At 35.0% G+C, this 123,505-nt stretch overlaps 1 protein-coding gene across 2 annotated transcripts; it reads right to left on the reverse strand.

Annotated features, from left to right (window-relative positions):
* Positions 1-11,874: 11,874 nt before the first annotated feature.
* On the reverse strand, positions 11,875-104,324 carry LOC126814552 (mothers against decapentaplegic homolog 3). Of its 2 annotated transcripts, none has more exons than XM_050539785.2 (10): positions 104,217-104,324; positions 103,783-104,049; positions 76,757-76,950; positions 72,698-72,829; positions 72,450-72,509; positions 23,084-23,116; positions 16,582-16,803; positions 16,293-16,430; positions 15,821-15,965; positions 11,875-15,461 (listed from the first exon to the last, which is right to left on the reverse strand). In XM_050539785.2, the coding sequence occupies exons 2-10, from the start codon at positions 103,983-103,985 to the stop codon at positions 15,338-15,340; spliced, it is 1,251 nt and encodes a 416-aa protein (XP_050395742.1). In that variant the 5' UTR covers positions 103,986-104,049; positions 104,217-104,324; the 3' UTR covers positions 11,875-15,337. The 2 variants fall into 2 exon arrangements, with proteins under 2 accessions (XP_050395742.1, XP_050395743.1); XM_050539786.2 differs by having other exon boundaries at positions 104,254-104,272.
* Positions 104,325-123,505: the final 19,181 nt, after the last annotated feature.

Raw genomic sequence — 123,505 nt, forward strand, 5'->3', positions numbered from 1 at the left:
GTCTTGACATAGTTCGTTCATGCGCATTTTCCACTTTAAAGACCAAGCAGAGATGAGAAATTTGATTGGTTGAGATTTTGGAACACGATAAATTTGGTTTTAATTGGGTCTGAGCGATGAAACTCTCTCGAGTATAGATTCATTATATCAATATTGACTAAATTCGATGATGAGAATTTTCTGCTTAGGCAATTTCACTGGTCAAGACATTGGAACATAACAATTCTGCTTTAAATTGAGGTATAGATGTTCATTAGGCGAATGTCTTGACTAAGTTCAATGATTAATATTCCCCATTAAAGCCAAGAAGAGCTAGGAAATTTCTTTGGTTGATGCTTTGGGACAAGAGAACATTGATTCTAACTGATGGAGAGTAATGGAACTTAGTGTATAGTTTCACTCACTATATACCTACGGCGGGGCATCGGGTTCAAAATGCAATCTAGAGTAAAAAGCAGAAAGTCAACAGTAAAAAGTAGAAAATCTAAAGTAAACGGGAAAATTCTTATCTAAAAGGGTATTTTTATGGTGAAAACCTATAAATTTATGCACTTAGTCTGCAGAAACATCAAGCTTTTCAACTTTCATGGACATAATTTCTACTTTCTACTATCAACTTTTGACTTTCGACTTTCCGCTTTCTACTTTCAACTTTTGACTCTCGACTTTCCACTTCAGATTTTCTACTCACGATTTTCTAACGCAGATTTTCTCCAATACCATGGTGGCTGATAGTGGCCATGTAATTTTTCGCCATTTTCATAACCCGTCAACACGACAGTATAAAGGTCCGTTCATACTGCATCCGTATCCGTATCTGTAAATACGTGCGTGAATACGTACTGGTATACTTTAGTCATTTTTAGAGAAAGGGTTCAAATAGAATCCGGCACGTATTGCACACAAAAACAACTGCGTCCGTTAAGTCGGATTGATTGCTCCCAGAGCGTATTTTTGTAAAGTGCGTCCGGCATTTCGGCTAGTGAGCCGAGCTTCAGCCAATCAGCGAGTACTTTCCCCTTTAGAGTTTTGACAGACGTTCGTGCCGCGTACGTATGAGTGGTTGAGCTTAGCTTAGCTCTTACAACATGACGACGGTTATCTACCAAAATCACCATCAGTGCTAGTCAAGTGCCTGGCCACAAATGCCTAGACTCGACAGCATTTTTGGTTTCACTCATTTCAGAAAGTTTATACCCCTTTACGGTAGAATAACATCAGTTGCAGATTTAAAGGGCCCACCTCCCTAAATTTAGCACGTAGATCATTCAGCATGCAGACAAACAGGAAAAATATGAAAATACCGAGAAAAACTTATCAAAAATAATGATTAAATTCCCGTCTTTATCATGGTTAAAATCACATCAAATATACACCTTCGTATTCTAGGATACACATAGATTCATAAAAACGCTATGCAACAACATTTCAGCGTATAAAAGTAGCAAAAAAGGCGATAAAAAGTAGCAAAAAAGGCGATAAATAGACGACGAGCTGTTCTATACGTGCTGCCGCATATCCGTGTGCCGTATCACGTATGAGAAATACACACACATTGATGACGTCACACACAAAATCCATACGGATACGCGATGCGGACCAGGAATTTACGCTTGTCAAAAGTCTCTCACCCGTATTCCAGCACCCGGATTCGAGATCTAGTTAGCAGACATAATTCTCAGCGTAGTCCAGCACGCCGATTCGAGATCAAGTTGGCAGACATATTCTCTAACCGTATTCCAGCACCCGGATTCGAGATCAAGTTAGCAGACATATTCTCTCACCGTATTCCAGCACGCGGATTCGAGATCAAATTAGCAGACATATTCTCCCACCGTATTCCATTTCCAGCACTCGGATTCGAGATAAAGTAAGCCCACGTATTCCTAGCGCCAAGAAAAACCTAGATATAATTATCACAAAAATAATTGTTACCGTTATATTAGAAAATAAAATTTTAAAACATATTAATGCAAAGTATTATGTAATAGATCCCCCGATCCCACCCCAAAATGTACTATTACCGTAAACATACTAAAATATCGCACACTAGGCTAACTGAGCATGCAAAAAAGGGGTACGTCCATTTTGCATCAAAAAGTACACCAACCAGCTTTGGTCGGAAAATGTTTCATGGAATCAAGAGATGAATAAACTACTAGAATACAAAATTTCAGAAGGCTTCTATGCTGGCGTTTCGAGATATATTACCGTGGGGAGAATCAGGTTAGGGTAGGCTCACTACGCACGTTATAACTTCTAAACTAGCCTTGGTGGCTTCAATATTTTTATTTCACCAACTGGACAGGTGCATCAGGCATGAACATGCCAAATTTCATTAATTTTCTATGTTGGTGCATCGAGTTATACCACCGCAAAGTTCCTAGCACCCTGATTCGAGGCGGAGTTTGTGGGTTCAATAAACAACGGGTACACCCACACTGCATCAAAAAACGACCCAAACCAGCTTTGGTGGGAAAATGTTTTTTATTTCACGGAATCAAGGGATGAATAAACTATTAGAATACAAAATTTCGGAAGGTTCCTATGCTGGCGTTTCGAGATATATTAACGTAAACATACTAAACATATGGGGAGAATCAGGTTAGGGTAGGCTCACTACGCACGTAATAACTTCTAAACTAGCTTTGGTGGCTTCAATATCTTTACTTCACTAAATCGACATATGAATAAGGTGTGCACATGCCGAATTTCATTAACTTTCTATGATGGCGTATCGAGTTATACCACCGCAAAGTTCCTAGCACCCGGATTCGAGGCGGAGTTTGTGGGTTCAATAAACAACGGGTACACCCACACTGCATCAAAAAATGACCCAAACCAGCTTTGGTGGGAAAATGATTTTTATTTCACGGAATCAAGGGATGAATAAAATATTAGAATACAAAATTTCAGAAGGTTCCTATGCTGGCGTTTCGAGATATATTACCGTAAACATACTAAACATATTGGAGAATCGGGTTAGGGTAGGCTAATTGCGCACGCAATAACTTCTAAACTAGCTTTGGTGGCTTCTATATTTTTATTTCACCAATTGGACAGTTGAATAGGCCATGAACATGCCAAATTTAATTAACTTTCTATGTTGGCGTATACCACCGCAAAGTTCCTCGCACCCGGATTCGATGTGGAGTTTGTGGGTTCAATAAACAACGGGCACGCCCACGCTGCGTCAAAAAACTACCCAAACCAGCTTTGGTGGGAAAATGTTTTTTATTTCACGGAATCAAGAATGAATAAACTACTAGAATACAAAATTTCAGAAGGTTCCTATGCTTGCGTTTCGAGATATATTACCGTAAACATACTAAACATATTGGAGAATCGGGTTAGGGTAGGCTAACTGCGCACGCAATACTTTACTTCTAAACTAGCTTTGGTGGCTTCAATATTTTTATTTCACCAACTGGACAGTTCCATAGGCCATGAACATGCCAAATTTCATTAACTTTCTATGTTGGCGTATAGAGTTATACCACCCGGATTCGAGGCGGAGTTTGTGGGTTCAATAAACACCGGGTACGCCCACGCCGCATTAAAAAAAACGACCCAAACCAGCTTTGGTGGGAAAATGTTTTTTATTTCACGGAATCAAGGGACGAATAAACTACTAGAATCCAAAATTTCAGAAGGCTCCTATGTTGGCGTTTCGAGATATATTACCGTAAACATACTAAACATATTGGAGAATTGGGTTAGGGTAGGCTGACTGCGCACGTAATAACTTCTAAACTAGCTTTGGTGGCTTCAATATCTTTATTTCACCAACTGGAGAGGCGCGTAAGGCATGAATATGCCAAATTTCATTAACTTTCTATGTTGGCGTATACCACCGCAAAGTTCCTAGCACCCGGATTCGAGGTGGAGTTTGTGGGTTCAATAAACAACGGGTACGCCTAGGCTGCATCAAAAAACGACCCCAACCAGCCTTGGTGGGGAAATGTTTTTTGTTTCACGGAATCAAGAGATGAATAAACTACTGGAATACAAAATTTCAGAAGGTTCCTATACTGGCGTTTCGAGATATATTCCCGTAAACATGCTAAACATATTGGAGAATCGGGTTAGGGTAGGCAGACTGCGCAGGCAAAAACTTCTAAACTAGCTTTGGTGGCTTCAATATCTTTATTTCACTAAATCGACAGATGAATAAGGTATGCACATGCCGAATTTCATTAACTTTCTATGCTGGCGTATCGAGTTATACCACCGCAAAGTTCCTAGCACCCGGATTCGAGGTGGAGTTTGTTGGTTCAATAACAACGGGGACGCCCACGCTGCGTCAATAAAACGACCCAAAACAGCTTTGGTGATAAAAATTTTTTTTTATTTCACGGAATCAAGAATGAATAAACTACTAGAATACAAAATATCAGAAGGTTCCTATACTGGCGTTTCGAGATATATTACCGTAAACATACTAAACATATTGGAGAATTGGGTAAAGGTAGGCAGACTGCGCAGGCAATAACTTCTAAACTAGCTTTGGTGGCTTCAATATCTTTATTTCACTAAATCGACAGATGAATAAGGTATGCACATGCCGAATTTCATTAACTTTCGATGCTGACGTATCGAGTTTATTCATCCCCTTGATTCCGTGAAATAAAAAACATTTTCCCACCAAAGCTGGTTTGGGTCGTTTTTTGATGCAGCGTGGGTGTACCCGTTGTTTATTGAACCCACAAACTCCGCCTCGAATCCGGGTGCTAGAAAATTTGCGGTGGTATAACTCGAAACGCCAACATAGAAACTTAATGAAATTCCGTATGTACATACCTTATTCATCTGTCGATTTAGTGGAGAGAAAAAATTGAAGCCACCAAAGCTAGTTTAGAAGTTATTGCGTGCGCAGTTAGCCTACCCTAACCCGATTCTCCAATATGTTTAGTATGTTAACGGATACAGATGTAGTATGAACGGACCTTTAGAGTTTTGACAGACGTTCGTGCCGCGTACGTATGAGTAGTTGAGCTTAGCTTAGCTCTTACAACATGACGACGGTTATCTACCAAAATCACCATCAGTGCCAGTCAAGTGCCTGGCCACAAATGCCTAGACTCGACAGCATTTTTGGTTTCACTCATTTCAGAAAGTTTATACCCCTTTACGGTAGAATAACATCAGTTGCAGATTTGCATGGTCCCACCTCCCTAAATTTAGCACGTAGATCATTCAGCATGCAGACAAACAGGAAAAATATGAAAATACCGAGAAAAACTTATCAAAAATAATGATTAAATTCCCGTCTTAACATGGTTAAAATCACATCAAATATACACCTTCGTATTCTAGGATACACATAGATTCATAAAAACGCTATGCAACAACATTTCAGCGTATAAAAGTAGCAAAAATAGCGATAAAAAGTAGCAAAAAAGGCGATAAATAGACGACGAGCTGTTCGATACGTGCTGCCGCATCCGTGTGCCGTATCACGTATGAGAAATACACACACATTGATGACGTCACACACAAAATCCATACGGATACGCGATGCGGACCAGGAATTTACGCTTGTCAAAAGTCTCTAATATCCAAGTCTACTTTGACGTATGCTCACCGAGCGGAATCTCTCACCCGTATTCCAGCACCCGGATTCGAGATCTAGTTAGCAGACATAATTCTCAGCGTAGTCCAGCACGCCGATTCGAGATCAAGTTGGCAGACATATTCTCTAACCGTATTCCAGCACCCGGATTCGAGATCAAGTTAGCAGACATATTCTCTCACCGTATTCCAGCACGCGGATTCGAGATCAAATTAGCAGACATATTCTCCCACCGTATTCCATTTCCAGCACTCGGATTCGAGATAAAGTAAGCCCACGTATTCCTAGCGCCAAGAAAAACCTAGATATAATTATCACGAAAATAATTGTTACCGTTATATTAGAAAATAAAATTTTAAAACATGTTAATGCAAAGTATTATGTAATAGATCCCCCGATCCCACCCCACACCCCAAAATGTACTATTACCGTAAACATACTAAAATATCGCACACTAGGCTAACTGAGCATGCAAAAAAGGGGTACGTCCATTTTGCATCAAAAAGTACACCAACCAGCTTTGGTCGGAAAATGTTTCACGGAATCAAGAGATGAATAAACTACTAGAATACAAAATTTCAAAAGGCTTCTATGCTGGCGTTTCGAGATATATTACCGTGGGGAGAATCAGGTTAGGGTAGGCTCACTACGCACGTTATAACTTCTAAACTAGCCTTGGTGGCTTCAATATCTTTATTTTACCAACTGGACAGGTGCATCAGGCATGAACATGCCAAATTTCATTAATTTTCTATGTTGGTGCATCGAGTTATACCACCGCAAAGTTCCTAGCACCCGGATTCGAGGGTTCAATAAACAACGGGTACACCCACACTGCATCAAAAAACGACCCAGCCAGCTTTGGTGGGAAAATGTTTTTTATTTCACGAAAATGGGGATGAAAAAACTATTAGAATACAAAATTTCAGAAGGCTCCTATGTTGGCGTTTCGAGATATATTACCGTAAACATACTAAACATACGGGGGAATCGGCTTGGGGTAGGCTGACTGCGCACGCAATAACTTCTAAACTAGCTTTGGTGGCTTCAATATTTTTTTCCCCACTATATCGACAGATGAATAAGGTATGTACATGCCGAATTTCATTAAGTTTCTATGTTGGCGTATCGAGTTATACCACCGCAAAGTTCCTAGCACCCGGATTCGAGGTGGAGCTTGTGGGTTCAATAAACAACGGGTACGCCCACGTTGCATCAAAAAACAACCCAAACCAGCTTTGGTGGGAAAATGTTTTTTATTTCACGGAATCGAGGGATGAATAAACTACTAGAATACAAAATTTCAGAAGGTTCCTATGCTGGCGTTTCGAGATATATTACCGTAAACATACTAAACATATTTGAGAATCGGGTTAGGGTAGGCTAATTGCGCACGCAATAACTTCTAAACTAGCTTTGGTGGCTTCAATATTTTTATTTCACCAACTGAACAGTTGCATAGGCCATGAACATGCCAAATTTAATTAACTTTCTATGTTGGCGTATCGAGTTATACCACCGCAAAGTTCCTAGCACCCGGATTCGAGGCGGAGTTTGTGGGTTCAATAAACAACGGGTACACCCACACTGCATCAAAAAACGACCCAAACCAGCTTTGGTGGGAAAATGTTTTTTATTTCACGGAATCAAGGGATGAATAAACTATTAGAATACAAAATTTCAGAAGGTTCCTATGCTGGCGTTTCGAGATATATTACCGAAAACATACTAAATATATTGGAGAATCGGATTAGGGTAGGCCGACTGCGCACGCAATAACTTCTAAACTAGCTTTGGTGGCTTCAATATTTTTATTTCACCAACTGGACAGTTGAATAGGCCATGAACATGCCAAATTTCATTAACTTTCTATGTTGGCGTATCGAGTTATACCACCGCAAAGTTCCTAGCACCCGGATTCGAGGTGGAGTTTGTGGGTTCAATAAACAACGGGTACGCCGACGTTGCATCAAAAAACGACCCAAACAAGCTTCGGTGGGGAAATGTTTTTTATTTCACGGAATCAAGGGATGAATAAACCACTAGAATATAAAATTTCAGAAGGTTCCTATGCTGGCGTTTCGAGATATATTACCGTAAACATACTAAACATATGGGGAGAATCAGGTTAGGGTAGGCTCACTACGCACGTAATAACTTCTAAACTAGCTGTGGTGGCCTCAATATCTTTACTTCACTAAATCGACAGATGAATAAGGTATGCACATGCCGAATTTCATTAACTTTCTATGTTGGCGTATCGAGTTATACCACCGCAAAGTTCCTAGCACCCGGATTCGAGGTGGAGTTTGTTGGTTCAATAAACAACGGGCACGCCCACGCTGCGTCAAAAACGACCCAAACCAGCTTTGGTGGTAAAATGTTTTTTTATTTCACGGAATCAAGAATGAATAAACTACTAGAATACATAATTTCAAAAGGTTCCTTTGCTGGCGTTTCGAGATATATTACCGTAAACATGCTAAACATATTGGAGAATCGGGTTAGGGTAGGCAGACTGCGCAGGCAATAACTTCTAAAATAGCTTTGGTGGCTTCAATATCTTTATTTCACTAAATCGACAGATGAATAAGGTATGCACATGCCGAATTTCATTAACTTTCTTTGCTGGCGTATCGAGTTTATTCATCCCTTGATTCCGTGAAATAAAAAACATTTTCCCACCAAAGCTGGTTTGGGTCGTTTTTTGATGCAACGTGGGCGTACCCGTTGTTTATTGAACCCACAAACTCCGCCTCGAATCCGTGTGCTAGGAACTTTGCGGTTGTATAACTCGATACGTCAACATAGAAAGTTAATGACATTCGGCATGTACATACCTCATTCATCTGTCGATTTAGTGGGGAAAAAATATTGAAGCCACCAAAGCTAGTTTAGAAGTTATTGCGTGCGCAGTTAGCCTACCCTAACCCGATTCTCCAATATGTTTAGTATGTTAACGGTAATATATCTCGAAACGCCAGCATAGGAACCTTCTGAAATTTTCTATTCTAGTGGTTTATTCATCCCTTGATTCCGTGAAATAAAAAACATTTTCCCACCAAAGCTTGTTTGGGTCGTTTTTTGATGCAACGTGGGCGTACCCGTTGTTTATTGAACCCACAAACTCCACCTCGAATCCGGGTGCTAGGAACTTTGCGGTGGTATAACTCGATACGCCAACATAGAAACTTAATGAAATTCGGCATGTACATACCATTTTCATCTGTCGAGTTAGTGAAAAAAAAATATTGAAGCCACCAAAGCTAGTTTAGAAGTTATTGCGTGTGCAGTCAGCCTACCCCAAGCCGATTCCCCCATATGTTTAGTATGTTTACGGTAATATATCCGAAACGGCAACATAGGAGCCTTTTGAAATTTTGTATTCTAATAGTTTATTCATCCCTAGATTTCGTGAAATAAAAAACATTTTCCCACCAAAGCTGGTTTGGGTCGTTTTTTGATGCAGCGTGGGCGTACCCCTTGTTTATTGAACCCACAAACTCCACCTCGAATCCGGGTGCTAGGAACTTTGCGGTGGTATAACTCGATACGCCAACATAGAAAGTTAATGAAATTCGGCATGTACATACCTTATTCATCTGTCGAGTTAGTGAAAAAAAAATATTGAAGCCACCAAAGCTAGTTTAGAAGTTATTGCGTGCGCAGTCAGCCTACCCCAAGCCGATTCCCCAATATGTTTAGTATGTTTACGGTAATATATCTCGAAACGCCAGCATAGGAACCTTCTGAAATTTTGTATTCTAATAGTTTATTCATCCCTTGATTCCATGAAATAAAAAACATTTTCCCACCAAAGCTGGTTTGGGTCGTTTTTTGATGCAGCGTGGGTGTACCCGTTGTTTATTGAACCCACAAACTCCGCCTCGAATCCGGGTGCTAGAAAATTTGCGGTGGTATAACTGGAAACGCCAACATAGAAACTTAATGAAATTCGGCATGTACATACCTTATTCATCTGTCGATTTAGTGGAGAAAAAAAAATTGAAGCCACCAAAGCTAGTTTAGAAGTTATTGCGTGCGCAGTTAGCCTACCCTAACCCGATTCTCCAATATGTTTACGGTAATATATCTCGAAACGCTTCTGAAATTTTGTATTCTAATAGTTTATTCATCCCTTGATTCCATGAAATAAAAAACATTTTCCCACCAAAGCTGGTTTGGGTCGTTTTTTGATGCAGCGTGGGTCTACCCGTTGTTTATTGAACCCACAAACTCCGCCTCGAATCCGGGTGCTAGGAAATTTGCGGTGGTATAACTCGATACGCCAATATTGAAAGTTAATGAAATTTGGTATGTTCATGGCCTATGCAACTGTCCAGTTGGTGAAATAAAAATATTGAAGCTACCAATGCTAGTTTAGAAGTTATAACGTGCGTAGTGAGCCTACCCTAACCCGATTCTCCAATATGTTTAGTATGTTTACTGTAATATATCTCGAAACGCCAGCATAGGAACCTTCTTAAATTTTGTATTCTAGTAGTTTATTCATCCCTTGATTCGGTGAAATAAAAAACATTTCCCCCCCAAAGCTGGTTTGGGTCGTTTTTTGACGCAACGTGGGCGTGCTCGTTGTTTATTGAACCCACAAACTCCACCTCGAATCCGGGTGCTAGGAACTTTGCGGTGGTATAACTCGATAGGCCAACATAGAAAGTTATTGAAATTTGGCATGTTCATGCCTTATGCACCTGTCTAGTTGGTGAAATAAAGATTTTGAAGCCACCAAAGCTAGTTTAGAAGTTAATACGTGCGCAGTCAGCCTACCTCAACCCGATTCCCCCATATGTTTACGGTAATATATCTCGAAACGCCAGCATAGGAGCCTTCTGAAATTTTGTATTCTAGTAGTTTATTCATCTCTTGATTCCGTGAAACAAAAAACATTTTCCCACCAAAGCTGGTTGGGGTATTTTTTGATGCAAAATGGACGTACCCCTTTTTTGCATGCTCAGTTAGCCTAGTGTGCGATATTTTAGTATGTTTACGGTAATAGTACATTTTGGGGGTGGGATCGGGGGATCTATTACATAATATTTTGCATTAATATGTTTTAAAATTTTATTTTCTAAAATAAAGGTAACAATTATTTTCGTGATAATTATATCTAGGTTTTTCTTGGCGCTAGGAATACGTGCGCTTACTTGATCTCGAATCCGAGTGCTGAAAATGGAATACGGCGGGAGAATATGTCTGCTAACTTGATCTCGAATGCGGGTGCTGGAATACGGTGAAAGAATATTATGTCTGCTAATTTGATCTCGAATCCGCGTGCTGGAATACGGTGAGAGAATATATCTGCTAACTTGATCTCGAATCCGGGTGCTGGAATACGGTTAGAGAATATATGTCTGCTAACTAGATCTCGAATCCGGGTGCTGGAATACGGGTGAGAGATTCCGCTCGGTCGTATGCTCTCACTAATACTGTCGTTATGTCGTGTTGACGGGTTATGAAAATGGCGAAAAATTACATGGCCACTATCAGCCACCATAGTATTGGAGAAAATCTGCGTTAGAAAATCGTGAGTAGATCATCTGAAGTGGAAAATCGAGAGTTAAAAGTTAACAGTAGAAAGTAGAAAGCGGAAAGTCGAAAGTCAAAAGTTGATAGTAGAAAGTAGAAATTATGTCCATGAGAGTTGAAAAGCTTGATGTTTCTGCAGACTAAGTGCATAAATTTATAGGTTTTCACCATAAAAATACCCTTTTAGATAAGAATTTTCCCGTTTACTTTAGATTTTCTACTTTTTACTGTTGACTTTCTGCTTTTTACTCTAGATTGCATTTTGAACCCGATACCCCGCCATATATACCAGGTACTGCAAAACCAGAGTTTGATAGTGAACATTTTATGCTTAGACTAAGCAAAGATAATCAGTCTGATTACTCGATACTTTTGAAAAAGATAAATGTGCATTTAATTAATGTGTCATCTGTTTCTTTGGGGTGGTTTTCGGCGGGGGACATCAGCCGCACTGTTGGCTTAATGTTTTAAAGGAATTTGAAGGAAACCTTTGATAGATAAATTAGTTTGAATGTCTAGTCCAAATATATCATTAAACCACATGGTTTGTATTTGGTAGGGCATATTCTTTAAAAAGCAGTTAAATTGATTTGACCAGCCTTTTGGGTGTGTAATGTTAGCACTGTATCCTATGTGACCTATTTTTGTATCCTGGATCTAATGAATTGTTTGATAATGGATTTAAAACATGTAATATCAATAGGTGTTAATTTGTATATTAAGACTACAAAATGAAACAAAACAACTCAAAACCCTTTATTTTACACAATCTTATTTTATTTTCACTAAGACTCTTATACCACCAAATATGATAAAAGCAAAACATAAATGCTAAATTAAGATGCTATTGAGCTTTTTTTCCCTTTTTGGATAGGGTAAGGAAAATAAACTAATTATTTGTGTAAAAACCTGCAAGTTCTGACATACTTTTCTACTTTATTTTACATGATAATCAATACAAATTTCTTATTAACATACCTGATCCCGTAAAGAAACTTAAAATTTGGCCAAAATTATCCAACTTTTTTGGGGCTGACATGTTTAGAAAGATTACCACCTATTATGTACTGATCTTCTGTGCTTCGATTTTTGATAATTAAGTCTATGATAGAAAGACATAAATTTAATGAACTTTGTCCTTTTTTGAAGTATAAATGTCCTTTTTTGAAGTATAAATGTAACCTATGTTAATAAAATTTTTTGCTTGTAAAATAAAATGAACTATATTCGAAATACTGAAAGCAGTCATGTCAAAAATAATATTTCTATGTGTAGTATAGGGTTTTATTTAAAGAAATTACATTTTAAACTAATTAACTAGCTGAAAATTATGATAAAAAATCTTTTCTTTGATGAACATCACTTCAATGTTTTGAGAGGCAAAAAGTACGAGAAACTCAGCAAATTATATTGATATAAACTTTTTTCATCACTGAAATACATGTATAGTAGAACTAGTGAAATACCCAGACTTTCTGTTTATTGTTTTAGTTAGCTGGAGGAGGATTTTGACATTTACTGGAAAGAAATTGGTTATTGGAAAAAAATGCCAGAGGTGACTAGAGTACAAATAATCTCAGCTTGGAAAATTCCAGAGATAGCTGAAGAATTTAGATCAATAACTGATGACATAAGGCTACTTAAATGAACATTATTATTAATATCCAACATCTTACATGTACATCCAATAAAAATTACTTTCGTTCCTCACATCAATTTCAATGAGAGTGTTAAATCCCTTGCCTAGTTTTGCTATAAATAATAATGAACATTAAAACAAGCAATATGTGTAAAATGTTATTTCTATTCCTGTAATAAAAAAAAAAAGCTCCAAGCAAGTACAGTCTAGCAAAGTAAACATTAATATATAGATAAGACAAGCATATATAGTAAATGTATGTACATTTTACATATATATATATATATATATATATATATATATATATATATATAATACGTGTTTATACAGGATACATTAGTACCAATTCAATATCTTTCTCTCTTCAAACACATACAGTATAAAAATCTCCCTTTCACACATTATTATTACAACCCCTATACATCACCGGTAAAGCAATATCAATCCATTAAAAATATGACAACAAGTGAAGCCAGTGATTGTAGTTTAAATATATTCCTACTATTCTACAAGGCTGATATTTCATATGTGTATGTATTAACTATGATAAAACAAGAACATTTCCATGAATTCTAATAACAATAAGCAAAACATGAAACAAAAAGAGGCACACAGAGCATTATTTTTCTACAACCATTCTTTTAAAAATATAATTCAAACAGACATCAACAATATTAAGGTTTTTTTGCTGAATTTATATGATATTCTTGGCTTGACTTTGTTTACACAAGATTTTGTGTGTCATGCTAGAATTAAGTGGCTATCTTTGGCTTATTGATGAGAAACACCGGAATCTCAGTCAATATAAAATGCTATGTGTGCCTTAATAATACAAGTTATACAATATAAGACAGTACATTATGTAAATTCTAATTCTATAATAGGAAAGCTTAAAATCTCTAAAACAATGAACATTTCTCTTGAATTCTATTATTATTCAACTATCCCCCAGAGAATTCTTACAAATTGTTTTCGTGAGACCATGATTCAGATTTCTTTTTAATCTAAAAATGTACTGAACCATATAACCTAATTTTAGTCAAATTTGAGCCATAAAACCTATTTTAGTCAAATTTCAACATTAAATAATAAAATTTCTAGGTAACTGCAAACCAGCAATCGTACACTACTCTTATTTCTTTGTTTTGTCAAAACAATTTTTTTTTTTTTTTTAGTCTTGTAATTGATTCCTCGGACCAGTAACCCACAGAGATCAACAAATTAAATCAATATTACTCAAGACTTATTGATGTTTCTGAGAATATTATTTCCTTCCTAATTTGGATATATTTTTCATTGAATTATAACCAAACTGCGGTCCTGTATCATCATGGCATAAGAATATTTTCTCGAGCTCCAAATGTTCTATATTATTGAACAGAACAACAAACAGGGCTTAATCTTTATGTGGATGATTTTATGAGCAATAATTAAGGTTCCATATAAAATTATTGTTGGTTATTTCATTAAGATAATATTTATGTAGGTAAAATACAAGTAACAATGTTAATTAACTATATAATATCAACAGTAAAATGATCCTTTTTTTTTTAACTGTATCATTTCCCAAGATTTGTATAAAATGCATACTAAAAGCTTGATTTTTAAATGTATAATTTATCTAGATTCATATAAAATGTATACTAAAATCTTGATTTTTAAAGATGCTTGCAACAGACATCATTAATTTATGCCTAATAGAAATATTAAGTCCACAGACTTTCATAATCAGGACAAAGCAAAAGTGAACAGTCACTGGACAGACTTTGTTATTTCTATATGAAAATTAACATCAATGAATGATATACATATGCAAATTTTACAATCTAAGCATGCATTAATTTGAGAGTGAAGTAGAAAAAGAAGATATATTACTAGCAACTATGCTAAAATAATACATGCTTAGAAAGAAATTTCCATTACCAGCAAGCAACAATGAAACCAATCCTAGTGCTAACTATATACTACACTTTCTAAAATCTAAAATGTTAAAACTACATTTTCACAACAATTATAGCACTGTGTTAGGTCAAAAATGAAATCATTAAAAATAATCAAATAGAAGAAAGCATGGATAATATTCCCCCAGTCTTGATTTCTCTTGAATTCTTTCAACAAGATATCTTCTTTCTTCACTCCCTTGATATTTGAAAATTTTAACACCAAAAATGTAGAAACTATTCTTCAAGATATAGAAGTTCACATAACGACTTCCGCACATAGTTAGAAACCATTTTTTAAATGTTGATTAGTAAAACGTCTGTTATACTACTGTAATAACATATTTCTTCATTCTGTTTGTAGTTTTCACATTATATAAGATAAAACCAGAGTATATATAAGCAGAACATATAAGCTGGTTATATAAAAAGTATATTAACACGTTAAGACAGATCGTGCATCATAACCATTCAAATTAAACCAAGGAAAAGAATAATGACATCGATCAGAACGAGAACTGTTTATTTAAATATGAAAAAAGTTGAGGTCACAAGTTATCTATACAGCCTGCAGTTTTCTTTAGCAACAAATCTGAAAGATGTTGATGTTTGTTTTTTTTTGTCATCCACTCCGATAATTTAAGACATGCTCGAACATGGTAAACCAGGGGAACCCATTTGAGTTAAAACACGATCCAACCACTGTAACGGTCCGTTTAAATGAATCTCAATCCAACATGGCGTACTAGTTACTGTCTGGCGTCTGTAATATATAATACAACAGAATTACAATTACCTAAGAAATACATACTTAAAAGATAATGTACATACGTTAAATAGAGTTTCTCGTAAAACAAGAAGGCCATAATACTTTAAGCTGGAGGGACATTTTAACTTTACGTTAAAGATTTATCAACTTCCCAATGAAAGTGGGTTTTTTCCCTATTCAGTGCTGGTGTTTCTTTTGATTCTAAGTTATGGTGTTAGTTTGATGTCATAATCCACTTTATATAAAGATGAAAAAGTTTTAAATCAATCATGTTTTCTTACTTGGTCAGTGGACTTCAGATATTCTCCACAAAACAAATTTGTATTGCTTGTTTTAAAAGACTTAAGGTTTACCTGTACTCGGCTCCCCATCCTTTCACAAAACTCATTCTAATAGTACACATACGAGTTAACTGATAAACTGACTCAAAACCTTGATTTACTGATTGAGCCAACAAGGCAGCAAATTCCTGGTTGTTAAATATCTTCAAATTACATCCTGTAATATTTTAAAACAATCAGTATGTATATCAATATCTCAACTTATATATCACAAACAACCTTGTATCAATGTAATACTATAACAGCTACTAAGATTTGTAATACATGATCACCTAATTCCTGTATTCATACCCAGCTGAAATTGGGTAGCAATACAAACAAAGTAAATATAATAATGTAGCATAAAAATTGTATGTTGTAGACTGACATTGATAGAGTACATGTTTCATGATTCTTTAACATGTACATAATCAGTACATATTCTAGAAGTCATACTCAAAATGGATTATCTCCCATGAATCAGTAAACTGAGCATGTTTCCTACCTGGAGGTATCTTACACACTGTAGCAGGATGCCATCCATATCTTTGATTGCAGTTGGGACTCTGGACAAAAACAGCATTTTCACTCAAACACTCTGCAAACACTTCTCCACCAATATAATACAATCTAACTCCTTTACCTGCAAAATATTCAAATAAATACAAACTAGTCCAGTTTGATCAATGTAAAGATTAGAATTATAATGATATCAATGTAGAATATATATGTTTCATATACATACGATCTCAATTCCGAGGAGAATTACCAGAAAATAAAATATGTATGTATACCTATATGTCGTCTGGTCATTTCTACTTGTTGAGTTCTGTTGACATTAGACAGTAGTCCCAGACAGAATCTCTCAGAATTGGAGGGATCTGTAAAGCCATCCACTGTGAGAGATGGTTGTGAAGCATGGAAAGTCTCTCCAACTCGAGTGTTTAGTTCATAATAGGCTATAGAACACCAGAAGTCAGGTTCCTTGTATGTAACCGGCTGTAGATCATTATCAGCTGAAAAACAATCAATCATAATTAAGTCAACTGGTTCAATCCAAATTAGTGCATGATAGCAGCATGAATAATGTGCAACATTACAATATTTAAACAAATAGAGTGACCAAACTAAAATATATTTGTTAAATGACAATAGAGTTTACCCTTATTGTAGAGATGTCATTCTGTACTCTGTAGATTAGTTTATCTGAGGCATATCTCCAACACGGCAGAGTGGTATGTCAGAACAATGATATATTTGTGCACCTGGCATTTTGTTTGCAATCTTAACAAGTGTTGCAACCCATAAAAGAGTTTTTATAGTTTTTGGTCTAGCTTCTCGATGCATTGATTTTTTTAGTATTTGGTCTAGCTCCTAGATGCATTGATATCACATAGTACTCCAAACTGTCTCACAGACAGATGAACTCATTTGAATAGGCAAATTCCAAACTATGTAAGTAGAGTGGTTCGTGCAAATAACAAAAATCCAACAAGCCAACAGTGAGGCTGATGTCCCCCGCCGAAATCCCAAAATAAATAGATGACACATTAATTAATCGCACATTTATTTTTTTCAAAAGTATCGAGCAATCAAATTATACACTAAGTTTCAGCACTCTCTATCAGATAGAATCAAAGTTATCTTGTCCCAAAGCATCGACCAATGTTAATAATTGAACTCAGCCATGACATGACAGCAGAAAATACTCATTATCAAACTTAGTCAAGGTAATGATATAATAAAGCTATACACCAAGTGTCCTCACTCTCACTTAATTAGAACTAAAGTTATCGTGTCCCAAAGCATCAACCAATCAAATTGCTTATCCCTGCTTACTCTAAGCAAAAAATTATCATCTTCACACTCCATCAAGGCATTCACCTAATAGCCACCTATGCCAAGTGTGAACATTCTAACTCAACTAGAATGAGAGTTATTGTGTTCTAAAGTCTCGACCAATCAAATTGCTTATCTCTGCTTAACCTAAGCACAAAATGCTCATCTTCGAACTCCATCAAGACATTAACCTAATAAACACCTACACCAAGTTTGAACATTCTAGCTCAATTAGAAAAGGAGTTAATGTGTTCCAAAGTCTCGGCCAATCAAATTGCTTATCGCTCTGCTTACCCTAAGCAGAAAATGCTCATTATCGAGACTTAGTCAAGGTATTGATATAATAAAGCTATACACCAAGTGTCCTCACTCTCCCTTTTAATTAGAACTAAAGTTATCAGGTCCCAAAGCATCAACCAATCAAATTGCTTATCTCTGCTTACCCTAAGCGGAAAATGCTCATCTTCGAACTCCATCAAGGCATTGACCTAATCAACACATACACCAAGTTTGAACATTCTAGCTCAATTAGGAAGAGAGTTATCGTGCCCCAAAGTATCAACCAATCAAATTGCTTATCTCGGCTTACCCTAAGCGGAAAATGCTCATCTTCGAACTCCATCAAGGCATTGACCTAATAAACACATACACCAAGTTTGAACATTCTAGCTCAATTAAAAGTTATCGTGTCCCAAAGCATCAACCAATCAAATTGCTTATCTCTGCTTACCCTAAGCGGAAAATGCTCATCTTCGAACTCCATCAAGGCATTGACCTAATCAACACATACACCAAGTTTGAACATTCTAGCCTAATTAGGAAGAGAGTTATCGTGTCCCAAAGCATCAACCAATCAAATTGCTTATCTCTGCTTACCCTAAGCGGAAAATGCTCATCTTCGAACTCCATCAAGGCATTGACCTAATAAACACATACACCAAGTTTGAACATTCTAGCTCAATTAGGAAGAGAGTTATTGTGTCCCAAAAAGTGTGACGGACAGACAGACAGACAGACGGACAGACAGACGGACAGACAGACAGACAGACGGACGAACCCATTTTAATAGTCCCCGCGTCGTATTATGTATCAATCTGGAAATTTCTGTTTTATAGCTATTGTTCTCGAAAGTAAGACGCCCAATTTACGCATCATGTCGCGTTTTCATATTTTTAATAATTATGAAACAGTCAATGCGCGTCTTTTTGGTTATATTTCAGTTCTAGAAAAATGAGTTGTTGCTGGATTTATAATAACTGAAACGTTTTGTAACCACCATGTTAGAAATGGCAAATGCATAAGGATACTAAACACGAATGGCATAGCCATAATGGCACATCCTCCTATTAAATTTGACACAAAACCGGAGGCCAAATTCGCAGCGCCCTAAAATAATTAGAATCCGAGTTTTGTGACCAGTACTGTAATTTTATTTTAATCATACATGTCTGGTTAATCAAGACTTGGTAAAATAATTTCGTTCAATTAATTTCCAGTCTCAAATTTTTTCTGCGTATTTAGAGCTAGCAACAATGTAACTTCTAAAGTAACTAAAGCGCCCACTAACAACAGAGTTTTACGGTTAAATTAAAGTAACTTTCAGTCTTGCAGTGTCGGTATGTTGCCACGGGAGTGGACTTAAAAGATAGAAAAAGGGCGAAACAACATGAGTTGACTCTGAACCGAGAACCGTTACAATATATACGTCATTGGTTACAATCAACTAACTTAAAAATTTAATCGCCGAGTTTTAGCCAAAATTTTAATCTAGTTCGTAACTACTTATTTTTAAAAGCCCAACGAGTAAAGAATAATTTTTTACATGGCTTCATTGATAAATAAGTGAATGAATATTGTCACGTGAATGTCTATTTTGGGCGACTGTTTGCTGCTTACAGTGCACGAGCGAGCCCGTGAGAGCACTTTTCTCATAAACAAAGTTTTGACAACATGCTGTTAAAACAGGTCAGTTTATATAGTACAGATAATTGAGTCTGTGGGCCACTCTAATGTAAGACAACTTCCGCATAATATTTTGAAATTTAATTGTACAGTGCTTGTACCCATCACTAATTGAAACAAGCCAACAGTGAGGCTGATGTCCCCTGCCGAAATCCCAAAATAAATAGATGACACATATTAATTAATCGCACATTTATTTTTTTCAAAAGTATCGCGCAATCAAACTACACACTAAGTTTCATCACTCTCTATCAGATAGAATCAAGATTATCTTGTCCCAAAGCATTGACCAATGAATTTGATTAGCTCTGCTTAGCTTTAGCTTGAAATGTTAATCATTGAAATCAGTCAAGACATTCACCTAATAAACATCTACATCAGGTTTAACCCTTTCAATGCTAGACGTAAATCCACTGCCTGTGCTAGACCCTTTTTTGAGGATAAAAGGGAGGTTGGAACTGAATGCCAAGCAGTACTAATGGAAGCTTTTATGAAAAATCTTTTTGTCTGTTGGGATGGGCATGAGGTTTGGCTAAGAGGAAAAAATAAAATTTTGGAAATTTGCATAATAATGTAGTCACGTGACGTCATGGCGGCCATTTTGGATTTCTCATTTCTCACTAAAGCTAACACGAAAACGAATTTTTCTCCATGAAATACTTAAAAGATATTGTTTTTTTCACTGGATTTTGATAAAGATATATAAAATGAACAAAAATATCAATAGCAGCCATGAGCAATGCCACCACGAACATGCGCATCACGTCTCCCGCTGCCATGACCACGTGTGGATTGCAATACCTTGTTTTTACTTTCACTTTCATCCCTAAGTCTCATATCATTATCAATATAGTCAGTCAATAGATCTACACGTTCGGGACTCAGGAATTGCCTACGTCTTTTACGATCCAGCAGGCCAGCATTATTATCAACATCAGAATTATTGTCAGAATCTACTGCAGACACAGGGCTATCATCGTGTTAACATTGGGCTTGTTCATCATGCACGGGAGACATAGCTAGCTATGGGCGGAACGTCGCGCAACAAATCACACACTTCATAATACCAATTACTGTCCTGACTACTATCATTATCAAGTAACTGGAAACGAATTATGTGTATCACCCGCCTCGAAATTGTCCACGTGTTGGTCAGCAAGACGTCATTCACGACTTCGTCGAGAGTGCATCGTCTACGTTGTCACTATGCACTCCGCCAGTTTACGGTTTGCCGCTTTGAAACACATGGAAATATGTTCTAGTGTATAGAAAATACAATATATGGCACTTGCAGTAACGGTACTAATTTAAGCGAGGGCTTTACTGAGTACACGGTAATACCGGGTACGCGCATTTTACCGACATTTTATAATACCCGGTACTACCGGGTATACGCAGTGAAAGGGTTAAACATTCTACCTCAATTAAAAGCAGAGTTTTTATGTTCCAAAGTCTTGACCAATCAAATTGATTATCGCTCCATAGCCCAGGCAGAAAATTCACACAATCGAACTTAGTCAAGGTAATGACATGATGAATCTATATTCAGAGTTTCATCGCTCTCACTTCATTATAATCAAAGTTATCGTGCCCCTAAAGCATCAACCAATCAGATTGCTTATCTCTGCCTACTGTAAGCAGACAATGTTCATCATCGAACTCCATCAAGGGATTCACCTAATGAATGCCTACACCAAGTTTGAACATTCTACCTCAAATAGAAGGAGAGTTATTGTGTTCCAAAGTCTTGACCAATCAAATTGCTTATCACTCTGCTTACCCTCAGCAGAAAATGTTCAAGGTATTGATGTAATGAAACTATACACCAAGTTTCACCACTCTCACCAATCAAATTGCTAATCTCTGTGTACCCTAAGCAGAAAATACTCATCTTCGAACTCCATCAAGGCATTGACCTAACACACACCTACACCAAGTTTGAACATTCTACCTCAATTAGAAAGAGAGTTATTGTGTTCCAAAAAGTGTGACGGACAGACAGACAGACTGACGAACCCATTTTAATAGTCCCCTGCTTTCTTCGAAAGGCGGGGGACAATAACTGATATTGAAATTTTATGTAACTCTTTCAATTTTTCAAAATATACTAAGCGGCAAAAGAAATGAACCCCAGAAATGTTCTCAAAAACGCAACCTGACTTCTGAGATGGTAATGTGTTCTCCATGATTTTCACGTAACTCATGCTGCACATGCTGTTCACCGGGACCAGCCCTATAAAATGTACCCCCATACCTGGTTGAATCATTCACACTACAATGTCAACAGCATGCCTATCACTTCCAGGTCAATGTTTGGACCATCTACAGGCTTCAGCAACGCTTTCGGGCCATCAACACCACAGATGATAGCCCCTGAACTGGTAGACCAAGAGTTACCACAATTGTGCAGAATCCCTTCACACAGGCATCTGAGACAGCACGTCAGACAGTAGGAATACACGGAAGATCCATCAGTACTGATACAGTGTGCGGACGTCTCACCAGAGAGAACATCCATTGCCGTAGACATTACCGTGGACTGATCCTCACCCCTCGCCATTGACGTGAACGTCTACAGTTTGCCCAATAACACCAGAACTGGCGACACAGCCATTGAAGAACTGTTCTGTTTACAGATGCGAGTCAGTATTGCGTATTATCAACTGCAGATGGCAGGACCAGAATATGGCGTTGACGTGGCCAGCGTTATTCTGACCAATGTGTCATGGAACGAGACTCATGGGGAGGTCCAAGCATAATGGTTTGGGGTGGAATCGGCCTGAACCAGAGAGTGGGTCTGTGGTGTTCCAAAATCTTGGTCCAGGGAGTGGAGGCGACATCACAGCAGTGCGGCCAGAGTTACTCGGGACTTTCTACAGCAGAACGGTGTCAACGTTATGCACTGGCCAGCCCTTAGTCCGGACAGTCGATGGATTGCGCCATGTACAGATGCTGCGCTGCTGTTATTGACACTCGCGGTGGACACATTAGATACTGATGTATAGACTGTGTACAGATTCTAAACCTTCTCGTAATGTCTTGGAATTGTGATGAATTAAACACTAATGTGTCAACATACTGTTCACAAAAAATTGCTTTGATCCATTTAGTAAGTCATTTTCTAGAAAGATTTGCCTCTCTGATTTTGAAATCGTACTGACAGTTTTTTTTTTGCTGTTTAGTATATAATATAGCTGATCGAATGAAAAACTTGTTTAAATATTTTTTTTGCTGTATATAGTATATTTTAGAAATTAATTTTTTGGGAAAATCAATTATTTTGAAAATCATATAATTTCTTTTCTTTATGTTATTTTGTCTAATAGAAGTCACTTTTTCAAAATCAGTTTCATTCGACATATTGTCTAACACTAGTAACCCACAAACCAAACAAATGTTTATTGGTAGCAATAGATATATGAATAATTTTTTTTTATTTTTACAAGAATGGCATGAAATACTAATAAAAACTGTATAAAAACAAAATGTACTTACAAATAGAAGGACTTGGTGAAACGTCGATTCCATCTGAAATTATACAAACAAAACATAAGTAATATGTTCAGGGGATATTTTTGAAGTGGGGGGTCCTACCAACAGAAGAATAAAACCTGAAAAAAAAAAATACTAGCAATTAGAGTTGCTCAACAGAAGCAAAATCTAGTAACCTTAACCAAAGAGACTTGTAACTTTGTAAATACTCTAAATAGAATTCAGAACCTACAAAAATTAAAATCTAATTTTGAGAATTTGATCTTCCACCAACAAACAATTCTACCAATCATTGAAAATTACCACCCAATAATATATTTCACAAGTTACATTAATTCTTTGGTAAATTTACTGATTCGGCTTCAACTTACTTTTGAAATGTCATAATGACAGACTTCCAATTTATTTTTTTGTGGATTTTTTTGATCACTGGGTTAAAAATAAAATCTTAAAGTAAAGTTAAACTCATCAGCTGCAGAGTCCCAGACTTTACACTATCAACTTGATAAACCAAAAACATATACAAGATTCTCTAAATATTCATAATCTAAATAAGTCAAACCAAAAATCATCTCAAAACTCTGATAACTACCTATAGACAGATGAAGTTAGATAATAAAAAAAAACTGTTAACAAAACCAAGCTATAAATCTAAAATAAAATCCAACTTACACCAATCCATTGATTTAGAAGAGCAATTTTCCGTCTGTCTAGATTAAAGACCAATCTACTAGAAGACCAGCATAGACTTCAATAGGTTCAAGTCTGCATCTCAATTAATGGTCGGTGTGTCAGGAAAATGTAACTAAAGTTCTCTTATTAATGTGACAATGTAGATATAAGATCAACAAGCACTGTATTATTAGAGAGCAACTATTGGAAGCAGACAACAAAATGTTCCCTCCCTGCAATTTCTGTGGAAAAATAGCACACGTTAATTGTATCAATGATGCTTACTAACAATGACCAGAAGGCACATCTATACCCATGAGAAATTGTACACCAAATCAAAGTGACAGTAACACCTGAGGAATATATTAGATGAGAGAATCCGGGTATTAAAACTGAGACATTTACATATCAAATTCTGAATTAGACCTTCATATTGTTCCAGACATTATCATTATTACAATATAGAATATTTATTAATACTGTATTTATTTAAATATAGATTAAATCACCCCGCAAACAAAGCTGTAGTAACAAAATCAACTGGATTTGCTCAATTTAAATCTTTGATTTTAAAATGATGCTATATTGCAGGTTTTCATGTTGCAATATCTCATTTTGTGTAAAGATTAAAGGACAATATCCAGTGTTTTTTGGAATTTGGTGGTTATCCGACATAGATACAATAATCAATAAATAATTTGGAATTCATTATTTTGGGTTGAGTAAAGTAAATTAGTTAGGCAATTCATCATTCTTTTGCCCTCCACATATCATTTGTGCATGGACAGGGCTCGAAATGTTCGGCCATTGCAGACAGGTAGTAACTAAAACTACATGCCACTTGCGACAGGTGGACTAAATTTTTACTTTAAAACTGATTTCAAACCACAATACTCATATACAACCTCACATATATATTTAATTATTCCTTTTCAAAATGGTTGTGATGTAAAAATTAACTACAAATAAATACAGCCAAAATCCTGTCAATTCACATTCTGTTTTTAATAACAATTATTTTCACACCATCTATGCTTGTTTTCATCTGTTTGACACAAGTTTTAAGCATTACGAAGAATTTACACATTCATATCTAAATAAATGAAATGAAATGAAATGGGGTTTAACGTCCTACTGTTCTGCTCCTATACTGGGCTAATGAAGACGGGCATACGCCATACAGTGTGCTATGAGGGAAATTTTGCCCGGGCAGCGACACTATCACCTACTCTTAAATCAAATTCCAACTGCCAAGGGATCTTTTACGTGCATTCCAATGTATACACGGGACCTCAGTTTTTCGTATCATCCGAAGGACTAGACAGCTGTCCTTGTCAGGCTCTCCGTTCTGCACCACTGACAAGGGGAAACCAAGTCGGAAAATCCTGATGAACTTTCTCGGCCAATGCAGGGATCGAACACCCGACCTCTAGGCTAACGAGCCAGCATCTTAACCACCTAACCACCGTGGTTCCCTCATATCTAAATAAATTAGACATGTAAATATTACATCTCAAATGGTGATGTCCACAGCTCATTGTCAGGTTTATTCAACCATTCAAATCTCTCAAAATAGTGTCCAGAAATATAGTCTCATCCCAAACTTAGGCTGCCTGTCTACAGCTAGCTCCGCCTGAAGACAGGCCCTAAGCTAATTAAGCTAATTTCTCTTCTATTGTCATATTGAATGAAATTAAATATGTTTACTTAGCCGCTGTGTGTATGAAATATGTCAAACTAATCAAAGCTGCATCACAAAATAGTCCTCTAATTATTCACGATGGCGGCGCCCATGACAGATAATTTCACAGAGGCGGTTTTGTTTGCAAAGACAAATTTAGGAGTATATAACCTTGTTTTGAAAGATAAACAGATTGAAACTCTAAAGACAGTTTACAATGGCAAAGAATGTATTGCAATACTACCCACTAGCACATATTATATATCGCATTTACCTGAGTGGCAGAAGTTGACACTTTGCTAATGACACGTGTTTACATAAAACAAAACACGTGCTTGATCGGGTTATTTTTACTCTGCATTGTGTACACAAAGTAGTCGTCCAGTCAATAAGTCCCGCCCCAAATGATCACATGAGCATTTTAAATGGAGGCTAACTAGGGCAGTGATCATTATCTCGAAGTATGACGTAGATGCATCGCTGCGTGCAGTTTGATATAGTCTATGTATAATTTACTGGAATCAGTTGTGTTCATCACATGAGCAACATTTTCTCTTCAAAGATGCATTTCCAGAAAAGTATTTATCAGGTGATTATTTCCAATAAAAGTATTTATCAGGTGATTATTTCCAATAAAAGTATTTATCAGGTGATTATTTCCAATAAAAGTATGGCAATTTTGGTAATATGGATAGTAAAGACACCCATACTAGACAAATACTGGATTCCCTGAAAAACACCCATGGTGTGCGTACAAGACAAAAATGAGAGGGTGTCAAAAATTGTCAGTCCGATAATTAGGGCTGTCTGCTCGAGTGACATCAAAGGTTGCATGTGCAGATTGTCTGACCTCCTTGCATTAGGAAGCACTTATGTATATGTTGATAAACATGATGGCGAGTGGACGTGGAAAAAGTGAGAGACTTACGTACAACAGATTCAGAGACCAAACTGCCATAAAAGAAGTGGGCAGGGGGGATAATCCCAGAATTTACTTTGGTAAATGGACAGCGATTAAAGACAACATTGTCTTTTACAAGCAATGAATTCTCACTAAGTTTGGCTTGTTTCCGAGACTGTCAAATCATGTGACAAATATACCGTTCAGACACTTATTTTTAAACCAGTTCAAAATCGCCAGGGTTTTTAAGACAGGATCGTGTTGCATTCATACGTACTGTAAGCCAAACCACTTTAACTATTTTGACCTCTTCGGTCGGAGGTTAGCGTTAACTATGCATGGGTAGCTTCATATTCTTTATTTGGCTCGCAGGCTTTCGATAACACTGGCACTGCCTGACCCCGATATTTGCCCAGGAATGTAACTTACTGCATACTGCGCATGCTCAAAGCGAGCTGGAGCCGGGTGTTTTAAGTAAACGTGTTCAGACGGCCAAGATGAACCAGTTTAAAATAAAAAGCCTTCTCGAAGACGGGTCGCGAGCTGGGGTTTTTAACTGGTTTATTTGCCCCACATTTGCGTTTAGATGACAAAGTTAAACTGGTTTAACGATTCCCAGGGTTTTTAAACCAGTTCAATTTAAGCGTCTGAACGGGCTATAACATGGCTTGGAGTATTTCATCACGAATACAATGTTTTGAGAGGAATTTGAAGCAAATTTTGATTGATTAAATAGTTTGAATATGTTTTTAGTCCAAATACATCATCAAATCACCCAGTGTGTACATTGGAAGGCATCTTTAAAACGCTGAAACCATTGAAGAATAATTAAACTGAGAGATAATATAACTAATTGGTTCGTTTTGTTTTTTTTAGAAAATATGAAATGACATTCATGTCTATTCTAAATTTGTAAAAAAAAATATTATATAAACAAACCAACAGTGAGGCTGATGTCCCAAACCTCAATCTCACAATAAATAGATGAGGGTCATTAATTACTTCCACATTTATCTTTTTCAAGCATCTAGCAATTACATTGTTTCTCTCTCTGCCTAACCTAAGCAGAAAATGTTCATTATCCAACTTAATTAGTCAAAGTATTGATGTAATGAAACATTACACCAAATTTCATCACTCACCCTCAATTAGAAGCTGGATTATGGTGTTCTAACCTCTCTGCCAATTAAATTTATCTACTTCAATTCTTAACCCTTAATGCAATTTACAGGGGTTTTTTTTATAACATTCTTCTAAACTGTCTGTTTTTGTGTTTCAATTTTATTTACACTCAAATTGCTGTTTCTAGTTTATCTGTGATATGTTTTAAAATACATTGTGTCAGTGTCACCAAGAAACTTTAAATGTAGCTGGATGTCGGATTACTATCAAATGAATTAAAATATTATATCAGTTATCTCAGGTTACTATCAAATACATCTCTAGGTCAATATCATTACCATCAACAGCAGACACTGTATTTAGCTGATCCACTCGATGACACACCTAAATTGTTTGCTTGAAAAATTGTGGATTAAGAGCATACAACACCTATATGATATACGCACTTTGTATATGCAGGTACATATTTTTGGTACTTGAATCTGAAAATAAATGTGTCACATCATCAATAACTGAACTTATCCTTTTACTTTGGACATCTGGTAAACTTTGTGAGTCAAAATTAAAAGAGTCCCATGAATTAGAAACATATTTTTATAATCTTCTATTGTGTGTGTTTATTATTAATTGCCCTCTCTTGCATTGGCATTTTAATTAAATCAATATAGATAGTACCAGTTAATGAACTGTAATACAGGAATGCATAATTATCTGACAAATTGTTGCTATTCAGACCAAACTGTTAATAAACTTGAAGAGCATAATATTTTTATCATTGGATTGCCATTTCAATACATTTTCTCTGATCTTTGACTAAAGAAACAGTTTTTTTTTAATAGGAGAACTTATGTAAGACATGTAAAATATAACTGTTATGAACAAAAACCAATAGTCATATCACTCTGGGCAGTCTTCAGCATCAACTCTGAAATAATATTTAAAAAAATGTTCCAAAGCTGTGATCAAGTAGAGTTATATAAGCCTTAAATATGGATTTGCAGAAATGAACATTAACTATTTGAGAGAAAAATCTGAAATCTGAAATGTTTTAAGTTCAGGTCCAGTTGAGTTTGAAGTTCAACTCCATGAAGCATATAATTTTTTCGAGTACCAGTATTAGAAATGTTCATAATGCATGTTGTAGGTATTGATAATGTATGTGAAGAAGCTGTTTAATTCTTTATTTTTTTGGACAATATCTTCAACTCTTAAAGGAGCTAAATCGCTAATATTTGGGACCTAGAAATTGACTAAAATGGGTCGCAACGCATATAATAATGTATTATGAATTTATATAAACTGATTTACATTCAATTGTTTCTGTTTTTACTGTAATTTCTAACAAGTTCCTTTATGTTCGGCGAAATATGCCAGAAGTCTCAATCAAATGGCAATCTCTAGCACCTGGTTATTCCAGTCTACACCTATAGTATTTATTGCGTATGCTCTCCAGATAAGAATATGTCGTCACCGTTTGAATGACTTTTGGAATATGTCTAGCCTCGTTCTTCGAGTCCCTTGTTACAAATGGTGCTGAAACGCATTATGGTACACGATTCGTGTACCAATGGTAAAATGTTTATTTTGTCTAAAATATTGGATATCAGAAGTCCATCTTTTCCCGGTAAGATTGCAACATCAATGTTGATCTAAATTAACATATAATTTGTGTTTTCAATGTCGAAAATTTTGGATGATATTGAGTTGGAGACTTACTGTGTAAAAGTTTTACTCTGTTTTTAACAGTATTGTCCACAATTGCATTATGTAGAAAGTGGTGGAGGACTATCTTCATTGTGTGTGGTGTGGTCTTCTTTTAAGCATTAAATGAAATGAAATACAGTTTTATGGCACATCAGCTCCAACTGGGCTATATCGCACCAAATTTAAAGGATTAAAACACAATGACTGATATAATTACTGTTAGAAGATCAACAAGTAGATGTCATTATATCATCTACATGTTTACTTTATAGACTATATAAAAAATAATGGTTAAAGAGTGGAGTTTTCTAATAATATTTTCAAAATAAATCAATTCTGACAGTAAGAAAAACATGTAATGACCGTAAATGGATGTGAAAGGGGAATTCAAATCACTGGACAATAAGTGAAGCCATTAACCTTTATTTAGATTGACAAAATCAACTCACAATGACCACAGGGTAATGATATCTCATCAACAAGAAAATAGGGTATTTCTAGCCAAACTTCGGCTAGCTATTATTCAAATTGATTTCTTAATCCAGTACTTCACTTATACCAATAATAACTGACACAAGATTCTACCCAAAATAACATTTCAAACTGGGCTTTAACAACAAACTGTTGATCACCATAAATAACATTTACATCTCAAGTGTATTTAAAACTACTATTTCAGCTAGATACAAAATCTTACTAGTGACACATAATTTGAATATCTCACCCACCATATATATGTCACAATTTGTTTACATTTAAGATAACTGTGGTTTATTTTCTAAGAAACAATCTTTTTTAAATTGCGTTATCAACATCATTTCAAAAACAATTTGTTTAATAAAGATTGAAAACTGATCCAAAACTAACAGTCTCAATAAAATTAACCGAGGAATTACAATAAAATTATATTTGCAAATTGAACCATAACAGAATCATCAATTTTATTGCATGTATTAAATGCATGTGATATATTTTGTAAACTATTAATGTAGATAAACTAGAATCCAAAATCGTGCCATTAATACTTTCTCTCAGATTTCCTAAATGGGATTATGAAATCTTACATTGAGAGAAAAACACAATCAAGTAATCTAATTAATGATATTTTCTGAAGTAAGTTATTAAGAAAAATATTCCAGTTGGCAACAACAGTATTGATTTCAACTTGTAAGATATCTCTTAACAGAAAAGACAAATTATCCTACTTTTCATGGGTTTTTATGTCAATATACATAAACCTTTGTTTTTATCATCCAAGTTCCAAGTGTGTTGTTGATCATCTTAATTATACAAGAGATTTTTTAGTCACAACTTGATGTGAACAATATATAGAGTTTTCTGTAATGAGTGATGTAAATCCACTGTTAAGTAGTTATGCCGACACCATTTCAATTAAATGAGAAATACATTATTAACCATGTCAGACAGCCACAGCTCAAAATATTGAGCCATTTATAACCTTTACTTATATTGTAATTAAAAGTTAGGTTGCTATATAACAAAACATATACAGTAGAATCTGCATTAAGCAGCCACCCAAGGGAATTTTCACAACTGACCGCTTAACGGGAGTGGCCTCTTAATAAAATCTCGTTGCTTTTTGTGTCGACATAAATTAAATATTACGCTTGGATGCATTGGAAGCGGTAAATTTGGCCGTCGCTGAATCTTGCACCGAACGAAAATTCTTTACTCAAATCTCGGACATAACTTAACGGGAGTGGCCTCTTAATAAAATCTCGTTGCTTTTTGTGCCGACATAAATTAAATATTACGCTTGGATGCATTGGAAGCGGTAAATTTGGCTGTCGCTGAATCTTGCGCCGGACGAAAATTCTTTACTCAAATCTCGGACATAACTTCTGTAAACTTGTCATTTTGTACCAACCTTCGATACTACTGTCTACCATTGTGATGCATTCGATAATATTTATCCATTTTTGTGAAGAAAATCGATGAATTCATTTTATTTTATCAAAAAAGCACATGAACAAAAAACATCGCTAATTTTATCTCCTATTTACAGGGGGTGTAACTCTGTATGTAATATTATAGGAGGCGCTAAGAGAGATACTAGATGATCGTGACAAAACCCGGTACTTTTATTTTATTCAATCAGTATCAAATAATGTGTCGTTACGCGTGAAAACAATGATCAGGTTAGTCGTTTAATAAAACAAAAGATTAATTAACAGATAATCCCGGGTTGATTGTTATGTTTACATTTCTTTTTACCTGATCAGTGGGGGTCCAGTTAATTAACTACTACTCACGGGATTAGCGGGGGTGTTACAAAGAACGACAAGATGGTATCATTCAACAATGGCCGTTGAATGGGCGATGTTTTGTTGAATTTATTAGTAAAATAGTGACCGCTGGCCGCGTTAGAGGAGTGACCGTTGAATAAAGAGATGAAACAACAGAATTTCTACGGGGGGAATTTATCGTGACCGCTTACAAGGAGATGTCGCTGAATAGGAGTGGCTGCTCATACAGATTCTACTGTACCTACATCAGCAAAGTTGTCCTAGCAGTCCACATTTAGGTTTTTGCATATGTAACAGGAGCATTTACAAAACACTAAAAAAATGATCAACAGTAACAACCCATGAAGTAGTTATCAGAAAAAATGAAAATAAGATTGGATTCCAGTTCTTCCTAGTGTTATTTATTATACAAAACATGTACCAGTAATCAGTTTGTAACTTTTTGAGTGTTTGTGTTATCAAATTGTTGAAAAATCAATCAACTTCTTTGTCTCATGAACTTGAAAATCAATAGGGTTCTTCATCTCATGAACATTGTGTATAAATTGCAATTCAATAAGATAACTTTAGCCTCTAGAGCAACTACAAGATTTTTTAAATTGATCAAGGTCCATAACTCGGACAGTAATTATCAGAAATTGATGTAAACCAACAGGTTTCTTCATCTCATGAACATAAACAGTGTATAAAGTTTAAGTCAATCAGATGATAACTTTTGCCTCTAAAACGTCCAAAAGCAATTGTGGATGATAGAATAGAATCACTCGCTGGAGAACAAAGATAGATTGCCAGACAGCTAAGTCATCAAAGCAGTCCACAAGGGTTGTCGTATACAGGTATTTTTTGTTTTGTAGGTAATGGGAGCATTTAAGACATTAAAAACTGTCAAGAGGAACAATCCATTCAGTTTGACTGGCTTCTAGTCCTTCAAGATGCTATATTTATTATGCTGAACATGTACTGGTAACAATGATAAATTTAGCTGTTCGAGTTATCGGAAATAGTTGAAAATTAATAGGTTTCATCACAAAGACACTTTGTATTAAGTTCTAATCAATCGGAAAATAATTTCAACAGCTAGAGGGTCCACAAGATTTTGGAAAGTGGTCAAGGGCCATAACTCTATCAGTAATTATCTGAACTCGCTGAAAATCAATAGGTTTTTCATCTCGTGACCATAAAAAATGTGTATAAGTTGTAACTCAATCGGACAATAACTTTAGCCTCTAGAGCTTCCACAAGCAATTGAGGACGCCAGATTGCCAGCCGGCCGGGGTCATGATAATATATATGACCATATTTCAATGCGGGTGTATAAAAATCAAGAGAGAAGGTGATTACTAGTATAGTTAAGATGCTAATCTTCAAATCCACCTGAGAACTGGACGTTGGTATTATAACTTTGAAAAGTACCACAGAATTTTCAACACAGAATTAAACAGTTTACTTTTTATTCACTGAAGATCTGTGATCTCTTTATTAATGGTGTAAACAGATCAAATAAATTTGTTTTTCTAAAAAAATAAATTATAATTTTAAACAAGATAAGCCTTCTATTCACGAGGGTTATAAAGTCTTGATCTGTTTTATATCAATCTAAATTCCTCAATAATGTGTTTCTAATTCAACTTTCAAGTCAATTATTCATTCAGTCATGCATGTTCACTTGTGCAAATAGAGTGTAATTTAAAATGTAAGATCAATTATTCGTTTATTCAACAAATTGCTCAATTATACCGTACTTGAATTGATTTAAAAAGTGGTGTTTGATTGAAACTGTCTTTGTATTGTGACACAATAGATAGAAACCGTGCCAATAATTTATCATATTTTGGGGATAAGAAAGCCTGATTATTTCAATAATGTAACAATACTGCAGTGAAAAGTGCCTGCTTGGTCTTGCTCTTATCTGAAATTTGATCTTGACAAGGGTTGGCAAGTTCTTTTTTACACAATCTTTTTTTAAAAATTAAAGCAATAATCATGTTACATAATATTAATAAAGCTAAGAGGATATGGGACAAAATTGAATGCTTGGAAAAATACAAAAGTAAAAGCTTCAAAATATATTATTATATTTTCATTCATACCAGTAATCCCTCTAATTTTAAAATGCCAATTTGCTATCCTGTAATACACAAACATTCAACAACCCTCCAACTATATGTTGTAAATAATAGTACAAACCAGCTATACAAAATGTAACAGAATTCATAAAATTATCATTATGCAAAATACTAATTAAAATAAAACATTGACGAATAATAAACTGAAATCGATAAATTGAGCATAACATTCGGTTGGACTAGGATAATTTGATTCAATAGATGTCATGTCCACAGCAGCCAAGTCGTTTAATATATTAAACCTCTGAAAATACTTTCTGCCAGTGTAGCTAACTTATACCAACTTATAACTTCATTGGCATTTTTGTCTACAGGCTTTTATATGTAAATTATTAATGGCTAGGTGTCGATCAATAATATCTATTAATGAATATTGGAAGGCTAAACAAAAGTCTCTAGTTTTAATAATGTTACTGAAAAAGATTTTCTTTTTTTTTAAAAAAAAGAGACAATATGAACAATTAAATTGCTTATCGACCCTTAGCCTATGCAGAAAATTCTCATCATCAAACTTAGTCAAGGTAATTAATTAAAACCAAAGTTATTGGCCCCCAAATTATCAACCAATCAGATTGCTTATCTCTGCTTACCCTAAACAGAAAACTCTCATCTTCTAACTCCATCAAGGCATTTACCTAATAAACACCTACGCCAAGTGTGAACATTCTAGCTCAATTAGAATGAGTTATTGTGTTCCAAAGTCTCAACCAATCAAATTGCTTATCGCTCTGCTTACCCTGAGCGGAAAATGTTCATTATCGAACTTAGTTAAGGCATTGATGTAATAAAACTATACACCAAATTTTATCACTCTCACTTAATTAGGACTAAAGTCATCGAGTCCCAAAGCATCAGCCAATCAATTGCTTATCTCTGCTTACCCTAAGCAGAAAATGCTTATCTTCAAACTCTGTCAAGGCATTTGCCTAATAAACACCCACACCAAGTTTGAACGTTCTAGCTCAATTAGAAGGAGGGTAATTGTGTTCCAAAGTCTCGGCCAATCAAATTGCTTATCGCTCTGCTTACCCTGAGCAGAAATGCTCATCATCAAACTTAGTCAAGGTTATGATGTAATGAAACTAGACACCAAGTTTCATCACTCTCAATTAATCAGAACTAAAGTTATCGTGTCCCAAAGCATCAACCAATCAAATTGCTTATCTCTGCTTACCCTAAGCAGAAAATGCTCATCTTCAAACTCCATCAAGGCATTGACCTAATAAACACCTACACCAAGTTTGAACATTCTAGCTCAATTAGAAAGAGAGTTATTGTGTCCCAAAAAGTGTGACAGACAGACAGACGGACGGACAGACAGACAAGACGGACGAACCCATTTTAATAGTCCCTTGCTTTCTTCGAAAGGCGGGGGGACAAGAAATGATATATGAAAACCAACAAGTAAGAAGATTACTGAGGTTTTGAGTGTCAGTAAAGAAGCTTTACAAGAAGACCAGTCACCTAGTAGATTAACTACAGTTATATAGTTTTACTCAGATAAGCTACAACAGTTAATTCTTTGAACATTCATATAGCCAAATACGGTACCATTTTATTTTGTCATCTTAGAACACTTCATAATTTCTTTATCACATGAAAGCTCTTTCAGTTTTCTATAAGAAAAATTGTTCTCGTAATGTTGGATTTGTAATGGAGATGTTATGCCCCCTTAAAAATATATCATGAAGTTATGACATCATAGTAAAGTTCATAAAACATGGACATTTCTGGTGTTATTTACAGTGTGGTACCTCAAAGATTAAAACTTTTATATCAAATTAAAACCGGCAATACTATATACCGGAAAACACTGGAAAACAACCGGAAAACACCATGTTATACTGAATACCGGAAAACACCCTAAATAGGTAACCCAGGGCCTTGTCCTCTGTTTGCGGGGAGTTGGGCTTTTCCAGTGTATTCCAGAGGACCAGCGGTGAGTTAGGGTTAGGTTTTTCCGGTGTTTTCCTGAGGACCAGGCTCCGAGTTACCTATTTAGGGTGTTTTCAGGTATTTAGAGTGTTTTTCGGTATTTAGTGTTTTTCCGCTGTTTTCAGTAAAACATGGTGTTTTCCGGTAGATTTCCAGTTGTTTTCCGCGGTTTTCCGGTATATAGTATAGCCCAATTAAAACTACCAGTACATGTAAATCTAGCATTCTTTTAAAATAATCTTCTTTGAGGACTTTCTAAGAGATTTGTACTGTAACTCTAAAACTATAAATCCCAATAACCATTATTATCTCGATCTCAAGGGAACAATGAATCTCATGAGATATATTCTGTGGTGACGAATACTGAGTTTTCTTAAACCCCAAAACCACACAGTTTATGAAATGAGGCATTTGTATTAAGATTATCATTTTCAAATAAATGGGAAAAATGATCTACAAAATATATTTCTCATCTGATCATGGGGTTGAATTATGGGATGTAAAAATAATGGAAGACATTATAAATAAATTTATAGAGATTCTGTGGTTCTATAATGATCAGAATAAATCAGCTTCACAAGAGAAGTTAGATCAAAAGATTTCATTTACCGGTAATTCTCCTGCCTGTTCAAATGACCAGCGGTCAAGATAAAAGCAGAAACTAATTCCTTCCGTCACCTGATGATTTATTAGTACAAAATTAATCTGGACAATGGTGACCAATAAACCTTCTTCTTAAAATAACCTACATTGTGACAAAGTAGCCATCAAACTAGGCCATTTACTGAATCACGATAATATATTGTTCTCTCATCTGGAGTCTATTTACTTGGAACTAATTCATCAGAGTATTTACATACAAAATTTTAACGCAGTACTGGACTACTGCGAATTCTGATTTACCTCACACAATGTAACAAAAATTTCATATTGTTGCAGAAGACAATTGAAAGATTGACATAAAGTAAAATTTTGGAAAACAAAGTAACATACTTCTGACTTGATGTTTACACTATTGAACCTCATTTAACTTTATCAAAGTTAACCAAGTTAAACACTGTATTATTGTTAGAAGAAAATATATGAAAGAATAAGAAATGACATTGTTTTGAGAATTATTTGATTTACAAAATGGTTTTCTGTCTAAATATTTCAAGAATGTAAGTCTTTGATGTCTGTAAAAAGCAAAGTACCGACCTAATTACATTTGAAAAATTTTCCTAGCAATACAACAGAAAGATAATAATGGCACTACACAATATCTTTATTTCCAGAGCAACACACACAAACTGCAAGTTTTAAAGACAGACTGACTGGTTAAAAAAAACATATGCCTACAACAGCCAAAGTCCTCCATTATATAATGTTGACGTATTGTGATTATTTAGGTAAATAAAAGGCAAAATCTTCATACTATAAAATATTATTTAAGCATTGAAACGATTCTGAGATATACTCGAGGACAGGACAAAATTCCTTCAAGTAATTAACATAAATTGTTGTAATATTATAGACTAATTTGCCACAATTGTCAAAACAAAAAACCCAACAATTTAAAGGAGCTAAATCGCTAATATTTGGGACCTAGAAATTGACACAAATGGGTCGCAACGCATATATAATGTAATATGAATGTATATAAACTGATTTACATTCAATAGTTTCTGTTTTTACTATAATTTCAAATCAGTTATGTTTGGCGTAATACGCCAGAAGTCTCAATCGTATGGCAATCTCTAGCGTCTGGTTATTCAAGTCTACACCGATAGTATTTATTGCGAATGCTCTCCAGATAAGAATATGTCGTTACATATGTGGAATATGTCTAGCCTCATTTTTGAGTGCCCTGTTACAAATGGCGCTGAAACGCATGATGGTACACAATTTGTGTACCAGTGGTAAAATGTTTATTTTGTCTTAAATATTGCATATCAGAAGCCCATATTTTCCCCGGTAAGATCACAAAATCAGTGTTGATTTAAATTGACAAATATTTCATGTTTTCAATATCGAAGATTTTGGATGATATTGAGTTAGAGACCTACAGTTCCTCCCAAATTTTTTGGACCGAAATCGCCGCGACGCGGTGAAAAAAACCTCTCAGAATTCTCTTAGATTTCACGGTGAAATTTCGCTTGATTCCGCGGCGATTTTTCTCTAAGATTTGCTAGGAATTCACTGTGTTTCTCTAGGAATTCACCGTGTTTCTCTAGGAATTCACCGTGTTTCTCTAGGAATTCACTGTGTTTCGATAAGAATAAATCGTGTTTTGCCGTGCTTCCCGCAAGGAATTCGCAGGCCTACCTTAAGCTAGGGTCGAACTAATATTGTCTATAATAAATTAAAGGAGTTGTAATATAGTAATGCTCCCGGGAAACGTGTACATGTATAATGTACAGGCAGGTTTGAATAACAAATGAGTAAGGTAATCTCGGGAAGACATTTATCGGCATTCTGTATCGGTTAGGATTTTTTCTCCAACGCACTTTATACATACATAACGCCGGCCAAAATGTATGCAAACTATGAACAACTTACAATTTTTTAAACATATCAATTCATCTCCGTTTCCCAGCGGGCACGCAACATTGTTACAACATTGTGACAATGTCAATATTGGTCGTGACATTGTACAACGTGTTTTCGACCAATATTCGACGTTGTATTTACGTCATATACAGGTTGTTGACACAACGTTGTCACAACGTTGTCACAACGTCATCAAAACGTTATATACAGGTTGTTGTCACAACGTTGTCACAACGTCATCAAGGCGTTATTCTAACGTTATATACAGGTTGTTGTCACAACGTTATCAAAACGTCATATACAGGTTGTTGTCACGACGTTGTTACAACGTTGTCACAACGTTGTAACAACGTCTTCAAAACGTTATAAAAACGTCATATACAGGTTGTTGTCACAACGTTGTCACAACGTCATCAAAACGTTATTCAAACGTCATATACAGGTTGTTGTCACAACGTTATCAAAACGTCATATACAGGTTGTTGTCACAGCGTTTTTACAACTTTGTGACAACGTTGTCACAACGTCTTCAAAACGTCATTATTATACAGGTTGTTCTCACAACGTTGTCACAACGTTATCAAAACGTCATATACAGGTTGTTGTCACGGCGTTGTTACAACGTTGTCACAACGTCTTCAAAACGTTATGAAAACGTCATATACAGGTTGTTGTCACAACGTTGTCACAACGTTATCAAAACTTCATATACAGGTTGTTGTCACAACGTTGTTAAAACGTTGTCACAACATTGTCATAACGTTATCGAAATGTCATATATAGCAGTTCGAACCTTGACCTCTGACTGTCAAACCAAGCTAACCACGAGACTCCCAGGGGTCAATTTAGTTTAAATAGCCACGACCTCAAGGTCGTCGGATCCGATTTGGGATGGGCGAGTTATCTGCCCTTAGACCACACCGCTGTAATGCTCAGCTATTTCACTTTCTAGGGAAATTTGCCCAAAAAATGTCTTCCGATCGCCCCGGGGTTTGGTGACCCGATAGACTGACCCAACATTTGTTCTTCATTTTTTAAAATCGCCAACCAAAAGTCGTGACCTTGACCCGCTAGGGGCCCCGGAAATATTTTGGTTTTTGAACCCTAGGGGCCCATCTAATAAAGTCAGGACCACTGGACCTTGACCTTCCAAAATGTCATCTTGGTCCACATGACCCCGGTAGGTCAAGGTCATCTGAAAGGGTCAAGGTCACCAAAATATCTACTGAGTTCGATGCTCCCGGGCACATGGTGGGGCCCCTGGTCTGCCGGCAAATCAAAGGTCATGACCATGGATAGGCAACTCATTGACCTTTCGAATGGGGCCTTGACCTTTGACCTGACCCTTGACATCGAAAAAGTCCCAAAACTTCATGTACCACCCAGATATCACGAATAAATGTCAAGGTCAAAGTCGTGACCCGCACCCGCAAGGTCAATTTTGGGGTTGTAACCTGAGTCAAGGGGATGACATTGCCTGACATTCCCTGTTCCCGGCAGCAATTTAGGTAAAAAGTCACATTCAAAATCCCGAGAGAAAGTGAAAGCGGAACTTTCAGAATGTTATTTGGAAGAAAATATTTTGCTTTCTTGTCAGTAAAATAAAGAGCCCCAAATTCGATGATTTTTAAGTATAATAAAACATTTTCACTTTCTTGTCATTGAACACGGCGAATTTGTACTGCATTGATTGCGGATTGAAACATTTCGTCGGGTCCCACTCGGCGGTGTGCGACATCGATCATTTATTTGTTTTATAATTTTTCGGAAATCATAATTTCCTTTAATGCATTAAAGTTATTGGTGTAATAAATAGGCAATACTGGCTTGCTTTCATGTTGCTGAGCACACGGGTTGGGAAAGCAAGAAAAGGCGTTTGCGTCCGTCAAGTATTATAAAAATGTATTATGAACTGTAAACGAGATGCCTCTCCCGCACCTAAATGTCGCTGTTTCTACATCCGGTGTTTTTTAATTGAAATAATAACACAAAGCACAGAAAATGGTGATTAATGCATATTGTGTAGTGTGCAGCATTTGCTACACAAATTCAGTGCATAATACGGGCCTAAAACAGGAATTGCAATGCGCTTATCTATAGAAATTGACGTATGATCTTGGGTACAGTTGTATTGGTTAACGACTTAGATCGAGATTTAATAACACAATACAAACTATAATACATTTTATTTAAGGTTTATTGTAAAACAACTAGAAGCTGACAAATATTCCGGTTAATTCTTCAGTAAATTATCTGGTAACACTAGCGGGTTTTTTTCCCGCGGAAACTGATAACGTGACTCTAAATGTTGCCGCGAAAGATGCTTCTGGGACGCCATATTGGTTTTTTGGTTCGTGCCGAAGGTAAGTTCTATTATTTTAACTCTCAACCGGGTATGTGGAAGGGATATAAAAATCGTCAATTGCTTCTTCTACGGCTAATATAAGATCAGATAAAATTATATTGTATCTTAACACCACATTAGGCTATTAGAGACAGCATACAAATACAAACAAAACATTAGGCTGCCTACACTACAGCATTATCAATGGCTATAAAACAACAAAAACACCAACTATATTTACATGTATGTAAAACATGCGCATCTATACATACATCATGTAGTAACAGAGACTATTATTATTAAGTTGAATATGAAAGCCCCTCGAATATGATTACCGGCAATGTAGGCATGGACTTTGTTGACGACCGCGGTGTAAGTGGAGATGTTCATTTCAAAACACAGACTCAGACTGCAGCTGTGCCGAGTGAATTTCATATTTTTAAGTTATATTTTTAAAATGTATTAAAGTAAAGCCTTAAAATAGATGGTATCTATAAACAGTCCTACCTTGTTACAGAATAATCCTATTATTCCTATAATTCACTATTGCCAGTTGAGAAATTGGCCAAAATATCATTTTCAACTTCAAATTCAAACGTTTGCAGATAGTTATTCCATGAGGGGGGGGGGGGGGTAGAACAACAAAGGTGGTAATTGTGTTATTATTTCCGGTGTGAATGATTTTATAAGTGTCATAATGATACCTATGATCCTATAATACTGAGTTGACAGCCTATTGAGCAAAAAATATAGAAATAATTATGTTTTGACTTTCTTAGAAAATATGAAATTCTCGCTTTAACTATTAAAACTAGCTGGACCAGCTGCATGATTGTGTCAGTCCGCTCAGAATACACGAGTCTAGGCCAAGCGACGTAGAATTTAGAACCGACGTGATCTGCACTAGTCTAGGCTAGACATTTGCGTTGATGTGTTGCGCAAGTAGATCTAATCTAAATGAAATCTCTCATCATTAGTTTTTTCATATTACTCATATACATAGCCGTTAAACGAATAATTTTCGACACATAGCAAGCCATTTGATCTATACTACACGTTACTGGGCTGTTTGATTTGATGGAGATTTGTTACCCACGGCAAAATCTCGATCGACGCTTGGTAGTTGGTAGACTTAACGCGATTTTTATCATTCGGCTTCACTAAACAAATTATTAATAAAAACAGCCGTAGATCGACATCTAATAGTGCTAATGTAAATTTAATAATACTATTCCGGTATAAAAAAAAGAAATAATAATAAAAGAATAATGAAATCAATTCAATCTCTTTTAAGTATTTAAATGATCATTTTAAGTAGATACCGTTATATTACTGAGCGCCATGGAAAAAGCATCACTTTTTTCCCCAAATATTTTATTACTAGGTGGTTTTGTATGTATAATATTATGCAATACTATGAACTATTGTTTCACACAATGCTCCCAAACGCAAAAAATTTCGGCCCGTGTGCACAAAAAAAAATTGCATGAGATGCACATGAAAGACCCAATATTCACGTGCAGCATTGTGTGTGAGCCCTTTAAAAGCATGTTTTCAACTTAATGTGTTGTACATGAACTGTGAAACGTCAATTTGTTGTAATTTGTTGTTGGACGTGTGAAGGAATCGAGCTAGAGATGCCGAGACTTACTGAAAATCAACGGAATGAAGCCATGGGAATGTCCTGGGCTGGCATGTCTACGCGTTCTATTATTGCCAGACACTTCAATTGTCATCAGTCCACTATTGTAAGGTTGGTGGAACGTATTCGAGTTACTGGATCAACGCGTGACCGTCAACGTCCTGGTCCACCACGCGTTACAACCCAGGCTCAAGACCGCTACATCCGGGTCACTCATCTGCGTGACAGATTCCGCCCAGCGACTTGAACATGTGCGGCAGTCGTCGGAAGACAAGGACCAGTAAGTGCCAACACCGTAAGACGTCGTCTAAGAGAAGTACGACTCTGTGCACGTCGACCTTATGTTGGAGCTATCCTCAGGGATCATCACCGTCAGCGGCGTTTGATATGGGCTCAAGGACACACCAGACATGGAGAAGAGTAGACTGGCAAAGTGTGCTCTTCAGTGATGGGAGTCGCTTTCATCTTTATCACGCTGATGGCCGTCAACGTGTGTGGAGACGTCTTGAGGAACGTCTTGCAGACTGCTGCGTCTTCGAAACGAATCGATGGGGTGGGGGAAGTGTAATGGTGTGGGGAGGCTTCACATTTCATCACCGGACCGCCCTACACATTTGCAGGGGTCGCGTTAATGCTGTAGCCTACCGTGATGATGTCTTGCAACCAAATGTTGTTCCGATGTTTCGAGCGCACCCACAACTTCAGCACTTCAAACAGGATAATGCACGTTCGCATACCGCCCGTTTTAGTATGGACTTCCTGGCTGCTAACAACATCAATGTCATGGACTGGCCAGCCATGTCTCCGGACATGGCACCAATAGAACATGTCTGGGATGAGATTGGACGCCGTCTGTATCGGAGACCACAGATGCACACCATTGCTGCTTTAGAAGCTGCTCTTGTCCAAGAATGGAGCAATTTGCCCCAGGCCTTCTTTCAAACATTGGTTAATTCCATGCGACGTCGCTGCACAGCGTGCGTAAGAGCCCGTGGAGGACACACGCGCTACTGACATATGTGTCGTACGTTTGGTTTTGACCCCTCTGACTTTGTACCGTTGATTACAGATTAAACATCCATAAGTGTACAAATGTGTTGTTATTGATGTGTTCCCATTTGAATATTGTTCACAATAAGAAGCAAAATAAATAAGATATGTTTACAGGATCATTTTGTTATACGAAAATCTAAGTGATGCGTTTTCCATGGCGCTCAGTATATATAAGTGTGAAACCTGGCCATTATTTAATTAATTACAGTTCTAAGTGAATCCCAGCAAGCACAAAATATTTCAAAAACGTTTTTTGTTTTTGTTTTTGTTATTTTTCTTGTTTCTAAAAGGTTATGTAAAAAAAAAAATATTTATCAAACGTTTTTTAAATGTGTAAGTTTTTCAGAAGTTTTCGATAAATATTGATAAAAATGTTTAATATAATATGTTTAGATAACGTTCATAATTGATGTTTTCTTACAAAATTTTCCATTAAAACGTAGTACCGTAAATATGATTTTTTTTTAAACGTTTATGAAACGTTTATAAAGAACCCGCAATGAATAGGTAACAATTACCTATACACGCCATTTGAAAAAAAAAAAATTTAAAAAACATTTATTAAACGTTTAATACACCTTTAAAACTTAATTACGTTCATAACTTAATTGCAAAATATCTATATTTAATGTACCGGTATATAAAAAAACCCAATAAAGGTCAAGATTAATTATCTTATACATATTTTATTTTAAAACACACCCAAGGTTGACAGTTGGCCCAATCAAATTTAAACATCTTTCCGCCAAAAAGGAATCCAAGCCAAACCTACATGGCTGCTTTTTTAGAACTGTGATAAACTATCGAGTTTTATAAGTTGCTAGAAGGCGTAACAGTTGAGAATTAGGTATGTTACGATTAATTAATATTTTGTGTCCATTTAGAAATAATTATGATATAAAAGAATTAATTGTTTCGGTAATTGTAGATTATTTTCTACTGGTGCCATTTCCACGTAGCCGAACTTCTATTGTCATTTCATTATTGAACCCCCCTTGCAAAGTAAATTGAGTATTTTAAATATGTTTTATTATCTCTTAAATGATTTATTTTAGTTCTGAAACTTTAGTGTTTTTATTTTATATTTGTATTGCATTTTAATCATTTAATTTTTGGTCATTTGCTATGTCTGGATTTGGAAAGAGCTATTTCAATCTATGTCTGGAATTGGAAGGGGCCATTTCAATATTTATAGTATTGTATACTGGACTTTCCCATTATCTATTATCTTTAAATTTATAGGGTTACCAATTTCATGAATTGTTTAGATAAGTTGATACTACCCCAAGCTTTGCAGGGAGTGTTAATAATAATGTAACGTATACAAAACTTGGAGCGAGAATTAATACGACATTAATTTCCCGTGATATATTACAAATGACAAATGCTATATGAACTTTGTGCTGTATGAACTATTTATATAGTCTTTAGTGAATGAAAACATTTTTGGCTACCATTCCTGGTTTTGAATGTCAAATATGATATGAAAACGAATATCGGTTTGTAATATTTTGAACCGTTTCACCAGTAGTAACCGATGAACGGTTAACCAAGTCGCTGTATACATCTTAATTATTAGGCAACCAAGTCTACGATCTTAATTAAAAAGATAGGTTGACACGCAACAAAACATATATGCTCTGAAAATTAAATCTTGTACTTTGTCGATCTACGGACAGGTGGATATAATGCCGGGCTAGTGCGACTGTTAACGCCACAGCTCTTTAATTGCATGCTTGTGGGTTTTAGATTTAATTCAAGTGAAGGGTAATTTTATTATTAAATGTACAACATCAATATTCATGAGCATACACCTGCATAATTGAACTGACATTGATTGTAATATTACAGTGATTGAAATATAATAATATACTAGCTGTGTTTCATTTATTTCATGTTATAGCTATAGGTAACCCATCTGATGAGCCTTGGTGGTTACCAGTTTAAAGTCGTATTCTTTCTTTTGAAAACAAATTGATAAAATAATCGTACATTCGTTTTCCAATCGTCTTCGTCTTAAAGGAGTCAAGTCTCTAACTCAATATCATCCACAGTCTTCGATATTGCAACCATGGGACTCATTGTTTAATTAAACGCAACATCAATGTTGTAACCGTGAAAAGATGGGCTTCTAATGTCCAATATTTAACACAAAGTTAAAGTTTTGAAATTGCCACACGAATCGCGTGCAAGAATGCTTTCAAGTTTCATTTGTAATAGAGAGACTCGAAGAATGAAGTTAAATATACCCAAGAGAATACTATATGCAGGTGTAAACTTGAATAACCAGACGCCAAAGACTGGCATTCAATTTGGACTCTTCGCGTAAAGGGGTTGGATGGCCGAATGGTTAGTACGTGCACACTGTATCATACGGTCTGTCATTGAGTCAACTGGCGGGGTTTCGATTCCCTGGTTGTACGTGACAAGGAGTTTGGTCGCCTGTCCAACCTGGTGGGTTTTCTCTGGGTCCTCCGGTTTCCTCCCACTGCTAAAAAGACCCCTACGCGGTAGCGAATTATTGAAATAAAATTGAACCATGTGTTAGTCCCGAAATGACCTAGTTTGTGTCAAGTGGACGTTAAACCCCATTTATCTCTCTCTCTTCGCCGAACATAACTGATTAGACATTACAGTAAAAACAGAAACGATTTAATGTAAATCAGTTAATATACATTCATATTACATTATTATATGCCTTGCAACCCATTTATGTCCATTTCTAGGTGTCAAGGAATGGAAAGTCAAAATTCGTGGTATTGTCAAACGCATAAACAGTATGTCCTTTTATTTTAACAGGTTGATGTCTAATTCCCTAATGGCCCAATTTAATTTAAAGGGAGGCGGTCCATAATGGACTTAGAAATTTACAAAGTTGTCCGAGGTTTGTTTTTATCATACTCAATTTACGAACATATCCTTAAATATCGGATAATCAAACATGGTATGGGCATACACGAGTTTTTATTACTTTATCGATGAGTGTTGATCTTTTTATACGCCCACATTGAAATGTGGTCGTATATTGTCGTCGCCCCCGTCCGTCCGGCGTCCACAATTGCTTGTGGACACTCTAGAGGCTAAAGTTAATATCCGATTGACTTTAAATTTATATACAGTGTTTAAGGCCATGAGACGAAGAAGCCTATTGATTTTCAGCGATTTCCGATAATTACTGCCAGAGTTATGGCCCTTGATCACTTCAAAAAATCTTGTGGACTATCTAGAGGCCAAAGTTAATATCCGATTGACTTTAAATTTATACACAGTGTTTAAGGTCCTGAGACGAAGAAGCCTATTGATTTTCGGCGATTTATGATAATTACTGCCAGAGTTATGGCCCTTGATCACTTTAAAAAATCTTGTGGACGCTCTCGAGGCCAAAGTTAATATCCGATTGACTTTAAATTTATACACAGTGTTTAAGGTCATGAGACGAAGAAGTCTATTCATTTTCAGTGATTTTCGATAATTACTGCCAAAGTTAATATCCGATTGACTTTAAATTTTATACACAGTGATTAAGGTCATGAGACGAAGAAGTCTATTCATTTTCAGTGATTTTCGATAATTACTGCCAGAGTTATGGCCCTTGATCACTTCAAAAAACCTTGTGGATGCGCTAAAGGCTAAAGTTAATATCTGATTGACTTTAAATTTATACACAGTGTTTGAGGTCACGAGGCGAATAATCCTATTGATTTTCAAAGATTTCTGATAATTACTGCCAAAGTTATGGCCCTTGATCACTTTGAAAAATCTTGTGGACGCTCTAGAGGCCAAAGTTAATATCCGATTGACTTCAGATTGATACACAGAGTTTAAGATCTTGAGACGAACAAGTATATTGATTTTCAATGAATTTTTATGACTTGGAACAGCTAAATCCATGATACAGTATTAAAAGTTTTGTATACAAAACGTTAGCATGGGACAGAACTTTATAAAAACCAAACAAATTCTAATGGTTTTCTGAGTTGTTGCTCTTAATCAGATTTTAGTGTATTATAAATGTTTCATTACCGAAAAATGTAAAAATATGTGACAACTCTTGTTGACTGCCCGGACGATTTAGCTGCTGTGGGCATATGTTTCGTTGCTTGGCAACCTATCTTTTTTGTAATTTAACACCCATGCCTTTCTTACACGTACAAATTTATGGAGAATATGAAAGTAATAACACAAGCGATGTCTCATATAGATTGTGTTATTGGGTCATATATAATATAATTCATATGGGGTTTAACGTCCTACTGTTCTGCTCCGACTAGGCTAATGAAGATGGGTATGCGCCATACCGCGTGCTATGAAGGAAATTTTGCCCGGGCAGCGGCACTATGGCCTACTCTTATATCGAATTCCAACTGCCAAGAGATCTTTTACTTGCACGTCAATGTGTACACGAGGCCTCGGTTTTTCATACCATCCAAACGACTAACAGTTGTCCTTGTCAGGCCTACTGAACTTTCTCGGCAAATGTAGGGATCGAAAATGCAACCTCCAGACGTTTTACCCAATAAGCCACCTTTGGTCCATAATTCATGGGATGCAGAATTATCTGTTACAGCTTTAGGACCACCTTTTTGATCGGACTGAATTATATAATTTACAAAATTTGACAGAGTAAATATACAGTTTTTTGTATTCTTCAGATAGTGTAATGATCAGTCAGCCGAGCTGCAATGGAGCCGAGATAATAACAACACAGTTTCGGCTCATCTAAAATATGAGCCGGACAGAAGAGGGACCAATTAAGTACATGTACAGTTTTAATTTGTTTATTACATGTTATATTTTATTATAATCTTTATAAGCCATTTTAAGTTCTTTTATCATTCATTTAATTTTATTTTATTTTCCATGTGTGATGTCCACAAAATGTTAACTGCGCGATTGAGCATTGAGTGTTTTATATTGGTAATAGGCGCATTATAAATAATAAATTATTATTATTATTACAGAACCAATTGCATTAAAATTACTTTCTCATTTTTAGCAATATCATTCATTACCCATTACATTGAAAGTAAATAATTACATTTTATTACTATTTAAAGATTAGTGCTAATTTAGCATTTAATCAATCAGATTTAAAGACATGTCTTTAAATCTGATTGATTAAATGCTAAATTAGCACTAATCTTTAAATAGTAATAAAATGTAATAACATTAAATATGTTTCCTTGTTATATGCTTTTAAAACTCTAGTTATTACTGAATGCATAAGAGTATGGTTGTAATATATGTCTGTAAATCCTCTGTTTGATCTTTTATGAATGTATATTTAGTTAATCATAGTATAGATCTATGCCTTATTTTCTTTTAAACTGGTTTCAATTATATAGTAAAATGTGTATGGTTTCAGTACATCTCAACAATCCTCTGTAGGGGATATCTGATTTTTAAGTGTTATTAAAGTCACCTAATGAAACTGACGAAGAAACAAATGACAAAATGAAATGAAGTTCACATTCATCGATTTATTCCAAATGATCGTTAGACTAAGTAAGGCACAGACTGACCATTATAAGGTTAAAATGATACCCGGGGTCAAACAGCAAAGTTACCACAGCATCACAACCAAGTCAGTAACGGGTAAATCCTCCTCTGTTTGCCAAACAAGCATTGATCCGACGTGGCATACTCCTAATGAGACGTCTAAGGTCATTTTGGTCCAGATTGTCCCATTCCTGTTGCAACGCAGCAGCAAGTTCTTGGACATTGGCAGGACGTTGTTGACGTTGACGTAACCTCAGTCCAAGCATGTCCCAGACATGCTCGATGGGGGAGAGGTCGGGACTCAGTGCTGGACAAGGTAATGTGGTGATGTTCTGTTGTTGGAGGTAACCTGTAACGATCCTGGCCCTGTGACATCTTGCGTTGTCATCCTGGAAGATGAAACGGCGGCCATGACGTCGTGCGAACGGCACAACACGGACTGCCAAGATGTTGTCCCGGTAGTACTGGCCTGTAACACGCCCTGCAACAACATGTAAAGCCGTTCTTCCAGCAACAGTGATGCCTCCCCACACCATAACAGAACCACCCCCAAATCGATCATGTCTGATGACGTTAACGTCTTGGAAGCGCTCGTTTCGACGACGCCACACCCTCCTACGTCTGTCCAAAAAATCAACAGTGAACCATGACTCATCTGAAAACATCACATTGCTCCAGCGTCGATTATCCCAGTGTTGACGATCCCTACACCAACGACGTCTTGCCTGAATGTGATGATCTCTCAAACAAGGGATCACGCGAGGACGTCGGGCGCGAAGGTGACCCCTATGCAGTCGATTCCGAATCGTCTGGCCACTCACTCTCACACCAGTGTCTGTTTGAAGACGAGCGCTGATCTGATTTGCTGTGATGACACGATTTCTCAAGGCCAAGGTACGGATAAATCGATCCTGGGCTTGAGTTGTCGCCCTTGGTCGACCTGAGCGTGGTCTGTCCTGTACAGATTGTGTATCACGGTATCTGGACCATAGCCTGCTTATGACAGACTGAGAAACATTCATCGTCCGCGCCACAACCGCCTGTCTTGTGCCGATCTGTAGCATGCCAAGGGCACGTAACCTTTCATTTTGGGTAAGCCAACGCATATCAAAATTTGTTTTCTGGTCACTAAAACAATTAAACTGATGTTTCCACCCTGGAATTCAATGCCACAATGACTGTAACATTCAAAGTCAGAGTCGTGCAAATCTTGGGTTGGACCCCCATGATGATCCCAAGCATCACCTGCATTCCATGCGGTAGCTATTGGTGCGTTTGGGCGTCACATGTAACTGGAAATGTTTCTTCTGTTAGGTTCTATAGTGACTTTTTTCGTAGTCATTTGCATATTTTAGTATTATGCCACCAAAATCAAATATCCCCTACTTTTTTTGAATAGTATATAATGAGTTAATCCTAGTATATACGATTATTCACCGTTGTTTCATCAAAAGCTTGTGATAGCTACTCATGTTCACCTTCCTTGCATACCATTGGATAGTTCGCACTGATGTTTATATATATATTCATATCTTTCTCATTTTATTTATTTGTGTATATATGCTTGAAAACGACTTGTGAAATCTTGTTGAAACGTTGCAAGGAAATAAACCATAGTAATTGTTATTCCATAAAAGTGTGTTATTTGATTATGTTCTAATTACTAAATGCCATTCAAAGAATGCGCCATTAAATGTAATTGAAATGTAATTGACCATTACATGATTTTCGGAATGTAATTAATTACATTTCCATTACTCATTACTTTTGAAATCTTCCATTACTCATTACATGACCATTACTTAAAATTTAATGATCAGATTCTATTACCTTTACCCATTACTGCAAAGTTATATGACTCTAGCATTAATATTGACTGTAATATAATCGTTTGAATTGAATGTTTTGAAACTACGTACTGTCCTATTAATTGATACTGATTTTATTCAGAAAGAAGCAATTAGATTGGTTGTGTTGGGACACAATAACTTAGATTCTAATTGAGTGAGAGTGTTGAAACTTCGCGTATCGTTTCACTATGTCAAAATCGTGGCCCAAATCTGTCGGGCATTTAAGCACCCCCCCCCCCCTTCCCCGCACATACACCTAATTTAATTTCCATCGTGCCCGGCCGCCTATTCCCGTCTGCGTTAGTCCAGTGGGGGCAGAACTGTAGGGAGTTCGGATGGGGCTTATACTGGGTTTTATACAACCTCAAAACAACAAATTCTGACGTCGTGACAACTTTTCGCCAACCACCACACAACGTTGAAAAACAACAAATTCTGACGTCGTGGCAACTTTTCGTCAACCACCACACAACGTTGTGACAATGTTGCTTGAACGTCCGTACAGCGTTGTCACAACTTTTCGTCAGCCACCAAACAACGTTGTGACAATGTTGCTTTGACGTCCGTACAACGTTGTCACAACTTTTCGTCAACCACCACTCAACGTTGTGACAATGTTGCTTTGACGTCCGTACAACGTTGTCACAACTTTTCGTCAACCACCACACAACGTTGTGACAATGTCGTTTTGACGTCCGTACAACGTTGTCACAACGTAAGAGTTTGTTGCAAAACAACCTACAGCTGACCTATTTCAGACGTTGTGATACAACCCCTGAACAACGTTGTCACAACGTTGTGTGCCCGCTGGGTTATAACTTAGATGTAATCCGTCAATTTGGGGCTGCTATCAAATCCAAACTTTAAATTATATACGATGAGCTTTTACACATTACTTCATTACTCGCAGCTTCGGTTAATCTAAATCAATCATCCATACAGCACGTACAGTAAATCACTCCGCGGGTCGCTTAACGGTATGTTACGTGGTCAGAAACGCGCCAAAAGATTGGGACTACTTGTATATTCTTACGCTGTTTTACTCGGCGAATAATATCCGCTGTGACAATATACATCTACTTTATGTCACCCAATTCATTTCGGTGGTCTAGAGTGTCACGCTTCGACCTCTAGTTGGCCGGTCACCTCTGGCTTGCGGCTGTGGTTTCGATCCCAGGTGTGAGCGTATGTGGCTTGGAGATAGGGGCGCCTTCTCAACCTCGTGGGTTTACTCCGGGTACTCCGGTTTCCTCCCACAGCAAAGACCCCTGCGCGTGCGCTAAGATCATTAAAATGAACTTGTCTGCGATATCACCTTCGGTGGAAGCGGACGTTAAACGCTAAGAACAACAACAACATACGTGTACATTACATGCGCCTCATTTATTTATACAATATCCACGAGTGTGTTAATTCTCGTCTTCACCCCGTTATAATTTACTTATTTTGAGTACACTTTCTGAATGATTCCATTCTTTTGTACGTCCAACTTGTCGATTTCCTACTGCATATATATGTACCCTGCAGTCCATGCAAAATGATATTTTTTTTACTGGACATTTGGGCAGGTATTATTCCAACTATTGCTGGACCGAATGAGATTATACTGGTCCAAAAAAGTTCATACAAAAAATATGCATAAAATAAGTAATAATGGCCTAAAACTCGAAAAACAACAAACAGTATTTTCATTCTATTGTTACTTAATATTATCTATGATACACGTAAATCATTATTATTTTCTATCAACAATAGCTTGGACTTATAATTAAATTTTTATCGCGCCAATATTTACAATCGTTTTACTGTTCTATAAATAGACAGCGTAAAGAAAATATAATCCCTTAGATGACAATCGAGTCTACCAGAAGCCAATGTTATTAATACAATAAAAGGACATTTTTTTTGGTCTGGATTAACCTAGCCTACTACTTACTAGACTAGCTCGATATACGGTACTACGTACTCGAGATAAGATTTTGTTTACATTTTAAACAATAGTGAAATTAACACAATAAATTAAACGAGAATTCAACAGTCCGTGCACGAAGTGCCGTCAGTCAGTGCCAATACGGCGATGATTTAATATTTGTAAGTTGAGTGTCCGTTAACCCGTCCACAAGCAAACCCTTCCACGGTTAAGGTAATACCGGTACTTGACTATAGTATATTATTTAATTGATTAGAATAGATCACTTTTACTCATTGGTTGTTTATATTGTTTTATTTACCTAATAATCAACTAGCTTGGCTCGCCATCCCGACAGTGATTAGTTCGAGTTCAAATTCTTTATTCCTTTAAGCCAAAGACTCATCAGGTATAACATATAGTACAAACAAATAAATAAATACAATATGTACAAAAACAATATAGTTGACCGATGTTTTTGTAATAAAGAACAATAGTATTGTTTGTTGATTAGCGTTATGATTTTAGACAAAATGGTAAGTTCACCAATGTTTTTGTAATAAAGTAGACCCGTACTGTTTGTTAATTGACTTTATCCCATGATTTAAAAAATTGGCGATGGTTAATATTGGCTCAAAAATAATTCCTTAAATTGCGCCGGAGCCCCTTTTAGACTAATTGAATTCGCATAAAAACAACAAAGAGTGGCTCTGTGCGATTTTATTCTTTGATCTTGATACATGGGACATTTCTGTTATTCAAACAAATCTGCACGAGAATGACAACATACAAGTTGACAGTTACCATTGGTTTGGGGTTCATGAAGAATAGGCTCTTCTATCGAGCCTACAGTTATTCTTTTCAAAAATAAAATGAGTGCCTTGGATTTTTGTGTGGATTTGATAGCGGCTATACTTTACTAATATTCTCTGACATCGGAGACTTGTGTCGCGTTCATTTCATTTTTGCGGTAAGTACGAGCTTCTTATGTCTGATTTGAAAGCGCTTTCGACTCCCGTTGCAAGTTCTATTTGTCACTTTTGTGACTTTCGCAGTGTACCCCCTCCCACCCATATTATTTTAATACGTCATAATACATTATTATCATATACCGGTGACAGTCAAGATTTGCTAAATACTTTTCGCCAAGTAACACAGCGTAAGAATATATAGTCCCCGTGTCGAACCCAACATCTCATGTTTTCGCGCGTTTCTGACCACGTGACGTACGGTTAACCGCATTGCGAAGTGATTTACATGTATGGCACTGTGATTTATGAATGGTTGATTTAGATTAACTGAAGCTGCGAGTAATGAAGTTATGTGTAAAATCTCATCGAATATAATTTAAAGTTTGGATTTGATAGCAGCCAATAAGATGAAATGATTCGTTTAAAAAATTGTAAGTTATTCATTGTTTGCATACACGTACATTGTGGCACCACGTTATACATGTACAGTGTGTTAGAAATACGACCGTAGCTGCCTCGCCAACGGTTAACATATCTTGTATTCAACTTTAATAAATTACATTTTTCGTCAACATGCTTACATCGGGATGATATCGGCACTCAAGCGATTCACCGTGTTTCACCGCGAAACACCAAAATTCACCGCAAAACACCCTATTTCGCGGTGATTTGGCTAGCTGCCGTTTCACTAGCGATTCTCCAAGATTCCACCGTGAAATAGAGTGTTTTTCCGCGGTGTTCGGCGATTATAGTCCCAAACTCCAGCACTGTAGTGTAGCTACTTTAAATTGGATATGATGATGGCTTTTGCTGTAACAAAGTTCAAAAGGTTCTCTTGCATGAGCCATACAGAATTAATACATATGCATCACGTTATGCCCAAACTCCTTTCGCTCAATTATATCAGCAAACTAGACTTAATTTAAAAAGAAGCATAAAACTATCTTGCCCAATTAGATACAAACACTTTTCAGTGCTTCGTTTTTTCACACTATATGTATAGAAAAGTCTCTTTGGATTCAATCCTAGTTCTGCAGAAGATCGATCTATCTTTTTCAAATCATGAACAAATCATAAGATGGCCGAAGATAGAATATTTTTGTAAATCAATCTAAATTTTATTTCATTAAGTTCTTCACATAACTTGAAGTAAGTTGAAGAATAAAATATGAAACAAAATAAGATGTGGGTTTTAATCAGATTAGGATGCAAGTAGGAATAACCATTAAACACTGTGATTTGTCTTCAGTTTACTGACAATTGAGCGCATGGACACTCACTTGGTCAGATACAGTATTAACATTTGTGAAAAAAAATCAATAAGTTTATTTTATATAATTGGATAACATTTTTTCCTTTGTTTACGCAGTGCTGAACCTGACATTTTTCAAAAGCCATTTGGGAAATTTGATTTATATTATGGTATGAAAATCCATAGGAAAAAACCTAATGCCCCAATAATTTTCACAAGCTATTTTCAAATAATTATTTTTCTCACCAATTTTCTTTTCAAGTAATTACGGTACAAGCAATATTCAGGAAAGTCTATCAGATTCTTAAACTATAATACAATTTTTATGACAAGCCAACAGTGAGGCTCATGTGCCCCGCCGAAATCCCAAAATAAATAGATGACACATATTAATTTATCGCACATTTACTTTTTGTCAAAAGTATCAAGCAATCAAACTGATTATCAACTATACACTAAGTTGCATCACTCTCTATCAGATAGAATCAAAGTTATCTTGTCCTAAAGCATTGATCAATGAAATTGCTTAGCTCTGCTTAGCTTTAGCTCGAAATATTAATCATTGAACTCAGTCAAGACTTTCACCTAATGAACATCTACATCAAATTTAAACATTTTACCTCAATTAAAAGCAGAGTTGTTATGTTCCAATGTCTTGACCAATCAAATTGCTTATCACTCCCTACCCTAAGCAGAAAGTGCTCTTTATCGAACTTAGTCAAGGTATTGAGGTAATAAAACTATACACCAAGTGTCCTCACTCTCACTTAATTAGATGTAAAGTTATCGTGTCCCAAAACATCAACCAGTCAAATTGCTTATTTCTGCTTACCCTAAGCGGAAAATTCTCATCTTCAAACTCCATAAAAGCATTCACCTAATAAACACCTACGACAAGTGTGAACATTCTAGCTCAATTAGAGTAAGAGTTATTGTGTTCCAAAGTCTCAACCAATCAAATTGCTTATTGCTCTGCTTACCCTGAGCAGAAAATATTCATTATCGAACTTAGTCAAGGTATTGATGTAATAAAACTATACACCAAATTTCATCACTCTCACTTAATTAGAACTTAAGTTATTGTGTCCCATAGCATCAACCAATCAAATTGCTTATCTCTGCTTACCTTACGCAGAAAATGCTCATCTTCGAACACCATCAAGGCATTGACCTAATAAACACCTACACCAAGTTTGAACATTCTACATGTACCTCAATTCGAAGGAGAGTTATTGTGTTCCAAAGTCTCGGCCAATCAAATTGCCTATCGCTCTGCTTATCCTGAGCAGAAAATGCTCATTATCGAGGTATTAATGTAAGGTATTAATGTAATGAAACTATACACCAAATTTCATCACTTTCACTTAATAATACACCAAATGTCCTCACTCTCGCTTAATTAGAACTAAAGTTATTGTAATATTTTAGAGGCATTTAGTAACTGGATAGAGCAATAGTAATACATAAAAACACATACTTATGGAAAAACAGCTACTTATTTATTTGGGCGACGTTTCGAAGAGTATTCTCTCAACGTTATCAAGCTAATACAGTGATACAAGAATTATGAGATCAATATATACAGAAAAACTATAACAACAATTCATGAAACCATACAGGAAAACAACAAGATCAAAGGGGGTTATTCAACAAAAACTAATTAAGTGTTAAGTGTAGCCATTGAGTAAAGTTAAGCAATTAAGTAGCTATGATGATAGATACAATACTATCCACAAAATGGAATAGTACCTACAATACAATTGTACACCAGTCTACATCGATAGTATTTATTGCGCATGCTCTCCAGATAAGAATATAACGTCACCAGTTGACATGACTTGTGGAATATGTCTAGCTTCGTTCTTCCAGTCCCTTGTTACAAATGACGCTGAAACGCGTTATGGTACACGATTCGTGTACCAATGGTAAAATGTTTATTTTGTCTTAAATATTGGATATCAGAAGCCCATCACTTCCTGTTAAGATCATAACATCAATGTTGATTTAAACTGACAAATAATTCGTATTTTCAATGTCGACGACTTCGGATGATATTGAGTTAGAGACTTGACTACTTTAATAGTCAGTAAGTAACAATTGGCCATGAACTTCATTAATTTTCTTAAATCTATCCAATGATTATCTTCCACTTATTGCTAAATTGAACTCATATACTACAGATTAACACACGTGTGTACACGTTTTCTATTAGTTAACTATATACTATGTAACCATAGACAATGGTAACTATAGCCAATTAAAACCACAGTTTTACTATGTAAATATGTATAAATATACTATACTGTCCATCTTTATACAATGACATTATTTATCAATAGTCCCAAGACGGACGAAAAGTACTTTAAAATGTTATTAAACCAGTGTTGAAATCAGTTTGTGTCGGCACACCTTTTATCTTTTCATCGTTTACCGTGAAACAAAGTAGTGCAGCTTTACAGTTGTGCTAATAATATATATAAGACAAGGATTTGGCTATAATGAAGGAAATGAAGAGCATCTGGTGGAACTAAGCTCAATTATGTTAAATAAGAAATCAACATTCAACAGAAATGTCAATTACCGGTACCACCTACAAGGCTCTATTCCTGGTAAATTTATAAGAATCAATATTTTATGTCTACTTCCATTTTCAAACAACACAAGTACATATTACTCTTAATTGGATTCCTACAAACCTAACATTCTTCTCTTTACAAATTTTACAATTATATTGTTGAGGAAAATTTAAACCGAATATCCACATATAGATTTATTTCAGTAATGAAAATATAGCTCTTGAGCTTTATGTGTCATTTATAATAAAGTGACAAATGGTAGATTAAGCTGTCCTAAAATTAATTTCTTTTTATTAGAAACCATATTTACTTAAAACCAGATGATGATAGTTTAATGAAAATTATGCAAAACTTTTCAAGTGCTGTGATTTGATAGATTGGGGTCAATTTTCTTATTATTTAAACTACAATCTAATTTATTAAATACTACCTTTACAAGGACAAACTGAAAATTTGGTCAGTTAAAATTATTTACTTGTCAAGATTCACAAAGATAGTTTTGTTGAAAGGGACCATAATTCTCAACTAAGTAATTTCAAAATACTAATTTGTAAAAGTGTCTAAAAATACCACACAATCCCCATTCCTAACTCTTTTATTTGCTGAAATCACTCTTGCAGCTTCTCAATAATTTAATCAGTGATGAGCTTATGTGGGTATCGGATTTACTGATATCAGATGTACTATTAAACACAATATCTGCCAATATGAATATGATTACCAATATACTTTCAAAGACAGACACATATTGAAAAACATCATCATGGAATTTAATGCAATCTGATTAAAATTCAATGTTTTTCAATTCATTTTTCCTTTCTATTCCATATTTTATAATATATCTCAATTCTACTCAACATCTGTGTCATGTTCTTAGTTGAGTACTGTAAATAGACAATGAAAACGCTGCTTTTCCAATCATACAAGACAATGTGTCATAATCAATTTAAATACTCACTAAAGTCTTGTCCAAACAGCAGCTGCTCTGAATAACACTGCTGCGCTTACAAAAATGTCAATTGTTTTACGTCCACATTTCTGCTTTCATTGATATGGTACTTTTTAAAATGAAGAGAACGAGTCTGCTGATAGAAATTGTTACATCTTTTCCCTTCCAGAATCTGTCTGACGAATTCTCACAAGTATAATAGTTTTGTAGCTTTGGGTTTTGGACCTTCAATTATCTAATTGGTCTAATATGATGTAAATAATTAGAGAGATTGGTTAATTGAGCCAAATGACATTGAAATCCACCCTTATATGGTTAGTGGAAATTTACTGGAGAAACTTTTCATGAGATATCTGTTATCAACCTAGAATTGAATGTTTACCACATTATGAATCTTTTTTATGTAACCATCTGTCACTCATTCGCTAACTTGATTTAAGTACAAATATATGAATCTTCTAACTCGCCAGAGATATTAATTAATACAATATAATGCTATCCGTAATTTAAAGAGCAAAAATTCTACAAAAGTCTTACATTTGTCCCTTTCTTTAAGATTTTTTGCTCAGAATTAGGTAGAATTATATAAGTATTCATACATGTAGCAGAAATCTTGAAAATCGATATATATAAGATTTATGCGAAATGAACAGGTAGGAGACTTATAAAAACTTCCATGTACTAAACCTTAAAATTATTCATACAACATGCACATATATATGATTACTATATGAATTACGATTAACATACAAGATTACATATGATCACAATCTGTTTCAAGAAGAAAAGTATCAATGAAACACATGTAGCAGAAATCTTAAAAATCAATATATATATCACCTCCCCCCCCCCCCTTTGTAAGATTTATGCGAAATGAACAGGTGAGAGACTTATAAAAACTTCCATGTACTAAACCTTATAATTATTCATGCAACATGCAAGTATATATGATTACTATATGATTAACATACAAGATTACATCTGATCACAATCTGTTGTAATCTGTTTCAAGAAGAAAAGTATCAATGAAACAAATAAACAAAAATCAAAAATCGCATGCAAAAGCTCTCCAAAATTTCATCACTGCACTTCAAAGTCCTATGAAAATTCACTTAAGCCTTAACACAGAAAACACAAATTGTCTTTTTTAAATCTTTATGTGTCCTAACACATCACTTCTATTTTATAAAGTTCAGTTTCACTTTAAATTCTGTCTCAGGATATCTCAATTAGGTAAATTGAGAGACCATTTCCTCTTCTTGGATTTCCATTGATCTGTTTCAGCTACTATAGTCCATAGTGTCAAGTTGAAAACTTTCTTTTTTGTCTAAGTATCATTGGTTTGAGACAAAATACAAATTTTATCCGTCAATCAAACATGTTATTGCCATCAGACCAAGAACTAACTATTCCTAAATCTTTAAAACTTTATTTTGATATTAGTCTAATATTATTATTCCTAAAACTTATTAGTAACTCTTACTTTTAAAATAAAAATTACACTTCATTTTATTATTAAATAAACTTCGATGTGTCTCTTTAATTATAAATCTTCAAACTAACTTTGACCTCCTGACCTTAATCCAATAATATACAATTTTATAATTTAATAATTTCTGTTTCTGTTTTATAATTCCGCCAAAACAATTACATCATTATTTTATATTTCCCTCGTTTTGACCTAATCATTTACAATTTTGTATTTTGCTTTTTTATAAACACTATCCACTATTACATAAACATTTCCTTTATTATTACATTAGCCCGGATGACACACATATATGGCCAGTGTTTGAATGACATCCCATTTTATCCTACAGTAGGACGTTAAACCCCATTTTATTTAATTTATCTAGAACTGTCCCAAGTGAATAACTGCAGTTTCATTCACCCGAACAATAGTCTATATTTTATAAACACAACAATCAGAATATACCTAGCTTTTAATTACATAGTTAACTATATCCTATATATTAACGCATCACTGACTTTCACACATGTCAAATTTAGAACCATTTGTTTATAATAACCAGACGAAAAAGTACAATGTGACATCATGTCCACATATACATTCGTAATCACCCCATGTGAACAATTTAAGGCAAAATTTAATAAATGACACAAAATAGCATTTAGCAAATATACTCTTCCAAAAAAATAGGGGATATTCAGAAATAATACAAAACTGCGGAAATGTGCTGCTGTTTTTATTAGAGGTAACCGGTGTATGTTAATAACAGGCCAGTTGCCTACACATGAACATAAACAGTTCATATGGGCGGCTTATCTGACGGCCCCATTTTACTTGCAAAGAGATACACTGTCAAAAGTAACAAGCGGTTGTCATGCAAGATACGCCCACATTTTGCAAAAGATGGACAGAGAACAAGCTCAAAAAAACAGAAATGTCAATTACCGGTACCACCTACAAGGCTCTATTCCTGGTAAATTTATAAGAATCAATATTTTATGTCTACTTCCATTTTCAAACAACACAAGTACATATTACTCTTAATTGGATTCCTACAAACCTAACATTCTTCTCTTTACAAATTTTACAATTATATTGTTGAGGAAAATTTAAACCGAATATCCACATATAGATTTATTTCAGTAATGAAAATATAGCTCTTGAGCTTTATGTGTCATTTATAATAAAGTGACAAATGGTAGATTAAGCTGTCCTAAAATTAATTTCTTTTTATTAGAAACCATATTTACTTAAAACCAGATGATGATAGTTTAATGAAAATTATGCAAAACTTTTCAAGTGCTGTGATTTGATAGATTGGGGTCAATTTTCTTATTATTTAAACTACAATCTAATTTATTAAATACTACCTTTACAAGGACAAACTGAAAATTTGGTCAGTTAAAATTATTTACTTGTCAAGATTCACAAAGATAGTTTTGTTGAAAGGGACCATAATTCTCAACTAAGTAATTTCAAAATACTAATTTGTAAAAGTGTCTAAAAATACCACACAATCCCCATTCCTAACTCTTTTATTTGCTGAAATCACTCTTGCAGCTTCTCAATAATTTAATCAGTGATGAGCTTATGTGGGTATCGGATTTACTGATATCAGATGTACTATTAAACACAATATCTGCCAATATGAATATGATTACCAATATACTTTCAAAGACAGACACATATTGAAAAACATCATCATGGAATTTAATGCAATCTGATTAAAATTCAATGTTTTTCAATTCATTTTTCCTTTCTATTCCATATTTTATAATATATCTCAATTCTACTCAACATCTGTGTCATGTTCTTAGTTGAGTACTGTAAATAGACAATGAAAACGCTGCTTTTCCAATCATACAAGACAATGTGTCATAATCAATTTAAATACTCACTAAAGTCTTGTCCAAACAGCAGCTGCTCTGAATAACACTGCTGCGCTTACAAAAATGTCAATTGTTTTACGTCCACATTTCTGCTTTCATTGATATGGTACTTTTTAAAATGAAGAGAACGAGTCTGCTGATAGAAATTGTTACATCTTTTCCCTTCCAGAATCTGTCTGACGAATTCTCACAAGTATAATAGTTTTGTAGCTTTGGGTTTTGGACCTTCAATTATCTAATTGGTCTAATATGATGTAAATAATTAGAGAGATTGGTTAATTGAGCCAAATGACATTGAAATCCACCCTTATATGGTTAGTGGAAATTTACTGGAGAAACTTTTCATGAGATATCTGTTATCAACCTAGAATTGAATGTTTACCACATTATGAATCTTTTTTATGTAACCATCTGTCACTCATTCGCTAACTTGATTTAAGTACAAATATATGAATCTTCTAACTTGCCAGAGATATTAATTAATACAATATAATGCTATCCGTAATTTAAAGAGCAAAAATTCTACAAAAGTCTTACATTTGTCCCTTTCTTTAAGATTTTTTGCTCAGAATTAGGTAGAATTATATAAGTATTCATACATGTAGCAGAAATCTTGAAAATCGATATATATAAGATTTATGCGAAATGAACAGGTAGGAGACTTATAAAAACTTCCATGTACTAAACCTTAAAATTATTCATACAACATGCACATATATATGATTACTATATGAATTATGATTAACATACAAGATTACATATGATCACAATCTGTTTCAAGAAGAAAAGTATCAATGAAACACATGTAGCAGAAATCTTAAAAATCAATATATATATCACCTCCCCCCCCCCCCCCTTTGTAAGATTTATGCGAAATGAACAGGTGAGAGACTTATAAAAACTTCCATGTACTAAACCTTATAATTATTCATGCAACATGCAAGTATATATGATTACTATATGATTAACATACAAGATTACATCTGATCACAATCTGTTGTAATCTGTTTCAAGAAGAAAAGTATCAATGAAACAAATAAACAAAAATCAAAAATCGCATGCAAAAGCTCTCCAAAATTTCATCACTGCACTTCAAAGTCCTATGAAAATTCACTTAAGCCTTAACACAGAAAACACAAATTGTCTTTTTTAAATCTTTATGTGTCCTAACACATCACTTCTATTTTATAAAGTTCAGTTTCACTTTAAATTCTGTCTCAGGATATCTCAATTAGGTAAATTGAGAGACCATTTCCTCTTCTTGGATTTCCATTGATCTGTTTCAGCTACTATAGTCCATAGTGTCAAGTTGAAAACTTTCTTTTTTGTCTAAGTATCATTGGTTTGAGACAAAATACAAATTTTATCCGTCAATCAAACATGTTATTGCCATCAGACCAAGAACTAACTATTCCTAAATCTTTAAAACTTTATTTTGATATTAGTCTAATATTATTATTCCTAAAACTTATTAGTAACTCTTACTTTTAAAATAAAAATTACACTTCATTTTATTATTAAATAAACTTCGATGTGTCTCTTTAATTATAAATCTTCAAACTAACTTTGACCTCCTGACCTTAATCCAATAATATACAATTTTATAATTTAATAATTTCTGTTTCTGTTTTATAATTCCGCCAAAACAATTACATCATTATTTTATATTTCCCTCGTTTTGACCTAATCATTTACAATTTTGTATTTTGCTTTTTTATAAACACTATCCACTATTACATAAACATTTCCTTTATTATTACATTAGCCCGGATGACACACATATATGGCCAGTGTTTGAATGACATCCCATTTTATCCTACAGTAGGACGTTAAACCCCATTTTATTTAATTTATCTAGAACTGTCCCAAGTGAATAACTGCAGTTTCATTCACCCGAACAATAGTCTATATTTTATAAACACAACAATCAGAATATACCTAGCTTTTAATTACATAGTTAACTATATCCTATATATTAACGCATCACTGACTTTCACACATGTCAAATTTAGAACCATTTGTTTATAATAACCAGACGAAAAAGTACAATGTGACATCATGTCCACATATACATTCGTAATCACCCCATGTGAACAATTTAAGGCAAAATTTAATAAATGACACAAAATAGCATTTAGCAAATATACTCTTCCAAAAAAATAGGGGATATTCAGAAATAATACAAAACTGCGGAAATGTGCTGCTGTTTTTATTAGAGGTAACCGGTGTATGTTAATAACAGGCCAGTTGCCTACACATGAACATAAACAGTTCATATGGGCGGCTTATCTGACGGCCCCATTTTACTTGCAAAGAGATACACTGTCAAAAGTAACAAGCGGTTGTCATGCAAGATACGCCCACATTTTGCAAAAGATGGACAGAGAACAAGCTCAAAAAAAGAAGTGATTTTTCGTACAATCAAGGGCCATAATTCAGGAAGTTACGATTCAATATGCACGAATATCGACAGGAACCGAGATCTTTGGGTTATAAACTTACATTTCAAGTTCCATCAAAATCAAAAGAAAATTGTTACCTCTAGAGGGTCCGCAACCTTGATATACCATATTTTTACGCTATTTGAGAACAAGGGGCGGCCATTTTGTCTGTCAGTTTTCACGAAAATCAAACTCAACCATCCTTAGGGTATAACGGTGATATATTAAAACATTTTTTTAAATCGGATAAAAATTATGACCTCTATAGGGTCCACAAGCTAAAAACGTGATTTTTCGTAAAATCAGGGGCCATAATTTAGGAAGTTACGGTCCGATATGCGGGAATATCGAAAGGAACTGAGATCTTTGGGTTATAAACTTACATTTCAAGTTTCAACAAAATCGGATAAAAATTGTGACCTCCATAGGGTCCACAACCTTGATATACCATATTTTACGCTATTTGAGAATGATAGGCGGCCATTTTGTCAGTCAGTTTTGGTAGGATTTTCACAAAATTCGAACTCAACCATTCTTAGGGTATAACGGTGATATACTAAAACGTTTTTTTAAATCGGATAAAAATTATGACCTCTATAGGGTCCACAAGCTGAAAACGTGATTTTTCGTACCATCAGGGGCCATAATTCAGGAAGTTACTGTCCGATATGCGCGAATATCGAAAGGAACTGAGATCTTTGGGTTATAAACTTATATTTCAAGTTTCAACAAAATCGGATAAAAATGGTGACCTCTTTAGGGTACACAACCTTGATATACCATATTTTTACGCTATTTGGGAACGATTTTCACGAAAATCAAACTCAACCATACTTAGGGTGTAACGGTGATATACTAATATGTTTTTTTAAATCGGATAAAAATTATAACCTCTATAGGGTCCACAAGCTAAAAAGGTGATTTTGTACAATCAGGGGCCATAATTCAGGAAGTTATGGTCCGAGGTGCGCAAATATCAAAAGGAACTGAGATCTTTGGGTTATAAACATATATTTCAAGTTTAACCAAATCGGATAAAAATTGCGACCTCTACAGTGTTCACAAGCTAAAAATGTGATTTTTCATACAATCAAGGGCCATAATCCATGAAGTTACAGTCCGATACATGCCAACCGAGATCTTAGGGTGATAAACCTATATTTCAAGTTTCGTTGGAATCAGATAAAAATTGTGACCTCTAGAGTGTTCACAAACAATTGTGGACGGACAGGGGCGACGACAAAAAACGTGCACATGAAAATGTGGACGTATAAAAATGGACGTCTTTGATTTTTGTCTTAATAATGAGTAATGACTTGGCTAAACACATATATATGGATAACACAATAACACAAATTTTTAGCAATCTAACCTTTTATTCAAAAGCTAAATTACCTAATTTAGTCTTTAATCGACTAAAACCATAACTTTGAAACTTAGACTAAGGGTCTCAAAATTACATTAGCTCTACTTGGCTAAACACATATATGGACAACATAATAACACAATTTTTAGCAATCTAACCTTTTATTTAAAAGCTAAATTACCTAATTTAGTCTTACTCGACTAAAACCATAATTGTGAAAATTGGACTCAAGTCCCAAAACTATATTAGCTTTAATTAGCTAACCACATATACGAATGACACAAAAACACACATTTTAACGAATCAAAGCAGAAACATGCCAATTCTATCCTTAGCTCTGCCATCTTCCTACTTTGATCCGGAGACAACATCAATCCCTTATTTTATTCCCTATTCCGTTTCCTTTTTATTATTCCTTAGTTATATCAAAAGAAATTTTTTTAAACCTACTCCCTAGACCTACTTTAATTTAATTTTATTACTCAAAATTTACTATACTTACTACAGGTCATGTTAAAATGATAATATACATATCTAACTAATGATAGTATATTGTTTAATAAACCCGTCTATCAAAACTTATATTTTATTCTCTATATAGTGGAATTTAAAACACTTATTTGATATTACTATTATGTGGTCTGTTAACAAATTTGCATATTCAATTTTCCCGAAAAAATGTATTTTCCCGAAAAAATGTATTTACCCAATTTTGTGAATATTTCCACCCAAAATTGTTCTTCCACCAGATTTCTTTCTGCCAAATTTTTTTCACCAGAATTCTCTTTTCCAGCAGAATTTTTCATGTTGCTGGTTTGTACGGGTTTTCTTCTTCCAGATTTCTTGCAGGGTACTCAATCTTATAGTCACATGCACCAAATCAAATATATAGCACCATGGGTCTTCTGTCAGACGTGGAGAGCGGGCTATGCCAAACCGGTCGCCACATCCTACGTATGACCCATTCATCTTTTCTTACTACATATCTAGCAGCCTTGTGATCGTCTTTGCTTCCCCTTCACGTTGTGTATTTTCCTTTTACTGTTTTCTCAGTTAGTTAAGACGTTTGTCTTTCCAGGAACAACAATGCAGTTCGTTTTTACATTCTATATATCATTGCCAGATACATGGATACAACAATGGTATAGATTACAATACTAAAGTCATTCTCAAACCCTAGCCAGTCAGACTCGCTGCATGGGCGAGTCTGCTGATAGAAATTTTTACATCTTTTCCCTTCCAGAATCTGTCTGACGAATTCTCACAAGTATGATAGTTTTGTAGCTTTGGGTTTTGGACCTTCAATTATCTAATTGGTCTAATATGATGTAAATAATTAGAGAGATTGGTTAATTGAGCCAAATGACATTGAAATCCACCCTTATATGGTTAGTGGAAATTTACTGGAGAAACTTTTCATGAGATATCTGTTATCAACCTAGAATTGAATGTTTACCACATTATGAATCTTTTTTATGTAACCATCTGTCACTCATTCGCTAACTTGATTTAAGTACAAATATGTGAATCTACTAACTTGCCCGAGATATTAATTAATACAATATAATGCTATCCTTAATTTAAAGAGCAAAAATTCTACAAAAGTCTTACAAATGGGGCGGGGGGACTCATGACTCATGGACCAAAATCAATATTTGCTATCCTTAGGGTATAAATAAGGAATAAGTATGCCAAGTTCCAAGATAATCCATTCAAAATTGTGGCCTTGGGCGCTAAACACAAATTGGGTGTGACTCTGTCCCTGGGGGTCGGACATTCTCCAAAAAACAATAGGTATCATCCTTAAGGTATAAGGAATAGGTATGCAAAGTTTCAACAGGCTCTGTTAAGAATTGCGGCCTGTAGGCGAAACACACACACAAAAATTGGGCGTGGCTCTGTTCCAGGGGTAGGGCATGCACCAAAAACAATAGAGGTCATTCTTAGGGCATAAGGAGTAAGTATGAGAAGTTTTTAAGACAATTGATTAAGAATTGCGGCCTGTAGGCGATACACAGCTACACAAAGAGAAAATGGGTGTGGCTCTGCCCCTGGGAGTTGGGCATGCACCACAAACAATAGGGATGTTCCTTAGGGTAAAAGAAATAAGTATGCAAAGTTTAAAGATGATACATTACGATAACAAAAAAATAAAAGAAATGGGCATGGCTCTGCCCCTGGGGGTCGGGCATACACCAAAGACAATAGGGATCATCCTTACGGTATAAGAAATAAGTACTTAAAGTTTCAAGACGATCAGTTAAGAATTGTGGCCTGTAGGCGATACACAGACACACACACATACATACATACACACAGACAGGGTCAACGGCAACATACATGTACGACGTATAATTATAATTAATGTGGATGTATAAACACTAAATGGTACTGAACCTTTGAATATTTATATAAACTTGTCAACCGATGGATAGTAGTGCCCTGAATTATCTTTAAAAATTAAGTAAGATACATGTACCATATGTGGGTTTGCACTGCCTGATATAATGAAGTTTAAACTTCAATCCTTTACACAGTGAGAGAGAGAAATGGGGTTTAACGTCCACTCGACACAAACTAGGTCATTTCGGGACTAACATATGGTTTAATTTCATTTCATCAATTCGCTTGCGCGTAGGGGTCTTTAGCTGTGGGAGGAAACCGGAGGACCCAGAGAAAACCCATGAGGTTAGACAGGCGACCCTACTCACTGTCAGGTACAACTATGGATTCGAAAACAATCCTTTACAACCAAAAATATTACATATTGGTAATAAAGATCATTGACTGACATTAAAAATACATTATGGGAGATTAGATAAAGAGCTTGCAGTTCTCACTATAATAGTTAAAGATAGGTTGCCAGGCAACAAAACATACGCCCACAGCAGCTAAATCGTCCGGGCAGTCAACAAGAGTTGTCGCATATTTTTACTTTTTTCGGTAATGAAACATTTATAATACACTAAAATCTGATTAAGATCAACAACTCACAAAGTAATTATCAGAAAACTATTAGAATTTGTTTGTTTTTTTATAAAGTTCTGCCCCATGCTAACGTTTTGTATACAAAGCTTTTAATATCATGGATTTAACTGTTCAAGTCATAAAAATTCATTGAAAATCAATATATTTGTTCGTCTCAAGATCTTAAAGGCTCAATACCACTCTTGTTGTAACTGAATAATATGTCCCAATCTTTATTCTGGTCAACAAATTGTACTATTTTACAATATTCCAATTAATTGGTGATATAAATTTCATCTTAACACACCTAATTTAAAAAATTGGAAAAATTCAACTAAATGATTTGAAAAGCCTGACGTAAACCTTTTCAAATATTTTTGAACCCTCTGGACAAGTAAAATAGGTTTTAATGGATAATTTACACAACAGGTAAGACACTAACACATCTAGTACTTAGAATAAGGCTATTTTTTTATTTTCTGGGGCTGTCAAGCCAGCAAGAGTGTTATTGACCCTTTAAACTCTGTGTATCAATCTGAAGTCAATCGAATGATAACTTTAGCCTTTAGAGCGTCACAAGATTTTGCAAAGTGATCAAGGGCCATAACTTTGCCAGTTACTATCGGAAATCGTTGAAAATCAATAGGAATCTTCGTCTCACGACCTCAAACACTGTGTATAAATTTAAAGTCAATCGGATATTAACTTTAGCCTCTAGAGCATCCACAAGATTTTTTTAAGTGATCAAGGGCCATAACTCTGGCAGTAATTATCAGAAATCGCTGAAAATCAATAGGCTTCTTCGTCTCATAACCTTAAAAACTGTGTATAAATTGAAAGTCAATCGGATATTAACTTTGGCCTCTAGAGCGTCCACAAGATTTTTCAAAGTTATCAAGGGCCATAACTCTGGCAGCAAATATCGGAAATCGCTGAAAATCAACAGAATTCTTCATCTCATGACCTTATACACTGTGCATAAAGTTAAAGTCAATCGGATATTAACTTTGGCCTCTAGAGCGTCAACAAGATTTTTTGAAGTGATCAAGGGCCATAACTCTGGCAGTAATTATCAGAAATCGCTGAAAATCAATAGGTTTCTTCGTCTCATGACCTTAAACACAGTGTATAAATTTAATGTCAATCGGATATTAACTTTGGCCTCTAGAGCGTCCACAAGATTTTTCAAAGTGATCAAGGGCCATAACTCTGGCAGTACTTTTCGGAAATCGCTGAAAATGAATAGACTTCTTCGTCTCATGACCTTAAACACTGTGTGCAAATTTAAAGTCAATCGGACGGACGGACGGGGGCGACGACAATATACGACCACATAATAAACTCGGCTGATTTAATCAATGCCTGTACCACATTTCATTCAATCTATATTTACTTTTAATTCACATAATTTATATGATAAATAGTAATGATAAGTAATAATTAGTCAATAGAGCATATTAATTGAACTATGGCATGAACATGTCAGATGCATGCTGACTGCCATCACGTCAAACAACTATCAACTCTCATATTACTGTAAGATTGAACCATTTACATTTTAACATATTGCTGTTAATTCAAAAACTATTAATGTATTCATACTAGTTCACTCCATTATTTCACAAATAGCAAGGGAAACAACTCTTGTTTCTAATCCACAGCTGTGTATTAAGAGAAATACATGTTAGAAACAAAAGGGAAAAATCAACTAGCAACTCTGGTATTACCATAAGATTGACCCATTTATATTTTAACATATTGCTGTTAATTCAAAAACATTTAACCTATTAATACTAGTTCACTCCATTATTTCACAAATAGCAAGGGAAACAACTCTTGTTTCTAATCCACAGCTGTATATTAAGAGAAATACATGTTAGAAACAAAAGTGAAAAATCAACTATCAACTCTGATATTACCATAAGATTGACCCATTTATATTTTAACATATTGCTGTTAATTCAAAAACATTTAACCTATTAATACTACATGTAGTTCACTCCATTATTTCACAAATAGCAAGGGAAACAACTCTTGTTTCTGATTCACAGAGGTATATTAAGAGAAATACATCTTAGAAACTAAAGTGAACCAACAGCTGCCAGGCAGGATGCGCCCACAGTTTGCAAGAGATGGATAGAGAACAAGCTAAAAACAAAAAAGATTTTTTGTACAATCAGGGGCCATAATCCAGAAAGTTATGGTCCAATTCAACATTAATTATGGTGGAATAGTGATATACATGTATCTAAACGTTTTTTAAAATCTGAAAAAAAAATTGTGACCTCTAGAGAATCCACATATACGTTTGGATATGTGTGATTATCAAAAGGAACCAAGATCTTTATGATAAAAACATATATTTAAAATCCAAATCAGATAAAAACTGTGGTCTCTATAGGTTCCATAACCTTGATATACCATATTTCTACACTATTTGCGTAGAAGATGGGGCCATTATTTCCGTCAGTTTTTGTCCGATTTTCACGAAATTTGAACTCAACCATCATTAGTGTAGAACTGTGATATATTCACACATTTTTTTTTTAAACCGGATAAAAATTGTGACATCTATAGGGACCACAAGCCCAAAACGCCATTTTTCCTACACTCAAAGGCCATAATTCAGGAAGTTACGATCAGATATGCGCGAATATCAAAAGGAACGAAGATCTTTGGGTTATAAACATGTATTTCAAGTTTCATTAAAATCGGATCAAAAATGTGACCACTAGATCATTCACAACCTTGATATACCAGAAGTTCTATTTCAACAAAATTAGATAATCAGTGGCTGCCAGGCAGGATACGCCCACATTTTGCAAGAGATGGATAGAGAACAAGCTAAAAACAAACAGGATTTTTTGTACAATCAGGGGCAATAATCCAGAAAGTTATGGTCTGAAATGCGCAAATATCAAAAGGGACTGAGATCTTTGGGATATAAAAATAATGTTTTAAGTTTTTTCAAAATCGGATAAAAATTGTGACCTCTAGAGGGTCCACAACCTTCGTATTGCATACTTTTACACAATTTGCGTACAAAGAGCGGACATTTTGTTGGGCAGTTTCATTTCGATTTTCCCAAAATTCGAATTCAACATTCATTATGGTGGAATGGTGATATATTTAAATGTTTTTTAAAATCCGAACTCAATCAAAATTACGGTGTAACGGTGATATATTCGAACATTTTTTCAAATCGGATAATAATTGTGACCTCTAGAGGGATCACAAGATAAAAATGTGATTTTTCATACAATCAGGGGCCATAATTCAGGAAGTTATGATCCGATACGCACAAATATCGAAAGGAACCAATATCTTTGGGTTATAAACATGTATTTCAAGTTTCATCAAAATCAGATCAAAATTGATATACCAGATGTTATACACTATTTGTGTAAGAGGGGCGGCCATTTTGTCCAACAGTTTTAGTCCGATTTTCACAAAATTTGAACACAGCCAAAACTACGGTGTAACGGTGATATATTCGAACGTTTTTGTAAATCAGATAATAATTGTGACCTCTAGAGGGACCACAAGCTAAAAACAGGATTTTTCGTACAATCAGGGGCCATGATTCAGGAAGTTACGATCCGATATGCGCAAATATCGACAGCAAACAAGATCTTTGAGTTATAAACATGGATTTCAAGTTTCATCAAAATCAGATCAATATTGTGACCTCTAGGGTGCCCACAAGCTAAAAACGTGATTTTTCGTACAATCAGAGGCCATAATCCATGAAGTTATGGTCCGATACATGCCAATATCAAAAGGAACGGAGATCTTAGGGAGATAACCTATATTTCAAGTTTCGTTGAAATCAGATAAAAATTGTCACCTTTAGAGTGTCCACAAACAATTGTGGACGGACGTCCGGATGGTCAGGGGCGATGACAATATTCGGCCAAATGAAAATGTGGGCGTATAAAAATTGACCTGTAGAGTGTCCACAAACAAATTGTGGACAAAACATCCTGGCGGACGGACGGACATGGGCCACGACAATATATGTCCACATGAAAATGTGGGCGTATAAAAATCATTATTATGAAAAAAAAGATAGAAAACATTGTAAAGCAATAAAGACAATGTAGATTATGTGTCGTAATTTAGAAGAAAACTAAAGGAATTATGATCGTATTAGTGTGACTTCAAGATAACATGTTAAAGAAATAATCTTATTCAAAAATTTTATAATATGGCATTATTGTGAGCATATCCTTTTGAATTGTTCAATTACTTACCCATTCCTTGCGTATCTGAAGTGTCCCCTTCTTCGCTCATGTAGCCAGGAGGTGGACTGTCTGAAATTTAACACATGGATATGATGAATTAATTAATTAACCACTCAAAATCTAGTTTTCGGGATAAAATATTACCAGAACACTCTAGTAGCATTTTCTTTTTTTTATTGCTAATGCAGGACTAATCACAGATAATATATGGGAAGTAAATCTTATCTGAATATGAAATGTTTAAATGTCTGATTTACCAGGTATACTGAAGTTCTCATTGATGCCAGCTGGAAAGTCAGTATTTTCAGGTATAGTTGTAGAATAATCATCAAGTTGGGGAATCTTCTCAGGTATTTCTGTATGTCTTGGTACCAATACTGGTGGTAATACTAAAACATAAAGATAGGTTGCCAGACAATGAAACAGTTAATTCCTCTGAGCAATCTACAAAGGTTATTATTGTTATTTACAGCATATTTATAGTGTGCCCTTTCATATCACATGTTCAGGGGCACTTTACAAAGTGACAATATAATCATACCTCCCCTACCCCATGCAAAAAAAAAAACCCAACAAGATTATGGACATGTTAACAGTTGTATACAGAGTCAGTTAAAAACTTGTTTAAATAAATGTGTTTTAATTTGTTTTTTAAAAGAATGTAGAGATGCGCAACATCTTAATAAGTAAGAGACAACCATATATTTATTCTTTAAGAGTGCAATAGCAATATTAACAACAAACTAAATATTAGTGGTGGGACGATACATCAATACATAATGGTATCACAATACACAGCTTGGCAATTTATTGGAAATGCTTATTGCAATATATTGCCGAGCAATTATAATTTCATTATTTTTATATGTGTCGTCTTCTTTAGCTTTACTTATTGAAATTGTTTCCTAATCATATAAACAATTCTCTGATCAACATTTCTTCCAATAATACTACCTAGTTCATCGGATTTACTGTAGCTATGTCCGCCTCTGAAGAAACGAGGTTCGCAAATCAAGTTCGTCCTACGCTTTGATTAGCAGGAATGAAGTAGATTACGAAATTAGTTTCCACATTCCTTTACAGAAGATTACAGTTGATGTGTCTACTTTTTTATCTGATATTACAATTTATTTTTAATGTATTAATCCAAATATTCAACAGGATATAAATGTGTGAAAGGCTTACAGGGAATCAACTTAATCCATGCTAAAATATACTCAAAATCACTATTTAACATTTAATCAAGAAAACCAAATCAAAATTGAATCAATCAGATCAAAAAGAGGGACATGAAAAAATTCAACAAAACTCATACATGTAGGTGACACTGGCTATTTTGTCCGCAGTGGATTTCGAATGTTGAACAAATTTCAAATCATCATATCTAAACGGAATTGAAACATTTTTAGACTAATATTCCTTTTTAGTTTTAAAGACTCTATTTTATAATATTGAATTTAACAAGGGAATTAATAATCCCTCAGAATGACGTTCAGATATGTGTAGGCTCTAAGTGTGTGTTGTGAGGAACATTTTACCTGAACAGAATTTTCATTTTTATTAGGGGTGATATCTATAGTAGCAATTATCTGAAACTGAATAGGGGTCTTTGTCTCATGAACATTAACACCATGTAAAAATATCAAATCTATTATTAGATTATACCTTTAGCATCTAGGAGGTCAACAAAAATGAAATGAAATTGGTTTAATGTCCCACTTTTCTGCACCAACCAGGCTAATGGAGACAGGCAAGGATAGTCTGTCAAGCGAAAGTTTCTCAAGATATCTCCAATCCTATCTGAATTACACTGGCTACCTCTAAAATATTGTATAGCCTTTAAGAAAAATATGTTCACAATCCCAATTCACCAGGCTATCTCACACAACTTATACATCCATACGACCCTTCACGAAAGCACAGATCATCATCAACTCAAAATAAATTAATCTGCCCCAAAGAACTCGTTTTGGTGAACAAGCGTTTAAAGGAGCTAAATCGCTAATATTTGAGACCTAGAAATTGACACAAATGGGTAGCAACGCATATAATATTGCAATATAAATGCATATGAACTGATTTACATTCAATCGTTTCTGTTTTTACTGTAATTTCTAATCAGTTATGTTCGGCGAAATACGCCAGAAGTCTTAATCAAAAGGAACCGAGATGTTTGGGTTATAAACTTATATTTCAAGTTTCAACAAAATCGGATAAAAATTTTCCACAAGCTAAAAACAGGATTTTTCGTATAATCAGGGGCCATAATCCATGAAGTTACGGTTCGATACATGCCATTATCAAAAGGAATCGAGATATTATGGAAATAAACCTATATTTCAAGTTTCGTTGAAATCGGATAAGAATTGTGACCTGTAGAGTGTCCACAACAATTGTGGACATCTGGACAGACAGGGGCGACGTCAATTTACGTCCACATGAAAATGTGGGTCTATAAAAAGTGCTGAAATGGATTTTGGCACACGATTCCTGTACAATATTGGATATCAGAAGCCCATCTTTTCCCGGTAAGATCACAACATAAATGTTTATTTAAATTGGCAAATAATTTGTGCTTTCAGTGTAGAAGATTTGGGTTGATATTTAGTTAGAGACTTAGCTACTTTAAGTACGCCTCTCCTTGTGAATGGAACAAACTGCCTTATGATGTAAAAGAAAGCCCTAATATCTCAGATTTTAAATCTAGATCAAAAACACATTTCTTCAAACTTGCATATCGTTAATTCGTTTGTAACTTACAATTAGGTTATACTTTTATATGTATTCTGTGATAATTCTATCCCTGTATTAATTTTTAACTTTTTGTCACCTTCGATTTAGTTTAGAATTAAATATGGATTCTGTGATAATTTTATCCCTATATTAATTTTTAAACTTATTAACAATTATGTGAAGCACCATAAAGCAGTATTACATACTGGAGGTCACAGCGCTATATAAGAAGATTATCTTATTTTTTATTTTATTATGTGTGTTATGAGGAAAATTTTACCCAGACAGTGGCACTACAGCCTACTCATATTCTAACCATTAGGGGTTCTTTTATGTGCATGCCAATATGTATATGGGACTTCAGTTTTTCATCCCAATTGACAAAACTCTGTTCCTTACCATAACCCTCAATCCTGACAAAGGGAAACCACACTGGAAAATGCTGAGGAACTTTCTTGGCCTCCTAGTTAGTTAGATAATGCCTTGCATGCACACTGAGCCACGGTCACTGTAGGCCTATCCATGCTTTACCGTTACAGTGGTGTTATTTTCAACGATTATAAACTAAACTAGACATAGAGTGCACAAACTGTTGCCTGGTTACTCTGGCTAATGCATGAACAATGTTACCATTCTCGTAATTTGTATTTTTAACTGAATCGTTTTTCAAGTACGAAGGACATGGACGGAGCGTAAAAGTTCATCATATTTATTTTTTTGCAATTCTTTCAAACCAAAATTACATAAAATAGATCTGTTTTAGTGTTGTATCACTATGCCGTAATGTAATCAGGTTCACTAAAAGTGAAATCTACAGCAAAGAATTATATTTATTTATTTGTGTATGTAAGAAGGGATTGTGTGATAAATAAAATCTCCTACTCGTCTTTTTTACTTTATCGACTTGTGTTGATATTTTTTGATATCAAAAATGACTCGTAGGAGAATCTCTATATGCCAAACAAACAATAAATTTTAAATTCATTTCACAAACTATTCGCGCGTATGGATACACATCGTTTTTGATTCCATAATGGGGATTAGAAAATAATCGTTGATAACTGGAAACTACATAGCATTGGTTATGAGTTACAATCCGACGACAGTTTACTTTAGTTTTGTTTATCATGTGTATAATAAATAAATTTCAGAAAAATTCAGAAAAGTATTGATTTTGATGTACAAAAAATGCTGTGGTGCCATAGCAGTTCCATTCTGCCACAGCATTTTTTATTTTTTTATTTGTGCCATAGTAGAAAATTCTTTATTTTAAGGAATATATATAAATACATATAAAAGACTGCACTCAGTAGAGCAGCTGTGTGCAGCCATCCATATTCAATACATATTCGTGTTTACTTTCAGAAAATCAAAGCAAGATCAATTGCCTGATGTTGTGAATTCTTCCACAATTCATTTGGCATTAGAATATTCACTTTATTAATATTATTCCCAGGATCTATGTTCATTGCAGGGTATTTAATTCTCTGATTTCATACCACATACACATGTTTAAAATTTAAATCAAATGGAAACTTGTGTCAAAACAAATTGTGCCCAGCTTATGTTAAAAATATAACTACCTGGTGGTTCCACTCGTATATAATGGTAAGGATTGACACAGACCTCGTCTCGTTTTAGATGAAATGCATATTCACACCTATCTTGGGCGCGTAATTCCTGGTGACTCTGCAGGTCTGGCCACCTCCATAAACGACAGTAGATAACGTGTGGTAACCCTTTACGGTGAGATACTTGTAGACGACCATCTAACGATCTGAAAAAGATCAAAATATCCATCTTCTTAAAATTTATAATTGTGATAATAATTGTGATATTGAAACAAAGGAAAGTTCTCTTGAAACCTCAGGCACAGCATCCCTGTTAGGCCATACCAATTTAATTTTTATTTCTTTGGGACTCAATAAGTAAATAGCGTACTGATGTTGTGTGAAAAATGTTTTGTTTAAAATTTCAAAACTTAAATATTTGGCACTAGAAGCCTCTGAGAAGAGCAACCAACTACTTTTTGTTTTTAAATTATTTCCCCCCAGCCAAGAAATAGAAAGTAAAATTTTTAACAGGTCTTCGAACATATATATTCAAAATCCTGGCCTTAGCTGTTATTTTCTCAATAAATCATCTGAACATTTTAAGCCTGGCGCACACTATGCGACAACTCAAGCGACGAGTCTGGCGACAAATATCGCCTCAATATAAGTGGATTGAGCACACTACACGACGACTTTGGCCATCACGGAAAAAAACACCCTGTCACGTGCTTCGTCACTCTCAATCCTCTCTCTCATTGCCAAACAAACAACCAAGATGAGACAACCAATAAGCCCAGGTGGGCGATGGACGGTCACTGTCCGTTTTCTCGTTACAGGTACTGGAAAAATAACGCCCATTCTAATTACCATCCATGAATCCTAGGACTATATTATTATTGAGTACATTGCTATATAGACGGAACAATCCACTCTGCCTACCATATGTATTCGACAGGTTTGCCAAAATTCCAAACTTAATTTCAATTAGTTAGTTAAGGCTATAATAGGGTAGGAATTCAGAATTTGATAACGTAATGCAATAATGCAAAATTTGATGACATGAATAAATTTTTCAAATAGATTTTAATTCAACTTTTGATGACAAGTGGAAGCCTCCTATACCAAAATAATTTTTAAACAATACTTTTATCAGCTAACATTTGAACAAGTTTGGAAAACAGACTAGGTCTGTGTGGGAACCCTCTGATTGATTTACTGCAATATTGTGAAAGTTGAATCTGTAAAACTAAAAGGATTATCAGTACAAAAATAGCTCAATTTAGTTCAGTATTTAAAAAAGATATGATGAATTGAAAATATGTCACCATTCAGCATCATATAGGATATAATATAGACAAGAGAAACCAGTGCCACCTATAATTGTTGTCGAAATCTTTTGACAGGTCTATTTTTAATCCAACTGAATCAAAGCTGTAAGATTATCTACCATTGATATTTTGATTATTTTTTGGTTAATTATATATTAAATCATTAATTTGAGTACATTTTAGTGTGGATAAAGTCATGGAAAATTTGATATTTTCCAAAAAATGCAACTGACACACACAGACATTAAGCTTTACAAATAATTAATAGAGAAGATAATAGGAGAAACAAAGAAAGCAATGAAAAAATGAAATGAAATGGGGTTTAACGTCCTACTGTTTTGCTCCGAACTGGGTTAATGAAGACGGGCATACGCCATACAGTGTGCTATGAGGGATCTTTTACGTGCACGCCAACGTGTACACAGGATCTCGGTTTTTCGTCCCATCCGAACGACTAGACAGCTTTCCTTGTCAGCCCCTCCGTCCTGCATCACTGACAAGGGAGAACTACGCCGGAAAATCTGGATGAACTTTCTCGGCCGACCTCCAGGCTGGCGAGCCAGCGCCTTACCCACTTAGCCACCGTGATCCCCACAAATAATACCGCTTTGGAACTTAATCAATGGAATAGAATGTGACGACCTGGAAATGGAAATGGAAAAAAAAAAAGAAGAAAACTTCCGTACATAAACTTGAGAAACCCACAATTGGTCAGATATTATGGAAGGATAACGTTGCCAAAATTATTTCAATGTTCATGGTGCAAAATACATATGTCAGCAGTTCATAATACGTATTAAAGTTTTACAATTTGCAATTTCCATTGCTCCACACTACCAATGTCACAGTGTTAAAATACAGAATACATTTTTAACTATTATAGCGAGAACTGTCAGCTCTTTATCTAATCTCCCATAATGTATCTTTAATAAATAAGCTCCAGCTAGATATTTTGGAATTTCGACCAAATGAATAACTTTTGATACAAAGTAATCATAAATTGTATAATAGTATAACTTGTTAAGTCATTAACAATTTTACTGTAAATATATTCGATTAAAATTCATTAACGCATATCATTATCAAACAACAACAATCAAACATGACCACAGTTTTAGTTTTAGGCTGATTTTCAATTCCTTTAATCTGTTTCTACAGGAACTCATTCTTCCTACCACAAAAACACTTCAAATTCTAATAGACAAATAAATACTGGATGTTGAATATTTGATTCGGACTACTTCAAATATGATTTCGTACTAAAAGAAATAAAATAGTCTTGGAAAAGTATGTTTTGATTTGGGTAAGAATAGCACAAGCCAGGTGAAGACTAAATATTTGAGTATCGAAGACTTGTGTCATGAAAGAGAAACCCTGTGGACGCCACAGTAACAATACACTGTTCAATAGAATACAGACAAGATGAAAAACACTTGATGTGTACCTACTAAACTTCAAACACATAATTATCTATTTATAACAAATATCCATCATGATATCAACACCAGTAGATTTACAATAAAATATGTGATTGCATTGGTTTAGAGCAATCATAAATATACAATTTAATTATACCCTCTAGAATTTATCTTTAATACATGAAAAGTAAATAAATATTTACATCTCGGCACACAAGTACTGTACAAAATTGCAATGATATGGCTTCAGAACAAATAACACACATAATATAAATGATCTGTGGTACCAAAGAGAGTGATGGCCTATAAAGATTGGAGATAGTTACAAGCTAACATATAATATATATCAAGCCAGATATAGTAATAGTATCACTGACTGTAACTAATCACTGTCACCAATTCAATCTATTTACTATATAATAGTACAGTAACTTATCTGAATTGAAAGTTTCGGCTCACACAACATGTCAGTTGTATTAAAAAGCTTTTATACTTAAATTACAGCGATTTTTTTTTGCTTCATATTTATCTCATTTTTAAATGTTCATATTTAAAATTACTTTGTAATAGAACCAAAAGAAGCACTGGCATGTGAAGTTTTTTTTTTTTCATTTGTTCAATTCAACACTCCCCAAAGATGGTATCCAGAGGGTTCAATATTTAAATCTTTTTAATGAATTGAAATAAAACAGAGTGCAGCAAATTTGACTAGGACTGTTTTTCAACCTGCTATTGTTTGAATTCCAACTACTGGGTATCGAGTTATCTACTATGTGGACTTTCATAGTGTAGTGTGCAACAGAGTTTTCCTTTCCTGTCCTACTGTGTCTGTCATCTGCTTAGTCGATACCCTTGTATCGTCAGTAGAAATGACCACTCTTAACAGTTAATTGCCAACTATTTAGTCTTGATTACTGTGAACAACAGTAGATTGAATATCTTCTTTAGAGAGACTACTTGGTTCGGGAATAATAAATTTCTGTGGAAAAATCATTGTTAACAATATATATATACATGTATATACATATATATATATATAAGTATCTGTCTTTTCTCCAAAAAGTATTTATTATTCAGCAGACTCTGTTATAAGTGGTTATGTGTCAAGTTTCACAAGAAAATTGGGGCATACAAAATGCATAAAAATCGGATTATACATGTACCTCACATTGTCATATGTTTTAAATGTTGGATCCTATCACAAGCAAAACAAAGTCATACCACCTCTGCTCTGATGAGTAATTTCTTTTTCGCTTTTTTTTTAATATTAAATTACCTTAAATTAACCTCAACTACAAAAAATATAATGTAAATACATAATTTGATTTCATCCAATCGTTAGCAAAGGAACTTCTTCGTAATTTTTGTCAATATATTACATAACTGGTAGATGATACTTACAAATTATAAATATGTTTTGTTTACAATTAGTATTTATTTGCTCATTTATTCAATAACATGTCTGCTCGTCCGAACAGAAATTAAATTTAATATACAGATAATAATTTATTTTACCAAGCTTTGATAAAATAATAATTATATATATATATATACATAAATCTAAATTAGTCTGAATTAAACGGTTCTGATGTAGACTATATGGTTTTGCACAGGTTTTTTTTCCAGTAAAAAACCCCCATAAAGCTGGTACATTAAACATGTCTGAACGACAGACTAATGATATAAATTTAGAATGTAAAAATAACTGTACTTGTAATGGCTGAATGACATACGGAATAAATCAATTGATGTATACAAGTATCATTACCCAGCCTATCATAAAATAAATTATCTAAAAAAAAAACTAATTTGATGTTTGCATCACAAATACTGAAAATATACTGTGATAAAAAATAAAAAGTGAATTGCCCATAGAATATTAAGAAATCAATAGAGTAATATGTAGAACACAATCAATTAGAATTCTTGTTTTTAATATGTGTAAAATATATGCCTTTATAACAAACAGCATGGCTCATATTTCAATCATTTATCTGTTTAATAGAAAATCAAATTAGAATTCTTCAATATACACCATTAATCACATTAACCAAATTGAATTGTACACAATAACATGGAAGAAGTCGCCATTCTTCGCTACATTTGATAATGGAAAGAGAAAAATATAAGAGGTAAAGATAAAAGTGATTATTATCAACAGACCCAACAATCTCTTGTCAGTTTTCATGATATAATCATCAGTAAACCTCAAAGTACCAAAATAGAAAGATTTTTTCCACCAGTAGTCCAGACATTTTATGTTCCTGCAACAAGATTTCACTGATCGCTACTGTGTATTGATCAGTCTTGTATAGACATCTATAGAGAAGCTTTCCCACTTTTTTTCTCAGACATCTAACCTAGTTACTTTTATCTTTTTCTTTCACAGTCTTTAAAAATCAAATTTTATCAGTGATATCTTAGTGGTTGATTACTAATACCATGAATAATTCAGCCATCAAAAATATTTCAACCTGCTAAATATCTCAATAATATGTTAGAGTTGATGGTATTCGCTGCAATTCTGTTAAAATTACACAATTTTCATAATTAAATTATGAATATACATGTCTATATGTGTTATTTTAAAAGTCACAGTTCACAAGAGCAGACGAATTATTTCAAAAATTGTTTAATCTTATTTAATTCATTAAACAAATGAAAATAATCTAGTTTTATCACAGATAAATACAGAACCATAGTCAGATTCCGGATTAGTAATCCTCAAAATGTCTGAAATTTATGGATTGAATAATCAAATTAATTTATATTGTGGGAGGGGAGGGAAGCGAAGACAGATCTAAAACAATGTTGTATTGCTATATTTATTTTTTTCAAGTATACAATTTTTTAAAAATAACTTACTTATAAGCTTATTGTATAAAGTTTATGAATCAGTAGTTAGATTAAGAAGTGTGTGTCATAAACTGACTATTTTTGTCCTACCTACGTCAGTTATTTTCCTCTAATGGAGTATATAATTTTAAGACACTATTACACATCTTTTAAAAATGGATTTCAATTAAATTTCATGAAATATGTTGATATATATTCATAAATTTCCAAAAATAGTAAATTTCGAAATAATATCTACAACCAGGTTTAAATAGTATTCAAATACAATAATCTAATTAGTACATGTACTTGTGACTGATCCCTGTCTAAAAAAAAAACCCAAACCTATGGCAAATTTATGCAGTCTGGATTTAGGCCTATTGGTTCCTACTCTATGAGAATAGTTACACATGTAGATAATATAAACCATTAATTTCAATAAAATATAAATACATGATATTTATTGTAAAAAATATTACATAAATTTGTTCTTAAATAAAAACAAGAGTAAGGGGTATTGAATAAATTAAATCAAGCTATCTGTTAGCATTATTAAACTTCAAATTTATATCTGAAAAAAGAAACTATACTCAAATATATATTTTGTAAATTTTATTTTTTATAAGAACACACAAAAAATTAAAAATACACAAATGAATGGTTTTAACATGTAAAATTAATTATTTCCTTTTCCCCAGTATGATTATTATTTCTTAACAGAAGCTTGTATTCAAATTAAAACTATCTGTGGTTAATTTCTATCACAAAAACAATTTATGGCATTGCAAATTCTTTTTTTAATATTTTCTATTCAAAATCGAATTTTAATATGCAACTGTCAGAAGAACATAATCCAAATCCCTTTCTGATTTTTAATCATATTTCTGAGGTAGACAAGCAATGCTTGGAATTATAGGCTGTATTTCTATAGAATATTTCTATGAAATGAAAAAAAGTAATTTACAAAATAAATATTAATCTTAGAAAATAGGGCAAAGTAGAACAAATTAATCAAGATCACCTTAGAAACATAAAATAAAAGTTGCCATTTTTCTATTCTTATTTACAGAAGGGAAAACAACTGGAATTAGAAATAAGGTACCGTTAGAAAAAAAAACAAATGGATTTTACAATATTAGATATTTTAAAAATCTTAAATTCAATCAACTCCATTAAATATAGCCACATACTTTACCAATAAAATTTTTAAAAATCAAAGTAATTTATGCAAATCATTGTGTAAACAAGATTAAAATCTTTCATTCATGACAATTACAAACCAATAAAATAATTATAACATCTTTGGTTTGTAAGAGATATGTCATTACTTACCTGTTGATTAAATATTACATGTTACACACGCTAATTTATTTACTGATTGAAAAAACAAGCAGTTGGAAAGAATTTAAATTCCAGACATATTCTAGAAAATCAATAGCAACTTAGTGGGAAATCTTACTTTTCATTTAGTATATACATGTATATAACCAGGAAAACCTACCCTCCTTACATATTTAATACCTTGGAAAATCATTTAAACACTTTCTTAAGATATTCCATTCTATCTCCTGGAACTGTCCTAATTTTGCCTTGAATAAAACTAAAAGAAAAGAGAAGTTGTCTCTTATATCGTTGTTACGTGGTACCTATGTTTTAGTACAAATACCAACTAATCTGCAAGCTATAAACCATTTCTGCCTAAAAAGGAAATAACAGAATTTACCATTTTGACTGGGTGCTTCAAATTCCAATAGCAGATCTTCAAATGACACCTAAGGAATGAAAAAAAAATCCAGACAAGAGGTATTTTTTACTGGCCTCTAGTCTATGTAGTGTATATGCTACTTGTCGGAAGGCTAAAAATCAATATCACATGTATTAATAGGCACTGCAGTGATAATTTATGTTGATATGCCAGACAGTGCTGTTATTTCACAAGTTAAACAAAAAAACTTTTCATCAAAATCACAACCAATTCTTCATAAACAATTTCAAACCAATACGGTCACCATTTTATAAATAATTATGCTGTAGAGTGATGGAAAGAACAACAGTACCGCTACTAGTCTCCTAGCCAACCAAATCCAAAATGTCTCAGTCATCGGTCACTCATTGGCTATTACTCAATACCAAGCAGGTTTATGTAATGCAGGTACTTACCGCCACAGCTTACATTCTTTACTCTGGAGAATGGAATTTTTTACAAATGAAAATGGGTATTGTAACTTATTTTTATTTCCATTACATATTTAAGAATCAGATTAATTGTAAGTCTGTTTTTGATAAATTACATGTAGCTTATACCTTGTCATGCAAGAATTAAATTAAATCAATAGGTGATTGAAATACATTTATAATCATACTGCTGTCAGTACTTATGGAATTTTCTACTGGAACTATCATAGTAAAGTCATCATTCTTGCAATTTCAAAATTTTTTTTACCTAACAACATATATATATATACCATTGAGCAGTTTACTGGAAAATAGGCGCTATATAAATACATTATTATTAATATTATATACAATGTAAAAGAACAGATTTGGTTTTTTCCACCCCTTACTCCCCTTGACATTTAACATTTTATACTTTCCATTCCTAAAATTTTACCTACAGTAATCAGAATTATATTTTTTTATAATATAATAATGGGCGATAACTCAGCAAACAATTATCTGAAATGCCTGAAAGCAAATTTTCATCTAAATGAGAGACTATGACTGAAAATTGACATATATTTTTAATTCCTGGAATTTCATTTATAATACTTGTCTGGTTACCAAGGACCAGAGTTCTATAAATAATTGACAGAAATTGAAATCCTAGAGGGGTTGGTGGCTCACTATATTGTATGCTTTTCATAAGTTGTATGCTTTTCATAAAGTGTTGCAACTCAACAAGTAATTGTCTAAATTCTTTCAAGTTTGACAAGCTTCTTCATTTTACTAATATACTGGTAAATCATTTCTCAGTAATTTTGATTTTCCAGTGCCACTAATAATTAGAAGGTTAGTGGCAGGGGAAAATCAGAACAAAAATGGCATGTTTTTTGCAAGTTCTTGCGTCTCCCCCCCCCCCCCACCAAAGGCTTGCAAATTTTAAGACACATGCCACCAAATGACTTGCTATATATCAATATTTCTAATTTGTCTGGGTAAATCAGAAGAAAAAAGGGCCTGTTTTTTGTCCGTCTCCCCCCCCCCCCCCCACCTGGTTTGCAAATTTTAAGACATATCCAACCAAATGTCTTGCTATATATTTCTAATTTGACGTATCATTTTGGAAACATCCCACGACACATAGAAAGATCTAAGATACAAATTTGGAACCCTGGCTAAGCTTTTGATCAATGTATAATACATGTGTATAAGGTGTTTCAGGCAGGGAATCCGTGTCAAAAAACTCCAAACTTCAAAAGTTTAAAAAAAAGGACATGAAAATGGGCTTTATAATTCTCATAAATAGCCATGGGAAAATGCCAAATATTTTGGACAAAATAGGCCTCTGGGTGGAGATATCAGATATTTTTATTTATTTTAACTGGACCAAGGAATCGATAACTTGCTTAAGTTTCCAAATTTTGTATGAACTGAACACCCCAAATTGATTCTTGTTAATCTGTTTTATAAAATGACACAATTGTAATTTTTCTTTGGAAACTGAAAGCCTAATCCTATCATCTTGTAATTTACAATCTCACAACTATATTTATATTTCTATCATTGTTTGGCAGAAGAATGAAGTTAGGTTGTGACAGTTAATTTTAATTACATGGTTTTTTTTGTGTGAACATACCGGTATTCAATTCATTCCCATTGTGCAATAAAACATGTTCATCATCATACAATTATAAGACGTTTAAAAAATGAGGCCTTAAAATTGTTTGTAACGACTAAGGGGTTACTGTTTATACTTATCAAATACGCTTCTTTTTATTTAGAATTCAATTATGAAAATCAAGGGCAGATAAATTTAAGATATGTTTAAAAATGTCATGGGACTTGTCCACAGATCTATATGGACTTATCCACAGATACTTTTTTTAGAAATATCATACATCCTTGCCAGCAATGCAGGTATTCCTTATGTCTAGTCTTGGGTCTTCAAAGCCAATACAATTTGACTAGAATTGATGGTCAAAATCAAGTAGAAATTGTAAATTTATGACAAAAAATGTGAAAAGAGTTTTTTTTGCTGGAGATTCTCTCGAGATAACTATATCCATTTGGGACTTACCTATAATATTAAGCAGGCAATCCTATTCCTTCTAATGAAAAATCAATGCAGTCATCTACTTTAAATTTACTGTTTTGCTAAATGGTCCCTTCCATGAAATGATGACAAAAATTTCTAAATTGATAATTGTACATTTAATAAAGAAAACAAAATCAAAAAATAAATGTCAGATAATTTCCCAGCTTGGATTCAATGTGGTAGTACATTACTCAACCACTACTAAAAATGAAAAATATCGGCCAAATTAATCTTATCAATTTTATCTAATTCAAAGAGGTCTTGTTCCTTCAAGGAGGACTTTACGTGATGGGTCTGACACCTATCACTATATGGCCATTCTCTGTAGAAGTTTGCAGAATACTATTCACAGCCATAGTGTGTATATATATTTGCCTTGTATTTGAATTCTTGTAATAAATGTCAAGTATATTTTTATTATTGGTTTATATTTTCAATGTGCTGATTTGAATACAATGTGTTTATGTAGGAATGTGTTTATGGAACATGCCAATTTGCTAAGATGTTGATTTATTAAGGAATGGTTTGAACAATATTTTACTACTTTTTATAGATCAATAAGCTTATAGAAAAGTTTTCATGATCGACATATTATAGTATAATACATGTAGTATAATTTTTCTTATAGAATTCTTCCATTTTGGTTTATGTTATACTGGATGTAGAACAGACCCTACTACTCATTTATAAGATAGGTTGCCAGGCAACAAAACATATGCCCACAGCAGCTAAATCGTCCGAGCGATCGACATGGGTTGTTGCATATTTATTCTTTTATAGGTAATTAGGGGCATTTAATAGACAATTTCATACAGATGAATTTTCGTCGTTTGAGGGTTCACAAGGTTCTAAAAACTAAAACAAGGGCCATAACTCTGGAAGTAATCTACAGAAATTGTTGAAATTCGACAGGTTTTTTCGTTTTACTAATTCAAATAATGCATATAAATTTCATACAGAGCGGATGATAACTTTTGTCGTTCGAAAGTTCACAAGGTTCAATAAGGTAAATCAAGGGCCATAACTCACAGCGTAATTAACGGAAATTGCTGAAATTCAATAGGCTTCTTAATTGCACTAATCTAAATGATGCATATCAATTTCAAACAGATCGGATCATAACTGTTGTCATTAGAGCATTCACAAGATTCAACAAAGTGAAACAAGGGCCATAACTCTAGATGCAATTAACGGAAATTGCTGAAATTCAATAGGCTTCTTTGTTTTACTAATTTAAATAATGCATATAAATTTCATACAGATCGGATAATAACTTTTGTTATTAGAGCATTCACAAGGTACAATAAAGTGAAACAAGGGCCATAACTCACGGCGTAATTAACGGAAATTGCTGAAATTCAGTAGGCTTCTTCGTTTCACTTATTTAAATGATGCATATCAATTTCAAACAGATCAGAAGATAACTGTTGTCATTAGAGCGTTCATAAGATTCAACAAAGTGAAACAAGGGCCATAACTCTAGATGTAATTAACGGAAATTGCTGAAATTCAATAGGCTTCTTCGTTTCACTAATTTAAATGATGCATTAAATTTCATACAGATCAGTTGATAACTTTAGTCGTTAGAGCGTTCACAAGGTGCAACGAAGTGAAACAAGGGCCATAACTCCAGAAGAAATTAACAGAAATTATTGAAATTAAATAGGCGTCTTCATCTCACTATAATGCAAACAACATATATCAATTTCAAAACAATCAGATAATAAATGTAGTCTGTAGAGTGTTCACAAGAAATTGTGGACGACGGACGGATCGACAGATGGACGGCAATATACGACCACATTTCCATGTGGGCGTAAAAAAATGTTTGTTAAAATTTCAACTAATTCCTTTAAGCATATTAAATTATGAAACTTTTGTATAACAATATCGCATAGGCTACTATTAACAGTCAAATGTTACAAGTAAGCATCCTACCAGTGTGTAGCTGTATCGTCATAAATTCTCAATTATGTACTTTTAGCATCCACTTCTTTACAGAATACTTGTGGCTATAGTAAAATGGCCAAGCAGTCAAGCTATAATATCGTACTGACCGGATGACCGACTAATACTGACCAACAGATATTCCTTCAAGTAATCTTATCTTGTAGCTAAACAATTGACTTACCAATAGTTAATCATAGCAAAGGACCAACAATAATCAATAAGTAAAAACATCAGTACTAACAGTTGTATTGTATCTATTTCATATCAACTCCACCAACAACAAATTTTTATAATTAAACTAATTAACCCTTTACCTAAAATAATCCCACATAAAACCACCCTTTTTTAACAATCACAGCATCGCCCACCCAAAACCCCAACCCCACACACACGTACTTATCAATATAAATTATTCAAAACTACATTTTTTTATTTATTTTATGTGAAACTATATTTGAATATTACTCACCACATTTTTTTAAAGTTGAATTCTAAACTCTAATCCATACGAAATGTATTTACATGAAGAAGCATTCAATGAATATTGAATTTCAACAGACAGTACATGAAGTAACAATACTGTTATATAAACATAAAGAATAGCTCAATCAATTTAAACTTTACAGTTATTGAGGTACAATGTACATGTAGGCCAGCTATTCAAGTGATAGACCGACAGTATTAATACAGACTTACACATTATCATCTCTCTATTAAAAAAAGAAAAAAATACAAGAAAAAAAAAGAAGAATCCAAGTACTGTAATAATAACAGGTGAAACCTAAGAAATATGGAATTATTATTTTGTACCCAAATGTGAGTTGGTACCTATTGTAAAGTAGCCCTCATGACCCAGACATGTTGACCTACTTTCCATCTGGTCCAAGCTCACATCACCTCAGTTCTGTCTAGATTATACACATTTATAACTTTAGTTTAGTCAATACCCACTAAAATAAAAATATGGCTACCTCACACTACTGTCATCTTATTCAAGCCATTGTCTCTTCTTACTTATAACTATCTTATTTCATCTAGTGATCATAGTAAAATTTACTGCTAATCACAGAGACCACCTTGCTTAATACAATGTACATGTGTACTTTCAGAAACTCACAATTCACTGGCTCGCTAGTTTTAACAACATGCTATTAAAAAAAAAAAAATGTACTGTTAAACGAATGGGGTGAAAAAAGGGGAAGATTCACACCAAACATGATCATATACTGTAAAGTTAGTAATTGTTGCCTAATACACAGCCACAGACAGCTATGAATATTGTGAGATCATGTATGCGCTGGTGGGAGAAAATGACATATATACATGATAGTCTGCAACTAGCTTGGACAACTGCCAACCAGATTTTTGCTATAATTGTGTCTTGTGATATTTAACCTTTCAGACATTTTCTTCCCATATCTTTTACTAATTAATGTTATCTTCAGTTTATGAACTGTTTCTAGGGGTCTTCTTTTGAAAAATATTATTTTTAATAATGGAAGGCTTGGTCATAAAAAAAGCAAAAAAACTCATACACATTATCTTCTCCAATATTAATTAATGAGCCTATAAATTAGATTTTAATAAAAGCTGAGTGAGCACATGATTGATGTAAATATTTGCTATCATGATTATATAGTCACTCATACAAGAATCAATGAACAGTAAGAAACACGAATCCCAGAAAACTATTAATCTTGGAATGTGCTTGCCATTTACGCTTTTTTCATTACAGATCCTTCGTAACACGACAGTAGGTTACCAATCATATTTCCTGGCTGTTAAATTGCTGAAATAATGGTAGATTAGGTGTCATTAGGAAAAAAAATCCTTTTAGATTCATGACATCCTCAAAAACGTAGTGTTAAATTATATGTTTATTTTTTTGGATTATCTCTGTTAATAAACTGCTACTGAAACAAATTATGAATTTAACAAAAAATTATGAATTGTTTAATCATTTAATTAATCTTTTTCAAAATATCTATAAATATACTATATTAAATCGATATGCACAATTGCTCTTCACAGATTATGCTTCAAGTTGCTGGTCCTCAATTGCAGGATTTTTAATCCCTCTTAAACAATAATGTGAATCTCGGAAAGGAATATCAGTTCAAAAGTGTTTCAATTCCATTCAGTATTTACATTGAAGATATGATGAATTGAAAATTTGATGTCCTCTGCCGACACTGTCTTAATCAAAGGCTTGATGCATCATTAATGCTATGGAGAGACGAACATATTTTTTCGCCTGATCGCGGAGATTGAAGTTCGCCAGCGATTTTTTAAGGCCGATAATCATTTAATTAATCTTTTTCAAAATATCTATAAATATACTATATTAAATCGATATGCACAATTGCTCTTCACAGATTATGCTTCAAGTTGCTGGTCCTCAATTGCAGGATTTTTAATCCCTCTTAAACAATAATGTGAATCTCGGAAAGGAATATCAGTTCAAAAGTGTTTCAATTCCATTCAGTATTTACATTGAAGATATGATGAATTGAAAATTTGATGTCCTCTGCCGACACTGTCTTAATCAAAGGCTTGATGCATCATTAATGCTATGGAGAGACGAACATATTTTTTCGCCTGATCGCGGAGATTGAAGTTCGCCAGCGATTTTTTAAGGCCGATAACAAACGGGTACATGTAGCGATCGTCTTGAAAGCGAACGCCACTCTGTGAGTAAATTACGTCAATCACATGACTTGTACAAAAATGCAACTGAACCCGTTCATAAGCGGACTTGATAGATTGCTAATATGATAGGCCTATACACGGCCATTTCTGTCATTGCAAGATCTTTGGCTACACGATCCCGATATTCTGGCATGGTGATGTCAAAAAGGTAAGGCCTTTTGGACAAATTCTTCCTCTTCCATCAGACTCAACGATTTACCAATGGAGGCAGCCATTTTGAGATCATGTGATATCAATGCCACTGATTGGCTTATAACCAGCGGCAGCCAGGCAGGATATCCCCACATTTTGCAAGAGATGGATAGAGAACAAGCTAAAAACAAACAGGATTTTTTGTACAATCAGGGGCAATAATCCAGAAAGTTATGGTCTGAAATGTGCAAATATCAAAAGGGACTGAGATCTTTGGGATATAAAGATATGTTTTAAGTTTCATCAAAATCAGATAAAAATTGTGACATCTAGAGGGTCCACAACCTTTGTATTACATACTTTTACACAATTTGCGTACAAAGAGCGGCCATTTTGTTGGGCAGTTTCATTTCGATTTTTCCGAAATTCGAATTCAACGTTCATTACAGTGGAATGGTGATATATTTAAACAGTTTTTATAATCGTAAAAATAATTGTGACTTCTAGAGAATCCGCAAGCTAAAAATGTGATTTTTTGAACAATCCAGGAAGTTACGTTTGGATATGCGTGATTATCAAAAGGAACCAAAATCTTACTGTGTAACGGTGATATATTCACACGTTTTTTTTTTTAAATCGGATAAAAACTGTGACCTCTTGAGGAACCACAAGCTAAAAACGTGATTTTTCATACAATCAGTTCTTTGGGTTATAAACATGCATTTCATGAGTGTCCACACACTAAAAATGTGATTTTTCCTACAATCAGGGGCCATAATCCATGAAGTTATAGTCCCATACATGCCAATATCGAAAGGAACCGAGATCTTTAGGAGATAGACCTATATTTTAAGTTTCGTCAAAATCGGAAAAAATTGTGACATGTAGAGTGTCCACAAACAAATTGTGGATGGACATCCGGACGGACAGGGGCGACGGCATAATACATCCACATGAAAATGTGGGCGTATAAAAATAAATCACCCGAAAATATACGCTGGACATGAGCACACAAGTGAATTTGATCGCCGGCAAAAAAAATTTGTCCGAAAATATCTAACACGCTACATACGAGCGATTGATCAAGCAAATGGTTCGCCGAGCAGAATCGTCCGTCAGGCGATAAAAGACGCTCGTTTGTCCCCCACATTAGCCCACAGGAATATTGTGAAAGTTTAATCTTTTTAATATCAGTCCAAAAATGGTTTAATTCCGTTCAGTATTTCCAAAGTTGTTAATATAGGAGAAGCCCCCATGGTTTAAATCCGATTGAATCCAAGTCGTGAAATTATCTAGAGTACATTTGAGCTTGTATTAAACAGTGAGAAATTTGATATTTTAGTGAAAATGAAGATGATGCATTGATCCTTTAAATGTTCAATAGACCTACATGTAGTCTGAAAAATATACAATCAGGATCAGCGAATTTAATCAACAGTTTTAAATTAATAATCTGATGAATTGCTGATGTAGATAATAACAAACCAAGATAACAGATCTGTTTTCAAAACATATACTTCAGGTACATGAAAGACCAATTTGTTTTGAATTCAAGCATACTAAACTATGCGATTATTTTATAAATGGGCATAAAATAGCAATTGTTCATTCACTTACTTTTTATCTCACCAAAACAAATATATCGAAAAGCATAGTGTCCAAATATTCTATGTCTGAAATTTGTCAGTGATACAGCACTAGAAGTTATTATCCCGATTAATCATATTGTTCTTATCAAGACAGTCCCTTATACATAGACCCAATTAAACCAGTCTACACCAACTGTCCAAATATATTGATGTGTAATAGACAAATAGATTAATAGACAAATGTAGAAGTAACTATTTAATAGCGTTGGAATCAATAGTTTGAAAACAAGTAAGACCCACATCCTACCTATACTAATATAATTATTATATCAGTCACGACACAAATTTAGACTTGACAGAAAAAGAAATGGATTGCCATTTACCAATCTAAGTCTTACTAAATTATTAACCTTTTGAACTAATGTTTTATCCAAAGCGTGACAGTAGAGAAAGTCTCTCCATTCTGTGATGAGGCTATCTTTGTGATACTTTATTAGCCTTTATGTCACAAGTGTCAACGCTAAAGTGTTTGGTGTATATTTTGGAAATGTAAAACATTCAAGCGAATCCAAGAGTCAGAATAAAAATAAGATATGGCTCCTCACACAACCTAAATGTAAAATTTAGGAATTAGAACTATCAAAATGGCAGACTTTATCCAATCATTTCAATTCAAGTCAACAAATTAAATCAGTAAATGTATTGTACCAACTAAATAATAAAAGATATCTACCAATGGCACACTAATAAATTTGTCCATTCAATGCCCTGTTAATTCATCAATACAAGGACTCTTGAAACTTCTTAATTGTTTGGGATTGTGGATATTTACATCTTTATAGATCAACATTTTAAAGATGAATTATGTAAAGAATTCGATAAAGAGCTGGCCATTCTTGCTATAATAGTTGAAAATGAATATGAATATATTGAAAATTTCAGTCAAATCATTTTATTCTGTGCAAAGTTTTGGGTGTTTGAAGTTTTGACAAAATACAGCATAGATTGTTTAGTATTGTAGCAACATTACTTGACATCACTTAAAATTGTAGCCATCAGATTCGTCCCATAGTCCAGAGTGTTTTCATGATAATAAATTTTATCTAACATTTGAAGCCAGAAAAAACACCAGCAATAGAAAGATTTAGCTTTTACAAAATGCATCTTTAAACTTAATCATTAAGTAAATGAAATGGACATTTTCTTATGAAATCAATTTACACAATGTCTTACCTTAATGTTTTAAATCTTTTTTTATTGCTCAGCTCAAATTCTACTTAAATTTCAATCGCATGTTGGTAGCACTTATGCTAAATTATGCAATGTAATTCAAAGTAACATAATATTTATCTTTGGTATGACGTTCCCAGCTTGAACTCAGTCCCCACAACAACATCTTGAAAATTTTGCATTTTAGAGCATATTCCAAATTTTAGCAATTATTTGATACCGGTATACGAACAAAAATATTTTATCGTTATGTTTCCAGATGTCCATATGGAACACTATTACTAACCATATGATTCTACGCACTGGATAGACATTACCATTAACTACCCTTGTTAATGAATCATGCAATACCTATCATATTACTTTAAGATCAAGACTACACAGAGAGAAAAATGGGGTTCAAATTATTTTCATTAATTTACTTAGACATAGGGGTCTTTAGCAGTGGGAGGGAACTGGAGGACCCGGACAAAATCCACGAGGTTGGACAGACGACCCTACTCCTTGTCACGAAAAAAAGTGGGGAATCGGAACCATGCCACTTGACTCTAACCATTCGACCACCCAACACCCCTAAGACTACATAATGCTAACAGTTCCATAACATTCTCCTATAGTACCAGGTCTGAGACCAACCAAATATTAAGCCTGGCCAAGACGCACGTATGATAATTACCAAGGGTCCTATGGATAGTACTAGTTACAAGTAGGCAGAAGGGAAAGCCAAGTTCCAGCACAGCAGACAAACATCTTTCTATCCCATCATTGTTCTAGACAAACACATTCAATTTCTTTTGCCTAAAGGTCAAAATTGACTGTTAATAATGCAGATTCAGATTAATATCAACAACCTACCTTCAATATTCTTTCTCACTGAAAAAGAATGACAAGCATAATCTAAAGGTTTCTTATTAAAAACGACTTTTTCATTTTATTCGGCTTGGAACTGAATGAAATTCAAAATAAGACATTTCACTTCTTATACATTCTTGTGTTTTTGTGTGAAATATGTACAAAGATTTGAAAGAAACAATGATTTCTAAATTAAATCATTGAATATAATTACCGTTGTTAAAACATGGTGATATCATATAACAAATTATCAATGTCTTATTGTGAAGTTTAGTTTTAAACAAATAGGCTATCAACATGCATTCATTCAAGCCGTGGTAAACTTTTATTAGCATAAAATATTACGTATAAATTACACAACAATAACAAATACACATCGGCTTCTATATTTCCCATCAAACTAACCTTGTATTGGAATTTCAAATTACTTACATATGTACCCCGAGATCGGACTTGATTTGTGACGTGTAGTTTTTTTCCCGATATGGTTTTATCTATTCACACAATCCCTTATCAAAAGGCAGGATTTAATACAAGATAGTTTTAAAAGTCTGGGTCGTCAAGACTATGATAAATAGTTCCATTATATGCTTTCACCGTAGACCATATTATACAAGACTGAAGAGTTGATGGTGTCAAATGAAGTTTTGTGATACTTATTTAATATGTAATGGTGCAAAGGTATCGATATAAAACTGAACGGAGTGTATTCATAATTTTCTTCAAGGTATTTGGTATTTTTTTCCAACTAGAATTCAGACTACGATGGTAGAAGAAAAACAACACCACTCCCAGAAAATCAATATGTATGTAGATCTTAGTTTACCATTGTCTGTCCTAGACATTCATAATATAGTCATTTATTTCAAATACATGATGTAATGTTTGTCTGTTCTTATACAATATCATTTAAGCAAATGAAGTAGTCACTTTCTGGACTGAACATTTGGTTTGCAATTTTAATGTTTCGGTAAATTTTTAATTGTTGAACTATAGGTTACTTTACAGAAACATGATTTTCCAAGACTATAGTCTATTCCCAAAATGAAGATTTAAGAGGGTCAATGATTGAACAAAATGTAAGATGTATGTTGAGAAACAGTATGCTTACACTTTCTAGAGCAACTGATACTAGTTCACTATTGGATTAGTGATTATTCCAAGCATTAATTGTTATGAAGTTCACTCAATAATGTCTTAATTTTGCCTTTGGATTTGTACAGTATTTATATGTACCTGTTTTTTTTATATAGTTTTCCCAATTTGCTACTACGTATTAGTAAACATGCTATATCTGCTTTTTAATAGCTAGGAAGTTATAAAAATATATCATGATGTTATGACATCATAGTAGAGAAGCTTTGGTACCTAGACATTATTTGCAATTCTTTTTTTAAAAAAAAAGTTGGCTAGTGTACAATAACTCAACCTTCTAAAAATAAATTGTTTCTTATTCATATGGTGCATATCCCAAGCAGTTACAGAACATAAGCTTTTAAATGGGGACAAAATACTGTGATCGAAAAGATGTGACCAGTCTTGAAGGTGATTGTCTCCATGATGGGCATAATTAGGTTACCATAAAAAAATTCTGCAGAATTGGGCAATAACTCAAAATTTAGGCCACATCATAGGTGATAGCTTACAATTTGAGAAAAATCAATACTGAGGTGAAATGTTTATTCATTTCTTTGGGCATTTCACCACACAGTGTGTCGTTATTTGCTTTCATATCTTGTTTTGCTTAATATTCCATATAAGGAATATACATGTATGGACAAAAAATTTGTTTAGCTATTGGTATGTTACAAATGTTAAGCAGATGTTACAGGAAGCGTTAAAATAAAGAACTCTCCCAAATGTACCATACTGTAGATCCTGTTGTATACACTACTAATTACATGAAATCTCTAATACCAGAAGAAGAGCATGTGCTCGAAATGTAATGCTCTATTGAATAAAATTCTTCTCAAACATTTTTTCCTATTTGCTATATAGGTACCAGTATTTACTTTCTTTAATACATTTAAATTATCTCAAAAATATTTTCAAATAGTGTGCTAGAATTAGCCATCTTGAATTCAGATGTTAACATTACCATGCTATCATTGGGAATCATCCATCATGCATTTGTGTGTCAGTGGGAAGTGAGATTTTTATGTTGTGTTGGTTGCCCAGCCAGTGTTTAAGTATGTGATGTATTGTAATTCTAATACTATGTCCTTCATCAGCATCATCATCTATGTTATAAAGAGCTGTAAATGAGAAGCTTTAGTAATACTTTTCAATGTACATGTATTGGAAAAAGACCTAGTCTTACTAAACTACTGTATATAGTCTTCTAACAAACAAACAGTAATCTAGTAACTAGCGCTGCTGATATAATACAGGACTAAAGAAATACTATATTTTGTCACTGGGTTAACAATCGGAAATTGTATGAACAGTTTTATAGAAATAACCAGATGACTTTCCTGACATGTTTCCCTGTATGACTACATGCTAGCCTAGTTATTTTATTACACCATAGATAGTTTTTCTTAAGAACAAACATAACAAATAAAAGCAGTCCTAACTAATAGACAAAACGTCCAATGAACTATTCGGCAAAGCAAGTAACAGTATGTGGTTCAACAATGGAAAGTTGTATGAGGGGTTCATGAAAGTGTACTCATCTTGTTAAAGAAAAAGCTGGGTATGATAAAACAGAAACATTAGGTTGGACCAAATAGATGTGCAGGGACAGCATAAATTGAATCAAAAATATTGTGATGACAACCATGAAACATTTTAAATGTAGACTCAAGTCTAATTAGTAAATGCCCTTCTTTAAGCAAATTCGAGGTTCGATCTAACTTATCCTTCATCACGTAACCAACAAGCCATATGTACCTTGTGTATTGGAAAATGTAAACTTCAGAGCAATTAAATTATTCTTATTATATTAAACTGCCAGAGAAGAACAGAGACTTGTAAATTACATTGTAATTTAAAAGGATGAAGGGCGATAGCTGGGGTCGTCTACAACAACAATTGTATTTCTTTTGATTCTAATTTCTATTTTTTATCAGAAACACTGTTGGTATACATGTATAATTAAATCACTGTAAATTTAATTTCTCTAATATTAAAGGAGCTAAATTGCTATTCTTTGACACAAATGGGTCACAACGCATATAATACATGTAATGTAATATGAATGTATATAAACAGATTTACATTCAATCGCTTCTGTTTTTACTGAAATTTCTAATCAGCAAAATACGCGAAGATTGCAAATTAAATGGCAGTATTTGGCGACCGGTTATTCCATACTACTCTGGTAGTTTTACTTTGTGGGATATGTTTAGCCTCGTTCATTCAGGCACTTCATTATAAACGGCACCCGAAATCATTCTGGCACATGGTTCGGGTGCCAAGATTAAAATTTTCATTGTGTCTTAAATATTGGATACCAGAAACACATCAATGTTGATTTAAATTGACCAATAAGTCGTGTTTGCAATGTCGAAGACTGTGAAATACTGAAATAAAGACATAACTACCGGTACTTAAATTTCTCCTTTACTGCCAACTGCAATCTTTACTGACCAAATGTTTTTACATAGTTCAGCATCAAAATATTTTTACAGACCGAAATTACTTTAAATGTTAATTTACGTAACATCTGTCCTCCTAAAATCAACTGGCAAATTGGGGGTTGATGGAACTGTATCAGTATATAAAATTTTCGGCTGCTCCAATAAATTGGCCTTCAACCACAAACTCTGTCTTCCATCAATCCATGAAAGTCTAAAGGAAATGGGTCTTGTCAACAATTTACTTACTTACCAAAATATCAGAGTTGAACTTGAATAAGAATATTACATATTTTGGTAGATATGGAATTCGCAGCATACAGATAAATAGACTTTTTCTTTCAACTTTGACACATACATTGTGACTTTAATGAGTTTTCAATAACTTGGCCACCAGATGAAACTTAAAATCAAAATTACTATATTCGATTTGTTTATTTATTGTGTTTTAAATTTTCACATATTTTGGGCATTTATTGAAAATGTATGGAATTTGGATTTTCTTGTACGAAATGAGGACCTTTAAGGGTATTGTCCGAGAAATGAAGTCCTTTAAGTTAGCTACAATGCTACCATCAAAAGGCAACACCTAGTAACTCACTTTTTTATCAAAATTGAGTTAGGACCAAATTTGTAGTTACTAGGGTGTATATACTTCCTGTTGTTGTACTAGATATTTCGATCTTTTCATTTGTAAGCAGTTACACCAATGACCCAACCTAGCAACTTCCTTCATTTGCCTAGTATGCCTCAGAAAAACCTAGTAACTCAATAGTCAAATCAATGGATTTGTTTTCTCAAAATAAGAAAAACACGAGTTACTAGGTGTTGCCTTTTGATGGGTGAATGTGCCTGTTACACTCACACTTACCAGAATATTTTGCTAACAGTTTAGCCTTGGACACAACAATCCTTCTAAATCTATGTTCTTACAGTATTTTTATTCCTCCTGATTATACATTAATATCTTACAAACTATTAGTCTAATGGCAACAAGAGTTGTGCCAACAACAATTGTGCCCTAAAGAGTTGTGTCCCTTGACAGGATTTACACAAAGGGTCAACTCCAGAGTGAAAAACATTTACATTTTTAAATAGAAAACATGATATACAGCCAAAGGGTGTTTACATCATCTATATTGTGTAGCGTAGTAAACTGATAAAGATACAATTTAAATAAAGCAATCAATATGTTTGCAAATATTTTACAATTATTAATACTGAGAACCAGTGCTAACTAGCTCCATCGACTCAAGTTTGAATACTGGGATTTCAGTTTCCATTAATTATTTGTTCCAAATCATTTTGACAAGCCATCAACAGCAGGGCATAAGCATATTGTAAATTCAATGTGTAAATTGAAAGAAAATTAAAATTGACAAGATGTGTATACCTGTGAGAATTGCAGATTGTGAGAGAAGCTTTAGTAAACAAAATTTGATGAAAACAGCCAGCAGAAACTCTCTCAAAATCACTATTTAGTCTTGAAGGTACAATTTCTCTTCTCCTTTTTCTTTGTTTTTATTTTTAATGCAAAGCTTAAAAAATGTCAGATCCTTTATTGAAATTGAGCTTGAAAACTGTTATTTTGACCAACATGCGAACATTAAAACATATATCACTATCAGTTTAATAAAATCAATATTTGGACTTAGTAACTTAGAACCTTAAATTATATTCTCCTCCTATATGCTACACACAATACTACCATACTGCAGGCTTTTAGTCTAAATATACACTGTAGTAGGCCTATGAGTATGATAAATATTTTGTATTTGGACGCATGAATCAACCTAAAACACCATAATATAATAAAAATTGTAAATTGTGCTGACAATTTGTTCCATAAATTTGTCATACTCAGCTTAAACCTACATGTAAATACCCATACGTTTTCTAGCCTCTAGTTTGTAGTAGAAAAAAACTGTCAAAATCACCCACAAAAACTTGAGCAAAGACCGCACACTCTGGATAAAATTCAATTGCAAAAAAAGATTTTAAAGTCGATAGTGTATAAAATTTGTAATTTTGTGCTAGTTCAAGCCAAACTTATTTTCTTGTGACCTCATTAAACCTTAGCAATAGGACAAAAACAAATCTGAACTCAATAAATTATATTTCAAAATTAAAAAGTACCGGTACTAAGTTTGAGGAATTGAAAACTGACTATTCGTAATCAGTAGGCCAGATTTAAAACATGTAAATTTGGTCATGGAAGAATACAGACTTTAAAGCGAGTGATTAGTGACAATCACAAGTGATTGATGGGGTTGCTTAACTTCTGCTGGGGAAAATTAATATATAAAATAAAAATTGGTTGCAAAACCAAATTAATCCTTAAGCACATGGTTAATGTAAATATTGACTTCCCCAGTTCCTTGAAGAAAATTAGAGAAAAGTGATCAACTCTATTAATACTGGAACATCCCTTGACAGGCTGAAACTGCTGTTCCTTAGACCGACCGTCTCAAACCACCCGAGATACGTGAATACCTTTCTGTATTATAGGATCATTTACCAGTTCATGCTGCGTCTGTGACGGTGCTAAAGGCTTAATAGTGTTTTTCTTCGTGACTGAAATGTACTATCTTAAGCTTGTCGAGACTGCATCATTTCATTTCTAATCCACTAGGTACATGTATTGTCTTGATTGTTGGTTTTGTTCCATGTATTTTATTCTAAATGATTACTTTAACTGGGATCTAGTGTGGGGTGTTTGTTTTGTCAGTTGATTATTCAAAACGGTCTCAAATATCTGAATCCCCCAAATCACTATTCATGTAGGTACAGTAAACTTCGTATAAGTCGGATCTAAATGGATTGACCAATTTTATCTGAGTTTAGCGAAGATCCGAGTTAGCCGAAGACCTAGTTCAGCTCTGAGCGTTGGGACCATTATCGCCCTGTACGTTCAGGAACCGTCCTATTGAATCCTTGTCGAAATAAAATCGGTTTCCAGTCAATTTTACCGGGCAACCTTTTACTGGTAAACAGTCGTGTGTCAGTCTCTGCAAACGCCTGAACAATGTAAAGGAACATTTTTGTGACAAAATAAGGCCTTGCATACCTTTTGTCCGTTGATTATTCAAACGGTCTCAAATATCTGAATCCCCCAAATCACTATTCATGTAGGTACAGTAAACTTCGCATAAGTTGGATCTAAATGGACTGACCAATTTTATCTGAGTTTAGCAAAGATCCGAGTTAGCCGAAGACCTAGTTCAGCTCTGAGCGTTGGGACCATTATCGCCCTGTACGTTCAGGAACCTTCCTATTGAATCCTTGTCGAAATAAAATCGGTTTCCAGTCAATTTTACCGGGCAACCTTTCACTGGTTAACAGTCGTGTGTCAGTCTCTGCAAACGCCTGAACAATATAAAGGAACATTTTAGTGACAAAATAAGACCTTGCATACCTCGCTAGAGTCAGTATGTGCAACACAACATGCTGTTAAAAATCTGTCCCCTTCTGGTGACCATCGAGGTCTAGATGTGGGGTGGTGTACGGATTTACGTGGCTTGGCCATATAAGTATAAGACGTAACGAAATTTAGGTAAGCTGGGGTGGGGGGAAAATTAGAATCGTTGAAAAGCTGAAAAACTTCAGCCAATTATTGCTTTGCCTAGCTCAATTACAATCAAACTTTTCCAAAAATTCCAATTTCGCTTTGTCATATATGGCCGAGTTGCGCAAATTTATGCGCTGCCTTCTGTTTCGATTTCAATGGTGTCAGCCAGGCCTTATTTTTAACAGGCCGGAATTAGATCAAATGGACCGAACATTTTTTTCTGAGTTATGCGAAGATCCGACTTACGCGCAGAAAATTAATAAGAAAAACGTGAATGATCAAAGGGTCCAAACGATTTTATCTGAGTTGAGCAAAGATCCGTTTTATACAAATCCGACTTAGGCGAGGTTTACTGTAGTAAATTAAGTTAATATTTTGCAAGAAAAATGATAACTTAATAATAATAATAATATAGTCTTTGGAGAAGTGACATTATTATACACCTTGTCTGACATAGCCTTTTGATGGTTATTCTGATCGCTGGCATTGACAAATTACACTTGATTAACATGAGTTACACATGTTTGTATTAGACTTTTCACATTGAAACTACAGATATTTTAATTTGATCAATAATTATCATTATTGGTGGGAACTTATCATATCTGACTTTTATATTCAATCGAGAGCAAAGACATTTTATGAGCATTTAATTTTGACAATGTATTAGACTTTCCACATTGAATTACTACAAATATTTTAATATGATCAATATTATCATTATTGGTGGGAACTTATCTTATCTGACTTTTTATATTTAATCGTGAGCAAAGGCATTTTATGTACATTTAATTTTGGCAATCACGCAGACCTAACAGTCTGCATGTGCACAAGAAACCGAGTTACATCAGAGTCCATCTGAACCCTTCAAGGCTTTACAAATTTCAAACCTACAAAAAAAAAAAAGTTTGTCCTGAAAACAAATGAGGTTTAATGATGTCTCGTCCACACAATACTTCCGTCATTTTGAGACAACGGACAAACATATGGTAATGTTTATTTCTATGGCCACGCCCACTAATAGAATCGATCCCAAATTGTCAAAGGTTCTTTTACATGCATTTTAATATGGGCCTCAGCTTTTCATACAATCTGAACGCCTTGTCAGCATTGTAGGTGCCACTGATGGCAAGTGAAAACATGTGTATGAAGTTTTCCAAATTGTGTTTTACTTTTATTAATCAGAGTTTTAGCTTAGGAACCAACCAAAAGTACACTTGTATGCACTTATCAAACCATTGCCAAAAAAGTTGATAAATGCTGGTGTACAAACCTGTGGCATGGAAAAACTTTGAAATACAGTCAAGTCTGACCTGGCTATCAACATCAAAACAGGAATCAAAATGTTGAGGGAAAGACTCTGACAATTCAATGTCACATTTAACCTGGATACCCCAGTAGGCTACACCACAAGTTTATTTTTTATTTTGATATATTGGCATTCTATACAGTTACTGTACATGTTATTCACATAATTTCACTCTGGGACTGTCACTAGACCCTGACAGACTACCTGTCACGTACACAGTACATACTAGAACAAGTAGGATTGGCAGTTTAATGATAATGACTGTCAACTAACTAAGGAACCGGAAATGGGTCTTTTACTTACCTTGGTATAGTAATACAGTTTGTGCTGGTGTCCTGGGTTGACAGTGCCTTAGTCAGTTCTTCTAACCCACCTGTTTTCTTTAACTTTTTAACTAAACTTTTGACAGCTTTTTCTGACCATTTATCGTCTCTATCGTGTTCCCCTTTTTTCAAAGCCAAAAGTCGTTTCACTATTGGAGGTGTGAAGGGAGACAGCGTTGTCATAGCTTACGTTGATTATTCGAGCATTTAATATATGATGTATTTCTTCTATCGTTCTAGTTTGGATCTGAAATATCGAACAATTCATTACATTTTATGCGTGTTTTGTAATAGGCAATAGCATCTTCAATACTCCATTAAGAGTGAGCCTGTTTACTAGTGTACCTAAGATAAATTCGCAGAAAAGAGTTCGTCAGAAATACAGTGCAAAATATAACAATGCCCTACACTTACGTTTAGTTTCCTGGTAATAGTAAATGATCTTGCTTACATGTACTTGAAAAATGTTGTGCTGGAAGGTGTCACTTCTCTTCTGCAGATTTTATTTTTTATTTTTACCGGAACTACACTAAATTGTATAATCGGGAGCTGTCATTGTGCCATACCAAGTTCAACTTTCAATCCGCCAAATGGCACGTAAAATTACGCGCCCGTTTGTCTGTTTCTTTATCTTTAGGTTCCCTTAAAAATGTATATTTGGTGTATTAAACTTTAGAAGCCCTAGTGAGGAATTACAGAATGGACACGCATAAATACAATTAGATCCTTGCACACAGTCGAAATGACATAGAGTTCATTGACATTAGCGGTTCATCGAGCAACATGCCGGACATCGACTGTACAGAACAGTTGCCTGGAGCAAAATGTAGACGTTCAGTACTTGCCTGCAGTGATGGCTAAGATTTACACGGTGATTGATGGATCCGTTACTACGGAAAATTACGCAAATATATACATAACTTGATACTTTATTTACCAGAATTATATAATCAGTTTTAAATCCGTGAACAGTGGATATTAAAAAGTCTCAAAGTGTCTAACAGTAACTTATCTATGTCTATATCTCTTCAAAAAAAGTAGAAGTATTCAGAAACAATACAAAACTGCGGAAATGCACTGCTGTTTTTATTAGAGGTAACCAGTGTATGTTATATCAGGCCAGTTTCTTACACATGAACATAAACAGTTCATATGGGTGGCTTATCCGACGGCCTCATATTTCACTCGAGAAGAGATACACCGTCAAAAGTGAAAATGGACGTTTTTGATTTTTGTCTTAATAATGAGTAATTGCTCCACCAATCCTCAGACATTCAGCAATTCGTCGTGGCCTGCTCCTAATCAACCGCCCAATCATGATTTGGGGCAATCTAGCCCACTCCTCTTGCAGTGCCACGGCCTATTTGCAGTGTTGTCGGTTGACGTCGACGAACACGTCTCCCGATCAAATTAAACGTAACGCACTAAAGCAAAGGCACGCTAAACAGTAAATCTTATGCAAGAACCGATAGGAAAGCAAACATGGATAGATAAACCAACACGCGGCAGTTTTCATCAACCCTTCCTTGAAGTGTCAAATTTGACAATGAACCCCTCCCACGTGTATGGCGCTAGTGCGTGTCGCATGTGCAGCTCTGCAGTGGTTCTTCATCTGTGAACATACTCTCAAAGCTTGTCAAGTGTTCATGACTATTTATCATATCACAACCTGCATATAGGTATTTGCATTTCAATATCTCCTACTTTTTTTTTGAAGAGTATATATATTATAGTCACTGCACTGGTAACTTGGAGAAATCAAAACTACGAGATTTATATTGTTGCAATGTTTCCGACCTGTGCATACACATATAGGGTAAAAATTGCACGAAAAACAAAATATTCACTAAGCTGACCCCACAGCCGTACCCGACCTCGCTTGAAATATAACTTTAACCAGCGGCTGCCAGGCAGGATACGCCCACATTTTCCAAGAGATGGATAGGGAACACGCTAAATAAAAAGAAATTTTTCGTAACATCAAGGGCCATAATTCAGGAAGTTACGATCCGATATGCGCAAATATCGACAGGAACCATTATTTCTGGGTTATAAAGATATATTATTTCAAGTTTCATCAAAATCGGATCAACATTGTGACTTCTAGAGGGTCCACACCCTTGATATACCATATATTTACACTATTTGCGTACCAATGGCGGCCATTTTGTCAGGCAGTTTTGGTCCGATTTTTACGAAATTGTAACCCAGGGTGTAACGGTGAAATATTTCGACGGTTTTTTTTTTCAATCTGATAAACAAAAATTTAGACCTCTAGAGAGACCAAAAGCTAAAAACGCGATTTTTCGTACAATCAGGGGCCATAATTCAGAAAGTTACGGTACCATATGCGCGAATATCGAAAGGAACCAAGATTGTTGGGTTATAAACATGCATTTCAAGTTTCATCAAAATCAGATGAAAATTGTGACCTCTAGAGTGTCCACAAGCTAAAAACGTGATTTTTCGTACACTCAGGGTCCATAATCCATGAAGTTATCGTCCGATATATGCCAATATCGAAAGGAACCGAGATCTGTGGGTGATAGACCTATATTTTAAGTTTAATCAAAATCGGATAAAAATTGTGACCTGTAGAGTGTCCACAAACAAATTGTGGACGGACAGACGGACAGGGGCGACGGCAATATACGTCTACATGAAAATGTGGGCGTATAAAAATGCCAGTGTATAAAAATGCGAACATAATAGGTCTATTATTTTTATAGGCCCACTTTTCAGCGTGGGTGTGTAATAGGCCCGTCTGAATGGATTTTTTTTTTCCAAATTGGGTGGTAGAGCATTGGGATGAAGGAGTACCTATCGATTTTCGGCGTTCCTGGGTTACGCCCCCTTTTCCGATAACCCGTGTAGGAGAACACCAGATGTCAGACATGCAAAATCATAAGCAGCAACACAAAAAAAAACCACAGGCCTATTAGAAACGAAAGTGATTTTCAAAGAAACCGACAAACATCAACTACTGTTCAAAAGTTCTTTTCATCCAAATCATTCGTTCTCTGGCATAATAAAATCTTAGAAGGACGATTTCGAGTCTGCATATACTCTTAGTCTTTGGGAAGAAAGGGGGTAGCTAAAATTGCTGCCAAAGAAAGAAACAATACAATATACAACTAGAACTGCGAAGCAGTAATGACGGGTTTCACCGGTGCCACGTTACCATTGAACTTATGTCACTTCCGGTGCCACATTAACCGTGAACTCATTTCACTCCCGGTACCAATTAAACCGTTAAACAGATTTCCACATTAGCATTGCACACGTGTTATAAAATGGACGCGGAATCAACCAAATCCAGCAATATCAATTCCATTTATACATTGTAACCATGTGTTAGACATGTCAAAAAAGTGATCCTGACAAAATTTGTTACTAACTTACCGCTCAGTTAGTTGACTTTTTATTGGGAAATTAAAATGCGAAAAAAATCTTACAAAGTGTTTCTGACAAAATTGGTTATTTCTCGACAAGGGAAGATGCCAGAAGCAATTTTTGGACATCTGTATGATCGTATTGATCCAATCTATATGTCCATTGGATTTAAATATCATAATTTTAAACGAATAATTAATATAACTCACTTTAAAAAAAATATTTTGCCGAATGACATTATTTCCGGTGGTAATGAAAATACTAAATTAGTTCTGTGAAATCATAAATGGCATAAGACATCACATGATGAAAAGTTTATGAAAATCGAATAATAATTGACACTTTTATAAACCAAAAAACTTGAAAAGTGTCTTGTTGAAAACTGACTATTTCCCAGCAACCGTACAAGTTAGCAACCATTTTGTGGTATTTGTATGATTGTATGGGTTTATTCTATTTGTTGGATGGAATCGAATATCATAATTTTAAAAACATTACAAATGAGACTCATTTTAATAAAATATCTGTTTTGAAGGCTAAAAATACAGTTTTTATCCAAATGACGTCATTTCCGGTGATAGTGAAAATGTTCAATTGTTTTGACCGAGTCAGAATTGGCATTAGACATGAAATTGTAAAACAAAAATGAAAATCGAATGATAAATGACTCTTTTACAGGCAAAAAAGCGTGAAAAGTGACGCACGCAAAATTGCCTATTTCTCGGCATCTGCGCATATTACAAATTAAATTTCATATGTATTCTCTTCGTATGGATTATTGGTACGAGTTTATGAAAGTTACGAAGAAATATTTTAAAATATGAAGACGCTGAATGGGTTGTAAATAGCTTAATTGTTCACCTTTTAATCGAAATAGCCCGAACACGAACTGACGTCACTTCCCTAACAATGAAAACGTTAAACAGATTTCCACATTTGCATTGCACATGTGGTTTAAAACGAAATTGACGCAGAATAAGCCACTAAATCCAACAACACCAGTTCCATTTTTACCAACGAAGACTCGACACGATGACATCACTTCCATTTTCAACAAAATATTTATATTGGTTTACAGAAAAAAAAAAATATACACTCTGATTGTCCTTTGCATGACAGACAATTGATTAAAATTTGAACAGAATTAATCCTTTATTAAAATGCGAATAATCTTATAAAGTGATACTGACAAAATTGGTTATTTCTTGGCACGAGAAGACGTTAGAATCACTTTTTTAATCTGTTTGATCGCATTGATTCATGTTATTTGTCCATTGAAATCAAATATCATAATTTTATACGTATAATGAATATCACTTACTTAAAACAAATATTTGTTTTTGAGGCTAAAAATATAGTTTTTGCCAAAATGACATTACTTACTGTGATAATGAAAATGTTATATCAGTTTTAGGAAATCGTTAATGGCATTAGGCATCACATGCTGAAAAATTTATGAAACTCGATTAATAATTGACACTTTTATCGACCAAAAACCTTAAAAAAGCGGCTTGTAGAATATCGTCTATTTCCCCACAACTGAAGAAGTTAGAATCCATTTTGTGATATCTTCATGATTGCATGGGTTCATTCTATTTGTTGAGTGGAAGCAAATATCTTAATTATAAACAAATTACAAATGCGACGCAGTTAAATAAAATATTTGTTTTGAAGGCTAAAAATACAGTTTTGCCCATATGACACCATTTCCGGTTACAGTGAAAATGTAAAATTGAATCCGCCCAGTCAAAAATGTATTATGTATGGTGAAAATAAATTAGAAAATCGAATAATAATTAACTCGTTTACAGGCAAAATAACGTGAAAAGTGACTCCATGGAAACAGCGAATATTACAAACTAATTTTGACATACATTGCCATCGTATGGATTAATGCTACAGGTTCATGAAAGTTGTCAAGAAATATTTTAAAATATGAAAAGCCTGAATGTGTTGCAAATAACTCATTTGTACACCTTTTTCACCTTTAAATCCAAATGACGAAAATGCAAAACCGAAATAAAAAAATTTAGCAAGACATATTTTGCGTCTTTAGTAGGAGCATTCAGCTTGATCTATTAGATTTGTAAACATTAATACTTGCTTTTTAAAAGAATTTTAGACACGTCAAAATTGAAGCTTTGGGCAGAAACTTTTATAGGTAGAAGAAAGTTGAGAATTTGCACCACGGAGCAAATGGGCGGCAATAAATAATTAACCCAGAACCCATAAACTGAAATTAAAATGAGGAAAATCTTAAAAAGTGATCCTGACAAAATTGGTTATTTCTTGTTAGAAACAATTTTGTGATATTAATATGGTCGTACTGATTTATACTATTTGTCCATAGGAATCAAATATCATAATTTTATACGAATAATTAATATCACTTACTTCAAACAAGTATTTGTTTTAGAGGCTAAAAAAACAGTTTTGCCAAATTCACGTTACTTCCGGTGATAATGAAAATGTTAAATTACTTGTATGAAATCGTAAATGGCATTAGGTATCACACAGTGAAAATTTTATGAAAATCGAATAATAATTGACACTTTTATGGACCAAAAACCTTGAAAAGTGACCTGTTGAAAATAGCCTATTTTTCCGCAACCAAACAAGTTAGAAACTATTTTGGGATATCTATATGATCGTTTTGGTTAATTCTATTAGTTGATTGGAATCAAATATCAAAATATGAAACAAATAACAAATACGACTCAATTGAATAAATTATTTGTTCCGAAGGCTATAAATATAGTTTTTGCCCTAATTACATCATTTCCGGTGCCATTGAAAATGTTAAATTGGTGTGAGCTAGTCACGATTGACATTACGCATCAAATGGTGTCACTTTTATGAAAATCCAATAATAATTGACTCTTTTACAGGCAAAATAGCTTAAAAAGTGACTCGTGCAAAATTGACCATCGGCAACTGCTCATATTACAAACTAATTTTGAGACAGATTCTCTTCGTATGGATTAATGCTACAAGTTTATATACAAAAAAATATATTTTAAAATATGAAAAGCCTGAATTAACAATCGGAGTTTTTAGCAAAATTGCGCCATTTCCGGTGCGGATTGAAAACTTCACCGGTAATAAACAAATTGAGAATTTGCACCGTGGAGCATATGAACTTTGTTTTCTAACAATCGGGCAATAAATAATTAACCTAGAACCAATAAACTGAATTAGCCAATAGCGGTCAAGAAAAATTATCAAGACAAAAAATGTTCACATTTTTACTCAAATCAGACGACCCTTTAACCCTGGGTAAAATGCCATAACAAAAAATATTCATTAATAAAAAAGTTTTTTGTCAAAATTTAAAATTTGCCGCCTAATATCTCCTAAGATTCGTCGAAAATAAAAAATATAAAGAACCGTAGCTATCTGCCAAAATTTTGGCTATGTCAAAATGTATCAAATGTTAAAATCCAACGATTATTGTTAATATTACAGCAATATTTCAAAAAACGACAACTTCTGCGATTTCTAAGTCACACTCACTTTCCCAGGAAAACCGAAGACATCGAATCGATCCGACAAGTAGTTTCCGAGATATGCTCAAGTGGAAAAAAAAATAATAATAAGAAGAAGAATAATCCGAACAAAAACAATAGTGTTCACACATACGCAGTGTGAAACCCTAATTATCATTTAAAACTGGCCCCGTGTACACATTGGCGTGCACGTAAAAGATCCCTTGACAGTTGGAATTCGATATAAGAGTAGGCCGTAGTGCCGCTGTCTGGGCAATTTTTCCCTCATAGCACACTGTATGGCGTATGCCCATCTTCATTAGCCCAGTTCGGAGCAAAACAGTAGGACGTTAAACCCCATTTCATTTCATTTCATCATTTAAAACCAAAAGGGGAAAGAATTAGGAAGACCGGGGTTGATCGGGACACCTTTTACACTTTCTAATATTCTAACGCCGAACTTAGCCTAGTAAGGTAAAGTTTATTGTCCAAATTATACTCTTCAAGAAAAAGTAGGGGATATTGAAATGCAAATACCTATGCAGGTTGTGATATGATAAATAGTCATGGAAACTTGACATGCTTTGAGAGTTTGTTCACAGATGAAGAACTTATCGCCCCAACAGAACCACTAAGCTGCCTGTGCGACACGCAATAGCGCCATACACGTGCAGGGGTTCATTGTCAAATTTGACACTTCAAGGAAGGGTTGATGAAAACTGCCGCGTACTAGTTTATCCTATCCATGTTAGCTTTCCTATCGGTTCTTGCATAAGATTTACTGTTTAGCGTATCTTTGCCTTAGTGTGTTACGTTTAATTTGCAATGAGACGTCTTCAACATGATGAACATCTACGTGTTATTGGCATGCTTCAGTAGCCAACATGCTTCATGTGTCACAGTCTGTGATCAGCAGACTGTGGAACCTGAACCAACAAAAACACAATGTTGATGATAGACCTCGTTCAGGTCGTCCTAGAGCCACTACACAAGCCCAGGATCGGTGGATTCGTAAACCTGTACCAAGGTACAGGAATTCGAGTTACACCCCAAACGATTAGAAATCGGCTACATGCAGTCCATTTGCATTCACGACGACCGCGTGTTGTGCCTCCATTAACTCGCCAGCACATGGCAAACAGGCGTCAATGGTGTAGGCATCGTAGAAATTGGGGTAATCTTCGATGGGCGCGTGTAATGTTCTCAGATGAGTCTAGATTTACTCAGGATTTCACCGACAGGCGTGCTCGCGTTTAGAGACGTGTAAATGAGCGTCATGCTAACGTTAATGTCAGACAGCATGACAGATTCGGGCGTGGGTCTGTTGTGGTGTGGGGAGGAATCACCATGACTGGCAGAACGGACTTGCATATTGTTCAAGAAAGGGTCACTGGTGTGTATTACCGTGACCACATCCTGACACCAATAGTTCTGCCATTTGCTCAACGTGCAGGTTGACGTTTCATCTTTCAAGATGATAATGCCCGTGCCCACCGCGCTCGTGTCGTGAATGACTACCTCCAGCGTCACCATATTGTCCATATGGCTTGGCCACCCATGAGTCCTGACCTTTTCCCCTATAGAGCATGTCTGTTACATGATCGGTAGACGTGTTCGTCGACGTCAACGTCAACCGACAACACTGTAAGAATTGGCCGTTGCACTGCAAGAGGAGTTGGTCAAGTTGCCCCAAATTGTGATTGGACGGTTGATTAGGAGCATGCCACGACGAATTGCTGAATATCTGAGGATTGGCGGAGTTTGACAGTGTATCTCTTTGCGAGTGAAATGGGGCCGTCAGATAAGCCGCACATATGAATAGTTTATGTTCATGTGTAGGCAACTGGCCTGTTATTAACATACACTGGTTATCTCTAATAAAAACAGCAGTGCATTTCCTCAGTTTTGTATTGTTTCTGAATATCCCCTACGTTTTTTGAAGAGTATATAAGCTAATATTGTTGTAATGGTTGGTATCTAATCCAGAATCCAGTAAGATAGTTCTGACTTTCTTTTTTGTCAGTTTAGTACAGTCCTTGAAACCGTCCTAACCTAACCCATGTCGGGGACCGTCGGGACGGCATACGGGGAATGTAGGGACAAGGTGTCCTAACTTACCCCAATTTGAAAGTTTCTCATTTTAAGCAGGATAATCTTTAATAACACCAGGCTTATATACTCTATATGTTGGGAGTGGGGGGGGGGGTGCTTGATAACTACATGGGAGAGGAATTAACATATTTGTATTTAATCTGAAACAAATAAAACATAAATCTAAAACATATATTTCAGATAATATGTGTAACATTTTCCTTGTCATTGTCTTATCATTTTCAAGGCGCATTGTTTATATATCATCATCCGAATCACAGTTTTGACAGGTTAAAGCGGGTGTGTCTTGAGTGCACAGAACATTGGCCAACATCTTACAGACAACACAACTGACCCATATTTCTCTAGGGCGACTATTGGAATAGGGTTCGCCACAAACAACAGTCTACGTCAGCATCGTCTTCTTTCGAATCAGAAATTTTAATGCGTTTTTCTTTCTTTTCTGTACTTTCTTTCTGTTATTTTTGTCCACATCCGTTTTATCGAGACTGAATTTGATTTTCTTTGCTGTTGATTTTTTTGGCAGCTAGTGAATCTTATACTGGGGTGTCGGTCAAAATTGCTGGGTGTCGCCTCCGCCTATTAATCAATTTCTTTTGACTAACGGGCGCCTTTGGCAAAGGTCGAACTATTGATGGCGGACTGTTGAATGGTAGTGTGTCTTGTGAGGCGTATGTCCATTTTCACCATCTGTAGTTGGAGAGAGGTTTGGCTCGAACGTTATATCCAATAGTTGAGCGGAGTCGATCGCTTTCTTTTGGACACTGACGTAGTGAGCTCTAACACCATGTCCAAATAGGCTAATCCAATACTCAGATGTGCTTGCTCTATATTCCTTAGTAGATGCTGTCGTCGGCAGGTATTTCTATTTGCATCAAGTTGATGCAAATCATCTGTTCAATCATCTGAACACTGAGATGCGAATCGTGATTGTCTACAAGCAATAGAACTGGTCTATCATTTACAAAATGCTTCATTGATTGCAGGAAAATATCCATATTCAACTGGACCATCAATTATAAAATGATTGTGATACCGGACTCTGGAAATGTAATCATCGGTGGTAGAACAGAACCAATAGCGTTGATCCTTGCACAAACGGTTACTAGTTCACCAATTCGCGAGACGCCAGTCCACCTACTTGTTTTGAACCTTGGGGTGCGACTTTTCACTTCGATTTCTGGACGGTTGTAACATCTGTCTCATCTATGTTCCATGTATCAGCAGCTTCAAGATTATATTCCTCAATAACGGAGATGAGTTTGTCGAAGAACTATTGTACATTAACTGGGTTGAAACCAGCCGTCCTTGCAAAGCTTTTTGCTTCAAGTGTCCTAAGGTTCAATGGATGACGCTTGATGAAATTTGTGAACCAATCAGTTCCTGCAATGTGGTTTTCTTTCCATGATTCAGGGATCCTGACATCATTTTCTAATGCTACCTCATACGCCAATTCGCGAACTTCTCTAGGTGTAAGAGAAGACCGAAATATATTGATGATGCTTGAGGAAAATACTGTGCAATTTCTCTCTTCTACAAATCTTTAAAGATCTGTCGATTCTTCTTTTAGCCTATACTGATGTTCTCTGTGGATCCACTTAAGCCCACTCTTCTCTTCTTTTCTAGGTTTACGTAGGAGTGCAAAGAACTTTAAGTAGGAGTGCAAAGAACTTTAAAAGATACCATACTTGGTGGCGACTTTGCGAATAGATCCATTATCATTTACCACTTCAATGACTACTCGAAGAACTACGTCAGGATATGTACTTGCTCGATAGGAGAGTCTTTCATATTTTCGTGGCATGTCTTCTTCATCTCTCTTTCGCTTTCCTGTAAATAAGTAATTTTACTTAATAATAATAATATATATCGAAAATCCGTACATACCCGTAAATGATTGGTGAAAGAGGTTGATGGGTAGATCTGGATATAGTGTGGGGCAGGTTGGGACAATGTCCTAACCTACCCCAATGCGAGTGTCACAAACCCCCTCACTACAACTCGCGACGTGTGATTGAAAATAGCAGTTTCAGCTTTCAGGACTACTTTGAATCCATATGTTATCCCCTTAAAGATACATTATGGGAGATAAGATAACGAGATGGCAGTTCTCGCTATAATAGTTAAAAACTAGATAGTGTAAACGTAATTTGCTGAAAATTTCAGTCAAATTGATCCACTATGAGCCGAGAAAGAAGCGGGTGAAATTTTGGCATAGTCTCGGTCATCATTACTAAAATCATTAATATAAACAGCTAAGTCTCGATTATCCACTTTTTTTTTATTTAATTATCAACGGCCGTTAGCGGCATATAGGAATCTAATCCAGCCAACATCGAAGGCTAGCCTTGACATCGAGAGTTAATTATGGTCTGGATAAGTTAATTAATGTCTAATTGATAATTTAGATAACATTTCCGGCCGAAAGAAAGACTGTTTAACTTGTGGCCCTATAATAAAAGCCATAAAATGTTTCCGGTGTATTTTTTACTCTTTAAGCTAATCACAAAAACTGCATGCATTGAAGATTTTACTTTTTTACTTTAAAAAAAATATTTTTTGAAAAAAAAATCTATTCTTACCTTAGTCTACGTCTAGGAAGTAGATCAAAGATGGCGGACGACGTAAGACGTCATTCTCTTCACAAGTCTCGCTAGAACACAACCATATTCTGCCCAGAAGACTCTACCAGTGCTTTCACATATCTGGTGCGGCCTTGCTCTGGATTGCATTCTATCTTACTGACAGACGACAGAAATCATTATCAGCACAGCCGAATCGAATTTGTAAAGCTTGACTGTAGAGTGCCCCAGGGATCCGTTCTCGGACCATTGCTGTTCGTACTGTACACAAGATGTCTGGGGGATGTTATACATCGATTTGATATCTATCACTACACGTTTGTTGATGATACACAATTAATCAGTGAGTTTGTACAAGATAACATTTATGACTCTTTTGCGAAAACCACCCGCTGCTCCGTAGTTGTTAAATTCTGAATGAATAACAGTAAACTTAAACATGCATTATGCAAGAGCAAAATCTGCTTATTACAAGTCTTTCTTTAGGCCTGAAATGTTATCTAAATTATCAATTAGACATTAATTAACTTATCCAGACCACAATAAACTCTCGATGTCAAGGCTAGCCTTCGATGTTGGCTGGATTAGATTCTTATATGCCGCTAACGGCCGTTGATAATTAAATCAATAAAAGTGGATAATCGAGACTAAGCTGTTTATATTAATGATTTTAGTAATGATCACCGAGACTATGCCAAAATTTCAACCGCTTCTTTCTCGGCTCATAGTGGATCAATTTGACTGAAATTTTCAGCAAATTACCTTTACACTATCTAGTTTTTAACTATTATAGCGAGAACTGCCATCTCTTTATCTTATCTCCCATAATGTATCTTTAAATAAGGAAAAAAACCCAAAGCAATAGTTGTTGGAACACCACAGCGTCTTGCGTCAACTCCCTAGACTCCCATATTGAGTCTGGAATAACCCAACATTTTTTAAATCGCCAAAAAGTAATTCAGAAAAACTCCGCAAGAATTTCGAAACGCCAATATATAAACACCCGTCCTTCCATCTATACTCGTACATTGGCTAATAATAAAGGGGTAAACTGAAGTAATGCCCATGGGTAAATATAGAAATAGAACTCAATTTTATTTTAATAATTCTGTAAAAATCTTAAAAGATTCAATTTTAAAACTTGGGGCCTATTTAGGCCCAAATATAACAATGCGCAATGACCTTAATTGGAACATCCAAGTCTTAAAGATTAAAAGTATTTTAAATTCATGGATGTATTTCTTTTCCTTGCAAATCCGTAATTACTTTATCACTGTCTCAGTCACAGCTCTGGTATTGGGCAAGTGTTGCCCCTATACCTGATTTAGTAGAACAGGAGGTTAATAGTATAGTCCGAAAATTTTTATGGAGAGGAAAACCTGCGCTTGTACAATACCAGAGTGTGACGGCAAGAAGGGCTGAAGGTGGTCTTAATTTTCCTAATATGAAATTAAAATGTCAATCATTGAATCTTAAGTGGCTTTCGAAAATTTGTGACCGATCCTATGAACATGTGTAGAAATATGTTAGGTTATACTAATTTAAAGATACATTATGAAAGATACGTACTACTTTAGATAAACTGCCTCGATTTTATAAATTTGCCAACCGCTTGGAATGAGTTATGTAAACGTGTAAGATCACTAATGATTTCCCCATTAACTTTAATGTTAATTTTCGTCTCTTAGACTGGCTCTAACCTTTTCCCAAATTTTCGTTGGGTAGAATGCTTTCTACCTCAGATGGAGCAACATGTGCCAACCGGTTGCTCAAAAGAACGTATGAGGTTTACCATGGAAAACTTGAGATACACGAACTGGAAGTAAAGACAAGTAAACATGCAATTTTCGGCCCTACATTTCAACCAAAGCAACCTCTCAACTCTCATATTCTTCCGCCTCAAAATCATGAATATTCTCCAAAACCTGCAGAAAATGTATTCAAAATGTAAAGTCAACAAAAATCGCCATACAAAAGGGGAGAAAGGGAGAGAACGACTAAAATAGCTTTGGCCCTTGTTTCGTGGGTGACGGTGACGGCGTATAAATATTTGGTGAGCTGTGTCCTACATAGAGGTGAAACTTCATGTATCACCAAAAGACCTTTTTTTTTTATTTGCTTCCCATGTGTTCTGGAAACATGATAATTATAATTTCAGACAGCTACGTATAATATTTATGTAATTGAGATAATATGTATTTTGGGACTGGGTCTGAGGGGACTTTGTCTCATGGGGGGGGGGGGGGCGCGCCGGGGGATGATTCTCAAGACGTTGAAAAAAACCTCTTGATCACCCAGACGGTGCTCCTCCATCTGCTGATGATAATGTCCCACGACTAGTCGACCCGTCTCACATTTCAGCCAGTTCCTCATCCAACAGTTTCTTGGCTTTCTCCTTCTTCTTGCTTGTTCTACCATTTCATTGTACTCTTGCGCTGCTTCCAACAGAAGATGTACGAAACCTATGTTCACAGGGGCGGATCCAGGAATTTGTGCAAAAGGGAGTTTGCCCGATACCTGAGGATACAATGTATCTTTGGGGCGGGGTGGTCAATAAACCCGTCCGTCTTCATCTGGAAATGAGAGAGAGAGAGAGAGATGGGTTTAATGTCCATGCTCGACTAACAAAATGTTCAATTTTATTTCAAAAATTGCTTGCGCGTATGTGGCTTTAGCAGTGAGAGGAAACCGGAGAAAACCCACGAGGTGAGACAGTAGGCGACCCTACTCCTTGTCCCTTGTCACGTACAACCGGGCAATGGAAACCACGCCAGTTGACCCAATGAAGGACCTTATTATACCGCGCACACGTGCTAACCATTCGGCCATTCATCCCCCCCCACCCTCGCCTTGGAAATGGAGATCGGTGTCCCAAGCTGTATTATACTGTGTCTGGATAAAACCAGACGTTTATTTTATAGAAATAACGTGTAGGTGAAATTTACCTTTTGTTATCAAGTACGCACATCACGTGGGTCATGCATTGTATAGACCTCTAAAAGAACGGCAATAGATTATCAGGTCACCCGAACGATAAAATTGAACCGAAATTTTAAAAGCTGTGACGGATCATGGCGAGGGCAACAGAGGCAAATGCCTATTGACATTCGCGATGAACACACCAGATACTGATGTATAGACTGTGTACAGACTTTAAACCTTCTCGTAATGACTTGCAATTGTGATGAATTAATCACTAATGTGTGAACATACTGTTCACAAAAAATGCTTTAATCCATTTAGTAAGTCGTTTTCTAGAATGATTGAATTAAAGTGCCTCTGATTTTTTTTTTGCTGTTATAGTATATGATTTAGCACTAAATAGAAAGAAAAATAAAGAAGATCAACATTTTTGAAAAATATGAAGACCCCCCCCCCCCCCCAGAAAATCAAATATTTTGAAAAAATCACATAGGTGCACCATATAAGGGCGTTCCTGTCCCCATGTGGGTCACCCTTGATAGTTTTGAGAAATTCAAGATGGCGCCCAAGACGGTCGCCATTCCAAATAATCCCCTATAACCCCCATAGTATTTAGGGTGATAATTTTGGTGTCCAACCGTATGTTTCTAGGGTCAAGGAATACACTGAAATCGTTCATAATGTAGTGGGGTAATTAGATATATACTCAGCCAAATTAAAAACTTGACACTGATGAATTTCAACAAATTTTTTTTTTCTGGTAAGTCAAGTGTTTCTAACGATAGTAAGTAGTAAGAAGCCTTTAATTTCATAAAATTGTAAAGTCACATGGATCACGTGACTTTTGAGCATATAAAGATGAAAAACCTGAAAAACACGTGCAAACACAAACTCGTGAGGTCAATCGATGCAAGTTTGCTTAAACTGAACACGCACACGTAACTTGAACTGGAAAAACAAATTAAAATTGTTATTTTCATCTTTGTTAGAAAATGCCGCGCCTTTCAAATGTAGAACGTCTACGTGCTATAGGTAGGCTCTATGCTGGTCAGTCTGTGGTCACTGTTGCAAGAGCCTTTAATTGCCGACCGCCCAAGGGCGGGAGCGCCACGTGTGGCGTCACTCCAGGAAGATCAAGCAATACGATAACGTCATCTTAGAAACAGATTTGTCACTGCAACCTCCACAAGTAGAGAGATGTTTGGTGGAAGGGTAACTGCACAAACTGTTCGAAATCGCTTGCAGGCTGCTGGTCTTCGAACTCGGAGGCCCTATAATGGACCAATATTGACACCTCTTCATCACCGTAACCGACTTGTGTGGGCCACGAGACACATAAGATTTGCTCAAAGACAGTGGAATTCGGTTGTCTTTAGTGACGAATCTCAATTCACTTTGAGATTTGCCGATGGCAAGGTCCGAGTGTACCGCAGACGAGGTGAACATTACGCTCAAGTATGCGTCAGAGAAGTTGACCATTTGGTGGCGGCAGCGTCATGGTTTGGGGTTCTTTTTGTGCACATGGACGTTCTCCTCTTGTTGTTGTCCAAGGGAACTTAAATGCTGTCCAGTACAGGGATCAGATTTTGCAACCTGTTCTTCTTCCGTTTATGCAGAGACATGGGCATGGACTAACGTTTCAACAAGACAATGCTCGACCCCATACAGTAATTGCTACCCAGAATTTTTTAAGAAATGCCGGTGTCCAAGTCCTGGATTGGCCGTCGCTTAGCCCCGACCTTAATCCTATTGAACACATCTGGGTCGACGTGTTCGTCAGCAAGTGAATCAACCACTGACGTTGCAGGACCTTCAACATGCTCTTGCTGAGCAGTGGCGACGTCTTCCTCGGGTAGTGTTTACTAATGTTCTGAGATCCATGAGAAGACGTGTGGCAGTACGAGACGCTAGAGGAGGCCACAACCGTTACTAAACACTTTATTCCGATTGTTCTCCAAGTCTGTGAATTTCATTTTGTGGGGTACTGTGACATCACGAACGTTATCAATGTCAAGGACTTTCGGCGAGACGTATTCTTGCTTTCTGTTGATGTCAAGGTCGTCTGTGCACAACATAACACTAAAATAGTTGCCTTAAACCAAATATTAAAAATCTAGTCCCAAAAATCCTGAGTGTCAAGTATTTAATTTGGCGGAGTAAAGTGAAATCCAAAATACCAGACAATATGACCCTTTAAGTGGTAAGCGGCAGTTGGGGGCCCTTATTTCTCCAACCCAAACTATATCTAGAGACAAACTATATATTTCTGGATATAGGAGCATATGTGTATGGTGGCTGATTGGTATCATGTCGTGATTTCGTCCTTCATAAGGCAACAACCCGACATCACGACATTTTAACCCAACATCACGACATTTTCACCTGACAATATGACATTTTCACCCGACACCACGACATTAAAAAATGTCGTAATGTGGTGTAAAAATCTTGTATTGTCGGGTTAAAATGTCGTGATGTCGGTCATATTCCTCTCAATATTATGATTATGTACACTTATCCTGGTGTTGGTCAAGAAAGGTCCCCGGTATTTTGCAGCGTGGTTTCTCCATGTCGGTAGATGGGACAAAAAAACAAGCTCCTGTGTACACACTGGCGTGCACATAAAAGAATCCTTCACAGATGAAATTCGATGAAGAAATGCCCCGGTCCATTGGAAATTTCCATCATTTCTCTCTGCATGCGTATGCCTATCTTCAATAGAGAGAGAGAAAAATGGGGTTTAAAGTCCACTCGACACAAACTAGGTCATTTCGGGACTAACACATGGTTAAATTTTATTTCCATAATTCGCTTGAGCGTAAGGGTCTTTAGCAGTGTAGGAGGACCCGGAGAAAACCCATGAAGTTGGACAGGGGACCCTACTCCTTGTCACGTACAACCGGGGAATCAAACCACGCCAGTTGACTCAAGGACAGACTTTTATGATACAGCGCGCACGTGCTAACCATTCAGCCATCCAACCCCCCTAGTCCGATTGGTGCAGAAAAGTAGGAAAATGAAATGAAATGGAATGGGGTTTAACGTCCAACTGTTCTGTTCTGGGAGCCACAGTGGCTAAGTGAGTAAGACGCTGGCTCGCTAGCCTGGAGGTCGCGGGTTCGCTCCCGGTGTTGGCCAAGAAAGTTCGCGATTTTCCGGTGTGGTCCGGTGGCTGAAGGGGTGGGGTGGGGAATCGCCACCCGAGCTGTGAATTTATGAGACCAAGTTTTTCTAGAACAGTTTTTTGTGTAGATTCCGAATTTCGTCATTCAAAATATTAAACTATTAAAATGGTACTTTTCAAGAAATCTGGAAATGTAAATAAAAACCACATTAAATAGGAGACATGTTAGATGTTAGTTTATTCTTATAGTCTTCATCAGAAGATTCAAAATCAAAGTTCATAATATGAGCAAGATGGTAATAAAGAAAGAAAGGTTTGTTATTTTTTCATCACGATTAAAATTCCTCCTGAAAATCTTTCTTCTAGTGTCATCTACTGAAGTAAGTCGCCTTTCGCCGAACATAGTACAAACAATTTTTCTAAGCCAGCAATTACGTCATCAGAAACATCATTTGTCTGTCCCAGCTCTTTAAAAATTGTTAGAAATTTGAAATTATCTTGAAAAAGAAAGACACATAGTCCTTACCACTGAAAGCATGTAGGCCGAGATATTCTTGACACTTTCAATACTAATCTTGATTGGATCAAAAAAAGATATTAAGATTAGTATTGAAAATGTCGAGAATATCCTAGAACTGAAAACAAACCATGAGGACACCAAAATAGAATACTTACTCATTATTGCATTGCTAAATAATGGAGGCGCTGAAATAAATTGTATTTTGCGTTCTTGCTCGAGCGAAATAGACATCCCGGTCGTTCTCCTCGCAAGCGATGATCCAAAAATACACATTTTGTTCGATGATGACAGGGGCAAGCGAGAAAGGTGCCTTACGTCGGTAGATGACGCTAGAAGAAAGATTTTTATGGGTGAAAAAATAACAGACCTTTCTTTATTACCACCTTGCCGTTGTGGTCCTTTGTTCCACATTAAACGCATCGATTATTTAACATGATTATGGAGACATGCTGCAAAACCAATGGTCGAACAAGATGACCCTGCAATGCATGGCTGGAATGAAGATTGACAATGTGAATGTCTAAAGCATATCCAAAGGATATATGCGAGCTGTTGATCAGCCATCAAGAAGATATTTATCCCGCCCATATTATGAACTTTGATTTTGAATCTTCTCATAAAGACTAAGAATAAACTAGTATCTAAACATGTCTCTGATTTACTGTGTGATTTACATTTCCAGATCTCTTTAAAAGTACCATTAAAATTATGACGAAATTGGTACTAAACGAAAAAGGTAAGGAGAAGCCATATTTAAAGTCAATTTGAACCAAATGATTTCTGTCCCCAAACATAAACCAACATGATGTCCTGGGGCATCATATACATCAATTTAGCGATGGACAGTCCTAGAAATTTATGTTATATTCAACGTGATCATCATTTATGTCAATATTATCCCATTCCCCTCTTCAGCCACTGAACTAGTGTGGTTTCCCCTTGTCAGGTGTGCAGGAAGGAGCGCCTGATCGACAAGGACAGTTGGTACAAAAAAACGAGGTCCCATGTATACATTGGCGTGCATGTAAAACATCCCTTGACAGATGAAAATCGATATAAGAGTAGGCTGTAGCGCCGCTGTCCGGGCAAAATGTCCCTCATAACACACTGAATGGTGTAAGCCTGTCTTCATTAGCCCAGTCGGAGCACAACAGTAGGAGGTTAAACTCCATTTCATTTCATTTTGTTCTGCTCTGACTGGGATAATGAAGACAGACATACCCTATACAAGTGTAATGGCCAAGTGTATAAGGGATAGCAGAAATATATGATTTAGAAATATTAACGATATGTATGCCTTTTTTTTCTTTTTTTTAACCAGCGGGTGCCAGGCAGGATACGCCCACATTTTCGAGATATGGATAGAGAACAAGCTAAAAAGAAAGTGATTTTTCCTACAATTTAGGGCCATAATTCAGGAAATTACAATTCGATATGCGCGAATATCGAAAGATACCAAGATCTTTGGGTTATAAACTTACATTTCAAGTTTCAACAAAATCAGAAAAAAATTGTGACCTCTATAGGGTCCACAACCTTGATATACCATATTTTTTACGCTATTT

Source organism: Patella vulgata, chromosome 3, assembly GCF_932274485.2.
Source record: "Patella vulgata chromosome 3, xgPatVulg1.2, whole genome shotgun sequence".
NCBI classification, from domain to species: Eukaryota; Metazoa; Mollusca; class Gastropoda; family Patellidae; genus Patella; species Patella vulgata.

Excerpts from the sequence above, each read along its gene's own strand:
- LOC126814552 (XM_050539785.2), bottom strand. The coding sequence starts at position 103,985 with ATGACAACGCTGTCTCCCTTCACACCTCCAATAGTGAAACGACTTTTG. Across the intron at positions 72,830-76,756 it reads TATACGAGTGGAACCACCAG|TATTACCACCAGTATTGGTA; the intron begins GTAGTTATATTT and ends TTTATGTTTTAG. Across the intron at positions 15,462-15,820 it reads GGATGGGGAGCCGAGTACAG|ACGCCAGACAGTAACTAGTA; the intron begins GTAAACCTTAAG and ends TATATATTACAG.